At 39.3% G+C, this 144,179-nt stretch overlaps 4 protein-coding genes across 6 annotated transcripts; 1 reads left to right on the top strand and 3 right to left on the bottom strand.

Annotated features, from left to right (window-relative positions):
* Positions 1–14,996: 14,996 nt before the first annotated feature.
* NAA30 (N-alpha-acetyltransferase 30, NatC catalytic subunit) lies at positions 14,997–22,168 on the top strand. 2 transcript variants are annotated; one of them, XM_053475623.1, is made up of 5 exons: positions 14,997–15,247; positions 15,401–16,019; positions 19,383–19,506; positions 19,787–19,842; positions 20,279–22,168. In XM_053475623.1, the coding sequence occupies exons 2-5, from the start codon at positions 15,402–15,404 to the stop codon at positions 20,414–20,416; spliced, it is 936 nt and encodes a 311-aa protein (XP_053331598.1). In that variant the 5' UTR covers positions 14,997–15,247; position 15,401; the 3' UTR covers positions 20,417–22,168. The 2 variants fall into 2 exon arrangements, with proteins under 2 accessions (XP_053331598.1, XP_053331599.1); XM_053475624.1 differs by lacking the exon at positions 14,997–15,247 and having other exon boundaries at positions 15,256–16,019.
* Positions 22,169–25,743: 3,575 nt separating this feature from the next.
* Positions 25,744–37,309, bottom strand: CCDC198 (coiled-coil domain containing 198). Its single transcript, XM_053475625.1, has 6 exons — positions 37,006–37,309; positions 33,842–33,927; positions 29,418–29,498; positions 28,013–28,111; positions 27,427–27,598; positions 25,744–26,075 (listed from the first exon to the last, which is right to left on the bottom strand). The coding sequence occupies exons 1-6, from the start codon at positions 37,211–37,213 to the stop codon at positions 25,825–25,827; spliced, it is 897 nt and encodes a 298-aa protein (XP_053331600.1). The 5' UTR covers positions 37,214–37,309; the 3' UTR covers positions 25,744–25,824.
* A 3,106-nt stretch (positions 37,310–40,415) lies between these two features.
* SLC35F4 (solute carrier family 35 member F4) lies at positions 40,416–104,039 on the bottom strand. 2 transcript variants are annotated; one of them, XM_053475621.1, is made up of 8 exons: positions 103,688–104,039; positions 58,949–59,137; positions 54,191–54,485; positions 50,678–50,897; positions 46,896–47,021; positions 42,789–42,981; positions 42,148–42,237; positions 40,416–40,820 (listed from the first exon to the last, which is right to left on the bottom strand). In XM_053475621.1, exons 1-8 carry the CDS (start codon positions 103,788–103,790, stop codon positions 40,579–40,581), a joined length of 1,458 nt encoding a protein of 485 aa, XP_053331596.1. In that variant the 5' UTR covers positions 103,791–104,039; the 3' UTR covers positions 40,416–40,578. The 2 variants fall into 2 exon arrangements, with proteins under 2 accessions (XP_053331596.1, XP_053331597.1); XM_053475622.1 differs by lacking the exon at positions 58,949–59,137.
* Positions 104,040–110,203: 6,164 nt separating this feature from the next.
* On the bottom strand, positions 110,204–114,425 carry LOC128504500 (potassium channel subfamily K member 1-like). The gene is made up of 3 exons (XM_053474574.1): positions 114,110–114,425; positions 112,564–112,959; positions 110,204–110,466 (listed from the first exon to the last, which is right to left on the bottom strand). Exons 1-3 carry the CDS (start codon positions 114,423–114,425, stop codon positions 110,204–110,206), a joined length of 975 nt encoding a protein of 324 aa, XP_053330549.1.
* Positions 114,426–144,179: the final 29,754 nt, after the last annotated feature.

A 144,179-nucleotide genomic window follows, 5' to 3' on the forward strand; every position in this document is an offset into this window, starting at 1 on the left:
ACATTAGGAAAACCTAAGCTTGCAGAATAGTGGCTTTTATCGCACGAGGCAGCCTTAAGCTATAAAGGTGACACTTTTACTTACTGCTCAGCAATCGACTGAATTAGAGACAATAATTACACAATCTCTACTTCTCCTGGGGGATGAAAATTTGCAACATGTTGCTATGGTTACCATGGCAAAAGCATTTTTCTTTAATGAGCTAGAAGATAAATAACCACACCAACCCTTCTCAGGCACAATACTATATGGCATCTCCTTTTTTAAAGCTAAATAATAAATATTCATTTTTAGTGGTAATTCACCTAAAAGATCCCAAAAAGGTCAACTAATCAATTCTTACAACAGAGTAAAGCATAACGTGTACATCCTTTTAGCGCTACTGTTACAATATATATATATTGAGATTGGTTGACATGACATCAGGGAAAATTACAATAACAATGTATATCTCGATGTATCCACAATAGAGATCTGTAACAGTTCTGTGAATTTTAATGTTTGTGCATGTGACCAACATTCATTTTTGATAAAGGTGGTCTTTCTAGCCCTGTTTCTTCATTATTGTATTTCAACAGTTGCAGTTATAGGTAGAATTTTGCAAATGATGAACTGAGAAGACAAAAAAGGGGGTTGTTCACCAAATGAGAGTTTGCAGGAGTGTTTTGGTCTCAAATCCCTCACTTCACTATTCATCATGAAGGGTCAACACTGGCCAGTTTCTCTGCAAGACGATCTGAGCTGGCCCAGTCTAACTCCTAATTCAATCTGCGAAGAGACTGAAATCCCACATTTAAGTACACATTGTACAGGGCCAGACAAGCTCTTCCAGCTGTAGAAACACACTGGGATTGGACCTTCATAACGTAAAGTAAAGGCAGGCATTTAAATCCACAACTTATATCACGGAAGAAAAAGTTATAACAACTCAATAAACTAAAAATAAATTATTGACATGCTAAATAAAAAACTGTTAAGAGCCTGATAATAAATAAGTACAGACATCATGACCAATAGCACTAGTTTCACAGGAACCCTGGTGACCATAGATTGAAGAGCCAGAATGTGCTCAAGATGAGATCAAGCCCAATGTCGGGCTCTTTAAAAGGAAGAAGAGTGGAGGTGACTAAAGTGCTTCCTCTCTCTGTTGGTTGTTGGGCCCTTGATTGGACCTGTATGAACACACAGGAGGATTTCCAGTTGATAAGTGGGTGAATTCACTTTGAATGCCCCTTTTAAGTGGTCCTCACACTCTACTTTTAAAGAATTAGAGAACCACTTAAATTAAGGCAATTAGCCACACTTTTAATAACAGTATCCAGTCAAAGGCAGGTTATATAACTAAGCTTTTGTAATCTCTCTAAAGTGAGCATAGAAATTATTGATATAGGACTTGTATGAAAAAAGGATAGTGAACTTAATGCAGGATATGGCTTCAATATCAAATGATTTATTATTAGCTGGATTGTTCACCCTAGAGGGAACACTGCTAGGCCATCTTCATGGCAGTGAGAAAGTTAACATGTCACAGATGCAGACGGTCGTTAGATGTTTAGAAAGCCCAAGCCTTTAAACTCACATTTATGTGCCACTAACAGAAATTAGTAACAAGGTAGCATCATCTCCATTATAATGGGAACAGCAGCAAATGGGAAATTAGCATTTGAGCCTTTTTGTCCGACTATGACATGGTTTGTCGGCACTACATGTCGTCAGCGCAATGCTGGTTTCCATGGCTCTCCATTTATCCTTTTCTTCGCTTTAACTGTTTATCCTATTAAAGCACTGGCAGGGTTGTTTTCCTCCTCGTGAGGCTTGCAAACATTTCCACCACTCCATGGGTCATCTTCACAAGGATTATCTGACAACAAACACAGCAATGGTTATTAGCTACTGTGGTTTTATCAGTAAAATTGGTTTTATTTTGCCTCCCTTGATCCACAATCTAATATTTTCTAATACACATCTAAATCGTAGGGCCTACAAGGAAACCTTTGATGTTCTTCTTGTCTGTCTAACATCTGCACCAAATATTAATAAACACAGTTGAAAGGTGGACGAAAATGGAAACTGACATTTCACCCCCATCATCTGGTAAATTGTCCTCCAGCCACCGGACAAGATCTATTTCAGCTGGAAATTAAAGGAGTCAAATTGTGGATTTCTATTCCAAGGGAGAAAATCATACTGCGGAATATCTTTAACCCAATCTAACTGGTGGAATACATCTCAATTTTCACAGTTCACCTTCCCGAAAACCAACACAATGAATACAAGCACAGAGGATGTAATTTATGACCTGGGTTCTCTGACAAATGGGATTCTGGGATTCATAATGATTGTTATGTGCATTACAGCTGTGGCAGGTGAGATCTGTTTGTTCTTATTACAATTTATACAATGTAATTGTTGATGCAAAAATGCATTTAGTCCAGTGTGTTTCAAAACTTTAATAAATACTGTTCCAGATTCTGTATGTAAACAAAAAACTCAACAATACTACAATCTTAGTGAACATTGTGGAACCTTATTGAGCCATCAACTTAACAAGCTGGCAACCATTTAATCGAGAGGGACTTTGTTGGGTCTATGGACCAAATATGTAACAATATTCCTTGAGCAGTGATATTGCATTGTTTTTCTGTGTCTGTATAAACCAGAGATGGAGGAGCCATGAGCTAAGACAGAATCTAGCCCAGTTCACGAAGGTCCTCTACTGATAAAAGTTCTCGTACACATTTAGGCTACATAGTGCGTTCCAATGCATTCTCCTGGTCTTCTGAGTGGCTATTTTGCGTGACTAAACCCTGTCCCTTAGACTCAGGACTTTTGCTGACCATATTACAATGCAGGCCCCCATTTGCCACTCTTTAACATCTGCTCCTAGTGGCACTCAAATTGACCAGGGCTTTAGCTTTCTAGCTCAGGAACTAGAACCTGGTATATTTTGTGTGTACAATGCTAAATTGTTACAGTTAAACCTGATTTAGTTTTGTTTTTTTTTTCCAGGGAATTTGTTGGTTATTATTATTATTGCAGCAACCAAGCACTTCCATTCGATAACATCCATATTCTTTGTAAACTTGGCAGTCAGTGATCTCCTTGTTGGCACTGGAGTGATGCCCCTGGTGGTCATCTCAGTCATATATAACAAATGGGTCAGCCACCAGGTAAGATCCTTCAGATTAACACTTGTACTGCTTTATGACATATACATGTATGTATTCATACCCTTTTTACATTTGAATAATTTTGATCACGTAAACTGAGTAGCTACATTTTTAGTCCTTTATTCTATGTCACACGTAACTTAGTATACATTCCATACAGAATTTTCCATTACAATAGTTTGTATTGGAAATGCTAACAATAATAAAAGTTCGAATCTTTGAAGGAGTTGTTCCACTTGGACAAACCATTTATCACATTCTTTAGTATGTTACGCTAATTCATTTTAGCAGATCTACATTCTTCATTCTTAAGGTTCAATCACCTTAAAAACAACACAGGGACTTTTAAGACATTTTGTTTTTTAGTGGCAACTACCTACTTGTGTCTCATGACAATTAAGTGTTTCCAGCAAAATTTTACAAGACTAAATAATTGTTTTCAGGAAATATTTGGGGATTTAACACTAGGAGTTACATTTACATGTTGCATTTATTTCCAAAAAGTTTTAAATTCAGTGGGTGGAACAGTAGCTTTAATTATTTAAGCTATTTGTGTTGAGTGCCTATATGGCTGTATGTTATTGATGATAACGTAAATACTGGGGTGGGTTGAAAGGTGTTTTACCCTTAGCTATCAACTATTGGTGAAAAAGAATTTGCGTCATCTTTTGTTAGCAACTTGATTAGCTAGAAAACTAGACTTCAGTCACGTGTATACCTGGGAACTCTCCAGCTCTCCAGAACAAGGCAATCAATCTCCGGGTCGCGGGAATGGTGTTTAGACACCGGGGCTAGCCTTGCCCATATACGTAGCTAGCCCTGTCTCCCAAGCTGCTAACCCAACCCCTCACAAACACACTCCCCGGAAGCTAGAATTTCCCAGGTACGGCCATGTGCCACAGCAAATGTTACTGGGCCACCTACTAACCATTTGCCTGTATACTGTGAGTTCATTTACTACCATACCAGGGAACTTGTGGGCTCCAGCTATCTGAAGCCTACCCTTTGTCAGGGTCCACCCAGGCTGCAGAGCTGCATATCTCTGATTTTCCCTGTCTTGCTATAGTTCCCCATTGTTGTAATCCATTCCTGGATTTCCTTGTGCTCTGTTCTGTGCTTCTGATTCCCTGATTCCAGTTATGCTCTTTGCTTCAGCACTGTTCCCTTTATAAGGTGTGCCCCACCTGGTATGTTTGTCTCAGTCTGCAGTCTAAAGGTATATCCTTCTGTTTTGTGTTTAGATTTACTGCTTAGTTTCAGCTTATTAGTAATTCAGTAGGCAGAGTTTAGCGCTAGGACCCACCAAATATTGGAGTACTTTGGAGTAGTGGTGGGCTAAGCATACTATGGCCATGTGATGGAATCTCCGATTGTTATCATATAGTCATAGGCTAGTTCCTGTATTCATGTTTGTCTGTCTCTTATGTACCTTAGCCCTCTTTTCACTGAATCATCTGAGGATTTCGGTTCCTCTCTCCTCTCCCCATGTCCCAGTTAAGATGTCCTATCCTTGCTTAAAGGAGAAGCGTCCGAGGATCCCGGCTCCTCACTCCATCCCTTGTGGTCCTTGTTCCCTGTTCTTTTTTGTGTCCTGTATTATGTATGTCTTGTCTGGCTTTGTTTCTTGCTCGGTCTCCCTGTTCCTTGCTCGCTCTGTCCCCCTCGCTTGCTATGTTGCAGCTGTTACTCTGCTTAGCTTCCATACTGCAGCCTGCAGCATCCTGCACATTTGTCTGGAGAGCTATGTCTCATGCCTGCTCCAGGATGCCTGCAGGATATGACTTTGTTTTGTTCTGGACAACATCGGCTGCTATGTCAGGGCGCTGGTATGTGGCTGCACAACCCTAGGTGCTCAACACCCGGGTGAGTGCAGTCGCCCTGCACCAGGCCCTGTCCAACTCCGCTACTGCGCAATAACTCCTGAACTCCATCTTTGGGCACTCTGGGTCATTACAGTCATCTGTATGGACCCAGTTCCTGACACCCTTGCAGGATGTGACCAGGTCTGCCTGCTGATGTCAGTGGGCAGCCCCGCTGATGTCACGGCCGGTGCCCGCTGATATCGGTGGATGGTCCCACTGACAGTGGTAGGCGTTCCTACTGACATCAGTGGAGATCACGCTAATGGCGGGGAGTAGGGCGTTTCAGGTCCCTGCTCCCGCGACCCAAAGAATTCAGGTGTCAACCTGGAGAACTGGAGAAGCAGCGCTTTTCCCAGAGTCTCTGGGCGAAACCTGGAAAGTTCCCAGGTATGTTTACTGCTCAGTACAGATCTGTCCTAAACACATTCCATAATAACCAAGAACCTAATGTTTGATTTATACTAACATGCGCTTCTTCTTATTCTTTCAAGTACTTATGTCTGTACATGGGATCAGCCTTTGTTGTATACTGCACATCTTCTGTGTTGACATTAGCAGCCATTGCTATGGACAGATATCGAGCTATTATAGACTGCTTCCAGTATAATACTCAAACTACAATGAAACGGGCTGTTAGCATCGTTATGTGGATATGGGCACAGGCAGTTTTTTCTGGATTTCCACCCTTTCTAGGTTGGGGACATTTTGAATATGTACCTGCATCTTTTAGTTGCTCTGTCAATTGGTCATATAGTCCCAGTTATACTGGGCTTATAATGTCCTGCTCTTTCTTAATCCCTTCATGCACCATGGTGTTCTGTTACATACGCATAGTGCAGGTAGCAAGAGACCATGCAAGACGCATACATAACATCGAATGTCAAATACAGAAGAATGTGATATCCAATACAGCTTTTCTGGAACAAGAGAGCAAAATATCTTCAGTCAACTCAGAAAAGATTGAACCTGACCCTAATACAGATGATTCTCAAAAAAGTATTGATCTTTCGCAGTTACCAAATCCAGACATTTCTCAAAATGGAAAGCAGGATATTTTTGCAGTGTATAATACTCCTGGCCCGGAACACAATGGAACATTCCGATTATTTGTAGTTATTTTCATTTTCTTTTGCTGTTGGGTGCCATACATAATTGTAAGCATATTACAGTCCATTGCAGTAAAGAAAAATAAGTGGAATCTTCCTCCACAAATTCAGACTATATCTGCATGGTTGGCCCTTTTGAATTCTGCCATTAATCCACTTTTATACGCACTCTTAAGCAAAAGGTTCCGAAAAGCACTTATCAATCTAAAGCAAAAGACGTTCATCAAAATCAGTGTTCTCCTTCAAGGTGTGTCTGTGATTGTTAATTTGGGGAAACCAAAATCAAAGATAAAAAATATACAATTGTTTAAATCCAGTTCACATGTGACACATTTTGAGAACAGGCTGCATCTGCGTTCCTTCTCCATGTTCAGCATTGCATCTTTTGCTGAGACAGCACAAGAAGAAGACGATTCATTTGTTCCAGGGAAGTTTGGATTGACATCTTCTTCTATATGGAGGTCACAAGTAATGCCAGGTTCCTCTGAAGTGCATTGTGATGGTCTTCTGCTCAAACCAGAGATTCTTGTTAAAGAGTTCCTTGAAATCCCTTGTTGCCTGCCATTTGAGCCTGCAAGTCCTTGCCAGCTCCAAGAAAAGGATACTTCAGACTCTTCGGTTTTTATATTTGGAAATATTACTGTAAAGATTAATGAGAGTACTACTTCACAAGTAGCTGAATCATGAATCATGCAACATGGGAACAAATGCTTCACAGGTTTCATGCATGCCAATGGATGGGACTTGAGTTTTCTCTTATTGTTTGACATATAGCTAACTGCACATTATGTATCTATTTTGTCCTAATATCCCAATCCACTTTAGCAACCATACTACAACTCTTTGCAGTCAATGTCACTGTCCAGAACTAAAATGGAACCAGTGCATTATATGGATTTTCCTTTTAAGGAAATGCTTATTTATTTTTTACTGTTCTATGTACAGTATTTGGTATTTAATGACCTTTTCCTCCATTACCCTTTTGTATGAATCATGTAAGAGTTTGAGAAATATGTATTTTACACATGTAGCAACATTTGGTTGTGTTTTGGTCATACAATTAATATTTGTGTGTCCAAACCCCTATGTGTCCTGAAGTAGAACAATTTATACAATTATTTGTAGACAAACAAGGTGTATGGCTCTTCTCCAGTTGGCAGCTAATTATCTTAAATGTATTCATAGTAAGTTATTACCTTTTGCATTAATAATACTAATCTTTCAAATGGATTATCATCTTTGCGGCACCGTGTGCTGCAGCAGGCTACTTTTCTAGCAGGACAGTACAAGGTTGTTGTAAAACAAATATAGTTTGATTTATCCTTTCCCAGGTAAATAATGACTGTTTGCTGCTTTAGAACAACATTCAAAAGTCATTTGCAAGGTGCAGATTCCCCCTGCCAGCAAATTTAATTATTGGAATACTCTCACCTCTCGTCAGTTGTATAGTAGCTCCCTTTTGTCAGCTCCTGCCGGAATAAAATAAACTAAAATCAAATAAAAAGTGTGTTTTTAGAGCTAATTTTAAATCTCACAAAAATAGAAATCTCAGAACTGTTTATTTGCATAAAGCTGGAAAGAGTTAAAAAGTAATCTCAAAGAGTTTGCATCTTCATCAGTTCACAATTAGACAAGCTGATTATAAATGGAGGTAATTTAGTACTGTGGCTACTCTCCCTAGAAGTGGGTGCCCAGCTCCAAATGATGACTCCAAAGGCACAATGGAGAATACTCCATGAGGTAAAAAAAGAACCCTAGAGTCACAGCTTCAAGTCTTGAATCGTTGGAAGTGGTTAACATCTCTGTTCACAAGTCTACCATATGCATAACATTGAACAAGCATGGAGTCCATGGTAGGATAACGAGGAGGAAGTCGCTGCTCTCCAATTTAACATTGCTGTTTGCCTTCAGTTTGATAAAGAGCACTTTGACACTACACAACGCTATTAGGAAATGTTTTGTGCACTGATGCAGGGGCGTACCTAGAGTATTTGGCACCTGGGTGGATCCTGTATGTAGCACTCCCCTACACACACTTTAGAACTGTATAACTGCTATCATTATGTACTGAAGCAGACATTGAAGGCGGTACAGAATAAATCATATCACTATATACTGAGCCAGACATCACAGTGGAACAGCATTACTACTATCACTATACACTGAGCCAGACATTGACGGTGGTACATGATAACTGCTATTATGATATACTAAGACTAGAGTGACCACATAAAACATGTTTTCCAGGAAACATAATGTTTACATATGGCTGAAAAGTCTAGATAAAATGCTGCCCTGCAGTATGGATAATGTATAACTGACTAATGTGTTCCCTTTCATTAGTCTATACATCCTACATACTGCAGGGCAGCACTTTACCTGTGCTAGTGGTATATAATGATAGGATTTATGCTGCACCACGTCAACTAGATTGTAAGCTCCCAAGAGCAGTGCCCTATTCTTTTTGTGTTGGTTTGTTATGTGATTTTTTTATTTTACTGACTGAATGTAACAGCGCGACGGAATCTGCTGGCGCTATATGCATTCAAATAATGTAATGTCTGCCTCAGCATAAAGTGATGAGCATACTTTAGAGCATAACTCCCATCACTACATACTGAGTCAGGCACTGATGGTAGTACAGCATAACTCACACCCCTATACACTGAACAAGACATTGACAATAGTACAGTATAACTCCTATCACTCTCACACCGTCCACGCTCCTCCCCCAGGTACACTACTGGACTGATGAAATGAAGGCTAAATTGTTCAGGAAGAACAGGCAGCACTGTGTACGGTGTAAAAAGGGCAACGTAAACAAACATGAAAGCACCATCCTAGCGGTGAAGTATGGTGGAGTTTCCATAAAAAAACATTTTGTAATTCTTTCGCTGATGTAATTGCAATGCCTCCTAATACAAATCAAAACTGTTATACCGGTATATTTTAACTGAAATTGCAAGAGGTCTCCCATTTACTAAAAATCTAGCTCAGACCCTTTCAGTCCATGCACTTTATGAAGGCAAAAGTGTCTGAAGAGCCAGAAATAATAGGGCATCACTATTTGTGAATATAATATAACGTATTATAGAAGAAGTTGACCATGTTGTTTAATTGTCATTTTGGAAAATGTTCTTTAGTTGAGTAGGTGAAAAGGTGCCATTGTAGCACATGACAGCCTAGAATATAGAATCTATGCCACTTTATTTAGGAGTCCTAGGTTATGGATTTTTTGCAGTTACAAATATGAGGGACATAAGTAAAAATGGAATCCGAGACATAACTGAATAATTAGGCATTAACCTCAAAACCTCAAAACTGTAAGGCCATGTAAATCAAAACAGCCCAGCAAGTTGCAGTAAAAATTACAGGTCTCATAAAAAATTCCATAGCTTATCATTTTTATTATTTTATATAGTTAATTAAAAAAATTGTAGGATTACTCATTGCACGGCGCTGAGGAACATCTAGATATATATAATATGATTAAACTTTTCAATGCTTAGCCAGACCACAATATCACATTATATTAATTCAGATCTCTGGTAAATCATGTGATATGTTCTCAGATTTGATATAAAATAATTTTTCTGATAATCACATATCTTAAATACACTAAATGTGTTCTGTAATGCATGTTTATTTAGAAACGTATTAAGAAATAAGAGTATCTGACATACTGAAATAGTAATTGACCTAAAATATTATTTACATATCCAAATCACATTGAATCATTCTGTTGACCTCTCCGGTGAAGCAGTTTTGCAGATCTGTATAAATGGAATTCATAGATTTTTAAACCTCTTTATGTTTTTTTGGGGAATAATACATGAGGATGGAGTTTTATAAAAGCTATGCACATTAAAATGTTTTTTTTTTTTAATAAATAAATAACAAATATATTGTCCTTAGGGTATGAAAACAATTCCTTTTTAGCAATTAACAAATATTTTGTGTTAGAAAACACTTTTTTTTAACCATTATTGTATTATGGATATGAGAAACAAACCTAGCACTCAAAGGGTGCATAAAATAGTATTCTATAATGTTAAGGCGAGAATATGCTCTTTGGTTTCATAAAATCTTAAACAAGGCTGCCCTCTCGTGGTAATAAATAAAAATACATTTCTGGATCTTTTTTATATATTTTTTTCATCTGCTAATGGTAACGAAAATCTCTTACATAGCAATGGGGCTATTAAAATGGCATTATTTGTGTTTAACCATATATTGTTATTGTGATTACTGCCTTATCTGACAAAATATTCTGGTCTATTGCTATTTACTGGTGCATTTGGGCTCCCACATAAAAGATAATAAACCCTTTCTATGCAAAAGCGGTCTCTAAAAGGCTTCCATTAATCAATTTAATAGAGACTAACAGAGTGTAATTATTATACAATACCAGCTGCCTGGTAAAGAATGGCCATAAAAAAACTGAAAAAAAAAAAAAACTAAGATAAGGCTAAGTAAAGTGGTGGTAACCAGCCAATAGCATGGGGCATTATGTTTGCTAAGTATATTGATTTGCATGGCTTTGTGATATGATTCCGATCTCCCATGCCTACTAAAAAATGCAGTCCTGAGGACAATGATTTGATGTGAAGAATAAAACCAGTGAAAACAGTGCCAATGTGTCCATTAAGGACCACCATGGGATTCAGGGAACCCCAGTCATCATCTTTGGTGCTTCACTCCCCAAAAGGTTAAGCGACCCCTTTCTTCCCTGCAGGAGGGCCAGATCTCGAAAGAGAGGGACCACTGGAATTGTTTATGGGAGGGGGCTCCCCACAAAGGGTACGATGCCTCCTCTACTAATCTTCAAGGGATTTGGCTTCACAGTGGGCATTTTCAAGGTTTCCATAAAAAATTTAAAAAAAAAACACAATTAATGGTCACATGGGCACAGCCTTTAGACTGGAGTCATAAAAATTGTCTGCACTGCCATCTAGCCAAAAGGCCATGGCCCTTTAAATGGGGGTGTTTCCTGTTGACATCAGCAGGAACGCCCCCAACATCAGCGGGAACTCCCACAGACGTCAACGAGAACTCCCACAGACGTCAGCAAGACCGCACACCGACATCACAGGACTACCTACCGACGTCAACGGGACCACCCACTGACATCAACAGGACCGCCCCCTGACATCAGTGGGCAGGTCTGGCCACGTCCCGCAAGGGAAGGCTCTGGGTAGCCGGAGTGAAGAAGTCTCCTTTCAGATCCAGTGCTGAATGCTGCATACAGGGGTCTGTTTAGACCACACTGCGCATGTGTAAAGTCTATACATTGAATTAAATGGGAGCTCTTTCCTGCCACCAATAGGCTGCTTAGGCTGTAAATCAGTGCCAGGAATTCTCCAATTGATCTCATTGGAAATACTTACTGTAACTGATTGGTAGATGAAGCAGGCAATCAGTGGCAAGAAATTTGAGAGCATGGCGGAAGAATGAGGAATGAGGAAATTCTGTCTGAGGGAAGTGTTTTATTTCTTATTTGCTTTAGTTTTAGTACTCACTGAGGCTTAGAGTTCCTCACATACTATATTAATTATTTTATAATGGGATTGTCGCTGACATTAAACTGTCCCTTTCAAAATAGGGACACATGTCTGCTTACTTTTAATTTACTGGGTGGCAGCTAAGCCAAATTTAACAGTGAACAAATTACAACATTCAAACCCAAACATACAAATTCATATTTTCAATAAACACATAGTTGACAACTGTCTCGTTTTCGCACAGGGGTAACAAGCTGCGTGTACTCATCCGGGTCTGGAGGGCTTGAAAAGACTGCACGATGGGATGGGAGGCTTGCTGGGCGTTGGATTTAAAAATCGGGAACTGCTCAGCACAGGCGCCCTGTTCTGGTCCTGCTATTCTGTTTTATGAGTTCAAGTTTGTTGTTATTGACCCTTGGCTTGCCTGACTATCCTTCTGCCTAGCGATTCTGATCCTATATTGCCCTACCTGTGTACCGTATCTGGCCTGTCAGACTACCTGCGCTGTGTACCAACCTCTGGCTTATATGACCAGCTGTGTCTGGTCATCCATTGTGCATTAACCCCTGGCATGCTGTGTGACCCATCTATGACTCCAGTCTGCAGTTTACCTATACAGGTATTTGGATCCATCTGTGAAATGCCTACTACACTCAGTACCGAACTTTACCTGCCTACACCTGTGCCTGTTGGCTGTTATGGTGTTAGAATAAGTGTGTGTTAGTGTAGTGTAGGGTGTGGTGTGTTGGTGTACGGTGTTAGAGTGAGTGTGTATGGGGTGTTAGCAGAGGCCTATCTACTGAAAATAGCGCCTATGGAAAGCACTGAAATTGCGCCCCTGTCCAAATATCTAAAACCCATTTACTAGCCCCTGCTGCCCATATATATATATATATATATATATATATATATATATATAATATTAGTCCCTGCTGCCGATAGCAGGTATAGATCAACACACAAACCCAGATCAATTGAAATTCACTTGTGATCTCAGCACTGAGGGAATGTATACCCTCTCCCCCTACCCACTATATATCCTCTCCCCCCCACCCACTATATATGCTGTCCCCCCCCTACCCACTATATATCCTCTCCCCCCCCCTGCACCGCTCGCTGGTGCCCGCTGCTTCACTGCTGAGCGCCGTAATATGACGTCATATTTCGGCGCCCAGCAGTGAAGCAGCGGGCACCAGCGAGCGGTTGCTAGGCGCCCCTCTCTCTCCTCCGCATCAAAAAAAAAAGACAGTGTTTAAAAGCCGCTCGCTGGTGCCCGCTGCTTCACTGCTGGGCGCCGAAATATGATGTCATATTATGGCGCTCAGCATGAAATGCTGGGACCGGGACGGAGGTAGAGGCCTCGTGATGGAGAATGAGGGGTGCCGAGCGGTTGCTAGGCGCCCCTGTCTCTCCTCCGCATCAAAAAATAAATAAATAAAAAAGACGGCGTTTGAAAGCCGCTCACTGGCACCCCCTTCAAATGCCATACCCTAGATACGCCTCTGGGTGTTAGTATACAGTAATAGACTGTGTTGGGTGTCAGTGTTAGGGTGAGCGTGTGTGTTAGTGTACAGTATTAGACTAGGTATAGTTACCATGAACAATGTGTTAGTGTATTGTTTACGTGTCAGGTGTTATGTGTGTTAGTGTATGGTGTTTGGGTATGAGCAAGGGAGGTGGTTCATAGAGTGACATGCAGAGAGCACAGCGCTGTGCAGTCAGGAAGCTGTACACAGTAGGGGCCAAAGCAATTCTTTCCTGTACTGGGGTGTGATGCACTCTGTGTACCTGACTCAGCTGCCTCTCTTTAAAAATGAATTGCTCTGTATATCTTCCTCACTGCTCCATCCTGCTAGCCTTTAAAAAAATTGCCACTTAGGTTAAAAAATTGAGGGTGCAAAAGAATATTCTTGCCTGGGGTGGCACTTGGTGACACTAATACGAGGGCCACTAAAAAAACTGAATCCAGGAGTATGCGGGGTGGATCACAGTTGTAGCGCAGCTACATTGAAGAATAGGCTGAGGCAGGGTAAGTGAGTGCCGCGAGTGTATTTTAATGTATGTTTTTGTTGAAATGTGTTTTTCTGGGTATGTGAATGTGTGTACATGTGTGTCTGGGTATGTTAGTGTGACTTGATATGTTACTGTGGAATGTGTTTGGGTATGCTAGTGTGTGGGGGGGCTATGTTAATGTGTGGGTATGTTAGTTCATGTTTGGGTGTGTTAGTGCGGTCATGTGTCTAGGTATTGTTGGGTGCGTGTTTGGTTACGTTAGTGTGTATGTGTATGGTAATGCATGTGTGGGTATGTACTAAACAAGTACCAACAATCAAAACCAAGTACCTACAATAAGAAAGAGAGCGGGCTTTATAATATACCTCACAACACTTTGGGAGTTGTCGCTGCGCACACTGCACACTGCACATATATACATACACACACTGCACATACTGTATATACACACATACACAGTCACAAACACCAGCCAGTACTGCTTTCTATTTATCATTGATCATTTTTCCCCATATTATTAAGGAATATTCACTGTTGGCGGTGTTGGTATATAGACCTGAATACGCTTTCTACAGCCTGTGATGTTCTCACATCGTCAGCTCCTTCGCTAGCTCAGGGACGGATCTAGGGGTCCAACAAGACCCCACATGTGCCTGCATGGCTGTCAATGGCAGCAATTCTCTGCCACCGATCGTGGATCGAAAAGAGAACCAAGGAAGGAGTGATGCTGTGCAGGTATGTCATTTTATTTTTTGCTGCATGTTTTTAATACGCATTCTTTGTTCGGTCGCACACATCTCCTGCAGGGCATTCCAGATGGGGAAAGGGGCAAATGCATATGGGGGGGGGGGTTGAGAAGAATACCCCATGTACTTGCAAAACAGACATGAAAACTTAAAGGGATCACACAGCTATAAAGTGCATTAAAGTGCATATTACGGCTTTGAACAATTCCTTAGAGGTATGTAGGCATGATAGGACTAAGCTGGCCCGGCATAATGCATAATTCAATGGGCGAGGAGATGCGAGACATCTCACTGATTTAACTATACATTATACGGGGAAAACATAGCTCTTCCTGCAGTGGTTTATCAGGGATGGGCCTTCATAATCTATAGCAAAGTCAAGGAGCTGAAGCTCTCCTGTCAGCTCTCCCTTTAGTGAATAGAGCCCAGTGCGATGAGCATAATTGGCCCCATCCCTCTATTTCCCCTGCTGGGTGCTGGAAAAATGCACTGAAACGAGGGTTCACGTAATCGGATCTGTTTACGGTAGAGGTCATTGCCTCAGTTTACAGCTGCTGCATCACCTCCTGGTGGAAGGGCTGTCAATCAGGGAGGGGGGTCGTCCAGCACTAAACCTGTGAGGTTCTACAGCAGCTGAGCACCACCTGGCATGCTGAGCCCTCTCTGTCCGCCCACAGCTTCCGTATTCACAATGACACAGGGATTCCACTCCCACCCCCCTGCAGACTCCGGAGCATTACTCCCGGAAGTGTCGTAAAAAAGCCAGGCGGAAAGGATTGCCTGTTGACTGGTTGCGGTGTCCTCGCTTTACGGCCGCGGGTGAGCGGAGATCGGAAGAAGACCGTGTGGGTTAGTGAGAGAACGAGTGGCGGGCTGGGAGTAATGAGGGGCCGGGTACCCGGGGCTGTGTGTGCGTGTCCGCTGCCCGTGCCCTTCCCGTGTGAGGTCGCTGTGCCTTTTTAACGCTGCTGCTTTCGTTCTGTCTTGTGTGTCTCTCCCCAGGATGGCTGATGCACCGCCTGGGCCTAGCGTGCTCTCCCAGTACCCCGGGGCCGGTCTCGCTCTGACCACCAGCTGCCACCCGGCTGAGGAGCAGGAGGACGGGGAGGAGGAAGAGGAAGAAGAAAGCCAGTCGGGGAAAGCAGGCAGCGAGACACCGGCCCGGAAGGACTTGAAGTCGGCGGATAGCTTAGAGGGCCCCAAGGGCCACCACCGACACCATCACCACCACCACCAGCTCAATGGGCTCATCGGCCCCGACCTGCGGCATCTCAAAGCCGTGTCCCTAAAGAACAAGTACCTGGGCCCCGAGGAGCCGAGCAGGAATGAGCCCGGCCTCCCCCAGCCCGACAAACGGACTGCCGCCCCAAATGGACTGCTGGACAGGGGGCCGGAGACGTCCGAGGGAGTCCTGAGCTCCTGCCTCGCCTCCTGCACCCTCCGGGGGGAGCCGGACACCAATCATGTGGCCGAGGAGGACACCACGATACGATACGTCCGATATGAGTCCGAATTACAGATGCCCGATATCATGAGACTGATCACCAAAGATCTGTCCGAGCCCTACTCCATTTATACCTATAGATACTTTATTCACAACTGGCCGCAGCTCTGCTTTCTGGTAAGTGGGTGGGACTCCCGCATGCGTCTGTATGGCAGGTCTGGGAGATTTCATCATGCGGGGCAGTGCTGGGGCTGCAGCTGGGATCGGGTGGCCGGGGGGAGGCATTAAGGGTGCTGACAGGTGTCACATTTTAAGAAGTCCATGGGCATTTGCTTTTAAAGGGACAGTCCGCTCGCCTTGTGCTCTTTAATGTATATGATAGCCGTTACATTTTCCTGGCGATCCCCTTGCGAAATGCATTGGGACACTCTGCTGCCCCTTTAACTATCCTCCGCAAACTGTGGGCGAGTGGGTGTCCAGGCCCTGTGCGCTTGCCCGGAAAGTCCTTTCATTGATTTCCTGCCATTAATTGGCTGCTTCAAGCAACCAATCAGTGGTAGAAATTGTTGAACTACTCAGAGCGCAGCTTTAGGGCAGCAGCTTCTTCCTCAGGTAAATACTTTATTGCCTATTGAAGCAGTCACAAAGTACTTTGATATGCATTCTCCTTTGGTAGGGTGTCAGGCAGTAAGCCGCCCCTTTCACTTAATTTGCTAAAGGACGAGTTTGGCAATGTAGAAGTTTAGTGTAGAGTGTTTTGGGTACCAATAATAAATACCAAATCACGCGTAGTTTCCTATTTTAGCGTAGTTATAGAGACCCCTTTAGGGTACATCAGAGTGTATTTTTACATCACAATTGTACACCTCCTACTTATGTGTCTTTGTAATAACGGATTAATGACAAAATAACCTTAAACCGGTTCTTTAACCCTTCTGTAGCACCAGCAGGTTTTCAATGGCTGCCTAGAAGAGGTACATTTTTTGGGGTCCCCTCTATCTGCGGTGGGGTGGCTGAGGGTTTCCTGGAGTCCTGCCTCGCCCCCTGCACCCTCAGAGGTTTTTTTTAATTTTTATTTCAAACCCTTCATAAGCTCCATGTTTGCTTTGTGTTTCCTTTATTATTTAGTTGGATTAACTCTGTTCTAGAGTGGACCTTATATCTCGTCCACCGACAGGTTGGACAAAACTGTTTTTGTCAAACGACTTGACAAATCCCAGGAGCTGGTGTCGCAAGTCCCTAAAAAGTGACTACAGTCGGCTGCCGTGTCATATTAAAAAAATAAGCTGAATCACTGCGACTCGTGCCTCACAACCCATTTCAAAGTGTGACATCAATGTGTGATTATGCAGAATGATGTCACTATATTGGAGATATAGATACTTGAAGCAATTGTCAGGACCTTACTAAAAAGGGGTAGGGTTCCAACAGGTTTTTCGGGTCTTACTTAACTATTCATTACAAAGTGTCAAAGTAAAAGTTAAGTTGAGTTGATGCCACAACTCTCTTGCCAACTTTCCCTTTAGTCAGTAGACCCCTTTATGATAATTCACCAAAAATATTTTTTGACTACACATCAATCTACAGCCGTTGGGTTCTCAAGCTTTTAGAGTGACTCCAATTTTAGTAATAGAGATGAAGAGCTCATGGATTATTACACGTGGAATAACATCTGGACATCTAGAGTGTCTCGTGCAGCATCGTTTTTCCCCAATCAATTCCGTATAGCTATATTCAAGTGCCGCTTCTCTAAATGTGTTCTTGGAATATATTTTTAAAGTGCGCTTTCTATCAATAAAAAAATAAAACCAATTAAACGTCAGTTCCTTATAATGTGCAGCCGAGCTTACTCCTAATGTCCCGACTACGCCTTCTTTTACCTAATATCCTGTACATGAGCCCTGCAAGCCCTTGAACACTGAATCTACTTTTTGTTATTTAAAAATAGTGTTTAAAGGTGCTGTTCCACTTGATCCGAATTTAACTTTATAACGTACTACCGGAAGGGTAATTTGTAGCAACAGTTATTTCTATTTGAATGCCCAAACAGAAATGAATCCTTAATCAAGTAAAATTTTCACTGTGAGCTCTTAATTCGCATGTGACGGAAAGTGTATTGCTGCCATCTAAATGGGGAAAAAACTTATACGGTCAAGGAATTTAATCATGCAGGGGATAGGCGTAAATCTATCCCAAACCTATGAAAAGATCGGGGACTGATTAAGTCTGAATCTTTACAGCAGGAGGAATGAGGATCTCATCTGCCATCAAATTCGTTGTTTTGTGATTAATTAGAAAAAATAAGAAATGACAGATCAGCAAATAGGTTTTTGCTTAAACTACTAAAGCATTCACGGTATATAGTTAAACAATAAATAATGTGCATCTAAAAATTGTGTATTTAAGAAACTGTAAATTTTTGCGGGATTGATTGTAATATCAGGCTGTGATACACACACACGCGCAAATTAATATTGCCTTACAAGTGAGAGAATAGTCATATTGCTGCCTGTGCTTTGATGAGTAAGTCAGCGTCATGGTCTCCTTTATTGTGGCAGACCCCTTTATTTCACCTAGAAAAGTATTTATGGTGTGACCTAACGGCAGCACATAGAGGTTATGAAGGAGTTAATCTCCTTTAAGTTGGGGGCAGCAACATTTGCAGAAAAGCCCTTTAGGTGTATGGGGTATCTGGCTTGGTTACAGTGGTGTTTTTTGTTTTCACTGTTATCAGATGGACTTGACCGCTGCAGCTTTTTTAGCTATTTGTTTTGACCACTATCTGTCACAAGAAGCAATAAGCCCATCAGCCCAAACTATGTTGCGGATTTTTGGCGGCGGCGTTGTCCAGCTGTCTGGTAAAAATATGTTTATCCCGTTAGACGATTGGATGTTTAGGACTTTACACTCCTGATATCTGTAGGTGGTTTTTAAACCTTAGCCCTGAAGTCACTGCCGACAGCTGTCGGGCCGTCTAAACAGACGTAAGGGACGCAATAAACCATTTTTGGAATGTACACGGCTTTGAAAAACTTTTATGCAAACTTTAAAAGTTGGATTGCCTTTATTTGCATGTTTTTTTCAAATCAAGTACTTTTCTTTAGGTTGTGCTAGGAGGCGTATGTTTAGCTTTGTAGAAATACTACTACAAGTCATAACATAGCGGTTATTAAATGCATATGTGTCTGAGTGGCATGTGTGTGTAATTATATTTGTTGTGCTGCTCCCAAAGCTCAATTGCACGGTTTAGAATAACGTCTAGTAATAATACTAAAAATAGGGAATTTGTTAAGTGGGATGTTTATATGCACACTTAATTATAATTTTACCCTGTCCGCACAACATTATATTTTATGTATAGGGTCACCCACATAAAAGAAGGGCATTGGTACATCTGTGGAGCACAATGTTAATTATGTTTAAAGTGCCGGCAGGGGCCGTTCTTAGGAGTGATCGCAGCCTACATATTTACATACTTACTATTTGTTTTTAGTTATATGGAGTCTTGTGAAATCCAATTTTGTAACGCTTGTATTTCAGGCTATGGTGGACGAAGAGTGTGTAGGTGCAATTGTCTGCAAGTTGGATATGCACAAAAAGATGTTCCGACGAGGTTATATAGCCATGCTAGCCGTGGACTCCAAATACAGAAGAAAAGGCATTGGTAAGAATATTGATTTCCACTTTATGATTTCCCACTTTTTTTTAATTAGTCTTTTTTTTTTTCTATTTGTTTTTATGTATATCGGTGTGCAGCAAGATTATATGCAGTACCTATTGCTAATAGCGTGTCCGTGGACACCCTCCTGTGTCCCGCTATTTATAAATGGCAGGCATGTACAAACCTAATGGTTACAAGTCAAAAAGTAAGGTATCCTGCGTTCTTTTTAAATCAAATGCAGTTACGTCATCATGGTTATGTAAAGCTGCTTCTATCATTTCAGGTACTAACTTGGTTAAGAAAGCTATTTATGCCATGGTTGAAGGCGACTGTGACGAGGTAAGCATTCATTTTAAGCCTAGGGTTTTACATTTTTTACGTCTTGCTTAAATAGTTGACTAAAAAGTTTATTACACAGACATTACTGATGGCCAAAAAAGTTTATATATATATATATATATATATATATATATATATATATATATATATATATATATATATATATATATATATATATATATATATAATATAAAAAATAGATGAATAGCATATAAACATGGAATTTGATGGCAGACAGGAACCGCTCGGACCTACATGTTTAAATTCCCTCTACCAATTCTGCTGGGGGCTTGTTCAATTTTTTTTTTTTTTTTTTTTCTATATATAAAATAAAACGTCAGTGCATTACACATCAAATGTATTGAATTGCATGCATTACCAGACCTTTTACATTTCACGACCTTCTTATTGTTTTTTCTGTTTCGTTTTAACATAGGTTGTGTTGGAAACAGAGATTACAAACAAGTCTGCTTTGAAACTTTATGAAAACCTCGGCTTTGTGCGAGATAAGCGCCTGTTCAGATACTATTTAAATGGAGTAGACGCACTGCGTCTTAAACTATGGCTGCGTTGAGAAAAGAATGTCGCGTTGAGGAATAAATCCCTAATTGATGCTTGTTCACGACATCGATTCCATGCAGCTCTTCTGTCAGTATCCCATTGCGCGTCGCACATATTTGTTGCACTAAGGCATGGCACATTTGTTCCGAATCCAGTGTTTTTAACATCGAGGAGACCGTTTGGTACTAGCAAGATGTGCCAGTTGCTGGCCAAGACATATTCATTAATTTGCAAATCTACTGACTGTGTTACATTATAAATGAACATTTTATCAGAGAACCTATGTGAGAACTGTAAGCAAATGCAGTATCACAGCAGCCAATGTAAATTGTAAAGTTATACACAAAACAAAATGTACTAACATTTCATACAAACCTTGCCATTATTTTGGAAGGAGGGGGGAAAAAGAGCTTCAATTTTTAGGTTTTTATTTTTCAATACTGAATTTTCCATTCTTAAGTATTGGTACCTCGGTAAATTGTGAATGAAAAAAAAATCCAGTGTATTGTAGGGTGGGGTGTGTGTTACATTACGTAACGGTAATTAAATTGTGTCTGCCAGTGCCTGTATGATTACGTATATTTGTCTTCCCCTTCTAGTAAAATGCATGCTTTCCTTTCCCGCCTTTTTCACTTTGCAAGGAAATCCCGTTTTTGCTTTTATTTAATTCCTTGACAGTAATGTTTTTTTTTGTTATTATTATATAAATTTGGACACTTTTTTTTCCCAATATTGTGAGTGCTGATTTGTGGGAGCCCTCGCCATTTTCACCAAGAAGTGTAAGCTATTTAAAGGATATTAAAAATAATCATCTAGCTGCTAAAAGAAAAGAAAAAAAAAAACAAAACAATACTATAACTTAAATCTATGCTGGTTCTGGATGCACTTTTCTTTAGGAACAAGGGATTTTAAACAAAAAAATGTAAAGTGGTATGATTTTATTTAAGATGGTTATTGCTTAAAGATCTAAATAACTACTTTTGTTTCCCTTTTTTTTTTCTTCCTCTTGTTTTTTTTTTTTTTTTTTTTTCCAATTTATATAATTTTTTTCCTGAAACTTAAGCTTTGCATATTGTTCTAAACATGTTTAAACGGCTATTGGTCTTCAAAATAAATTTCAAGGTGTAATATATTCTATTTCAGCTGCGTTTCTTTCATGCCGATATGGCATTCCCTTAGTGATCAGAATGCAGGGTTTAAAGAGATTTCCACAGGTAAATATCACAGAATACATAGTCTATGTATTTAAGCCGGTAAATGCTTTTTTTTTTAATATAAATATATATTTGTTTCAGAATATCCTAAACATACATGCAGTTTCTTAATTGTAGGAAATTGTATTGCCTTACTGCTGTATTGTGGCTTTTATTTTTATTTTATATCTTTGCGTGATCTCGCTCCACCTAAACTGTACTACAAATCTACCAACTACAGCAAGTGGCTAGAATTGTTTGACTTTCAAGTTGTAGAAGCACATAAATGGTTATCATCACCGGGTCCGAACGCACAAGCACTATCTAGTCCCATCTGGCATTCTAAAATTTGACTTCACACGTTTTATTTAATTCTTGACTGTGTTTAAACCTGTTGTGTCGATTGTTTATTCATTTTAAGTAATAAGGGTCTCCAGGGTACATTTTGGCATCTACTGTTTAAAGGGGTTCTTTTTTTGTTTTATGCTTGTCGTGTGTCCGGCTTTGGTTGACCTGTTTCCAAAAGAGTTTGTACTGTATTTACGTGTCCTAAATAAATCCTGAAAACCGAACTTCCACCCATTTCTGGAAAAGTACAATCAATTTCACTGAAATTATTCATAATCTTAAATGCTGTAACGTAATGCAATTTTAATCACTGCATTCTGTTATTGAAATGCGATGCAAGTGCTTTTTCTAAATGATCATTGATCTTTTGCACAATGTTGGACAGAATTGCTGATTAAATGTTTTGGTCTTTTTCATCTGCCTTAGTCCTTTTAAGCATGGTTGTTTTCCTTGCTGCCAACTTACGGTTTAGTTCTACCACTTTATTTCTGTAATTCTCCAGCTGGTAGTGCATAGCAAAGGCAAGGGCACAGCTAAATATATAATAGTTAAATGTTCAACTGCACCCCCTGTCTCTGAATATATTCAACAAAAAGTGCAAAGTCTAGTCTTAAATCAGGGCTTGACAAATTTGTTGTGAATCTAGGCGCCAGCTAAAAAAGTTAGGAGCCAGGATTTTTTTGTAAACTAACAGTTGGTTAGGAGTGATCTGATCATCATCAGCCCACTTACTAAACTCACAGCATTTGACCTGGAAGCACCCTGGACTTTCAGGTCAGTGCTGTTTTTTGGGGTTTTTTTTTTTTTTTAAAATTTTTTTTGATATATATATTTTTTTTAACACTTTCAATGCTGATGTTCCATTGGAGCACAGCATTGATATTTAGTCCCCACAAGCTTGTGGGGACAAATGTTAACCCCTGCAATGCCACAAATGTGTTATAAACAATTGTGGAATTGAAGGGGTTAACGCTGCACTGTCGCTCTCATGGAGCGATCAGGCAGCAGGGGGGTGTTGGGGCTGGTCTCCACACTCATGTGGAGACCAAAGAACCCTCTGCCCCTGTCACTGAAGCTGCCTCTGGCAGCTGGGAAGCAATTGCTGGTCTATAGACCAGCCATTGCAGGGGGGAGTCTCTGATGACTGCTGTAGGCTTCCATGCCTATAGGAGTCATCAAAGGGCTTGTGGGGGCTCGTTTTTGCTGTTGCTGGTCTGCCTGGACTTCCAGGCAGACCACCAGCAGCAGAGCCCCTTGAAAAACGGGAATTAACCCCTAAATGCCGCGATCGCGGCATTGAAGGGGTTAACGCTGCCCTGTCGCTCTCATGGAGCGATCAGGCAGCAGGGGGATGTTGTGTCAGGTCCCCACACTTGTGTGGGGACCCAATCAACACTGAACCCCCTTTCCTGAAACTGCCTGTGGCAGCTGAAAACGCTATTGCAGGTTTCTCTGCAATCGCGGTTTCAGCCTACAGGATCACTCCGTGGGAGTGATCTCAGGCTCGGGGGCGGGCTCTGAGTGGCTGTGCCGTCTGCCCAGACTCCTGGGCAGACAGCAACAGCAGCGCCCCCGCGTGGTGACACGGGGGCATTTTTTGTGAATGTAAGAGGCTGACAAACTCCTAGGCGCCAGGACAAAATTCTGAGTCGCCATGGCGACCTGGCGCCTGGGATTTGTCGAGCCCTGTCTTAAATGTTGCGTCAATTAGGTATGTGAATCCAGCCATGTTGCGTTCTCTGAAGAGGTGCCTTTTACCACTTGCCAAAATACAGATAAACAGGCGCAGGAGTCCCAAAAAGAGGAGATATGTGAAATAGTAGGGAAAGTAAATTATTAATACAGTATCCAGTGTATAACACAATGCATTATGCGATACGTGTCTCAGATAATAGAAGACCACACCTATGTGCAAGTGCCCCATGCCCATGTCAAGTGCCCCATCATCTGGGAGTCCAGGGGAGAGCTGGTAGGGGGGGGCATGATCGGTGTATGCTTGTACCTAGAAGTGCAGACTCGTCCGGGGGTTCTACTCAATTCAATTGCTGATCAATTTGTGCTGAAACATGAACACCGTAAATGTGATGTGACAATTGCTTTGTATGGAGTCATGATTGTGTTGATACCCATTTTAATGCTTGCTAGTAACTCGATAGCCACTTCTATAGTGATTCCTTATATTACCAGTGTTGGCTGAGTTGACCTACCTCATGCTTCACATCCTTTTATTCTAAGCACTGGTACACCCTCCTTCCCTGGCCCTAGGCCTTTGAGTCTACTAAACCAAAAGTGCCTCTCTAGTCATTACCAATGTTGGGGAAATATGGGCTAATTTATTGTGCTATTGCTTATTAAAAATATACCTTGGGCTATTTTCTTACCCAAAGAATGCACTTGGTAGCAGATATGTGCGAGACCCATATTGGGTTGGAGTGTTTCTTTCATTTTAACTAGTATTTGACCCAATCCATAAGATTAGATAATACTTATATTTATTGTATACTTTATTGTATATTTATTGATGGGTATCTCTGAGTAAAACGCTAAGGTAAGCCCTCTTTCTGACATAACTAAAGGCATTCACTTGTACCCAGACAATGCGTGGAAAAGTTTTCTTCACAGTTCCAGGAAGGTCTCCTATTTTAATACTGTTGCAAAAGACCAGGTGAACATAATATTTGCACTCGCCCATGTTTGCTCTGTTTTTGGGCAAATTGTGAGTTCTTAGGATGGGAGCCAAGTATGTGGCATAAATTTCTGTCTTTGTCCATAGTATCCAAACAGAAAACAAAATGCAATTCAGAGATATTGGTCTCCTAATAGACAAAACTGGTTGGCGTTTGGAACATGAAATAATCAGTATTCTGTATGTGGTATATTTATATTGTCAGTAGGGTACGTATATGGTTTTGTTGCTTGAAGCAGGGAAAAAAACATGCTTGCGTTCTTAATTTTGTGGTTTTTCCAGTGTAAATTTGTTAGTTGTGTCATGGAACAGTAAAGGACAGTACCAGCCTAAGCTGATGTCAGAGACGCCCCGTTCACAAAGCTAGAGCCGTGTTGCAAACACAGGCGTATCTGCTTTTTATTGTGACGATATGTGGCTTGCATAAGGACGTTTGACGCCATTTGGGACGCAGAGGGAGTATGTGTGTGAAATATAGGAATTATAGTTACTATTTATGTGACTTTTTGCGACACAAAATCCATATTCCTTACACCCAAGGGAAATAACAAAGGTATAAAATATGGGAGTCCCCCTCTGAGCCTTTTTGTTTCTATCATGAAACGGTGTAGTAATATTTTAAACGGCAAAGATATGCAGGCTAATACTTTGTCCATGTTCTCTACATTTCTGTAGAGTTTTATTTAGGAAATAAGCAAATCAAGATTACCACATTAGACACACCTAATCTTCTATAATTATATAGTTGGGCATCAGTTGATAATTAAATAACTTTGGCCCTCAATCTAGTGACCTGTTTATGTGTTGTCTAAAAACAAGCAGGACAATTTGGAAATACTAAAAATTCCATGATGATTCCAAAATATCTACTGCTTTAAACATAAGAAACATTTTTATTTGTAACATTAAAAGTAATGTGACATAGCACAGTTAGGTATTATTAACATTCTTGGTAAGAAATCATTTCCTGAACACACAGGTATTTCTGTGATCTAGTTTTTCCATTTAGAAATTGCTGTATAAATTCTAGGGCATTTTCAGTTTGAAGACTCCAAATTCTAAGTTTAGAATCAAAGCTGTTTTTAGCGAACAGAACACAGTGGGTTTCGGGGCTCATCTCAACTAATTTAATTTCATACATGATAGACAGCTACTTTGTCACAACAGCGTCACCCGTGCTGCAGCCAGCCCTGTTTAGAATTCCCGGTCAAAGAATTCATCGAACGTTGGAATTTTCTCAGCTCTTGTCCTGATTAATGGGGGTCTATGGTGATTTTTCCCATTGTCTCTGATCCAGCTGTCTAGGGAATCGCTGCTTGAGCTGTCGCTATATGTTAACCGACTGCTCCCATGGTCCTTAAACCACATTTCCAACTTGTTGATTTTCTGTGTGGGATGCTGTGGAGTTTTACAAGCGTCATTAATACCCCAGGGCCACGAGTTTCCTAGAAAATAAAATACAAATATTAAAACAAATAAAAAAAATTCTATCAATACAGTATGACTTACTTTGGGTAATAATGAACAGGCAAGAAAAAAATAATATACCCGTATTGGCTCAAGTCTTTAGTGCAGGTTGATAAATTTTTTTAGGCAATCGTAAAATAAGAGGTAAACTAACAATCTTTCGGAACCTCAGAGGTTTCTTCATTAGAAGGAATATTTTTTTTCTTTGTTAGCTAAATAAAGATATCAACTTTGACTAACGATAAAGTACAATTATACATGTACGAAACATGACCCAAACAAAACGGTCCAATCCTTGAATTACCTTCCTTTTTTTTTTGTAGCATTTGTCTGGAATGTTGATTTCTTGGCCGAACACGTTTACAATAGCTTTAAAAACCTATGCATTTAACCCCTTAATAACAAAGCCCGTACATGTACGGGCTCAAAATGCATTGTTTTCAATGGGTTTAGGGACCACCCATTGTCCTTAAGGGGTTAAACTCTTAGTTTAAATATGTGGGGTTTGCCCAAACAAATTTGTGAATTCCTGAGAGCCCCTTCGCTTCAGCCACGTTTTATGCAATGGGTTTTTGAATTAAATGAACAGATTTGCAAATTCACATTTCACATTCACCTGAAGCGTTGCGCTGAGCAAGGGTTGACACTCCTCTGCATAAATGATCTCATTTTTCTTTCGTATGTGATCGTTAAACATTTAGGCATGTGATCCATGTACTTCCTACAGCTTAGATGCCTTTTTTTATCAAATTATCTGGATAGAGTGCATACAATACAAAGCAAATGCATACCAGGCGGTAGATCAAGCATCTGCCAACCCAGAAATCAGGTATAACAAGCTCCCTATCGATAATGCAGTAGTGTGGCAACCATATTTTACTCCATAATCAATCAAATGGCTACATTCTGTATAAAGCATGTATCAACACTGCTCGAAAAAGGCTTTCTGCCGTGTCAGAGATATGGTTATTACGCAACTGGATTTCTGCATCATGCTATCCCCAATGCCATGCTATGACTTTGCTCCTTTAGATACTTGTTATAGATCTCAGTAAGTTGGCTGGGGAATGCGAATCTAAACTAAATCTTTAGAGATATATTTCTAATGACATTCAGGATCACATGGATACGATTAGAGTGCCATGTTTATAACCACATCACCCCTTTAATTGCAAAATACTCTTCCTGGTGGACTTACATGATTCTTTGAAAATAAAGGCAATATGTTTTTGAAGCAACGCAGGCTTCCTTGTAAAGTGTTCGTGAGTCGCTTCCATGCCATCTTATTTTTAACGGGTACTAATCTTACATTTCTGATTTAAGACTCACCATGATCCATATTAAAGCATTTATTATGTTCTACCGAGAGAGAATCTTCATTATTTTTCTGGGCTTTTTCTTTCACTTTCCTGGCTTTGATCCCCTTCATTTTGTGTTTATCGATCTTTGCCTCCCTGTGGACGTTTCTCTTTGATTCCACCTGTGACTGTAAATGATTCATCTGTACAAGCAACGGAAAGGTAATTTCTGTTTTAGTCCCCAGGGCATATCAATTATACTTTCTATTACAGCGAGATAACACATATATTTTTCTAAGTTATAGTCACTTCGGTAAAGAGATACCATTTAATATTTCAAAAGGGTGGACATGCTAGTTGATATTAACATGGAGGCATATCGCATAGCACAGCTTAATTAGAAAGTTTCCATTATAAGCTAAATGTTAGACTGCTACTTAGTAAATGCATTAATTGTCTTGTATTATTGTCCCTCCATTTTCACTTTCTAAATGACGATGCAAACATTGCATTTATTTATAGAGCTCTAGGAGATTCCGTAGAATACAACATACAAGTTAAGAATTTTTTTTTCCATACTAGGAAAAGTATATTCTTTCCTTTTATTTCAATCATACCTCTTCAAGTTGGCGATTTCGTTCACGCATTCTAATATTTTGTAGGTGTTGTCGCATCACTGGGGAATAATGATCTGTCTGTGCTTTTTTACCCTGTTCCTGTTATTAAAGTATCAACATGTATCAGCATACATCAACAATGTATAGTTTGCTAAAAATATATATTTATTATAATAATTGAATCAATGGGAAACATATCCAATTATTCTTGGTGACAAGACCTTGAAGACATATAAGCCTGATGAGAGCCTCCAAGCACGAGCCAGGTTTTATCTAATCATACGCATTTAAGTAATGTACATTTACCCACTCAACTCGCACCCAGAGGCATATTTTGGCTTAAGATGACTAGTTGCAGGCAGGATCAGGGGGGCAGCAGCCCCTCTGCTACAGATTAGGGGGCAATTATTCTACTGGGAGATCAGGCTCCCTGCGGTGCTCTGCTTAGTAGAAGGGTTAAAAAGGGAGATCCTGGACCTCCCCAACCGGCCCATTAGCACTATAGATAACGTGCCATGTCTATACAGCCTCCATAGTCCTTAAAAAGTGGAGCTCTGGGATATGACTTCATGTCCTGATGCCCAAGGGTGAAAATGGCAGCAGAGAGGGCGGGGCTGCTGGGACCGCGCCTGAGATAAATACGCCACTGTCCGAACGTACCTCCGCAGTCCTTTCTATGGAATTCCTGAAAATGAAATGTCCCAGTACTCTGCCCAGTTTTGCACCAAAGGGGCTGCCAGCCTGGGCCAGAAAACTCTACTGATTGACTGGCATGTGTTTTCTTGATGATTCAGTATTAAGGTATATTTATGGTCAAATTATATAGTTGTAGATGTTTTTTATGGAATAATATTTGCACCCGTAGAGGAGTATAGGGCTGCTGTCATTTTATTTTTGTGCTTTCAAATGCTTCAATATGGATGTGGTAAACAAACAGCTTGTGTACAGGGCCGGCCGAAGACTTAACCCCCCCCCGGTACTTACCTTTAAAGAGTCCTGCCGGCGAGTCTCCCTGCTCTGCCATGGTGCCGGTTTGTAATGCTGAGCGCCGGAAATTGACGCCACTTCCGGCGCTCATCATTACAAGCCGGCACCGAGACTGAACAGGGAGACTCGCCGCAGAGGAGAGAGAGAGGGGCGCCGAGCGGGTAAGCGAAAACTACTCGGTGCCGCTCTCTCTCTCCTCCGCTTCAAAACAAACAACCAAAAAAAACGCTTGGGGCGGCAAAGTGCCGGCCCTTCTAAAGTGCCGCCTGGGGCAATTGCCCCAGTCGGCTCCATTGTAGGGCCGGCCCTGCTTGTGAAGAAACCTTATTCTAGGTTGACTGGAGATCTAATCATTGCAACAGCACCATTTATGTCTCAGAATATGTATGATGAAAGTAACATCCAGTACATTGCCTACCTCTCTTTGCCTTCCAGGATCTTGCATATTGATGGTTCTTTGGATAGGCATAATGGTTGGCAGAACAAGAGGCTCAAGCTTCTAGAGAATAATAATTAATTTCCACGTTAGCCACAAAACACAAAAAAGTAAAGCGAACTAATGTAGGCATTTCAAAGCAAATAGAAACTTTGATGGAGATTTGTTTCTCACTTCAAATTGAATTGGTTAATGTGAAAAACTTGTTCATGTCAATTTGTTAGTGTGACAATATTACTCAGAAAGAACTTCCTTTAAGACATGCGCATTTACTTTCATTCAGTTTTTAGGGTTTGCTAAACCATTACATTAGGGAAAGAGGACCTTGCTTGCAAAGCTTACGATCTAGAGGATTAAAATTTGCAGGGATAATACCTTTTGGTATTAGAAGTATCATTTTAAATTTGAGATTTCAAAAATATTGTGCGGTTTTAAGAAATATACTTTTTGCATCATATGATGTTTTCAGGCAGCTGCATATTAGCCATTTTATATATGTTCTTGTTCTGTTATCTTAGCTCCATCTAAAAGACATACACGCTAATTTCTTTTAACCCCTTAAGGACAATAGGGGTTTTTACTCGTAGTATATTGTGGGACAATGGCTCTTTTAACGTTTTTCAGTGTTATTGTTTAGCTGTGATTTTCTTCTTTCTCATTTCATGCTCCCACACATATTATATATTGTTTTTTTCAGGACAAACAGGGCTTTCTTTAGATACCATTATTTTTATCATACCATCTAATTTACTATACAAAAAATGATAAAATATGGTGATTTTTTGTTAAAAAATTACTTTCTCTCACTTTTTAAACCAAAAAACTTTTACTCATCTGCAAAAACTAATGATAAAACCTGCTAAATAGATTCGACTATTTGTCCTGAGTTTAGAAATACCCAATGTTTTTATGTTTTTTTGCTTTTTTCTGCACGTTTTGGGGCAATAAGTACAGGTAGCGTTTTGCTATTTCAAAACAATTTTTCCCCCAAAGTTAGTCATTCTGCCCCATGTGCCATTTCGGGTATCTTTGAAGCCGGCCAATGCAATTTACCCCATCAAACCATATATATTTAAAAACTAGACACCCCAAGGTATTTGAAATGCTGGTATTTTAACCCTTTCCATGAACTAATTCTACCACTAGCCTTTGTCAAACTTTACGGTAGTAATTTTTTTTTGTATTTTTTTCACACACGTTGTACTGCAGGTATATGTCAGTGTCAAACACCCCCCAATATGTGTTCAGTAACATCTCCTGAGCGCAGTGATACCCCACATGCAGGGGTTTGTTGGGTTATTTGGGAGGTAAAAGGCCACCTTTGTGAGGTGTGTATATTTTTGCCATTTATACATCTGGTCACTCTGTGCCCACGTCCCATACTGGGGACATCTTTGAAGCCGGCCAATTCAATTTACCCCATCATATCATAATTTTTTAAAACTAGGCACACTATGGGCATTTATAATGCCAATATTTTAACTCTTTGCGTGTGGGATTTTTTTGGGAAGATACAGCGCTAATTGTATGTAGCGCTAATTGTGTATAAAAAAAACATACATATATACCTATTTGCACTTTTTTCCTGACTTTTTTTACATGTAACTATATATATATTTTATTTTTTTTTTTTTTTGAAATTTTTTTTTTTTAAATTTAATTTTTTTTTTAATTTTTTTTTTACAATACACTGAGGCTGTGTAGCCCCCTCTGAGGCTACACAACCTCAGTGTATAGTTAAAAAACGTCATTGCCTCAATGAAGAGGCAGGCTGGAATGGGGGGTGAGTGATTGACAGACCAGGTCACTGGTCTGTGGTTTAACCCACCGATCGCCGTGATTCACTGTAAATCACGGGGATCGGGAAGTTGTGAAGCCCCCCCCCTGAGCATTGCAGGCTTGCCTCAATGAAGAGGCAGCCTGGAATGCCCCTCACCCGATTTGCATCGGGTTCGGGGGGGGGGGGGGTTGACAGACCAGTGATTTCAGTCACTGGTCTGTCGTTTCACCCACCGATCGCCGTGATTCACTGTGAATCACGGCGATCGGGAGGTTGTGAAGCCCCCCCCCCTGAGCATTGCAGGCTTGCCTCAATGAAGAGGCAGCCTGGAATGCCCCTCACCCGATTTGCATCGGGTTCGGGGGGGGGGGTTGACAGACCAGTGATTTCAGTCACTGGTCTGTCGTTTAACCCACCGATCGCCGTGATTCACGGTGAATCACAGCGATCGGCAGGTTGTGAAGCCCCCTCTGGGGCATTGCAGGCATGCCTCAATGTAGAAGCAGCCTGGAATGCCCCTTACCCGATTTGAATCGGGCTCGAGGGGCGTGTTTAACAGACCGGTGATTTGCATCGCCGGTCTGTTGTTTCAACCGCCGATCTCCGTGAATTGCGGAGATCGGAAGGTTGCAAAACCTTTTTTTTTTTGTTTGCCTGGATAGCCTCACTTGTGAGGCTTCCAGGAAAACCGCGATGCCGCCGATCGCGGCGAAAACGCCGCGGTAAACGGCAAATAACGTTACCACGTACATGTACGGGCATTGTCGTTATCGCGTTGCACGGCAACCCCGTACATGTACGTGGATTGTCGTTAAGGGGTTAATAAAGCCTTGTGGTATGTAATGGAATACCCCTGTTTTAATTACCCAGGCAGACATTCTACTAATGAAAGTCTTTGGAGGAACTGGTTTCATTAGCATTGCCATAAATGTGCTGTTTGAGCATGGAAAGAAATCCAAAATAGCACAAGACTTAAACAATGGCGGCCTCCTGCAGCTAAATGAAGTTTTTATTGGAACAAAATCAAACCAAAGACAATATTTATTTTGTGACGGCACTCCCCCTTCATTGGACAACAATATTTATTTTCGAGCCTGAAAAGTATTATTTGTCTTACATTCAAGCTGATTTAAAAATCTGACATTTAATTACACCATCACTTGCAAATTATTCAATGACTTGCTTTATGATTTGGGCAAAGCTGGATCTCCTTTGTACGTTTGGCTCTCCCCTATCACAGGCCTCGTACATTCTGGATGGGAATTTATCGCCAAGCTCCTTGTCTGGATTTGTTGTTAATACTGTCGTTTTTTTTTGCCAATAGTAATACTTAATAACGCATGAACTAAAAATTCAGGATACAGTCCCCCCTGCTGTAAATGTAATAACTAGTAGGCCTGGGAAGCTGTCTGCAGCTGTGATCATGGTTGATGATGAAGAAATCAATATTCAACATTTAGAACTTACTGTATTGTCAAAAGTGTAAAGTAAATCTGGCCTTTTGCATGATGCAGATGAACACCTGTTCTCAAGATCTGCTTTCAATATGTTTCACATAAATTCAGGGTGTTGTATTTGATCATTTTAACAAAGCTTCCTTTTTTATCTTTTCTAGATTTGGTGAGACTTAGTATGTATGCTGGTTATCAATAAGAGGTTTAGTAAAGCATTTTATAGGATAGGCAGGGAACTACCTTACTGTAGTACTGCTCGTTATTTTAAATCAACTGTATAGTATAGTCAGGGCCGCCATCAGGAATTTTGGGTTTCAGTATGGATGTACAGTACGTGCCTGGGCCCCCCATCAGCATCACAAGCACTCCCCATGTTCTCTGAGACCACTTTTTTCTAAGTCCCCTATTTATATTCCCAGTGTCCCTGCCTCTCCTCTCCAGCATCCATACAACTCTGCTGCCCTCTCCCCAGTGTCCTTACCCCTTTACCCAGCTGTATCCATACCTCTGTGTGTGGCTGGGGTCTGTATACATTGGCCCCTTCAGCCTTATCCATCTGTCTTCCTCCTCCAAGAGTGCCCATCCCCTCTGTCTCTATCCTCCTTCAGTACCCGTATCCCTGTACCCCTGCCTCCCTCCAGTATCCATCTCCCTCCCAACCTCAGTGTCCATAAAGCTGTCTCCACCCCAACCTCAGTGTCTATACCTCTCTGCCCACCCCCCCCCCCCAGTGTCAGTACAACTTTGCCACCCTGAGTATAATGTAGCACAGAAGAAAAGTGGATTTTACATTATTTTGTTTCAATAAAATCCCTTTATCTGCAGAGCTACGCGTCACATTTCTACTGCCATACCTCAGTATACATTATGAAGGGCCATCCCAGTAACCCTCATCTCCCCACTATACATTATGCACAATTCAGTTTCGCATTTCTATCATTTTACATAAAAAGTCCTTTGTAGTCCACGGTGAAATCAGTGATTTGAATTACTCAGCAAACTTGCAGTATAACAAACACACCGCTAGCTTAGTAAACCTTTTAAGTGCCTGTAATACACCTATCACAAAATATCCTACTACCCAAAGGGACAGCACAATTGCTACTGTTAAAATTAAACTGTTACCATGAAATCCAAGAAACTCCTTATGAAGGCTGTTAAGTTCATCTTACTTGAGGTCTTCGAGGTGGATGTCTCTTTATAATGCTACTCGTGTCTCCATTTTCCAAAGATATGTCAAAAGAAATCGGCCTGGGGTCTATAAAAGAAGACAAAATTCTGGTTGATAATGTCAGGTCTATAAAGCGGTTTTCTTTTAATGTGTTATCCGTGTAATTGCTTTTTTGTAAGATTGTCTTCCATAAATATTATTTTCAACTCAGAAGTAGAGTACAATTCTATAAAAAAGGAAAAAATAGCATTTATATTATAACATTCAATACCAAAGGATCTCAATACCAAAGGAGAACAAACAGGTTTAACACATGAACCTTATAGTAGGCTATTCTAATAACGTATTACTCATCGGGACAGTCCATTGCCCCTCACAGCCTCACCAAAAATGAATGCGTATTGAATTATTTAGCAAGTACTTTAATATGCATTTTGGAGTGTTTGCATGTCTTCTTCATGCTCCCTGATTCCTGCCAGTTAATTACAATGTAACACAATTGTAGCCATCATATGCATTAAAGTGCAAATAAAGACTGGAGTGTCTTTTTATGAAAATAAAGAAAAATATTTTTAGTAGTTTAGTTTTTTTACATACTCAAAGACTTTTATACACATGTTACTGGTTGCTAATTAAAGTAAGAATAATGGGTATTCTTTCTCCACAGTAATGGAGCTATGATATTTTACATAAACGTGCTCTGATTCTTCTTAAGGTAGCGATGTAATACCAACTCCTGTCCTTCCAATTCCTGCATCATAGAGGAGAGCTTTCTGTCCCTTGTGGTCAGATTTAATCCCCGGATAGAAAGCACCTTAGACATGAATTATGTCTTAGCGTAGCTGGCACGGTGTGTCCTGTGTGTCCTTCTGAGGTAGGACGCTGGGATATACCATCATTTCCTGGTGCCTAGCACAGAGATCACTTAGCCTTTCATGTAGGTCCTGATGGTGGCTGAGGGTCCTGCCTTGTGTCAGGCTTAGGTCACCATAGGTCCTTCAGACTCACATGCCGGTCAGCACTTCATAAAACCATTATGTTAGGTAATGTCACAAAGATCTTAAAATGGCTGGGAGTGGCAGAAAGTCCAATACGTAAACCAATCACAACACCATTATTCTTCTTTTTACATTTTGTGTTTTTCATTGTGAATACACTGAAATAGCTTCTTATATCATACAACATTGTTTTCATACCTGGTTAGGATAGGCTTTAAATTCCTACCCATTGAAGAGGTCTAAAATATTTTCACTTTTCTAGTATAGAACCAGGAAACAAGTGTTCCAAACAGTTTAATTACAAGACACTGTCATATCGCTCTTCTATTTTGATTAAGTTTCCTACATGTCAACCCAAACTCTGAGCAGGGAGCACTTTGTGGCACTACAAGCCATTTCCAGCATGTTCATGCCAGGATGTCAACCCAGTGTCTTCTAGGCATAACCTGGAAATCAACGTATTGCCGGCTACTCAGCTACAGGTTGGTGATGACAAGATGGCCCTGGCTCTTTAAGGCCTGCCGCCACCTGTTATTTATGTGCAGTTGACAGCACAGCCGCTACGTTTTTATTCTTACATAGTGTGCAGCCAAGCATATCCAGCCGCTGGCGACACACTGAAGTGGCAAATCGGGTGAGTATGTGGTGTTGTCGGCCAGCTGAGCACCCAGTCTGGGCCTGTGTGCTAGTCAGTATGCATCAGACTTTGGTGCTCGTTGGACATCAGTGGGACCAGAGTCATACCTAAGACACATTGTGATGGCCCAGAATTAGGTGATCTAGTAGCTTTTATTTTCTGTAAAATCAGCCTTGCACAATTTACAGCCTTTTATATTTTTCCTTTAAACAATATTGTCATTCATATGCTGAATCTTTGGATATGTTTAAAGTAACATTCATTAATGGATAACAAATACATAAATCGTGAAAGAAAGAACCTGATATTAACCAGTCCATATTAAACATTAACCCGGTCCCTTCTTTATTGTGAGTAGCTTCATGCACTAACATGTATTCTCTCACAGGTTTTTTTTGCCTCCTAGATCGGTATGTTGATTTGTAACTGTTAATGATTTAACTAAAGATTTAAAGGCGTCCTGATAAAACTGCTATGTGGACAATATATTTTCAATAAAGTGCTAGATTTTTAACATTCCAGCTCTCATATTTCAGAAATCATTTTCATTCTTACCAAAATCACACATTCTTTTGTGGGATGGTAACAATTTTAGCCAATGATTGATTGATTATGTTTCTGCCAAAAAAACACACTGTAACTTGCTTATAGACAGAAGATGGTGGGTAGAAAACCAAAGGAGCAAATTCCACAAGCAAACAAAAAGGAGTATGGGGCGCAGGTATATATAAGGGAGAAAACAACTTAGGTAAAATATAATAATATCTTTAATAGTAAATATAAATATAAATTAAACTAAAAAATGCAAGATATAGGTAAAGAGTCAATCTGACCAGCAAAATGAACTTACATTTAGTCCATGCACCCAAAGTGCATAATTGTGTGTATGTAAAAGAACCACCGATTGTGGAATAAAGAACAAAGTTCAAATGAGTCCTTCCAGACTCTTCTAAACGCGTTTCGCCGACTTGGCTTCTTCAGTAGAAGTATATTCAGTCCGGTAAGTCAAAATAAAAATTCCACAAGGACTGTTTTTATTCATTGCCTCTTTAATTTAAACCCACAATTCCATCAGGAAAATGATGCCACCGAAACTTTTTGTAGCATTTGAACCTAGTCTGATCTGTGCTTATTTTGTGGCTTTACTAAACAAGCTTTAGCGTCAGCGTGCTCTCGAGTAGCATCAGTGTGTGCATCAATTATTATTGGGCTACTGTGCTATTTAGATGGACTACTCATGCAGCTAAAATCTGTCCGTCTCCACCTGAAACCAGAGATGAATACTTTTTTTTTGGAACTTTACACATTACATTAGAAAAAAAAAAACAACTTATGATGTAAAAACATTTGAAAGTATTTTTTAGTAATTACTGTTTTAAACGTGCTCCTTTTTTCAAACACATGTCAAGATACCTTATGTTATTGTATAGTGGGCTCCAAACATAGAGGTCCCCCCAGCCATGATCAGATTTAGATCACTGTAAAAACCAGTGATGTTGGGATGTTTGAGAACCACGGAATAGAACTTACCTGTTGGACACCTTCCATAAAGAGTTTGTCTTAATGGGGGGAGTTGCCTTTCCCATGTTGAATTCTTCTGGTCTAGCCTTTCAAATGTAGAGAGGGTATCCAGACCATGGCGTCCTGAGCTGGTGGTCGGTGAGAGACATACATCTTTGCTTTCAACAGGTGTCACCTTTGTCACCTTGTGGTTAAATTTTGAAGTAGTCAATCCCATTTCAAAAGGAGAAATCACAACCAGTATGTAATTGTTTCATTTGACTCAAAAAAAGAGGCTTGGTAGTGAAAAAAGTAATGTGTGTAAGTTCCAACACCATCCTTTCATCAGGAGTAATGCTGTAATACTTGGCTAACTATTGACAATCAATGTTTCGGAGTCTGAACAGCAGGGAGGTTAAATATTTACATGGAAAAGCAGCTCACTCAGCTGGAGAAAAACAGAAACTGAATATCAGCTAGATGTAGGTAACGCTCCTAAATCACAAGGGCAGAGACTTGTATGTTCATATATACATTCAGCAATTAACTTATTGACTCTACACACTGTGTGACAAACCCTATAGCATGAGGGCCACACATGTCACTTTTAGGGGTCCTAAGCACAGTCCTCTAGGGCGATCAGAGTCAGGAACAGCAGCTTTGAACAAAAACAGCGCTTTATTTTAACCGCTTAAACCCCAAATACCAAATCATAAAACAAAAACCTAGCTCCCAATTGGAGCCCTCTCTAACTCAACTATGGTGGCCCAGACTGACCAGCCTAATCACCCACTATCTCAACCTCCCAGCCAGACCCAGCTACGCCAGGCTCTGGAAAACCTCCCTCAGACAGCACACACAATGTCCAGGCAGGACTAGGTTCAGGGATGGTCTATTGTTCAGGGCCTCTCCTTGCCCTGGGAGCTCAGGGAAACTTCCTCTTCCCCCCACAGTCTCTCTGAGTATCAGGCTCCAGGGGTTTTTAATGCCCAGCACCTGTGCCTGATGCCGGCCTCATAGAAATCCTGTACTGGATCCTGCAGATCCTTCTAGCCTCCTGGAAAAGGCGGCATGGATTTTCCACAGAATGGGGGAATGGAGCATTGGCCCACCCTGCTCTCCAATTGCTCCACCCCAGGGACCCATATTTACATTCTGGATAGCACCTGTACCCAAATGCCAACATAAGCATCTCCCTGGGGTTTACACCGTCACAACTGTTATTACATATGAAGGGTAATTAACCATTGAAACTGTCTAAATGAGTATGTTCATAGATATGATGTAAGGTATGTTTAGATTATTTAAGGGGTTAATAAAACATGGGATAACAATATGGATGTTGCCATATTGGTATTCAACATTGGTTTATAACATTGGTGATTGCGCATCATTCTAATGGGTAAATAGAAACAGTGGAGACAAAATAGATATTCCCATAGTCTCAGGGAATAAAGTATACAGACATTAATGATGCCTTTCAGTGGACCTACATTCAAAGAGAAGGATATAGAGTCGCATAAGACTTCAAGAGATCAGTGGTTCCTTCTTCAGACCCCAAAATCCTACATATAAAGGTTGGACCTCTGAGTTGTGGGATGTTTATGTGACTCCATAGCTTACTCTATGAACATCGGTCCACTAAAGGTTATTATAAACAGATTTAGACTTGGAATAGTGGAGTAACTAGTTGAGTAGGGGCCCCATAAATGTTTTATGTGTTGTTCACTATTTTACCCTTGAGTAGAAGTAGGGTTCCTTGGGGGCACAATTCCCGATTTTTTAATGAAGTGAAGCAGCAAGATGTGTGTTTAGGTTAAATGCACCTGTAAAAGTTGTTTTTTAAGGAGAGTTTAAAACAACAAATACTGATGAGGGCTGAACAAACACCCATTATTTACATTCATTACATGCTATTTAAATGATTACATCTGTATGACTTTGCATGAAACTATTGCTAGATGTTTTATTGTGTTCTGTCAGTTTATTATTTTGATGGAAATACAAGCCTTTTTTTAAAATAAGTAATTGCCTAGAGATTTTGGAAAGCACTGATCATAACCTTTAAAACATATAGCCTTTATATTTAATCACAAAGGCTGACGGCTATGTTTGGTTGTACAAAAGGCATTTGATGCTGAAAATCGGAACCAGCTGGGAATCGTCCTGAGGGCTAAAGTCTTTTCCAATTAAAGTGACTGCACTGGCAATACAATGGCTGATACAGCACTTGTACGGTACAAACGGTTCTGCTTGATGCCATAATAAGAAATTACTTAGCTGCATGAAATGTATAAATAGCATTGTTTTCTGTTTATGCATTAAGACTGACACCATCATGTCCTTTACAAGCCTGCAGCATATTGGTTTTGATGCCTTGCTTCTATATTTTCTTTTTTTATTGTATTTGATTTGCCTTGAATCCTTCTTAAAACATACAATCAGCAGAACAAAGGCTCCTGTCTAAATATACACTTCCCAGGGTCCATATAACTACTATACATTGTGACTTCTTGGATCTCTGAGTGGCGGTGCAAGCTCTTGGGGATAGTGTCAGGAGTCAATGAAAGAAGGCGTGGAGCCTTGTTAAAGTAGAGATTATTATAGATAAGATAAGGAGAAAAGCAAGTTTTTAGGTAAAATCTTTTACTGGGCCAACAAAGAAAAATATGTGGAATAACAGCAACTCTTAGGATCTCTGAGGTCTTTTCTTCAGATGGACCTAATACATCTTTTTTGATTCCATCTGAAGAACAAACCTCTGTGGTCCTGATAGCTTATGTGACGCCACATCTTTTTCCCAATAAAAGGTATCATCTTCTACTGCATCTTTTCTTGGAGCAATATGGCTCAATTCCCCTTATTAAGATTAAAAGGTAATATAAAGTATACTTAGAAGTAAAAACAAGGTAAACAGTTACATAGAACTGTTTTGATCGGCAGCAGAGTATCTACCATGGTTTCCGTGAGTCTTACGCAATCTAGTGAAAACTGTGGCACTTTGGGGGAGTTTGTCAATTTTGTAAATAGGATAGAATTTCCAATTTTACACATCGATTCACTTAATAATATGGTCATATCCCTACCACCATTTTTCATGTGTACATTGTCATCAGAAACAAGCACCTTGACACCCCAGCAGAATGTGGCTGCGGTCACCTAATTTTTATCTGAAATTAGAAACAAGTCATCTTGCATGAGACGGGCTGTTAAAAAATGACCAGTTTGACGTCTTTATGCATTACTTTATAAGCCATTTTAGTTGTCTTCGTCTTCCAAAAGCAACCTTATATGTAATGGGGACAGACAATCTTCCTTATTTATCAAATAATTTATCCCTTTTTTTTTAATTAAACATTGCATTTATTTAGCGCAACATCACATTATATTACAAAGTTTAAAAAAAGGACACAGGACAACAATAAAGAAGAGTCCTCCAGTAGAAAAACTTTATTATGTTTATTTACACGTACGTGTATAAATGTAAACATTTTAACTTAGAATTTGTTGAAGATTAATACTGTCATTTTACATTACAATTAGTGAAATAATTAAATTATATTCACAGAATATACATTCACGTGCATTGAGATGATGGTGGTGTTAAGATAGAGGTATAGAGACGGTGCCGTTAGCTCTGCTTCTACTTCGCGTGTGCACAGTGGACTCTGCAACTTCCTCTGTGTGCTCGTCGGATTTTTTTTCCTTGAGACTATTGATGAATCGTAGCGTTATCTCATCCCATTCTTCAGGAAGAAGCATTAGCAAAAACCCAATGCAAATTATAATAGTTGCCCCGAGCCGAACAACACTGAAAATAACTTCATGTTTAAGTAGGTCAATGGCTGTATGAGAAAAAATGGGGGGAGGCATTAATGCAGGGCAAAGCAGACCTTCCCTTTTTAGATATCTGCACCTACGCTGTCCTTAACTAAATATTGTATTAGCAACACCATGGCTTTTGGGTTTCAGTAGTCAAATCCTTTACAGAAATAATTATTGCAGTTTTTCCCTGTAGATATTTTCTTCAGACTTAATGAATTCTACTCCTTAGATTCACGAGAGGATGCTGATAGGCTGAAAGACTTTGTTGCTATAGCAGCTGATCAAGAGTCTTAAAATATGCTGGGTTTTATTCCATTCGGTTTTTTCAGGAGGGTTTTAGATTTAACTCATCAACTTCATTGTGCATAAAGGGCCCATTTCATTCAGCTTCTCTTACGAGATGTTTTCCCTGCACGTTGTTAAATAAATGAGATTTCTTTAAAATTAAACTATGCGCCATGCCAGCGCAGTCCTTCTTGTGAGAGAAGCTCACCGGGGATTGGTTCTTCTTTGTGCATAATGAAGCCAGTGAATTGAAACCACAATGTGCCTACAAACCGTAACAAAATAAACATCTCTGTGTGCTTCTAATAATAAAAAAAAACAAAAAAAATGGTATACTGGTTTCTATGTTTATGGCTCTAGATTAGTAGGGCGATGAGGGAATAGTGGATATTTTGTAGAACTGACAAAAAAAAAATGCTATGTTTTTAACAGCACTGGTAGAATCAGTCCTTCATGAGAAGGGACGAGGGACGGATAGGCATCACAGAACAAAAATACATTTATTCCGAGACAATTTAATAATAATAGTTTATAATATAATAGTTAATAATAGGAGTACTGTGGAAAGGGATTGAGGAGCAATTATTTCTGGATTTTGAAAAGCATGGGGGAAAAAAGGCCCGGACCGGCCATCTGGCACAAAATGCCCGGTGGGCCTGTCGCCTACAACGCCACACACTTAGCTGATCTGCCACTCCAGGGCAGATGAGGTGCTGCAGCGTGATGCCAGTGGCTGGATCTGGCCGGTCCCATGCTAGGTGACAATAAAACCATACGGTGGGGCCACACATAACCAGCTTTCAGCCACACTTTCTCCACATCGTGAGGAGGCTGCAGGTGCCTGGGACACCTCGCCATGGTCAGTCCAGCCCTGATAAGTAGGGTGCTGGGTTCCCAATATAAAAAAATGCTAAAAGCTAAAGGCACGGACGGTTTGCCAGTCAACAACTCCTGTGTAATATATTTCACTCAAGTTGCTTATCTGTATTTTTACAATAGAAGCGTGGCAATATTAATTTTATAATCCTTCATTTATTCTTAGACTTTTTTGTAAAAACTTACCAGCATTGCCCGGGACACTGAGAACGGTGCCAATTGAAATTAGAATTGGATACGTCAGGACAACTCCAACATTTACTAATATGTTAAAAGCTGCAATTAAAAAGAACAATGGTTTCATTTTTAAGATAACAGATACCGTACTTTACAAGTCCCTTAACACGACAATCTTATTTTTGTAGCTGTTTTCTATACTAATTGTGATCAAACAACAGTATCTGTAAATCACAAATTTTCAAGCAAATTTCAGACTTCTCGTCTAGTTACAACACCTGAAACTACAAAAACATCTCTAAAATGAATATTTAAGTGCCCGTTTTTTATGCTGATGAAAAGGCTTCATAAAAGTAACATATTTCATACAAATACCTGTTTTAATAGATATTAAAATAATAGGGGCTAAAAAATAAAAAAATATGCTATCCAAGTATTAAATTAAGTCACTGATGTGACCTGTAAAGTTTTAATAGAATCAGTATTTTTCAGCAATGGGCCCAAGACTTTATGGCACCTTTAATCCGACTGTTTGGTCACATCAAATTTCTGTGAATAATCTCTGCAGATTGGCTACTTTTGTGTACAAATTTTAAAATCTAACACATATGGAACAATTAAAAGTGAAATGCAAAAGATCTGTTACGTACCTAACCAGAGACCAGCAATCCCACAAAGATAACCCCAAGGCAGAGAAGACAATGATGACCAGTATTCTACTTTGGTAAAATACAGGATTATTGGAGTGCAGGAAATAAAAATTAAATTAAAGAATCCTAATGTGGAAAAGAAGTGTGCGGCTTCACCAAAGTTTGCTGTTCCAAGAAACATCCTAAACAATACCTTTAATAATAAAAAAAATATTATTACATATTATAATATATATATATATATATACATACACATTGTTTTCTGTGAAGCTCAACAGTGTAGCACTAAGAAACAAACTAAAGAAAGAAAACCACAATTTACGCAAGAAGTTCTACAACCCCCCAAAAACCCAAATCAACACAGAAACATAGAAATACCATTTAGATAAATTAAATTGTGTATTTCATTTAGCGATAAGGAGTTCATTTCAATGGCCAGTCTAAAAACTAGACTTTTTTAGATGGGCTATCTAGATTGCAGACAAAAATCTATCTCAGCAGTAAGTGTTTTAACCCACTTCACAAATCTACAGAGAAACCGCTAGTGACTAAGATACCGCTCTATCACAAATCAACAAAACGCTCAATAGTATATCAGTAAGGAGGCAGATAATCTTTATGTAACCCACTACTGGCCACTGTGTCAATATAGCACATGATATAAGCCAATTGTAAGCAAATTGTCAATATAAATCAAGAAAATAGTCCAAAAATACTAATTACTTAATTTTAGGTGTTTTTGCCATAATGCCATAGATTGATTTTTCTGCTCTTTTATCTTATAATTATTGGTAAATTTATACAACTGCACTGCAGGCCTGTGCAGAGGAATCACCGGGGTGGGGCCAGAGGGGGCCACGGCCATGGCCCCCTCAACATTATATTGCGCCCTTTACTTGCAACCAGCAACTGCATCATTGATCATTAATATCCCTCTAACCTGCCCAAAAACCCTGCCCAAATAAAGGGAATGCAAGATCTTTTCATACATACCTCTGTTTCTTGGCTCCCTCACGACTCACACTGTGTATTGAATGGTGAAGGAGCAATGAAACAGAGGACTGCAGAGTTCACACTCTCACCACAGGACTTAAAGAAAGATAATTGATGAGGGGAAAGATATATGGTGACAAAGAGGGGAGATAGTAAGACAATGGATAAATAAAGAGAGAGAAATAGATGAGAGATAATGAGGAGGAGAGAAAGGAGAGAGAAGGGGGAGATACATGGGGAAAAAGTGGGAGAGATTAAGAGGGGATAGAGATAAAGAGTTGGAGAGACAGAGATAAAGAGAAGGACAGTCAGATAAAGAGGGGAGATAGAGAGAAAGAAGAGGCATAATTAGAGATGAGGAGAAATGAGAAAGATGGGTAGAAAGGGAGGAGATGAGAATGAGAAGTAGGAGAGATAACGGGAAGTGGGAGAGATAATGAGAAAAGGAGAAGATTATGAGAAAGAGGAGGAGAGATAAAGCGAAGGGGCATATACAGGAAATGGAAAATATTGAAGAACAGTTAAGGTAAAGAGAAAAAGGAGGAGAGATAAAATGGTGGGGTATAAAGAGAACAAAGAAATACAAATAAAGGGAAGAAAAAGAAAGGAGAGATAATGAGGAAGAGGAGGAGATATAATAAGAAGGGGGTGATAAAGAGAAAGGAGAGGTGAGTAGAACAGGGAGAGATGAATGGAAAGTTGGAGAGATAAAGAGAAAATAGAGAGTTAAGACAAAAAGAAATGGGAAAGATAATGAAAAAGAGAGGGATCAAAGAAAAAAGGGAGTTGGTAGGGAGAAAAGAGAGATATGAAGAAGAGGCTAGATAGAGGAAAAGGGGAGAGATAGGCAAAAATGGAGCAGTAAAGTGAAAAAGATGAAGAGAAACTGGAGAAAAGGAAGATATAAAGAGAAAGGGCAGGTAAAAAAAGAGAACAAAGAGAAATGAAAAGAAAGGGAAGCGATAAAGAGAAAGAGGAGGAGAAATAGAGAGGCATGGATGGTTGAAATAAAGACATATACAATAGATAATGAGGAATGGGAGGGGTAAAGAGATGTGTGTTTGTGCATGTGTGTATGTGTAGCATTTTATAATTGCCCCCCCACTTTCATCCCTGTCCTCCCACTTTCATCCCTGTCCTCCCACGTGCCCCCGATTTTGATTGCTGGAGATGCTTTTGGGCCTGTGATGCCAAATTGCCAATCAATGCCATTGGCTACATTAGGAACTCTCAAGGGATAGGCCCAAGGTTTCAGGAATGACAACATGTAATGGGCAGCAAGCAGCATATATTTTGAAAAGTACATTTTAATAGGTTTTTTATGTTATGGTTTAATTATTTTAGATGATGATGCTTTGCTTGGCTCACTGACATATTGCAGAGACAAAAAGACAAAACTGGTTATACGGTGAAAGATAAAACAGGATAATGTAGTAAAAGCAAATGCAAGCGTATTATGCCGGTACTTACAATTATATCACTCTGCTTTTAAGTACAATTTTATTAACTACATAATTTTAATTAAAGATAGTCAACACTCCCTGATCCTTCTTTTATTGTATCTTCAATTTATTCTGTCATTTTATAAAATAAGTAGCTTTTATCTGTCTTTTAAACATTGTTGCCAGTGAAACTTGCATGATCAGATGTGACACATTCTAGGTAATAGGAACAATAACAGCCCTAACCAGTTGCAAACATTGAATATTTATCTCTTCGGTGTCTTAATTGTTCAGTTATATCTGCTATAGTATGGGTTACAATTTGGGAAGGGGTGTGCATCATTTTTCATGGATTCAAATTACAATTTTGTTAATAATTGGATGCTGACTATAACTTATCATGTAGTTATCAAGTCTATCACTACACAGGTGGGAACATAATTGGTATTAAGAAGCTTCTTCTGAAATGTGAATACTGATAAACTACTGAAGCTTTTTATAGCGCCTATTATGACTGATTTATTAAAGAGCATTCATTTCTATCATAGTCTACCAATTTTTGAAGTTTTAAAGAATTTTGTTGTATTAAATAGCCCTCAGAAAAAAACACATTAAAGGCTTATTAATGGGTAAGTCCAATGAGTGATGTATTAATTTGATGCACATCATGCATGTAATTGATCTTATGTTTTATTTATGATGCATGAAATATTTTGGTTTCATTATACTGTTTGTAGTATACTTTCTCACCAGTAGAGTGCGCTGGTTGCTCTCTGTGCCTATGTAACTCTGGAAAGGCAAAACCCCCAGGGTTATGTGATCAGGTTTCACTGTAGATGTTCCTGTATTTACATAGACTGGCTATTAAAAAGAGTATGTTATATGGAGAGGCCGAGAGCTGATACTTTATATAATAAAATAAAATAATAAAAATATTTTGAAAACAAAACTCCATACAATGAAATATCATAAAATAAAATATTCAATACCTTAAAAAATGTCTTGAAAAAAGAGCCCTTTCACTTTTTATGTAGCTTTTTATTCAAGGCATGGAAAGTGTGCCCTATGTATTTGGTGCCGGAACATGTTACTCTTCCTCCAAAGGGCATGCACCATTAGGGAAGTGTGCTATGAAGATGGTGCCATCGTTCAGTAAGTGGCGCTCCATGGAGCCTAATTGCCTAATAGAGAAAACCTGCCCCCGGTAATACAGCAGAGGGTATCCCACCCTCGGCCTAGGTTATATATATACCTTAGGCCAGAATATATCATTGTTTATACCACTAATATGTTTAAGGAAAAAAGTTAAGATGAACATAGAATCTTTAGTAAATGCTAAGCAATTTTGCAGACAAGCTGAGGATATGGAGCCTTCTTGCATTTCTTCTGCAGTAATAAAGATTAACTTTACCCTCTTATTAGGTACATGTGAGTAACAGGTATTGCTGAAGATTAGTAACACTCTAGTAGCACTCTAATTAACCCACTAAAAGTTCCTCTAAAGTTACAGTCACATTTCCATGTGCAGGGAAAATCAAGTACATGGAAGCACCAGTTTCCGTCGATGACCGTGGGGTGAGTAAAACCATAAAACCATGCATGTGTTTTTTGGTATATTTAATGCCTACATTATAGATACTTGTTACATGTTAATAAAAAAAATAAACGGTACCTTGTATAATGCTGATGCTGAGGCAGATCCCACAGCAAGAGCCACTCCAATGATTGAGTCACCATGGAAACCATCTGCATATGCCATCATGACAATTCCCGTTATAGCCATAATAGTAGCCACTATCTGTGCCAAGGAAATTTGATTAAATACTTTTGAAACTTTTACATAAACATCTGAGCAAGAACAAGATATAATCTAAAATATTAAACAGTGTACTTGGCTGCTACCATGAAGTCCACACAATTTTAGTAAAATTATATTTTCATGTATATATATAAACTTGGTGTGAGGTGTGAGGGGGTTCACTAGACCAGGAGCTTGCAAGAAAGTTTACTCCTTGACTTTGCAAAATATACTTAATGGTGAATCCCAGTGATGCCCTCCTGGAAAACAAAGAATGAAATGGTGATGAATAATGCATAAATAAATTGGTAAGATGTACTGTGCAAATGTATGAGGCAGGTGTAAAAAGTGTTGTAAAGGAAGAATGCTTTGAAAATAGACATGTTAATAGTGTATTCTTATCATTTAGCATAATGCAAATTCATTGAAAAACAAATCAAATCAATATGTGATGTGAACACACTTTGCCTTCAAAACAGCATCAATTCTTCTAGGTAGACTACTAGTTGTATAGTAGGTGGTTCGAAACATCTTGGAGAACTAACCATGCTTCTTCTGTAGATTTATTCGCCTCAGCTGCTTCTCTCTCTTCTTGTAATCCCAGACAGACTCAATGTTATTGAGATCAGGTCTATGTGGGGGCCATACCACTGCTTCCAGGACCCCTTGGTCTTCTTTACGCTGAATATAGTTCTTAATGACTTTGGCTGTGTGTTTAGAGTCCTTGTCATGTTGCAGACTGCAATTGGGGCCAATCAGATGTCTCTCTGATGTTACTGCTTGATAGATAAGCATTTTTTCTGACCAAATCTCCAGCCCCAAACTTGCAAGGAACCTGTGTCATGCTTCATTTTCATTCTAGTATCTCAAGCCCTTCTGCTACAGCCCAATATTTCAAATATTTACTCATCAGTCCAGAGCACCTGCTTCCATTTTTCTGCACTCCAGTTCCTGTGTTTTCATGAAAAGTTGAGTCACTTGGCCTTGTCTCAACATCGGATGTATGGATTTTTGATCACAAGTCTTCCATGAAGTCCACTTCTGAACAGACTTTTATGAACAGTAGATGGGTGTACAGTATAAGGGTCCCTCTGTGTTCTGCTAATGCTGCCCTGATGGCACTTCTGGACATTTTCCCATTGCGAAGGGACGTAAGCGTGGTTAGTCTTTCACCTGCTGCATGTTTCCCTGGCCGACCACTCCATTTACTGTCCTCCGCATTGCCCGTTTCTTTGTGCTTCTTCAAAATAGCTTAGACAGAAGATCAGGAAACCCCTGTCTTCCTTTAAATTTCTGCCTGGGAGAGACCTTGCTGATGCTGTATAACCACTTTGTGTCTTGTTGTTGTGCTCATTCATGGTGTATGACATTTGCCATTAAACTGTCTTCAGCAATCTCACCTTGTTAGTGAGTTTGGCTGTTTCCTCACCCGTTTTATTCCTCCTACACAACTGTTTCAACCTACATATTAAACTGATGATCAATAACACTTAATTGATGCTGTTTTAAAGGCGCTCACACCAAATATTGATTTGATTTAGATTTCACTCACTTTAAATTTTGTTAAATGATAAAATTTAACTAACATGTATTTTTTGAAAGCATTCTTACTTACAGTATTTTCTCACATCTGCCTAAAACAGTACTGTATCTCCCTAAATTGTTATGTGCAGGCATCCATCATTCTGATATACGTTTTAGTTATATAGTTTTTTAATCTGGTATACTATTTGTGGGTGTTTGCCAGCAGCATTTAATCTAGAAGGGGCAGAATATGATGTAAAGGGGAAGGCAGACCAAGGTAAGGACAGTAAACAAGACAGATGAGGGCTAGAAGTCAGTGTACCTAAGGTCCACTAGTCTTGCCCAGAGGTTAATGTATTTACTATTTAAAGAGCTCAGAGCAAAATGTGGAGAGAGTTCCCTAGATATATATATAACATTGATTAAATTAGTATTGAATTATAGTAAAGTAGCTGAGACTGTCATGCCCCAATAAGAAATGCTGATCTGGCTCAAAAAATGCAAAGTGTCTTTTTTTTATAGCTTTTTTTTTTTTTATTCTGGAAATCCAGCGGCTCATGGCTGTCTCTGCATATCTTGCAGACTTGTCTTTGATAGATTTTGCTTTTTCTTTTTCTATTTATTTATTATTTCATTATCTTTTTGTATCCTTGGGCAAGAAGATGAAATAATGGTTACTGCAACATTCTGCAAAGTGTGATGTATGCATTGTGTATGCTTTAAATCCACAAAATGCTAGTAATTTAAGTGATGTTTGTGTGTAATTCAAAGTGAAATTGATATCGGTAGATGAGATACTTTGTATATACTGTATGTTGAGTTATCATTTTTCAGTTTTTTTTTGTTGTTTTTTTTTTACTAACAAATTTGCACTTCCTCTAGTGGATAGAACATCATTCCCAAAATGCACCTGACCTGTTGTCCCTGACTGGCCGCTCATTTTCTATGTTTTATGAGTCTTTATAGCATGTTTTACATGTTAAATGACACCTTGGTGATATTACAAAATGATTGTTGCAGACACTCTACGTTGAAATTTATTACTAGTATTATCTTAAATAGGATGGCCAGTTTACAATTTGCAGATGTAGCATATTTTTTGTGTTTAAAATAAATATTTCTGCTTACATAGTGGTATTATTTGTGGTAACGTGTATTTATTGAAAAATAAAGAGCTTCACTCTCCCTTTGGCTATAAAATGAATGGTATATTATGGGTAGTTTATCATCGCTGCCAATACCCCCAAACAAAAACACAATACTGTGTACCACTTAAGCTTTAGCAGACCTGATAAAACTTCATAAAACATACTTAGATCTACATATAGATCAACATGACGGATATACTTTTAATGGCTGAATTAGCGTTTGGCCGTTTGAATTGATCCTTAGCTCTTGTGTTTTGGAAAAACTATGTATGTAAGGTTACCAAGATCTGTAGCCTAACACAATTTTCTTGTAAATGGAATGATGGTCAAAATCATACTGACCATCTGAATTGAAAATGCTTATCGCTAATCAGTTTACAATTCTTAATAAAGATTAGTAGTCAAATGAGGGCTTTTATGGTGTCAGGTAAATAAGACTACAAATTATTTCGTTTCCAATTTATCTCTCATAGCTACAGTTTTTGTAATTACAGCTGATTTCCAGCCTATTTAACAAGAGCAACCCTGATGAACTAAATTAAGGTGGACAACTCCACCGCTGAAGATGTCAGATGGGTAACCCAATACTTTGGAAAAGGTTTATCCTACCTACTCATATGAAGTGTTGCTAATATTAATTTTCATGCTAGTCCCACTTGTGTAAAATTCTAAAACTATTGCAATGTAGATTCTATTAATGTTTTTCATGGTAAGACACAACAATTCATGTCCACAATATGTATGTGTCTATGTGAGGAGGCAGAAATATATAAAAGGAAAAAAAGGCAGATATCAGTTGAGCAATGAGCAACAGAGATATAGTTAAAATTATGGAAGTAGAAAGAGTGAGACAAAAACATTTAGGATTTAAGGGAGACTTTCTGGACCTCATTGTACAAAAACACAAGTAAGTCCATTGTTTACAATGTAGTTTTTTCCTAACAAAGATGTCCGAATATAAAAAAAGAATATGCATTTGTTTACCCGTAGGCCCATAAACTTGTCTTTCAGCACAATCCATGAGAGTAAGAACATAAAGGCCTTATTACAGCAGAAGAGAGCAGAGACATCAGTGGCTGTCAGCTTCCTGAGGGCCAGCAGGTACAGGTAATTTGTCAAGGTCCATAAAATGGAAAAGGGGGCAGTTCTTTTAAGAAAAAGTTTAATGGTCAGACCATCTTCTCCGAATATACGACTGGATTCCCTAAATAGAAATAGAAATAAATAAAAAACGAACAACTTGTTTCAATGGCTGGATTTCAGAGATACAAACTTACTTACCAGTATATAAAAAAACAACAATTATAACATTAAGCTAAATAGACCTATTTTTTTTTATTTGGGATGGAAAAGAAGCTTCAGTTTAAGGCTGTAAAGGAAATACAGAGGAAAAGCACAAGTGAGGTTTGCTGGTAGAAATACGTAAAGCCAATGGAAGTTTATCCCTAAGTTTTATACATATATATTATTAACTCATATTTGTTTACAAACCAGACAATATATACTTCAAGGGGGTATGAGCTATGCTGTTTGGACTGCTAATGACCTACACAGCTCACAAGCAGGGATCCATGTTCTCCAGGGATAAAAAAAATGCGGATAGCGATAACAATACTCCTACTAGTGTATACTGGTCCATTAACTAATCATGGATTCAATCCTTGCAGTTTAGCAGGTGTCACGCTCTACCCAGGCTGCGGAGCTGCATGTCTTTTGTTTCCCTGTCTTGCTGTGGTCCATTTCTGGATTTCTGTATGTTCTGTCCTGAATCTCTGATTCCTCGATTCCAGTCTTGCTCTGTTTCCTTTCGAAGGTGTACCCCACCTGTGTGTTCTGTTTGTCTCAGTCAGGTATGTCTCTCTGATATGTGTATAGATTCAATGTTCAGTGTATTAGTACCTCTGTAGGCAGGCTCTAGCGTTAGGACTCACCGTCATTGGAGTACTTTGGCGTAGTGGTGGGCTAAGCATACTATGGCCATAAGATGTGACGGAATCTCCAATAGTTATCATTCAGTCCTAGGCTAGTTCCTGTATTTATGTGTGTCAGTCTGTGATGTAACTTGTGGGGTGTCCTGTCCTGTCTTGTAACCCCGGTAGAGGGGTGTCCTGCCTTGTAACCCCATTAGAGGGGTGTCCTGCCTTGTAACCCCGGTAGAGGGGTGTCCTGCCTTGTAACCCTGGTAGAGGGGTGTCCTGTCTTGTAACCTTGGTAGAGGGGTGTCCTGTCTTGTAACCCCGGTAGAGGGGTGTCCTGTCTTGTAACCCCGGTAGAGGGGTGTCCTGTCTTGTAACCCCGGTAGAGGGGTGTCCTGTCTTGTAACCCCGGTAGAGGGGTGTCCTGTCTTGTTCATGTCGGATCTTGAGTATTCCTTGCCTTGTTCCCTGTTGTGCCCTGCATTATGTATATCTTGTCTGGTTATGGTTCTTGCTTGGTCTCCCTGACCCTTGCTCACTATGTTTCTCCTGTACTCTGCTTAGCTTCCCTACTTCCAGCCTGCAGCATCCTGTACATGATTCCAGTGCTATGTCTCATGCCTGCTCCAGGGTGCCTGCAGGATATCTCCAAGTTCTGTTCTGTCATCATCCGCTGCTATGTCAGGGCGTTGGTATGTGGCTGCAGAACCCTAGATGCCCACCGGAAGAGTGCGGTCACCCTGCACCAGGCCCTGTCCAACTCCGCTACTGCACCGTAACTCCTGAACACAATCTTTGGGCGCTCTGGGTCTGTATGGACCCAGTTCCTGACAGCAGGTTAATAGCCTATGTAGTGGGTATATATTTGCCTACCACAGAAAAAAACAAACTGACCAACCAACCCAACAATAAAGGGCCATCAAGCATTCATTCATTTAAAATTTACTCTGCTTTGTGAATAAATAGCCTTTAAAATCCTGGAGGGTACCAGTTCAGTTTAGAAAAAGATCAAATTAATTTGGGTCATTTTAAATGTTTTCTCAACCGCAAATAAACTGTGCATTTGTCCTTCTTCTGCTTGAGAAATAAAACATCTCTAATGAAAGAATAATTTAAATAATACCGGTACATTTGTGTGCATAGAATTAAAGAGGAGATTCTTGTGAGAATAAGAAATAGCTGGATGGCTTGTTGCTATGTGCAGAGAGCAGTAGGTCTGTTATCTTTCAATGGCAGACAATTGATAGGAAAGTCCCTCCAGGTCTGAGTGTTGACACAGTAATATCTATTAAAAGAGACTAAATGGGAGCCATTACATGCGCAAATACTTACTCTCATTTCAGTAATCCTCAAATGGTCTATCCAGTAAAACATTGTGCTTGTATGTTTTCTTTATTTTGGTATGGTCAATAATGGAAATTGAAATGCTATGTTTTAGGCCTTTTAGTTAACAATGTAAATGGAATACATTTATGGTCTAAATAGAATACATTTTAGGCTGGATGAGAACACATTGCTAAGTCTAATAACCTATATTTAATTTCCCATCTGAAAAATTGCTCTGATAGCACAAACCTCCCAATTGTCCCTCTCTGTGTCTTAAATTCATCTGTTCCCTTTTTCCTACCATGGTGTACATCATTTTATTTGACTTTGTCATTCAGGGGGATGTGAGGAGAAGTGTGGAGAAGTGGAGATGGTTTGGGGACCTCCTGCATATAGAGGCACGACTGGCACTATTGTATTATAAAGCAATAGAACCAGACTAAGAGCAGGATGGCCCAAAAACATCTTCGCACACACAAGAATAAAGCATTGAGTCCCTAGGTGTGGCTCTAAATAGCAATGACATGGCTATATCTAACAAACATCAGTTTTTCCTAACTAGCCACCATCACAGCAAGCAATGGAAAGGTCCTGCTGACTGAACCAGTCCTATGGTTGCTAATATTAATATTCTTTAATAATGTATGACAATGGTTACAATGATTTAAGGCATATGGGCCACCCATTACGTATTCTGGCATAGACCTAGGGTGGCAGCAGGGCCTTTTTCCTCCTCAGTAGGACCGTTACAAAGATGATCTCCCCAACTTGCCCATTTATACTATGAAGGACTACAGAGAGCCGTCATGTGATTCTTAAAGAGGTGAAATGCCAGCATATGACATGGTGGCTGGGAATGCTTGCTTCAGTCAAACCTAGAACACATCACTGGGGCCACCACTTGTGGGTTGTTTCCTACTTAACATATAGCCACAGGTTCCAACATAAGAGGGCTGGCTGGGCAATTAGCTCCTTAATCTTGAAATACGGGGCCTGTGTCAGTTTTTTGGTACGTTTGCAATTGTAAATGCAGTAATTATGATGTCTAAGGTAAATTTAGGCTGCATTTATTAACCAGTTAATTCCTGTGGTCCTTTTATGTCCCTTTAGTGTGTACATGTGTCACAAGACTGTGTATTGTTTACACACACATATCAATTTATACTGTAGTACACTTTCTATCTACATTTACTGAATTATGCTTTCTTATTACAGTATTTCAGATCCTATAAATAAACAAAGGGGGGAAACCTACCTGATTTTTTGGAGAAGTGACTGCTTTTCTTGTGCTGTTGCTAGGTGCCCAGAATAATACACTGGGAAAAACATAATGTTCCAATTTGTTGAGAACCAGGTCATGAAGAAGGGACAGTAGAAATTCTTGTATGTAATTTTGACAATCTGCGTAGTTCCAACCCAGGAGAATGACACAGAAAGAATAATAAGTACTCCCCATACAATTTTAAGAAACATAGAGGTGCATGCTTGGCATCGGGATTTTTCGTGATTTTCTGGACCACTTTCTGTGCTTGCTTGTGCTCCTTCACCTCCTGAAAAAGTGAAAATATTTAAAATAAATGTTAACTAATAAACCCATCTGTGGTGAAACCTCAGAATTCACATCTCCCTAATTTCCTCTAATTGCCTGAATTACCTCTGATTACAACTTTTTGTTATTTATAAATGCTGAACTAGTTTTTTGTTTGAGGACCCATTCATTGTAAAGATGCTCAGCCATAGGGAATGAAAATGGATACAAGTTAAGCTTACTTTGTGCCAGACCAGGATAATATCTCTGGGAACATGATGCCATGACATTATCATGCTTTCAGAGCATAAGTGGTATTCATCAAAACTGCTATTGGCGAATGCTTTTTAATCCTCAGGTAACTTACAACACCAATAAATTATTTCTAAAGACAGTTTACAATGTAATGGACTTAGCAACCAGAAATGTCCTCTTATACATACTGTATAGTGTATAGTATTATACATAGAGTCAACGAAGGTGGCTCCACAGGCCTCAGTCAGTCAATCTGGAATTTGTCTGCATTGTGTAAACTCAAGTTTATGTGCTATGGATTACCCGCCACCTTTTGACTACAGCCTTATGGTTGGAAGGAAGAATTAATAAAAATCAGCCCATCTTTTTTAGTCCAGTGGCTGTTTTTACAAAAGATTGGCAGATTTTTACTAATTCTCCCTTACAACCATAAGGCTGTAGTCAAAAGGTGGCGGGTAATCCATAGCACATAAATTTGAGTTTACACAATGCAGACAAATTCCAGAAGGACAATATCCAGGTCTGCACATCGACAAGCTTTATTATAACATAAAGAAATAAAACCCACTTTTACTAGTAGTAGACTCTACATATCACTCTACGTAACACAGTATTTCATGTTCAAGGAAACATGTATTTTTAACCACTTAATCTCATGGGTGAAGAGCAAAGCATTTAGAAGCAGTTCTTACCCCCAGTGGGGTTAATTAGGATAAGTGGCAGGAAAAAAAAACATATTCCCAGTATATCAAGTTTTATATGCATTAAGTATAGAAAGTAATCTAAGTGGTTTGGTAGATGAATGTCCAAAACATCAAACTGACACTGTTTGTAAATTGTGTAACTTAATTGTGTAACTTAATTTACATTTTATTTCATTAGTTCAAGAGTTAATTAATAGACTCTTTAGTTTTTTAAAGAAAGCCTCTATATGCCTTTAGTTCTTGCTTTTAACCATGTAATATCACCAACAACGTATAGCCACTAGAGATTCTAAATGCTTTGGAATATCTTGTTCAAATTAATGCCTTAATATATTCACATTTCTATTTACCAGTTTGCTGCTATTAAACATCATACTGCAGAGGAAAATATATTGGTATTAGCCTTACTGTGAGGTCAACTTGCTTGGCAAGTGGCAACTTTTGTTTGGTTCAGGCGAATATTCGTCTACATTCTCCGTGTGTATGCGCTATGCAGCAACGCATACTGTATGTCCATACGAGCAACTCTATAGGTTGCCGGCAGGGACCTCCTCTGCCATCAACAATGATGATGATGATGGCAGACGAGCCCCCTGCTGGCAGACTTTTAAAATCCTGATGCCGCAACTTGGCCAGGAGAGAGCACTGGTCTCCCCGCTCCAAGAGTGAAAGGACCGTACCTTTAACTCTTGGAGCAGGAAGACCATGCTCTACCCAGGCCAAGTTGCGCCGTCAGGAGTTAAAGGGCCGTGCGAGTCTCTTGCACGGCCCTTTAACTCCTGATGGGGAACTTGGCCTGTCTCCACGCTCCAAGAGTTAAAGGTCTGTACGAGCGACTCTATTGGTCGCCGGCAGGGAGCTCCTCTGCCATTGGTTGATGGCAGACGAGCCCCCTGCCGGCGACCAATAAAGTCTGGTTGATGCCAGAGGAGGCCCCTGCAGGCGACCAATAGAGTCATTCGCAAGGCCCTTTAACTCCTGACGGCGAACCTATGGATTTCCGCTCCCATTAACCCCTGCGATGCTGCATAGATAAGGTAGTCTAGATGGGGAAGGGACCAGGAAGATTAGTAAATGAAGACGAATGCGAAGATTCTTTGTGTTGTGTGTCTTCGTGTACGTTTTGCCGCCGCCATGTTCGTATGTTTGGTATTCGGGCTTAACAACAAAAACACACCCTTCGTGTTCGTTTTCATGTTCGCCCTAATACGAATGCACAAGTCTAATACAAACTATCCACCACCATCTGTTAAACAGATGTGGCCCATCTCCATGCAGCATTCCGTTTAGAAGTTATAACTTCTTGTTTCAACCCAAGATATATATTGTATGTATGTATATATATATATATATATATATATATATGTTGTCTGATGTTACCAGTACATGAATCTTCCATAGGAATATTAGTAGAATCAATGCAAAGTTAAATACCATCCAACCAAGATGCTTGCTATTATTCAACAAATAATGAAATCAATAGTAGAAACAACATTTTGAAAAATATTCTTTACAAAGGAATATGTTAACTTTTATTTCTCAACAGAAATGCTTGTAGAGTGGTAAGCGGTGGTGTTTTTTGAGTATACTTTCAGACTCACTAAGAACATCATGATAGGATATCTTCTGTAAGGCATTAAGAAAGCATATATTCTAAATGAGTGAATTCATACGCAGTATCAGAAGCAAATATGAGATACTGCAGATGCATGTAACATCTAGCAAAACTTTACAAACATTGTATGACACTGCTTGCATGCTTTTCACAAGTAAGGGAAATAGCTTTCTTTTGGTTGTAACCAAAACTCAATTGGTTGGCTTTCCTTGACCTATGCATGGCTGCTATTTTACCTTAGGCTGTCTGTTTTAGTGTCACTGATTCTGATTATTTGTTCTAGTATTATAGCATAAATAGAAATATCATATTCTATTATTCTACAAAAAAATATAACTTTTATACGTGACAAAAGATTCATGATTCTAATTATTATTGTTTACAAACAAGCATTCTCTCCTAAGGATTGATTTCTGTACATAAGTAGAGAGTTTTTAACAATTAAAATAATTTAAATAAATCACTCAACCTATGCAGCATTAAATGACTTACAGTATAATATTTGAAGACATATCTTAATCCTGGATGTCTGATTTCCTTCATGACATAATGGACCTAAATTTCCGTATGGCATGATTATCTACACAGGCATACTACAACTATTTAAAGAATGAGCTATATTTAATATGGCAATTGTCATTTGGCATCAATAATGGAAATGTTTTTGAAGGCTAATCGTTCCATCTAAAGAGGTTGTCCAAGAGAAATTATGTGATTTTAAATCTATAAATACACCAGCTAAATCCAAAAGAAGAACATGACTAAAAATCCTTGCAAAGATAGGAAAGCAAAAATGAGAAGATGGCTTTACTTGACCACATTTCATTTTCTCGTGTTAGACATTAGGTGATCTTGTGATCTTTCTTAATCTTTCTAATCTTGAATGCCTTCACAATTCTCTCACCCTTTAATATTTTGTTAACCAAGTTAACATGCAATTATTTGTATTGATATTTTTCATTTTCTTGATACACACACCTAAATGTTAAAAGCAGAGCTTTGGCTATCATATCACACTGAAATAATCTGTTTTATAACACTGATACAGCTTGTTCCTTTATAAGCAACATGATTCATGTTTACTATACGATATTAGCAAAAAAACAAAATAAAACAAAAAATATAGAACAGTATTGTTGGGAGTATTTAGACATTTGGTATTATATCTTAAATATTGTTTGCTACTATGAGTTTTCCTTTCATGCCCAGTCACGAATGTGTTCATAACGTACACTTGATGTGCTTTGTAGAGCCCATACTGTTCAATTGAGGCTATTGAAATCACAATCACAATCGTCTTCCTTTCTTCTAAAAGGTCAAGGTTGAAGTCTTATTGATTTGGTTTTACAATTAATAAAATACAAGAAATGACCATCTAGCCCCAGTTAATATCTGCGTTTTAAACTGTGATAACTACTTCCAGTTAATATCTTTGGTTTGGTACATTGAAAAGATGAGTAATCTGTTTTTCAAATTGAAAAATAAACAAAATAGCAGAGAAAAAATGACAATGTTCTTCGTTTTCTTTTAACTTGAGATTTTCCTGAGAGGATAGTTTTCTACAATTCTTCTTTCTAACCTTCTCCACATTCCAGAGTCTTTCCTCTGTTAGCAATCAGTAATTTAATTATCAGCGATTAACGTCAAACGTCTTGGAAAAAAACACTTGGTAAAAAATGTTTAATATATAATATTTTTCTTTATGAAAGATAGTGATTTGAACTGTGCGCAAGATTTAGATGCCCACCAAGTTATATCTATGAAAATACCTGTAACTCTACTTGTTCTATTTTAATTCTTTGCATTTTAAATACGGCTGAAAGGCCAACATTTTGACAATACCTCAAGCTATCTGATGAAATAAAATATTGTAACTGGAATATTGGAACCCCAGTATTTAATTAATCCTACCTGAACTGATCTGCCCCATGTTGGATCTGTTCTGCTCATAATTTCCACGGGCACATCTACTTTCCATTTCAACCATAGAGGATGTTTCTTCAGTTGATGATATACGGCAAATTTTCTTTTTGCTGTTATTGCATGAGTTGGGGTAAGGAATTCCAGACAGACATCGGGAAACAGAAGATTGTGATGTATCTGATGAGAAGAAAAAGTTGGAATGAATTTGGCCCAAATATCCTTTTAATGAGCATTGGTAAACAAAGATGAAATGATCTCCCTTGAATATCATCTTGGAAACACGTGACCCACCCGTTGCTTTTTTGTTATCTTGTTATTTTTCAAATAATCCATTGGATTAGAAGACGTCCCAAAACGTTTGGAATCAGTTTCTTTTTGAGTCTCACATGAACCACAGAAGAGGAGAACCGATTTATACAGTTCTTCCAAAACCTCAGCAGTGTCCAACATGCATGTTATGATGGTGAAAGAAAAGTATAACTGTACAATTCTAAAATAGGTCTAAAAGGCAAAATTGTCTTGATCATTTTGATTCTTCACAATGTCTTCTTGTATGCGCCATGGTGCAGCCTTCTTAGACTCTGAGGTTCTGAGCAAATTGTGCACTTTGACTACAAATGCACATGCTCATCGAGCAAGCTTTTTTGAAGTTCACATGCTAAGTTCTACATTTCATTTAACTATTATTCTGGGCATACTTCGATTTTAGGATTTGGACAGAGAAAACCTAGTTAATTATATATATATATATATATATATATATATATATAGTGACAAGAAAAGATAAGTGAACCCTTTGATATGATCTGATCTTTATCTAAGTTAAAGTAATTAAGAAACACAATCTGTTGTAACTAATAGCTAATAGCTTTAACTTTTGTTCTTGTCCATATTGAAAACATCACTCAAACATTTACAGTGTGGGTTGGAAAAAGTATGTGAACCCTTAGGCTAATCACTTCAACAAAAGCTAATTGGAGACAGGAGTTAGCAAACCTAGAGTCCAATCAATGAAACGGGATTTAAGGTGTGGTTTAGAGCTACTTTGACATATGAAAATAACACTAAATAATCTTCAGTCCACAGTTTATTAATGGAGACAATTTAGTACTGTGGCTACTCTCCGTAGAGTAGTCCTCAAGAGCACCACGCAGAATGCTCAATGAGGTAAAAAAAGAACCCTAGAGTAACAGCTAAACATTCAAAACTCATGGGGTCCTTGGCAGGACACAGAAGAGGAAGCTGCTGCTCTCCAAAAAAATACATTGATACACACCTGAAGCTTGCCAAAGTGCACCCTCACAACGCCACTAGGAAAATGTTTTGTGGACTAATGAAACTAATGGAATCAAGGTATCATAAAGGATAATATCGAGATGGCTGTCCCCCAGCTGAAGCTCAATATAAATTGGGTCACAACTATTGGCCGCCTGCAGGGTCCTCAACTTTCGCCAACCAATTGGTTGATGCCAGCGGAGGACCCTGCAGGCGACCAACAGAGTCGTTCGCACGGCCCCTTAACCCCTGACGACGAACCTACGGATTTCGTTTCCGTCAACCCCTGCGATGCTGCGGAGATAAGGTAGGCTAGATAGGGAAGGGACCAGGGAGATTAGTAGACCAAGACGAACACGAAGATTCTTCGTCTTTGTGTACGTTTTACCGCCACTATCTTCCCTTCTTCGTTTCTTCGGGACGAACACAAAAACGCACTCTTCGTGTTCGTTTTCATGTTCGCCCGAAGACGAATGCACAAGTCTAATAACAAGACAGAAGATTAGTTTACTTTGGAGATAGTCTTCCTATGGGAATGTGCAGATTAGTCTTTTATTCATCTTTTTTTTCATCAGCTTTACACTATTACAGGACCATTTTGACAAATATCATATGAAGGGATTAGTTAAAAAATTATATAATAAATCCCTTCAATATATAATGTAGCTGTGCATGTATGCTTCGTTACTGTATAAAAGGGATACCCCTCTAATAACTTTATTTTTTATTTTTTTGTGCAACCTGCCATGCAATCCAAAATTCTATGTTGCAGTCCCCATCGGCAAGAAAAGGTTTAAAATTCTAAAGGCACACAGTTCAGTAATCTATCAACACTCTTTGATACTGATGTAGCTAGAAGCTCTTCGGGAATGTCATTGCCTGCTCTTGGAACAGTAAATTTAAGGTCTGCATCTCGACATAATAGGTGAGCAGACGTGTTCTGTCTAATCTATGCGTGCAAAGTCACTGATGGCTAAAATATGTGTTCAAAGGGACAGATGAGTTGGGAGAACTCTGGTCTGTGTCACCTGTGCCAATACTGGTAGTAAAGGTATTTTAGTTTTGGAAACTATATAAGCATATGGAATACACTAGATACAATACTTGTATATGTTTGTTGGACCTTAACAGTATTTTGGAGAATGTATATGTCACCCAAATGCATTAATTTTTCCTTAAACATCTTACATTTCTGAATGCTTTCAAAGGTGCTATTGCAACAAATTGCACTCTCTAGCATGTTAAGCAAAACAAATCAACAAAGCTGACACTTCATTGTTACATCTGGAGGTTTATTGAGATAAAGAGAGAAGAGAGAAACTTTAAGAAGTTTGTTCAGTTTCTACAGTCACTGCCTATTGGTGTCAGCTTTTGTGTCACATGACAATCAAGCGCACCTGGCAATTTCACAATTTATTTTCAGATATATGAAAGGTCAGTACAGGGACCTTTAAGGGCAATTGTTCATTGCACAGAATGAGCAGATTACAAGAGGTGTAGGGATCTGGTAAGTTCAGATAACAAAGAGCTTTATGCACAAGGATAGGGAATGTGGTGCACAAGCCCTTTATTTTACTTTCACTGAGATACTTGTTGTAAAAGATTATAAATAATTACAAGTCAGGTTCCAAATGAAGATAATATTTCCATACTGGTTCTTCTGTCCCCCCAATGTCACGCTTTTTTTAGGGCAGTGTTGATCATCCATGTGGCAAATGTTTTTGATGCACTGCTGACCACCATGAGATGGCTCTTTGATAAGGTGGGTGCGACCACCTTAAGCCTCATCCTTCCCTGTGTTTTTTTTTTTTTTTTAGAAACCTATAGATCATAAAATTCAATGACTATGATTAATCTCAGCCGCTTCCCTTTACAGTTTAAAAACTGGCCCTACATTGGGTTAAATACACATTAACTCATGTTAGTTGTTTTAGAACATCAAAGTCTATATGGTCTAGATCAGAGGTCTCCAAACTACAGCCCTGTGGGCCACATCGGACCTGCCACAAGTTTTTCTCTGGCCTGCTGCAACATGAGCAGAAACTTGTCCAGGCGGCAGGGCCACCTTATCTATTATAGTGATTAGGGAGCACCAAAGCAGAGGCCTGGAGTGACAGACCTTGTTCCGGATGGAAGATAGAAGATGGAGAGGAGAAAGGTAAGAGGTAAGGAAAAATGGGTGCTGTAAGGGCAAGTGTGACCCAGTATGTTTGTGTGTCTGGGCAGACATGTGTAAAAGCAGTGTATATATTAGGAGGCGTTTGTAAGAGAAATGTATTTGTATATGTGTGTGTTTATGGGCAGGCATGTGTAAGAGCAGTTTATGTGTATATGTGTGTAAGGGCAGTGCATGTGTGTGTACAGTGGGGCAAAAAAGTATTTAGTCAGCCACCAATTGTGCAAGTTCTCCCACTTACAAAGATGAAAGAGGCCTATAATTTTCACCATAGGTACACTTCAACTATGAGAGACAGAATGAGACAACAAAGTCCATAAATCACATTGTCTGATTTTTAAAGAATTTATTTGCAAATTATGGTTGGTCAATAACAAAAGTTCATATCAATACTTTGTTATATACCCTTTGTTGGCAATGACAGAGGTCAAACATTTTCTGTAAGTCTTCACAAGGTTTTCACACACTGTTGCTGGTATTTTGGACCATTCCTCCATGCAGATCTCCTCTAGAGCAGTGATGTTTTGGGGCTGTCGCTGGGCAACACGGACTTTCAACTCCCTCCAAAGGTTTTCTATGGGGTTGAGATCTGGAGACTGGCTAGGCCACTTCAGGACCTTGAAATGCTTCTTACGTAGCCACTCCTTCGTTGCCCGGGCGGTGTGTTTGGGATCATTGTCATGCTGAAAGACACAGCCACGTTTCATCTTCAATGCCCTTGCTGATGGAAGGAGATTTTCACTCAAAATCTCACGATACATGGCCCCATTCATTCTTTCCTTTACACGGATCAGTTGTCCAGACCATATGACATTCGCCCAATCCTCTTCTGGATCATCCAAATGCTCTCTAGCAAACTTCAGATGGGCCCAGACATGTACTGGCTTAAGCAGGGGGACACGTCTGGCACTGCATGATTTGAGTCCCTGGCGGCGTAGTGTGTTACTGATGGTAGCCTTTGTTACTTTGGCCCCAGCTCTCTGCAGGTCATTCACTAGGTCCCCCCGTGTGGTTCTGGGATGTTTGCTCACTGTTCTTGTGATCATTTTGACACCACGTGGTGAGATCTTGCGTGGAACCCCAGATCAAGGGAGATTATCAGTGGTCCTGTATGTCTTACATTTTTGAATAATTGCTCCCACAGTTGATTTCTTCACGCAAAGCTGCTTGCTTATTGCAGATTCAGTCTTCCCAGCCTGGTGCAGGTCTACAATTTTGATTCTGGTGTCCTTCGACAGCTCTTTGGTCTTGGCCATAGTGGGGTTTGGAGTGTGACTGTTTGAGGTTGTGGACAGGTGTCTTTTATACTGATAACAAGTTCAAACAGGTGCCATTAATACAGGTAACGAGTGGAGGACAGAGGAGACTCTTAAAGAAGATGTTACAGGTCTGTGAGAACAAAACCAATAGTGTAATATGTCAAAAAGAATGTAATTAAATATAGTGTAAGTTCCACTCACAAAAGGACTGGATAAGCAGGCTCATCAAATGTCAAACTTCTAAAACTGTAATCTGTAAAAGCAAGCATTCCTTTTAGAATGTCAAGGATTCTGTTTATAGCCTTATATTCATTTTTAAGATACACCAATATTTATATACATTTATATCAAATGATCAAACTATATTTAGTTGGATTTGATTTTATTTAATGTGTGTGATTTCCGGGACATCATACAATCTGACAGCTAGTAGTAGAGCCTCTAAGCCTCATGGGACAGACACGCCGCTCCGTCCGATAAAGAGAAGTTCTATATGCCGTACTTAAGGACCTGTACGGCATGAGAAGAAGTGAATATGCCACTCCCACTGATGATGCCGACATGTGTCTCCAGCCAGAGACGCAGTGACGCCGGTACATCATTCTACTTACCCGGACGGAGGGACGTGATGACGCCGGCACGCAGCCCCATGTAGCTGCATTGAGGAACGGAATGACGTGACCGAGGACGCAACTGAGGACGTGATGACGTACCCGGAAATCTCATATCTATTTAAATGGAAGCTATACGGAACTTTTTATGATTTATACTGCCGCTTGATTTCCTTTTCTCCTGATGAAGCCGACGACCCATCAGCGAAACGCGTTGAGAGAGAGAAAATAAATTTTTATAACCATACACCGGATGCTTTATTTCTACATGCTTTTGCACAATACTCCTTGAGTTGTGCTACATCTCAATTGTAAGTGCATTTTGATCTTTTAAGATCAGGTTACTGAAGATACTGCACCATCCTGGTTTATGCTTGCTTTTACAGATTACAGTTTTAGAAGTTTGACATTTGATGAGCCTGCTTATCCAGTCCTTTTGTGAGTGGAACTTACACTATATTTAATTACATTCTTTTTGACATATTACACTATTGGTTTTGTTTTTGTTTTTCTTCCCCTATGTATATGCGCTCCATTTCTTCTGGTTTGCATCTGTATACACTTTGAGGAAGAGTGTTGTTAGGTAGCTGCTCTCATTGTGGGAAGTATTTTTATTTATTTTATATTCACACGTGTGATTTTGGTTTTCCTATTTGTGTTCACATGTCTGTGATAGCCAGATATCTTGCTTGTTTGTAGGTGACCAAATACTTATTTTACCGAGGAATTTACCAATGAATTCATTAGAAATCCTACAATGTGATTTCCTGTATTCTTTCCCCCCATTCTGTCTCTCATAGTTGAAGTGAAAATTACAGGCCTCTCTCATCTTTTTAAGTGGGAGAACTTGCACAATTGGTGGCTGACTAACTACTTTTTTGCCCCACTGTATGGGCAGACATGTGTAAGGGCAGTGTATATGAGCAGACGTGTGTAAGGGCAGTGTATGTGTGTATAGGCATGCATGTATAAGGGCAGGCATGCGTAGGGCAGTGTATCTGTATGTGTGTCTGTAAGGGCAGTGTATGTGTGTGTATATATATCCTTGCTCGCCAGACTAAGAGCAGCTAGCCCTCCCTTGCATGTACATACATAAAGAATAATAATAATACTTTTGGTTCTATTGATTCATCCTCACATCATGTTTTTTTTGTTATTTGGGGGAGTAGGGGCCCCAGTGCATTGCTCTGCCCAGGGCCTACAGTGTTGTTAAAATGGCCCTGGGCATCTCTACACGCACACACACACACACAATCTAACACCTTACACATACATAGATTTACACAAAGCCACTCAAACATCATACATTTGCACATACAGTACATCCACACATAGCCACTCCAACACTATACACGTACATATACATACATGCATATTTTTTAATTAAAATTGAAGATCTTGTTAGGATATTTATTTAAAAAACAATCGTATTGGCATTTCTGTTAATCTGTTTCTCGGTTGAGCTAAACCTGCAATGCAGGGTTTTCATGTGATATTCCGCTGATTTCTGTTTCCTGGTGGTACTATTTTTGATATTTTATCTATGAAATGCAGATGTAAGAACAATATCTTTTCTCTGTAATTGTTGCATTTCTCTTGTTATGAATCATATCATGCTGATTACCCCAAAAAGATCCAAAGAAAATATACATTCATTTTGAAAACTGATTTTTTTTCTTCGGCTTGTGAAAATGTGTAAAATATACCATGTGGCCCTCAATCTGAAAAGTTTGAAGACCTTTGGTCATGAGATGTGGAGTTCGCTCTTGTTCTCCTCTAGTAGTTGGCAAACACGATTCTATGATCTAAGATACAAACTGAGCAGCCAGTCCGTAATCGGGTTATTAGTTACGTGAATACTTGGAAATTCTGTGTTCTAATAGACCAATAAAATACATTCAAATTGTGGTTTTAAAATAATGTAACAGGAAAACAAAATAATACAGCACTGCAACTATTTCCCCATTTTGTATTCATCAAACTGGTTTTCAAGTCTGCTTTGCCTTATTGCCTTGATTAGTGTTTTATAGTCCAAATTATTATTGCTAATGGTTCCCCCATTATAAATAGCTATTTTTTTTAAAACAGATGTTATAATCAAAATATGTATAAAAGTCCATGGAACTACTATAAGAAATCCTTTCTGACTAAAGCTGAGGTGCTGAGACTGTTGAGACTTCAAAGTGTATGCGCCCAATAGGAATAATGAAAAAAAAATCATTTTATAGATATGCCCCCAAAAAATCTAAAAGCCCAGCAAGTCAAACTGACCACAAAAAATGACAGCATTAATCTAACCTTCTGTGGACTAACCGCAAAATGATTATGGAACTGGTGTAAATGTCCATGCAAATCTCAATTTCAATTCCATAAAAATCTTCATGGATCCTAGAACCACACAATGTAGATTAACCCGTTAATTCTATTTACTTTTTTCCTGTCTATGAACAAATTTCACTCGTGACTGGTCTACTAACCAGAACATGCTAAACATATATAAAATAGTATAAATTCCTTAAAATATATATACAATGTTTAAGTAGATAATCAGAATGGCTGCTTTACACAAGAAAGTCTTACACTATAATATTGTGTATTGTACATTCCGCACACACCATTCCCGTTCCCTCAAGTTATGACAAGGTTATTCGGACATCGATGCATTAATGCTACAGTTTAAAAGCAGCTATTTTTTTTTTCTCCAAGCTTGACGTCAAGTTAGTGGTCACAATAGACAAGACTTGAATATTCCCAGAGCATTGACTGCAGGTTTCGGAGCATCACGAAGCACAGTCTCAGAAAACAAAGTCACCCGTAGAAGAAGATATACAGCTAAAAATGTATCGGCTAAATAAAGGCTAGACAGACAGTGCTTTGCTAATCATCTAGAATGCTACAAGCTGTCGTACTCGACTGAGCACGCTATCAACTTAGATGGGGTTTTTTTTTTGCTTTGCGTTTGATTCTCAAGGTTAAGAGAAGAACTCTGCAGTCATAGAAGCTTATGTAGAAAGAATATCTTAGTGGAACAATAATACCGCAATAAAATGTATCACAGCCTATGAGACAGAATTCTAAAGCTGCAGCTCATAACAATTTTTCTTTTCAAATCTCCGTTTTAACGTCGGTTATTTGCTAACTAAAGTAACAAAATGTAAGCATGTTACACATATTACCAGCTATCATTTTTTTAATTCGACTATAGGATGAGAAAAGGAAAGAGATATTTCTAAAGCTGTTATTTTTTAAAAAAGAAATCCTAGTGATGGTAATATTTTTTATCATTTCATTGTCCTGCGGTCTATATTTCCAGAAGAAGAAAAAAACAGAAGACCTTCTAACGTGACATAGACAGAAAAGAAAACAACATAAGATCTCTTTGTATATTCAGAATCAAATTAGTAAGAAACTTAAGAATACAGATAGATGGTTTTAAGGAGTCTTTGTTTATTCTGCACTTAAAGATATGAAAAAAATTGCAGTATTTACCGTCTATTATTGCTGCATGCAATTCTGAAACACTGAAGGACGATACAGGAGCCACTTTAGCAGAATGTTTCTTCATCATGTGTGAAGTTTCGGGGGGTTTGTTCTGCTGCTTGATTTCACACGCTTGGTTTCACTTCTCCTGCAGCCCCGGCATTGCTTCCTATGAAGGAGTGTGCAGTCACACTGCCTGGTACCTGGATGTCGTTTTGGAGATGCAGCGGTGAGCTTGGAGTCCTGATTCGCTGTTTCCCTGGGAAACCATTTGCAACACATTCAAACAATTCTTGACCTATGCCAGCACTTACGAGCGTTCAATTGTTAGGCTCAGCAGATAATGTGCCAGACGTATTAAGCAATCCCACCTTTTTCCTCCACTGTCACATAAAGCAGTTCATCTGGCTAATGGCGTTGTTTTTGCATAAATATCACACGAGAGTCGATAAACAACAAATGGCATGTCCTCAAACAGAAATAAATACCCGGTTTGTCCAAGCAACACACCAAAGAACCAAATGCTCAGAACCTGCATAATATACTACCTTGCAAAGTTCTATTTCTTAACATGGCAATCCCCTTAAAGTATAGGAAGAGTGTAGTGGTTGATGGGATATTCTGTATGAAATCTCTTTTGCAGTCTAAGAAGCCTGTAGCATTTTGCTCTGTGATGCGTTTCAAGCCCTTCTGGCAACAAAAGAGGATATGGAGTGCCATTGTGTCAATAACAGAGTGAGACCCATTGTAATCTCTTATGCTCTAATATGCTAATGTCACAATTGGTACTACAGGCAGCCTAAATTAAAATTCAGCAGCTGCAAAATAACTCTATACACTCAGCGGTGTGCGAGATTCTGTTGGCTGTGGCAGGCTGCTTATTATTTTCCGTTACAGAACCAATTCATTCGTTCAAACACTAGCTCAATCTAATGACTGATCAGTAAGGACTTTTTATACACAGTGGAGAAGGAAAAATCCGCTCAAATCATTTTTTGTCTGGATGTTTGGTTTTTGTGTTTTTTATTCTATTTTATGGCAAGCCAAATATATATGTTTCAGAAAATCAGTTTGTAGAGTAAAATGAAGACGATTAACCAGAATCATATTTAGATTGGAGTTCTTTCTCTCTGATTTGATTCGGTAGATCAGTTATTGCTTTTTACAGAACTTAGATTCATTCTAATAGTAATACAATTAAGTGTGAAATCAGAATATATTTTAGGTATTTACTTACAGCATAAGATAAAAGTGAATAGGTTTCAGCATGAAAAAGAACTGCAAAATAGTATTGTTGAGTTTTATTTTACAGCCGGTTATACACAAAATTTGCAGAGTCCCACAGTTCTTCTAGGTACAGTCGCACAAAGTCAGGGGTTTTGTAGATATATAGTTAGGTGTATCATCAATTTAATATGTAGTATGAAACACAATCTGTGAGGAACAGCCAAACTCACTAACAAGGTAAGGTTGCTAAGGGTAGTTTAATGTCAAAATGACTGAGCACAGCAACAAGACATAAGGTAGTTATGCTGCATCAGCAAGGTTTCTGCCAGGCAGAAATTTAAAGGCAGACAGGGGTTTACAGGTGTTCAGTACAAGCTCTTCTGAAGAAGCACAAAGAAACAGCAATGTTGGGGACCGTAGACGCAATTGTCGGCCAATAAATCTTATTGCAGCAGATGAATGACACATCATGCTTACTTCCCTTTGCAATCGGAAGATGTCCAGCATTGACAGAGAAGTCTGATCAGGAGTGGTCTTCATGGAAGTCTTGCAGCCAAAAAGTCATAGCTCCAACATAGAAACAAGACCAAGTGACTCAACTATTCATGAAAACGCAGAAACTGGGGGGCAGCAGGTGCTCTAGACTGATAAGTAAAAATATAAATTATACTTGGTTATGGCAGTAGACAATTTGTTTGCCAAAGCCCTGAAGAGTGATACAAGAGTGTTTGAAGGCAACAGTGGAGTATGCTAGAGGGTCTTTGCAAGTTTAATATTGCATTTATGAGAGGGGATTTGGTTCAAATGAATTGTCTCTTCAATGCTGAGAAGTAGAAGCAGATACTTATCCATCATGCAACACCATCAGGGGGGCATCTGATTGCCCCATATTTATTCTGGAGCATGTCAACAACCCCAAATATACAGTCATTAAGAACTATCTTCAGGGTAAAGATGACTTTATATATACTCTGTTTGGAGTCTGGGTTTGGCGGATGCCAGGACAACATTGCCTGCCTGACTGCATTGTGCCAACTGTAAAGTTTGGTGGAAGAGGGGTAATAGAATGGGCAATTCTATGGGAAGTCTTAATGCTTCAGGATACCAAGACATTTTGGACAATGCAATGCTTCCAACTTGAACAGAGTTTGGGGAAGGCCATCTTTTATTCCAACAGTGCACAAAGGAAGGTCCATAAAGAGATGGTTGGATGAGTTTGGTGTGGAACTTGACTGGCCCGCACAGAGCCCTGACCTCAACCCCATCGAACACCATTGGGATGAACTGGAACAGAAATTGTGAGCCAGACCTTCTTATCCAGCATTAGTATCTGACCTCGCAAATGCTCTACTGGATAAATGGGCAAAAATTCTCACAGAAACACTCCAAAATCTTGTGGAAAGCCTTCCCAGAATAGAGTGGAAGCCGTTATAGCTGCAATGGGGGGACCAACTACATATTAATATTTATGTATTTAGAATGCAATATCATAAAAATACCTGATGGTGTAATGGTCAGGTGTCCCAATACTTTTGTCCATATCATGTATATGTATACTGTATATCTTACAGGAAAGAGGGGGAGATGTGATAGAAACATATACATAGTGATTGGACAAAATACAGTTAATTTCAGAGAAGGGACTGTAGAGGTTTAGAGTAAATACATGTCAGAGATTTAGATGTAATGTAAAGACTTTAAAAAGAGGGTGGATGAATAAATTGAGCAGCCCATGAGAAGTGGTAAAGACTAACACAGTAAAGGAATTTAAACATGCTTGGTATATGCATATGGCTATCCTGAGTATAAGATAAGCCCAAGGACTGATTAAGGTCTGAGTTTCTACATCAGGAAAGAAGGACAGACCAGATGAGCAGAATGGTTCTTATATGCCATTTAATTCTTTTTTTTGAAGATTATATTATAGACTAAAATATTTTTTGTTTCAAATAAAACAGTGCTTAGCGTATACTGAATTATAACAAGGTTGTTTTCTTTAGCAATCTGCCACTTCCAGCTTCTCGAATAACACATTATATTCTATTAACAATTTTCATTTTCTTTTCATTTTGTTTCAAGTGTTTTTACTAATTGCTCAACCCTAATGATAGCGTCAGTTTTATTTGAGAATCAATATCAAACAAATGTCAATTTGTATTTAATGTCTTCAAATGTCTACCAAATATTTTATTAATATTAGATAGCGTATTTTTTTTATTTAACACCCCCTCTGACACATAGGAATTTAAAACTAAATCATTAAACTGCTGGTTTAGTCTGTGCTGTACAGCAGGAAAAACCTGTAACAAGCATTTTTATTTTAACATTTAGACACAAGCCGTTTCATAACTGCTCTGGAGACCAGCTGTTTAAAATCTCATCAAAAATAGACCTCTAGTGGTTCAAGTCTCACCCATCCCAGGTTGCCATTAAATCCATCCTGACTAAGGGCGCATAAATCATAACAAACACAATAGCAATTAACAATGTAGACACTTACTAATAATTAAAATAGAATATGCAAAAAAAACCAAACATATATATATAGATGATAAGAGTAGGACACAATGGGTATTAAAACACAAGTGAAGACAAAGGTGAAGATCTACATGTTTCCTTTACTACAAATTCTATCAAATACATCAATATCTTGGAAGATTATTTTATTGAAAGATACAATATTGGCCTTCTCTGTCCGTTACTGACTCCTCAAGTCAATCAGTTTAGATATTTGTACCCAGAAATTGTACTTCATATTATGTTCTTCTGCACCTGGGCCCAACCTCTTGTATCACACCATGCCTGCCCTCAACCAATACATTACTACAGGGACACATCTTATTATCACCCAATATTCTATTAGTTTCCCAGTATATTTTTTTGTCTTCCTCTATACTAGACCATCACCTACCGAAAGATGTAGCTTCTGTGTGCTCAAAGAAAGGCTAGAGTTGGAATTGTCAACTGGGTTTCCGGTATGTCTCTATGGTTAGCAGAAAGTTCTGAATTTTATATAACACTAGTGATACGCCACTCTTTTATCTACTTCTGCAAGAGAGAAATTAATGGCTTAATGACTCCAGTGTTGCGATTTTACAGCAACAGTTGTCCCTCCCTACAATTTAGTCTGGAAAACTAGTCTGACACCATTAATGTTGTTTACAGTTTACAAAAAGCAAACTCATATCTCTGATGACATGACATTAAGTGTCCTCAGTGATTGACAATCTTAGTTATCTCATCATAGTAATGGCTTAAAAGACAGACGCATAATCAAACAGATATTTCAAGTACCAATTTTATAATCCACAAAAACAGCTTCTGAAGTATAACGCCATGTTTTGCTTGCAAACTAAAAAAACATTCTTAAAGCATGAAGAATATTTAAATGATTTCTTCCCAAAGTCGAGAACATTTTGCATCATTTATAACCATTTGTATTGTTTTAGTAATTAGTAAAAATAGTATTTACTTTACATTTAGTGCTAGGTAGTTCTATCATTATGATTTTGGTGCAAGCTTAACCTACACAGAGCAACGCTACAGGACAAGACATTGGCCATGGCAATGTTTATAGGGCATTGCATACTCACTACAGCTCCCCTGTAAAGGGTTTAAGAGAGCTCTACAACCCTGCCTAGGGCTTGAGGAATCCTAATCCCACTCTTCATGAATGTCTCATTTTCCTTTTATTTGTTTGTTTTTGTTTGCTGTTCTAAAGTCCTTGGTCTCCCTCATAGCAGCACCCACAGCCAGTTCCTCAGACCCACTCGACTGCAAAAGAATCTTCTCCTCCGCTGCAGTTATTGTCACCGTAGAACACCAGGATATGACAACATTTTCTGCCACTTCACATTAGTTCATGTGGAAATGATACTTTGGGGGTCTGCACAGACCTATAAAGTTTCAATTTCAAAGAATATGACTCAAAATGAAGACAGGGCTCACTGCGAGGTAAGGAGGCAGAGCTTGAATGCCTCAATAATGATGAGGGAGTGAGTATGTTATTGGAGTGTACTGGAATAAGTATATGGTGTTAGCATGTGTGTGTGTGTGTGAGAGTGTGTGTGTTTGTTACTGTATGGTGTTAGAGTGTGTGTATTAGTGTATGGTGTTAGCATCAATGAGTGTATTTTATGTTAGCATGTATGGATGGATATTAGCATGTGTGTGTTAGTGTATGATGTTAAAGTGTGTGTATTACTGTATGTTGTTAGCATGCGTGTGTACTTTGGTTTCTGCTGTCAGCACATCTGTGTGGGTGTAAGCATGAGGGTACGTGTCAGTGTATGATGCTAGAGTGTAAGGGCTGGGACTAGGGTTAGTAGTGAGAGGGGCAGGAGCGATGTAGTAAGTGTGTGCATGTGCAAGTGTATGGTGTTAAGAGAAAGTGTTAGTAAATGCATGGGTTTTGGGTTATGGGGAGGGGTGAAGAAATATCGCTCCCAGACTCATCACTGTGTCCTGTTAAATTCCTGAATCTGTAATGGATCCTGAACTGGATATACTGTCCTACTGGTATCACAATCCTCAGCCTTACCACAATCTGTCCTGTTCCTACCTGATTTCCTCTAGCTGCTAGATAATGTTTTTTCCCCATAGACACTGTTGTCCCTTCTGTACAGATTTACTTGAAGCATCATCTAACAAAAAGGTTAATAATTATAGAAAGACTCCATCAAGAAATATTAGGTACTCAACTTTCAAAAACAAGCAATTTTATCATCTTTATTGATTTCTTCAGTGTCATTAAATTCTGTAATGTAACTGCAAATATTTATCTGGCGCATGTCTACATTTCTGCACAATATTAATGCCTACTATATTGGTTGGACGACTGTCACCACCCTCTCTGTGAAGTGCCAATAAACCGCATTTGGTTGTCTAGCCATAGAGCTTTTTTCCTGCTTTGACATGCACTTCTTTAATATGATGTTTTGTTACAGACTTTATATGACCCATGTGCAGTATTGAACAATTAAGCTGAAGTTTGTTATCCAATGCCCATTCTTCTAATTTACCAATGTAATCTAACATTTGGCTTACCCCCCTCAGGCATGTCTACCTGCGGCAAATGTTTTGCATCACCAAAAATGTATGCTAGTTTTGAGATCTCTGTAATATAGCTTATAATATGCTCATGAGGAACCCTGCTTAGTACTCGTGTCTTGACATCCATTAACATACTCAGTACATAGTACCTCACACCCATGGTTCATGATGTGCCACTAAGATTTCGCTTTCTACACAATTTTGGCATAGGATCTATTCAACGCGTTTTTATATGTATGTGGAATTATATATACAGAGGTGTACATGATGTATGTAAACAGTATGGCTAATGTATGCCTACATGCACCAATACATACATTGGGCACGCATAATCATATACCCACAGAGGCAGCAGAAAATATGTTTATAAATTAGATAATTAGAATATCTGGAATATAAAGGATTTCATTATGTTATCAAATTCTCTCACTCAGAAAATCATAAAAAATCTCCTCTAATAAACTTGTTGATATTATTTCTAAAACATGATGAGTCCTCATTAAAGAAACACTGATATTATTTGACGTACATAATGACAGATTTAAGTGTTTAACAACACACAAGGGTGTGTGATTAACAGGGATTAATTATGGCTCGAGTGAGTGGTAAGCAGAAAAGCATTATCACAAGAGCATAGTGCAATAATTCCCTATAATTAAACATCCCTCAGGTGCTTCTATATTTCTGAGCTCTGTGCAGAAACGCAAATGCTTCTAATTGAGAACAAATATAAAAAAAAACTCCATCTTGACGAAGAAACACTTACAATTTTGAAACCTATCTTGTATGTCCATTTTTATAGTCTACAAGGGCTGTGTGCAGGGCCAGACTGGGGATAACAAGGTGGCCCTGACACTTTAAATTGACTTAAGAGCCGCTAACAGTTGGATATAAAAGGCCACATGCTACATCCCTATGTAGCGTGCGGACAGGCAGGCATATCCAGCTGATGGCATCACCAGGCCTGGCTGTGTGCCCTTTTCTTTGCTGTCTACATCACAGCATATACAAGTAAAATGAAAACACAAGCGCTTGTTTTGTATTGTGGCATCGTTTTTTACAATGGAAATTTTAAATTATATGTTTATATGTGTGTGTAAGGGCAGTGTATGTGTATATGTGTGTGTGTGTGTGTAAGGGCACTCTACGTGTATATGTATGTTTATGGGCAGGTGTGTTTAAAGGCAGTGTGTATGGAGAGGCGTGTGTAAGGGCATGGTATGTGTATATGTGTGTTTATGAGCAGGTGCGTGCAAGGGCAGTGTATGTGTATATGTGTGTGTAAGGGCAGCGTATATGTGTGTATGGACAGGTGTGTAAGGGCAGTGTATGTGTATATTTGTCTGTAAGGGCAGTGTATGTATATGTGTATGTGTAAGGACAGTGTATGTGTGTATGTGTATGTAAAGACAGTGTGTAAGGGTCCTGGGAGGGAGGCTAACATTAGCCTTTTTTTAATTTTAAAAAAAATCTCTGCTGTTGTTGACTACTCTTCCAATGATACTCAGTCAGCATTATGGTGGACACCTGGCTGGCTGAGAATCATAGGAATGGTAGTTCAGAGCTAGCATCTGCAGCTTTACTGTTGATTGCGCTAACCATGATGCTCAGCCAGCATCATGTAAGCAGTATGTCTGGCTGAGCCTCATGTGAACTGTAGTTAACAGCAGATGATATGACAGGTGTTAGTTGTGAATTTAAACTCCCGCGATGCCTAGTCATGTGGACACCTGGCTGGCTGAGCATCATGGGAGTTGTAATTCACAGCTAACATCTACTGTTAACTGCACTTCCCATGATGCCCAGCCAGCATCATGGAATTAGTATGTCTGGCTGAGCCTCATGGGAATTCGATGTATTCTTTATTTTTTATTATGCATGACTGTGCTGACAAAAATGTAGTGTGTTTTAAGTAGCGATGCAAGCGTGGCATTGTAAAGTGCAATTGTATTGATGAGTTCCGTAAGAGCAATTAAAAAAAAAAGTCTCCCTCTTTCACATTTTTAAATGTTGGGAGGTATGCAATAACAACAGTATTAAGGTGACTCAGCGTAATGGGATCTATAGAAAAAAAGTCAGGGGGCAGCTGGGGCATTAAAATGTATATCAGGAATGACCTAGTGCTTTTAGAGCAGTAAGTATCCAAATGTAATATTCAATGAAAATGTTCCCTGGTGCGCTCTCTCTTCCACTTTGGTAACATGGTTAATCTATTAGGGACAGATGCTTAAGTGACATGCAATTCACATAGAAACAGATGCAAAATGAAGCATACGCGTGAGTACCGTTTCACAATGCATCTCCTACATCTAAAATAGTTAGAGTGCTGGTAAATGGGCAAACGCATAGCGGGGGATTCTGCATTAAAGTGCATGCGATAACTAGAGTATCCCTTTAAGAACAAGTGTCAGATCTCGTAAATTATTGAACTCTGATATTGTCTACTTGCAAGCATATGATAAATCAAAAGACTAGGAGCTTGGGTGTATGTTTGTAAGCATTTCATAACATGTGGGATGGTTTTAGAAGCAGTGGAGTTTGCGACGGACTCCATGAAGCCTGTGAGGAGGTAAATGTCTAACTAAGATTCCTTTGAGAGTAGAGGTGATAGACGTACTGTAAAACTTGTGTTTATCTGAACAATTTCAAAGGGGAAGCAGAATTCTACATTGCACAGATATGTCATTCTCCATCTTATAAAATCACAAGAAAGTACGTGTGAGATCTCACATTCTCTCAGCTATCTTTTCTATATTTTGCACTGAAAATTGGCAGAATATTTTCACACCGCCCAATGTACTGTGACCTTTACTGGGGTTCTCAATGTTAACATATTTGATGGTTTTTGTATGACGTTGCACATAAAGTTCAGTTATAACGCACAACTCGTGGTATGTCCGTGTATCTGTTTTCTAGTTTTGCTTTTCTTTATTACAAGTGCTGCATTTAAAGGTGTAAAGAGTAACGAAAGACAAACAAAAAGGACAAATTTAATATAACACTCCTCCAAGGTTGTGTTATATATTGTGTAAGCTTGCATGCAGGGCCATCTTTAACGGTTTGTCTTTGTCTGTCGGTTCTAGTTTTCTTATTCCCCTTTGAATGTATGAACTGTAAGAAGCTCTACGTAATTAATTGGCGTTATATAAATAAAAGATCATAATAAGAGCAGCTGTATTCCCATTTGGGTTTGGAAACTGCTTATTCGATAAACCAACAGGAGCCGCTGTCTTGTATGAAATCAACAGGAGCTGAAAGTCAAATGAAAGTAGGCAAGATCTATAATTTTTTACATACAAACTGAACATTTCCAAACGTACTTATTTAAATAAGGTGGCCTCAAGATTAACACGGGGGGGGCAGAGGGGTATTCATTTATTTAAACTATCTATAGGTATATTTTGTGTTTTTTTGTACGTTATTGTAATTATTTGAGCAATATTAATTTTAAATTTAATTTGTAATGATATATAGCCAAAGTTAGCAGGACCAGCATATCTGTTGATATAGACAATTATCATTATTTTTTCTATTCTTTTTCAATATTGTTTGGAGTTAAATGATTTAAAGCAGTTTCAAGGGAGACGCTAATGATAGTCCTACTTAACCTGCTGATCTCCTATTTACCACCTGCAGATTCTCACCTGCATTAAACACATTTGCACTGGGTTTTATTTTTTTTTAAATAAATATTATTAGATAATATATATTTTAATAGTTCTTTTTTTCAGAGGATGAAGGATTTATTTTTTTAATTATGATGCAACAATTCCTGAAAACAGCTGCAGTAAAAAGTATTTTCAAATTAAAAAAACAAAACAACTTTACATAAATCAGTATAGGCCAGAAAGCATTCTAAGTAAAAATAGACATAGTTTTGGGCAAATGGATAGGGATGTTGATCTGCCCCCGGTCTTGTATCAGGGGACTGCCACCCGCTAGGCCATGATACATCACTGACACAGGGAGGGGATAGGGCTTTATAATCTTTATGTGACTAAAAAAGTTAAAACTATATACACTGGAAAAATGGCGTCTTAGAGGTCATATGATAACATTATATAATCTACTAGTGGAGGAAATAGCTAAAATGACAGTGAAGGGGGATGTTATAATCATGGGTGACTTTAATCTCCCTGATGTGAACTGGAAAACGAAAGTAGCTGGTTGTACCAGGAGTGCGGATATTCTAAACTCCTTATTGGGATTATCTTTAAAACAGGTGGTTGAGGAACCAACTCGTAAGGAGGCCACATTGGATTTAGTGTTCACAAATGGAGATTTGTTAACAGATATTTCTGTAGGTGAAAGTTTGGGATCTAGTGATCATCAGTCTGTGTGGTTTAATATACGAACAGTGACTGAGTCACACCACACAAAAACAAAAGTTTTAGATTTTAGAAAAGCTGACTTTTCTAAAATGAGAAAATGTATAGAGGAGTCATTATCAGACTGGCACAATTTAAATGGTGTTCAGGAGAAATGGGATTTTGTAAAAGCTGTTTTATCGAAGATAACAGAAAATTGTATTAGGTTGGTCAGTAAGAGTAAAAAATTAAGGAAACCGCTGTGGTACTCTGCAGAAGTGGCCAAAATCGTGAAAGACAAGAAGTTAGCCTTTAGTAGATACAAAAATACCCAAAGTGAGGAAGATAGACAGATCTATAAAATTAGGAAGAAGAGGCAAAGAAAGTTATAAAAACTGCCAAATCACAGGCAGAAGAGCGAATTGCCCTATCAGTAAAAAATGGAGATAAAACATTTTTTAGATATATAAATGAGAAAAGGAAAGTTAAACAAGGATTAGTTAGACTAAAAACAAAAGGCATATATGTAGAAGAGGATAAAGGTTTAGCTGACTGCCTCAATGAATATTTCTGTTCAGTTTTTACAGATGAGAATGATGGAATGGGACCTCAGTTGGGAAAAAAGACTGAATCATTTGAAATATGTGAGTTTATCGAGGCGGAGGTTTTACTTCAGTTGTCTAAGGTATAGACAAATAAGTCGATGGGGCCTGATGGGATACACCCCAAGTTATTAAAAGAGCTTGGGGGTGTACTAGCAAAACCGTTAACTGATATATTTAACGAATCATTGGTAACGGGAGTTGTCCCTGGGGATTGGAAAGTAGCGAATGTTGTGCCTATACACAAAAAAGGCAGTAGGGAGGAGTCGGGCAACTACAGGCCAGTTAGTCTTACATCTGTAGTGGGGAAATTAATGGAAACAATGTTAAAGGAAAGGATTGTTGAACATCTGAAGTCACATGGCTTTCAAGATCAAAAACAACATGGGTTTTCCTCAGGAAGATCTTGCCAAACAAATCTTATTGATTTTTTTGATTGGGTGACTAAAGTAATTGATCAAGGTGGTGCAGTAGACATTGCGTATCTGGATTTCAGTAAGGCCTTTGACACTGTCCCACATAGAAGACTTATAAATAAACTGCAATCTCTGGGTTTAGATCCCAATGTTGTTGAATGGATTAAGGAGTGGCTGAGTGACAGAAAACAGAGGGTTGTAGTCAATGGCGTATATTCAGAACAAGGTCTTGTCACCAGTGGGATACCTCAGGGATCTGTACTTGGAAATGGTATGTTTATTTGCCGACGTTGTTCACTGATGCAAATCAATTTGCTTTCTGCTTTCTACTAAAAGTTCCAGATCATAGTATCAGAACAATTTTTTCAACTAGAATCAGGGGACCCTGCAATAAGATCTTTTGGTGTCCCAAAGCTCATTAAACTAGCTAATAGCTAGTTACTGCGACCTTGCTAGGTAAGAGGCATCTGTGACTAAAGAGAGCCCAGCTTCATGGTTTTGGAGATTTCCTGTGCATTGACAATTTATAAATCAAGTTTCCATTGAACCCAGTGCAGGCCCCCTAACTGTCCCGATTTAGGCGGGACAGTCACGTTTTTGCGACGCTGTCCCGCCTGTCCCTACCGCTGTCCTGCTTTGCCAGCCCATGGGAACAGAAACTGTGATGCCCGCCTCCAGTTACCAGCTGAAATTCTTTAAGCATAAGCAGCCGGCTTGTGTATACCGCTTCTGCTTCAGTGAGGCTCTTCGTCCTGCCCCCTTGAAGAGGGCGTGCGACGCTGGTGAGCACTGCTTCTCCGGTTCTCCAGGTCAAGCTCTGAATCCTCCGGGTCGCGGGAGCGGGGCCTTGACATGCCCTGCTCCCCGTATTTTTTCCCTTTAAATGTGTTAAAGGTGTTTTCCGCTGCCGTCAGCGGGAACTCCCCCGACGTCAGTGTGCAGTCCTGGCCGCGTCCCGCAAGGGAAAGCTCCGGGTAGCCGGAGCCCAGAAGTTCCCAGGTATGTATATAAATCAAGACTAAATGGGCTGCTGGCTGGGGGCATACATACACAGTTGGGGAAGGCAAGGGACACAAGGTTGTGGGGGCATTAATACACAAGGGGGGCTGGCTAGGGGCATCACTTACATCTATACTAAAAGGGGGCTGGCTGTGGACAACTCACAAGGGGGGCAAGCATGGGGCATGAAAACATAATAGAGGCCTGGCTGGAGGGCAGGTTGTGGGGTCACCAATACACAAGAGGGCAGCTGGGGCCAATACATGATAAATCAATACTAAAGGGAGGGTCTGGCTGGGAGAGGCTCACAAGGGGGCAATAATAATGTGGTATTCCGTTATCGTTAACCCCTTAAGGACAATAGGGGTTATTACTCGTAGTATATTGTGGGACAATGGCTATTTTAACATTTTTCGGTGTTCCTGTTTAGCTGTGATTTTCTTCTTTCTCATTTCGTGCTCCCACACATATTATATATTGTTTTTTTTCAGGACAAACAGGGCTTTCTTTAGATACCATTAATTTTATCATATCATCTAATTTACTATAAAAAAAATGATAAAATATGGGGATTTTTTGTTAAAAAATTACTTTTTCTCACTTTTTAAACAAAAAACTTTTACTCATCTGCAAAAACGAATGAAAAAACCTGCTAAATAGATTCTACTATTTGTCCTGAGTTTAGAAATACCCAATGTTTTTATGTTTTTTTTGCTTTTTTCTGCACGTTATGGGGCAATAAGTACAGGTAGCGTTTTGCTATTTCAAAACCTTTTTTTCCAAATCTGGTAATTCTTCCCCCCATGTGCCATTTCGGGTATCTTTGAAGCCGGCCAATGCAATTTACCCCATCAAGTCATATATTTTTAAAAACTAGACACCCCAAGGTATTTCACATGCTGGTAATTTAACCCTTTCCATGCACTAATTTTACCACCAGCCTTTGTGAAACTTTATGGTAGTAAATTTTTTTGTATTTTTTTCACACACGTTGTACTTCAGGTATAAATTTATCGCTCCTGGTATATGTCCGTGTCACACAACACCCCAATATGTGTTCAGTAACATCTCCTGAGCGCAGCGATACCCCCCATGCATGGGTTTGTAGGGTTATTTGGGAGGTAAAAGGCCGCCTTTGTGAGGTGTGTATTTTTTGGCCATTCAGACATCTGATCCTACTGCCCCCATGTCCCATATTTGGGACACCTTTGAACCCGGCCAATTCAATTTATCCCATCCACTCATGCATTTTTTAATACGAGACACCCTATGGGCATTTGTAATGCCAATATTTTAACTCTTTCCATGCTGGAATTTTTGTAAAGATAAAGAATTTTAGGACTTGCTTATTAATTTTTTTTAAACATTTTTATCCACGGTCAGCCTCACTTGGGAGGCTTCCGTGGATGCTGCAAAGCCGCCGATCGCGGCGATGCAGCTATTTAACGGCAGCCCGTACATGTACGGGCATTGTCGTTAACCCGTTGCACGGCAACCCCGTACATGTACGTGGATTGTCGTTAAGGGGTTAAAGAACAATTTAATATAATTTTAAAAAGAATGGGAGGAAGGCTAACATTAGAAATTTTTTTGTAATACTAAAAAAATATCTTCTGCTGTGGACTACTCTTCCAATGATGCTTAGCCAGCATCATGGTGGACACCTGGCTGGCTGAGCATCATGGGAATTGTTGTTCACAGCTAAGATCTGCAGCTTTAACAACTGTTAACTGCATTTCCCATGATGCTCAGCCAGCTTGGGTGTGCTATCTGGGTGCTGACTGGGCCTTTGTCTGGATGGGCAATCTGGATGTTTGCCAAGACCTGTGGGTGCAAAGTGGTGCTTTGGAAAGTTTTGTTGTTGCAATCAGGTACGGTGGGTGTAAGGGATGTGGGGACAATAATGTAAGGACGGCAGAAGAAATTGAGTGAAGGGCTCTGATATAGATAATGCATGTTACTGTGCGATATTACCTGACTAGGGCTCTGATATATGATAATGCATGTTACTGTGACATATTACATGACTAGGGCTCTGATGTATATGACAATGCATGTCACTGTGCGATATTACCTGGCTAGGGCTCTGATATATATGATAATGCATGTCACTGTGTGATATTACCTGTCTGGGGCTCTGATATAGATAATGCATATTACTGTGTGATATTACCTGTCTGGGGCTCTGATATAGATAATGCATGTTACTGTGTGATATTACCTGTCTGGGGCTCTGATATAGATAATGCATGTTACTGTGTGAAATTACCTGTCTGGGGCTCTGATATAGATAATGCATGTTACTGTGTGAAATTACCTGTCTGGGGCTCTGATATAGATAATGCATGTTACTGTGTGAAATTACCTGTCTGGGGCTCTGATATAGATAATGCATGTTACTGTGTGAAATTACCTGTCTGGGGCTCTGATATAGATAATGCATGTTACTGTGTGATATTACCTGGCTGGGGCTCTGATATATGATAATGCATGTTGCTGAGAAATATTTTCAGCGTAAGTAGCATGGATTAGTACCAGTGTTAAGGCTGATCTGCCATTGCTGTTGTATTAGATTAATAAATTGGTTTGGTTGAATTCAATGTTTTGGTTATTTTAAATATGCATGACGGTGCTGAAAAAATGAAGTGTGTTTTATGAACTGCACTTATACGTATACCTTAACTGATATGAACATTGCAACACTCAGGTGCTCAATATTTCACTTGAGACATTCTTCTTACCTGCCACTAGGTGGACGTGTTGCCCTTTCTCAGGTTATAAAGTTAAACAGCACAAAGATTAGCAAGAACAGTGAAAATCTACATACTGTTAAATATGTGGCACATGAGCAATGAAAGATACAAAATGAGATTAATTAGTAAAAAAAGATTAGACTACTCTAGTTTACACAGCTGCTAAATTGGACCTGGGGGCAGTAAGTAGACGGCCTAATTTTTATGAAAAGCATTATGTCAGTTTGCCATTAGACCATGTAAAATCTAACCACCAGGGTTCCATAAGACTTCCACGTCTCTTTCCTTATATTCATTATTGTCTACACAGAGCTGCAGAATCTGTATAAATAAAAGCAAATAATACCATATTAGTTTCTATGGCTATAAATTTGACATTTTGTATTTCATGTATTTGAATAAATACAAATCTTGGAAGATAGATGTCCCAATCAATCATAGCCCAAACAAATCTTCATTGGGTGTGTTAAACCAATATATGTATGCTGTACATGATGTCTAAAGACTTAGTACATCTAGAACGTACATCAGCTGGATTTTACAAACGAATAAAGACGCACATATTCGATCCATATCACTCATCTCTCAGTGTAAAGATGCCTGCTATGTCATGCACTAAACATCAGTAATGAATATTTACAAACACACGTAAATAACGCAAAATACACCTTACATCGAAAATAGTTGTTGCCCAGTTACGTCTTAAAGACAATGAAATATTAAAAATAGTATTATCTCTGCAGTGGTCTGTGTTTCAGGCAGCTCATTCACTTCCCTGAAATACAGCACTGTTTGTTTCCAAATCCCTCCCCTATGCAACATATCGGTGGCCAATCACTAAGCCGGCACTAAAGAAGCGTGCACCAGTACTTATTCATTCTAAGTCCCCTTGTATAGTTTCTGGATACTCAGGCATTTACATTTCAGTACAGGCTGTGTGCATTTTATTCTGGATATCCTGTCTTTGACAGTCAGCCAGAGGGGTATTTGACACATTACAAAATATCTGGTACCTAAATGGTTAAAATGTGTTATACAGTACTAACACATTTTAAAGTAGTTTATTTTTAAAAATGGTGGTTAAGATGATGTATGAGAATGAGAAGTATTATTTTGTGCCAACAGCGAAAAGTGATTGATAGAAAAGTGTTTGTCTCACAATTTCATCCAAAAGGTGTTCGATGGGGTTGAGGTCAGGGCTTTGGGTGGCCAGTCAAGTTCTTCCATACCAAACTCATCCAACCATGTCTTTATGGATCTTGCTTTGTGCACCGCTATATGGGCAAAAGTATTGGGACACACTTTTTAATTATTAAAATCAGTGAATGGAAATTTTAATGCTTCAGCAAAGCAAGACATTTTGGACAATGCTCTGCTTCCAACTTTGTGGGAACAGTTTGGGGAAGGTCCTTTTCTATTCCAGCATGACTGTGCCCCAGTGCACAAAGCAAGGTCCATAAAGACGTGGTTGGATGAGTTTGGTATGGCCATACAGAGCCCTGACCTCATCCCATCCAACACTTTGGGATGAACTGGAATGGAGATTACGAGCCAGGCCTTCTTGTCAAACACCAGTGCCTGTCTGACCTCACGAATGCTCTACTGGATGAATGGGGAAAAATCAGACAGAAAGACTCCAGAATCTTATGGAAAGCCTTCCCAGAAAACTTTATAGCTGCAAATGGTGTAATGGTGAGGTGTCCCAATGTTTTTGTCCATAGTGAATCTAGTCTCCCTTGATTTATGTACCTCAAAAACCCCCATACCGAACATTTGTACTTTTCCCAACAACACAGGGATGTTAAAAATATGAATGCCACTTTGTCACTTCGTATATACTTACAAGCACAGAAGCCCTCTTCTTGTTGGCCTTCACTTGAACATCCTTTTAAAAGCTAAGTTTATTTGAGATTATTATTCACTAAATCTAAGTTTGCAGAAAAGCTGCGACTTCACTAACCTTATTGTGTACTGGGAACCGGAAACCATGGCAAGTCTGTTTAACAGAAAGTCCAAAATAAAGAAGCAGAGACCCGGCAGTCAAATAGTAAGGTGAGTTCCTTTCACAGGCAACGTTTCGACACACTGGTCTTTCTCAATCCTTTCTCCTAAGGCTTGAGAAAGACCTGTGTGTCGAAACGTTGCCTGTGAAATAAACTCACCGTGCCATTTGAGTGCTGAGCCTCTGCTTCTTTATTTTGGATTTATTAAAGGACTTGGTGGTTCCCTGGCTCGTGCACCATCTCATAACTGAGTGCTCTATTCCAACCTTTGTTTCTGTGTGTAACAGGAAGGACTGAGCTGGCTTTGCATAATACATGGATCAATTGGTAAAGTGATTCCCAAGAAATCTCACTGATTCATGTGATTCACTGATTCATGTGTGTATTATAAGGGGCTAACCTAGAAGGAGGTGGTAAAACATAGAAAAACTTCTGCAGCCCTTCTGGAAACTGTATCTTTAGTGAATATCCCCAGAATATAGTAAGTGTATGAAGTGGAGTGTTCCTGAAGCAACCATGGACCAATACTTATTTGGAATGGGTTGCTCTTGTCACTTAGTTTGAATCTCGCTAGGTAAAAGGTAGACGCGAGGCCTGGATTTCAATGCCTTTAATATATACAATACACCAACTGATGTTCACTTGGGGGGCTGTGTCAATGAACAGTCTCTCTGATAAAAGGCACTTGAAATTGCAAATTAGTTTGATACGAGAGACACGCAAATTCCAGAATTTATTTTTCTTGTTCATCGTTGTATGATCAGAGACTTTGATCTGTCATTGTCCTTGACTTTTTGCCATTTTGATTTCCATTGCCTTTTATTTGATGCTGTGAGTCATACAAGACAAGAATGTCTTGGTTAGTCTGTTTATTTGTCAGTTTTATAAGTTTTGACAATGTTATTAAAACCATGTGTACAATCTGATATCATACCGAATAAACCGGTCTGAGGTTCTACATTGTCTAATGTGGTTAATGAGAACTAAAAAATAAAAGAAAGAAAAGACAGCTAGTATATATTAGAGAAGATTGGGTAGCCCAAGGCCTCTTGACAATGTGAGGAGGTGGATTTACTGATCTGAGGCTATTTTGTTATGCCGTATAAAGGCGTCAATTTGGTGCTGTAGATTTAGGTCTGAGGAACAGATAGCGATTGGCAAGAGGTATAACAATCGGGGGGAGCAAATTCATTTTACTTGAGTATTTGAGGTTTTAAAAGAGGTACAACACTTGAAATAGAATGGTACTGTGTAATGTGTGAATGAAACATGGATGAGACGTCATCCGCATATGCAGCTACTTTATATTGTGTGGACGAAGTAGACAAACAGAGAAGGCAGTGAGGTGTGCAAGGCTTCCAGAGAAGGTTGATACATCTTCTCGAATTGTCTAGCATGTGTCTTTGTGGCAGGAATCCGACCTGATGCAGATGGACGCTCTTTGTGAGAAGGTTCAGTCTGTTTGTAAGGATTTGTTGTGAGAAATAGGTCTGTAGCTGCTTTCTAGTTCTGGCAGTTTGCCTTTCATCAGTATTAAGGGCAGTAGCACCTGGTGCATAGTATGTGTAAAGTAAAGGCCTTCCCTAATGCCATTTAACATAGTAAATATGGAAGGGAACAGTTTAGAAGCAAAGGTTTTATAGCATGTGTTTGGGATGAGGGTCCTATTTGAAAGCAGTATCTCCAGCCAAAAATCATGCAGAGCTACAGTATTAAGAAGCCATTTCTACATGTGGATGTATCTTGCCATAAAGAGTATTATAAAGTTTGCAGTTTGTGATATATTGGCTATCGTATACAAGGCAGAAGGGGCGGAATGTGTCATTTGTGACTAGCAGTAATGTGAAGGCTGGAGATTAGCATTATTCATTGGGCAAATGGACCAAAAATGTATCAGTTTTCCTTGTTTTGTTTTTTGTCTATTTAGCATACCTGTGATTGGCTTATGGTAATTACACGCTTATGGTAATTACACTTTATGTAGCTATCCTCAGCCATCAATTATCTCTTGTTGTAAAGGTTATTACTCTAACATGGGCAAATACTAAAATAATGGCTTGGTATGTCTTATAATGAATAATGAATAACATAATTAGAATTCAATTTTTCCAGACCCTATAAAAGTTTATTGAACCGATGATGCCACATATAAAACAATCAGTAATAACCCTTGTGATTTCTCGTGACATCACCTGTTTGACGTTCCCCAGCGCAGCAATCAGAAATAAGGGGGTTCCTCTATAGAGTTCCCCTGTACAGTAGAGGGCTCTCCTGTGGTGTTCCCCTGTACAGTAGAGGGTTCTCCTGTGGTGTTCCCCTGTACAGTAGAGGGTTCTCCTGTGCTGTTCCCCTGTACAGTAATCAGGGGAATCCTATGGGGAGCTTTCTGGTCGCTGTCTGCAGCCCCATGCAGTAGTTTGGGGACAGTCATAGGGCTGCAGCATACATGCACACACATTGACACTGCTCTCAACACATGTTAATGGCCCTTTACATATCCTGGCAACATACACTATTTACGTGCCATGCCCATCATCTATTTGACTTTACTAGTCAACATGTATAATTTACATATACCTGCAATTAACACATCAAAATCTGTACAGCAAAGTTCTCAGACACTTTCACTGATTATCACATTCGTAAGACAATTGCACATATAACCTGGAGACAGTTTCACCTATCATATCCCACATCAGTTCTTGATTTTTCAGTTCCCATCCCTATGTGGTATAGGTTACCCCCTAATGTCCCTGATTCTTGTCATCTTCCCATTCTTTCCCCTTGCTGCCATTTTCTCTCCTCTCCTCTTATAACGTCGTCACATATCAGTTCCAACATTTCCCACTGACGCCTTGCCCTGGGTCAGTTGCCGTCTCTCCCACTTCTTTTTTGGCTTTCAACTGCAGCACAGGCCCATTGGGACGGTCACGACAGTATTATATCTCATGTACGTTTTTTATGCAAAAGAAGAGGATGACAAGAGGATGAAATTGAAATGTATGGGCCGGTATCTTAGCCTAAGCAGCACGGTTAGTCTAATTTTCTGACAATAATGTAGTATCTGTGTGTTCAGAGTTTAATGCCCTTTATTTAAGGCTTTGTAGACCAGTTTATATCTTGACAAGGAAAAAACCCAGAGTGATTTACATGCCACACAAACTGATTTGGCAGTTCAGTGACTCTTCTCTATAACTGCAAAGCTAAGTTGTTTTTTCCTCCGTAGATTTCTAGAACGTTTGGGTAACAGTATAAAAAAAAACAGCAGAGGATTAACCGAGGCCAGATTCCTTGATCCTAGAATCCAGAGCTGTATTCAGTAATGTACATTTGCATTGGAAAAACCTGGTTTTATCTCATTTTGTTCCAATAAACTTTTTCTGCAGAACTGCACTGTCCTTATTGTCATGGGATATTTTGGCCACCTTTCCCTGCTCAAACACCACACTAAGCTGATTCTTTAAGTAAGCACTAAGGGATCCTTTCCTCTATTGACTATGACTAGTCTGTTGTTTACTATGGGCAGTAGGATAAAGAGTCAGGGTTTTTGTGTAGTAGATTTGGCTAGGATAACAGAGTTAGAACTCAAAATATTGGTACAGCTGCCTGAAAACATTATATTAGACAAAAACAGGGATTTTAAACTATTGTCCGAGCAATGTGACAGCATTAAAGGTAAATATTAAATATATTTTTTTTTATATTAAAGATTTTATTTTTGGAAATACGTACTACTGTCAAAAGAAAATCAAACTCTATGAATTTGCAGATTTTTTTATACATGACAAGTCATAATTAAATAGGGATGCAGTGAAATGAAGATAATGCGGAACTTTGATTGATCACAAGGTTTTTGTACTCAGCAAATCTAAATCAGCATTTGCTCGTTTCCTGAAAATATTCTGCTGCATGCTGGCACAGATAAACACATTTTGTTTATGCAATGTCTTTCCAAGCCAATCTGGCACCTGCACAATTACATCTAGAATTAATGCAGATGTAAAGGGAAAAGTTGCATGGGAAAATACATATTTTTCATTCTGCATTAAATAAAGGGTTGTATACAGCAGCATGATTAATCACGAGTAAAAGTGGGTTTTACTTTATTTTGGTTTTTAAAAACCTAGAGTTCTCTATAAAAAAATATATATATTGTGTGAGATCTGGGGATCTCATTCTGCAAAAAACTACCCTCATTCTATGAATTGTAAATATTTCTTGCAATTAAATTTCAAGAATTTTAAATATATAAAACAAACTATAATAACAAAAACAACATTAGTTCAGGTTTATTTTACATTAAAGAATAACACTAATATCCAAGGCATTAAGGTTAACCAACAGAATATCATAACTAAAACTGAAAACTTGTATTTTAAAGGACAATGGTTTTATTGTAATTGCTTTATAACATTTTGTAGTTTGATAATTCTAAAAAGATCCTTTCAGTTCTATAACTAGTGAAAAAGGCAATCCCTATTTTGCATCAGCTAAATCTGGGGAAAAAATGGTGGTCTATGTTTCTCCCTAGAACTACCGTATATGAAAATAAATGTATTGTCATAGAACCTAGCCAGAAGTGGTTATATTCTTTTACCTGCCAAAATAGCGCATATCCACCCAGTTTTATTAATGACAATATACAATGACTTTCATTAGGATTATGTCATAAGCATAGGCCAACACCTTGTACTATTAACGTATACAAATATAAAATGCAAGGAGACCTTGTCAATTGGAAGTGAAAGGGCCAAAAAATAGTACAGACCACTGTATATCACCAAACTTAAGCTCTTTTATTGAAATTCTGCAGGACTGTTTGGATGGACCTTTCTTAGAACCAGATATGCTACAGGGTACAAATCAGTCAGACTACTTGCCTGATACAGGTAGCTACTAGCATGGACTCATGGAATTTCCTACGTTATAGAAGTCAAGATGAGTAGCACTACATAGATTAGTATTACAGAGCCACGTTTTACCAAAACGCCCATTAGTATTAAACCTGAAACTAAGAATTAAGGGTGAAATGTGTGAAAATAGCTAGAGCATGCGCAAATCTAGTGGTAGCCACTTACTAAGTTTCTGCATTTCTAAGACCCGTTTACCACACATTGACGATGCTGTCGTGTGCCCAAGCTGGAAGTCACATGGTCGTCTTGCACTAGTAAACTAGGAGTTTACTAGAAAGTAAGTTGGCAAGAGAGTCGTAAATGCCTCTGACTGACTTTACTTTGCATTGTGAAAGGCTTATCTCATCAGGCTTCTGCTCCAGGAATAGCTTGGATGGACCTGTATAAATCATATTTAAATCAGTGGGAGTTCTTGAGATTGACCTCACTCATTGAACTATGAACAAGGACCAGATCAGCCTTTCTTTCAGATTTGCTAGCAGGGAAGGGCTGGCGCTTTCTGGCCCAGGGGCGCAAGTAAAGCCAAGTGGCCCCATTAGCCTCTTGCCTCCCCCTCCCAACATTCACACACATATGTGCACACACTTACACAAACTTACACACTCACGCTAATACAGATACACATGCTTACACATACTTACACTAACATACCCTCACTAACACACAATTCTTCTCACGCAACTTACATAAATAATTACACATTCATGCTCACATACAGGGCCGGCCCTACCATGGAGCAGAGTGGGGCAATTGCTCCAGGCGGCACTTTGCTGCCCCAAGCCCTTTTTTTTTTTTTTTTTTTTTTTTTTTTTTTTAAACGGAGGAGAGAGAGGGCGCCGAGTGGTTTTCGTTTACCAGGTTGTCAGTACCCACTCGGCGCCCCTCTCCTCTGCGAGCCCTCTAGCTCGGTCTCGGTGCCGGCTTGTAATGCTGAGCGCCGGAAGATGACATCATTTCCGCAGTGGCATCTCCAGCTTTCATATTTAGGGGGTATATATATATATATATATATATATACACACACACACACGTTAGACGTGCATTTTTAACTACATAATATGCACTTATCTCTTTGAATTAAAGACCGTGATTGAAATATGATTTCAAAATAACAGCTAAACCGGCAGTTATTTTTCATTCTTTAATATTAGCCCCTGCTGACAATATATATAAATATTAGAACCTGCTGCCGATGTATAGAAATATTACACCCTGCTTCTGATATATATTAATATTAACCCCTGCTGCGGATATATATTGATATTAGCCCCTGCTGCGGATATATACCTATATTATACCATGCTGCCGATATACATAAAAATTATACCCTGCTGCCAATATATATTAATATTAGCCCATACTGCCGATATATTATTAGTCCCTACTGCCAATATATATTATTAGTCCCTGCAGCCAATATATATAATTAGCCCCTGCAGCCAATATATATAATTAGCCCCTGCAGCCAATATATATTATTAGCCCCTACTGCCAATATATATTATTAGTCCTTGCAGCCAATATATATTAATATTAGCCCCTGCTGCCGATATATATATATATATATATATTTATATATATATATATATACTATACCCTGCTACCAATATGAATATAAATACTAGACCCTGCTGCCAATAAATATTAATATTAGCTCCTGCTGCCAATATATATTAGCCCCTGCTGCCGATATATATTAATATTAGCCACTGCTGCCGATATATATATTATTAGTCCCTGCTTCCTATATATATTAATATTAGCCCTTGCAGCCAATATATATAAATATTAAACACTGCTGTCAATATATAAATAAATATTAGACCCTGCTGCCAATATATAAGTAAATATTAGCCCCTGCTGCCAAAACATATATAAATATTTGCCCCTGTTGCCAATATATATATAAATATTAGAACCTGCTGCCAATATATTTTATAGTGAAAAAATTGGACCCTACCCAAGCATTTCCTTGGGCCCCGCTCAACACTCCCTTGCATGCAATCACTCCCTCCGCTACTACACCAAAAATATCTATTTGCCACACTGACTGCAGATTAGGGGAAGACCGTCAGTCAGTCCTGCACCGTGACATTGAGAGGTCCTCTCCCCTGTAACCATCCCCAGAGTCCCTTTCTCCCCTCATTCACTAAACCATACCCAGGGCCGGCCGAAGACTTAACGCCGCCTGGGGCGAAGTTTAAAACGCCGCCCCCCCCCGCCGACGCCGGGGGGGGCAAAGTTTAAAACGCCCAAAAGCCCCCCACCCCCCGCCAACGCCAGGGGGGCGAAGTTTAAAACGACGCCGCCGCGACCCCCCCCCCGCGCCGACGCCGGGGGGGGGTTTTAAACTTCGCCAACGCCATAATCTACGATCCCCCCCCCGGTACTTACCTTTAAACAGTCCTGCGGCGAGTCTACCTGCTCTGCCACGGTGCCGGAAATTGACGTCACTTCTGGCGCTCTGCATTACAAGCCGGCACCGGGACCAAACAGGGAGACTCGCCGCAGAGGAGAGAGAGAGAGGGGCGCCGAGCGGGTAAGCGAAAACCACTCGGTGCCCCTCTCTCTCTCTCCCCTCCGCTTCAAAAAAAAAAAACAAAAAAAAAAAAATGCTTGGGGCGGCAAAGTGCCGCCCCTTCTAAAGTGCCGCCTGGGGCAATTGCCCCAGTCTGCCCCATTATAGGGCCGGCCCTGACCATACCGCTCTTTTACTTACACCCTGTAGTTCAGGTATAGCTCAAATAAACAACATATGGAAAGAGCACATGCAACTGAATAAGAGTAAAAAAAAACTGTATTTGCAGGTATACATAAATAATGTATGGAAACTTAGCCGATACAGATCAACAGAATTTGACACACTATATGACATCCAAACAACTATAAATCATTCTTTTTTATCACATTATTAAAATCCCAGAAATCAAAAAAGTCACAAAACTTTTAGCCATTAATGCAACACAACCATCTTGGCACTGCATCACCAAATGAACACCTCATCACAGATAACAAAATGCATACAGCTGCATATAACTAAGCTGAGTAGCACTTGGTCTGTGAAACCAAAGGGAAATAGCGTCCTCTATAATAAAATCAAGAATTGAGTTTCACAAACTCTGAACCAACATCTAACTTTTAATAATATATTCAGATTGAAATAAGAGTAAATAACACAAAACCTTTACTTTTCCTCTCACTGATTTCTAGGCCTAGAAAGTTTTGTCCTCTGAAGTGACCACAAAATCTGGATAAATAAAAATTACAAAGTTCTATTTAACCCTCTACAGCAAGTAAAGTGCCAGGAAACAGATGACCAAACACATATCAGGACAGGGTCTGCCACACTGACACCCAAATACATACCCCAGGGAAGGCTCTGCTGCCACATGGACCCCCACATCAGGATGGGATAACCTACTAATATTATTAATTATATACTACTACTACTAGTATAAAAATGCTTTCCACATTGCTCTGTTGTTTGTGTGTATTGCCCCTTGTGTATTTGTGCCCCCCCAGCCACCCTCCTTTGTGTATTTTTGCTATACACCCTTGTGTATTGATTTATCTGATGCCCCCAGCCAGCCCCCCTCCCTTGTGTATTGATTTATTTGATGCCCCCAGCCAGCCCCCCTCCCTTGTGTATTGATTTATTTGATGCCCCCAGCCAGCCCCCTTCCCTTGTGTATTGATTTATTTGATGCCCCCAGCCAGCCCCCCTCCCTTGTGTATTGGTTTATTTGATGCCCCCAGCCAGCCCCCCTCCCCAGCCTGCCAGCCACCATCTTTTTGTATTTAATTTTCTCAAGGCAGCCCCCCCCCTTGTTAATGTCCCTCCTTCAGTAAAGCTTTTGTTAATGTGCCTCCTCCAGTGAGATCTGGCGTACTTACTCTAGTGCATTACTTCTAATAACACAAATCTTAAATAACGGCATTTTTAACAAAATACCCAAACATATTTAATGGGGGTTCTCCTTCTAAATTGAAATGACATTTGAAGACCCTTCTGCTTATCAACTATTTTTTTAAATGAAATAATTACTTTTTTGAAGGTCTTCGTTTTTCCGCTGCTCTTGCTCTTCTACCGCATGCTCCCTGTCACAGCATCTGTTCCGTAAGTGCCCGCCCCCTTGAGCATCTTCAAAGGGGCGGGACGAAGAGCCTCAATGATCGGCATGCCGGCAAGCCATTAAGTGGTCGGCGGCTGACAGTTTCAAAGCGCTGTAAAACCGCTTCGGTTTTACAGCCGCTTTGAAACTGTCAGCCGCATCGGCTGCAATTTCGGCTCAATGTGCCGGCACACCGGGAAATGTCCCGGTCAATTGGGGGGGCATACTGGGGGGCACAGCATAATGTAGGGGGGGCCATGGCCCCCTCTGGCCCCCCCTGCCGACGCCACTGCCATTTCCGGCGCCCAGCATTACAAGCCGGCACCGAGACCCGGCAGGGAGACTCCCAGAAGGACTGCTGAAAGGTAAGTACAAAGGGGGGGAGTAAGGGTAGATAATAGGGAGGGAGGGAGAATAAGGGTAGATAATAGGGAGGGAGAATAAGGGTAGATAATAGGGAGGGAGACTAAGGGTAGATAATAGGGAGGGAGGGAGGAATGGAGAGGAAGGGTAAATAATGGGGGGGGCAACATTTTAAACTTCACCCCAGGCAGCATTATGCCTTGGGCCGACCCTGCTCACATACACGTACACATTCATGTTAACACACAAACACCTACGCATCCATACTCCCTCCTTTACCCTCTCACCTGCTCAATGTAGATAGGTAGGGATTTATTTGTGTCTGTAAGCACTTTAAATGTGTCTCTCTTCAAATGACTAGAGTTTAATTTCCTATTTAATTATGCAATAAGGAATTACATCAAGCAGTGAGAGGTACCAAAATAAATCAGATAACCTTGTACATATTCTCCAAGGGGCATTCAGGGAATGGATCTTGTTTGGAATGCAATTGAATCACTCTACAACTAAATTTGCTGATAATTTAATACTCACAATCACATAAATATGTGCCAAAACCTCTACCTTAAATCATATTCACAAAGTACTTTGAGTTGTGATTTCTTGGAGGCATGCGCTCGAAAATCCTCTCCATTTTGAAAGTATTGTATGCACTATAGTATGATATACATTAAGGTGACTACTAGATTATCTCAAAATTGAATGTATAAATGTACCAATTAAATTGTAATTAGCTAATCTAGTGTGGAAGTTCAACATACACAATAGATTATTGCAATCTAACTATATTGTGCAAGGGGCTAGGAGGAGCCCTAAGGTTTCCAGCGTCCAAGGCAAATTATGTTTCTATTGCCTTGCTTTCTAAGAAAGAAACGAAGCCAGAGTTAGTGTGACTGCCAATGTCATATGCATATATGCTTAATTAGTGGCTATGTAGGGTTTAGCAGCATCCAACTCTGGGTCTAGAGCAAAGCCAAATCTACATTAAGGTACCCACAATCCTCATGATTACCCTTGCATTGTATATTTGTAACTCCAGTACTGGTGGAGCAACTGGTACAATATGCTTGTAATTAGGAGTGCATTGGATTTACAGTTCCAGTTTGATATCTGAATATTGGGTCTTTAATGTATTGTCTTTAAATCTGGTAGGGATTACCAAATAGTTCTTTAGTAGTTTCCTAGAACTCCAGCTTTGAAGTAGTTTATATAATATCACCAACAGTATATAAATGCCTGTTGCATCACAGCAGTGATAGTTGCACCATTGTTAAGCTGTACAACAAATGTGTTCTGGAATAGGTTTATTGTTTCCATTTGTCTAAAATATGGATGGGGCAGAGGAAACAGTGTGTCATAATTAGCAAACGTTACTTGTACAAAATAAAAGCATGATATGATACCAAATAATATCAGTGTCCTTGGTTGCTTTTCCAGGAAATGTTTGAGAGGATGCACATTTGGTTTTGATTCATTTATGAAGGGGTTAATGATTCATAACAGGTGTGAGTAATGGCAAACATACAATATAATGTTAATGCTATCAGAAATTGGTTCTTTTACAAGGTCAATAATTGCAAAGGGATTTATACAAAGTTCTCTACAATATCCTGGGATCTGATGTTATGTCGGTCTTCTCATTGTTGTTCTGTTAGTGTTGAGCCGCAGCAAATGGATCTGATTTACCAGTTTTCAAACTTTAGAATGCCTATTTGCAATAGCCTGCAGCTACATGTGCTCGTTGGTATGGATTTGGCACCACTTTCTTTAATTGATAGTATATTGATCCATTTTATGTCCTGATTCCGTCCTTTATCGTGTATCCTGCAATACATCATACTGCTGTTAAACTGTTGCTGTTTTTTTGCGGTGGCAAAATACTGTTTGTATGGTCTTCAGAACTCTTTTATTGTCCTTTATTCTTTGTCAAGTCAACATTTTTCTACCTAACCCACTTAAGATATGATGACTATACTGTCTTCCCGCAATCATCTATTGTTATAATCTGTTTGTCCTATATGTCTGATTCTTCACCGCCTCCCTTCTCTCATACCATGCTTTACCCATCAAGCACCATATAATTCTTACTGTATCCCATTATTGTTGTAATTTCACCTTCACTATCCTCTCAGCTTCAGACCAGATCTTCCCTCTGTTCTTAATACCTCCTAATTTCATTCTTTAAGGAGGATTTAGATATCTACCCTGCCAAATATGAAGTCGTACGCTTCCCATGAAGACACAGATATGGAATTTGCCAGATCAAAAAGGAACTTGTATATCTACCTAAAATATGACCCTTCTTCTTTAACTACCTATTTAATGATAACATTGTAGTGGCTATTCATATGCAAAAGACAAAAGAGCTTTGGTATTTCATGTACATGCCATAGGAAAAGGCTGTTTTCTGCCTGTGTAATTTGTTTCTCAAATGGAAATTGATTACCTTCATAAGAAATATTGGCAGATACCAAAGACCGCAATGGAAGAAGCTGCTAAAATCCCTGTGACACATGTTGAATTTGCGGATCAAAAAGAAGATCAGTGTGACATTTTACCAGTATGTCTTGCATTTAATATGATGATGGTTCTTTTAAAGTGTTGGTTATATTTGGTCAAACCAAAGAACTCATCAATCAATACGGTTTATCATGGTTGGGGTTTGTTGTAAAGCTGTCAAAACACTCTCTGGAATCGTAAATCCCTGCATGTTGTAAGATGTCATTATGTCAGCGCAAATATGAAGAGAGAAGGTTGTTGATTTTGATGAGCCTACGGAGCTTTGTCATGCATTGGATAGTCTTCACATTGAAGCAAGGACCTGCAAGTCATGTCATGCTACATGAAAGGTGATTGAGTGATAAAGTCTAGACTGAATAACAATGCAGGTCGTCTATTCATCTTCTAATGTTATCTATGAAGTAGGTTGGTTAAACACTTATTTTGCCATGTTCTACCTTTTAAAAACGAGCACAACCCATTGTGGAAAGAGTGGATATACTGATTGAGTCATTTGTAAATTTACTGGAGAGTTCCCAGGTATGATTACATCAATTCCGATTTTTAACAAACTGTTCTAATATCAGTTGTCCTGGAAGCTCTGGATCAAACTAAGCCAATTTTATTCATGACACAATTTCAGTTACAATGCACTAGTAAAAAGAGCACACATTTAATTTAAATCCTATAGAGCAGTAATAGATACACAATAAAGCAGCAAATTACCTCCAGCTGCCTTAAACTTGAAGATATACCATGCCAATTAACTTTCAAGAATCTGCCTATTCGCTCTGTTAAAAGGGCAGTGGAGTAGAAGTAGCCCAAGAAGGGCAGTGATCTTTTAGGCTAGATTTCCACTTGTTTTTTTTTTGCTAAAACGCCAATAGCGCCACCTGGCGTTTTTTTAGTGAAAAACAGCTGCAGCCAGATGTTAGCTGTTCTTCAATAGGAAATCGCAAAATGCCATATCCACTTGGCGTTTTTCTGTTTGGCGTTTTTTCAGTCCTCTTTGGCGTTTTTCTGCTTTTTTGGGCTCTGTGGCAGTTTTTCAAAATCGCAGCATGTTGACACTGGCGTTTTTTGCAAGAAATCTTGGCGTTTTTCTCCAATAGAAGTCTATGGGAGAGAAAAAACGCCATGAAAAAGCCATGTGGGTTTATTGCCTTGGCGTTTTTTATGGCGTTTTTTCCACAGTTACAATGCAGAGGATGGACCCAGTATCTGTGTGTCCTACGAGAAATAGGCTGAAAACAAACTGTTTCACACAAAACAAAGTCCTGGACTTGTTCATATTGAATTTTACACCATTTGGAACAAACATGCCATTACAAACAAACATACGCGACCGGATCCTGCGTGCCAAAAGCAACAGCAAACAATTTGCACCATCATTTGGGGCCAATCTTCCCAGAGGAGCAGACATTCGGAATAAAGCACGCCTTACAAACCACAGAAAAGAGACAAAAGGGTCTACCAAGTAAATGACATCAGGAGAGGGCAGATACTTGCCATTTATCCCAATCCCTTTTAGCTGGGTGAAACTTCTAACTTGTAAAGGCTGGAAAAACTGCCTAAGGTCAAAAAAAGCAATTTCCACAGAAAGGCTAAAACGCCAGAAAAAACTCCAGAAAAAACGCCAAAACGCAGGTAAATGCAGTGGCAGTTTTCTTGGCGTTTTTCCTGGCGTTTTTCATCAAGAAAAAAACGCAGGACAAAAACCCAAGTGGAAACCTAGCCTAAATGACATAAGTGCGGCCGGCTGCTGCATATACACGCATGAGAGTTCGTGCATTACATTTGCAAGCACACGTTGTGTGTGGCCTGGAAGATCCAGCCGGCAGCCACCCAGTCTGCTGCTGGAGTATCAGCTCAGGTGAGTGTGGGGTGTCGTCGGCCAGTGTGTTGGATTGCCAGTCGTGGCATGAGTCTGAGCATTTATTTGTGCGTATTATCGGAATTTTGAGAGACTTGCTTAAAAAGAAAAATGTGAAAAAATGGATTATTAAATCTATTAATACTGGTATATTATCAATTACTGGATTTAACTCCCACCAAGTACACGCCTCCTAATAGGTAGCACCATTTATTCTTGATCAGGGGCATGTGTTCATGTGCGTCCAATGTTTCCTCCCAAGAAGCAGATTTCATCCCCCATGCATTTTTATTCAGTCATCAACTGTTGCTAACAATGTGTCCCTGACTTCAATAGTTTCTGAAAATTAACTTGAATGGAGCTAACAAAATACCAATTGACTATATTAGTCCTTTAATATAGCTTCTTGACTGGTTTCATGTATAATTTACTAATGACAATCTACTGATGGAATTACTGAAGAAAAGCAAAAAACAATTAGAGTGTTGCAGTGATGAAAATCCACTGCTAGAAATTAAATAAATAGTGCTGTTTAAAAAATGTGAAAACAACTTGAAAGTCATAATGTTATTAAATAAGGAAGAGCCTGCCGGGGTATGATGTCTCCGCACCCGTGTAAGAATAGAACATGTGCAGGCAGGTCATGAGAGCTGCCTTTAACTCCTGCTTGCTGACCAGGCAGCAGGAGATGGCCTCTGTACACACCAAGTGAAGAAAGATGACGTTAGCTGGTGTTAGGAATGGCTCTGCCTGCCATCCTTGAAGGTAGAGGGCTCTGTCCATATTAACAATCCAGTGCACAGGGTCCACGGGACTGAATGATGCTATCATAGGACACCTGCCGCAGATAAACCTACCAAACCATGTGGGCAGCTTGGTGGTATCAGCCTGCTCCAGGTCCCATTGTGATGGTAAATTGTAGGGATCGGGCACGTTGTTCTGGCCGCTGCTGGTTGGTTCATTGTCTTCTGGCTGTTTATTCAAAAAACGAGCCAGAAACCGCTTCAAACAACTCTCAAACAACTCTTCAGTCAACGGATGTCAAACGAAGCATCTACAGGGTAAAGTGGAGTTTGGATACTATATAATATAGACACCTTTTTCACAAATCAAATCAACGGGGGAACATTGTCAAGGATACTTTCTTTTTCCCATGTGTGTAAAATACAAGGCTGTCCTTGATCACCTTTAATGCACTGAAAGTGCATTGAACTCTTAGCCCAGTATATTGACTTGACCTAAAAATTGTTAAGCTCAAAGAGTGCCATGACCATTGACATCACCACAAAGCAGATATAGAGTCTGAGAATCTGGTAAAACAGTTTTTAACAGTTTCTAACATGTTAGTTGGTACCTAGGAATGTATCTTTTCACATTACCCAGAGGAAACTTCTATTTCTCTTTCATACCTTATTTGCGTGTTATGTAGATCATTAAACAGAACAAACACTATATCCCCTTCTCTGACCTGATAAGTGACTCATTTTAAGTTGGTGACTCAGTCCAAGTTGGTGTGTTACTTATGAAACACTGGCAGCCACCAAGCCCGCAGTCAAAATCCCCATAAATTCAGGGCTACGACTGCATCTTCTCTCTGCCTTGGTGCCACGCTGTGCAGTACAGTCACGCATCAGCAGGCCTAGAGGTCCCCTCTCTGGCTATGTAATTATATTAGCTTTTGCCCCGTCAGACCTCAAAAAGTTCATCCTGACTGTCAGCTCAAAAACAGATGCCCTATTCATGCCGCATGATTAGCAAGCCATTAATCACTAGCTTGACATTCATTCCCTCTGACACCTAGGCATCATCTGGAGAAGACGCACTGGCTCCTAAGCACAGTTTGCAGATCAGTGCTGTCCTCAGCTCACTACAACAACCAAAATCTCTGATTTAATACTGCAATGAACCCATCAAACCTCCAAAGCAAAGCTCCTACAGAATCCTGGCCAAGTCTGTCTTTTTCAACTTACTCTGTGGCACGGCACCAACTTCTGTAACCTTATCCTGTGTTCACCCTCCTCATGTGTCACCAGACCTCATTGTGTCCTCCAATGGGACCATCATATGGAGATAAGACACAATGCTGCATTTATAACACGGACATGCTCCTAGCTTCCATGGTAGAGCATTGGCGATCCTGGCCTTGCTTGCTGATCCCATTGATTACTATACCATAGCTGATTGTCTGGTTTTTACTTCTGGCATGACAGTGCCCTGGTTTGCCCTTTGTACTGTAGTGATTCTGATTATCTGGACTCTGACCTCTTGGTGTTTCGAATCATCCTTTGGTTTTGTGCTATTGTTCCTCAGACATCGTTGCCATCTGCTCATTCTTACCTGCCTGCTCTACAGACCGCTGTTTTGAGCCTGTTCTGAGACTCAATGCTTCTTCCAGTTGTGTCTATGGATGACGCCAAAAGAAAAGTCTATAGCAGACAGCCGCCTGCAACTCAACACATCAAGTCTCTAGCCGAGTACTTAGCCCTATCCTGTCCCTGCACATGGACTCCTACTCCTGGGCACCCGCATCCCTGAAACTTATCTTTAGTTGTTACATTTTAAAAACGTATTTTATTCATGTGAACACTATTTAATATATATATATAATATATGAAACATTGCAACAGAAGGGCTAACTGCAGTGACGTTTCCAACAATGACTATACATCAAGGTCAGACTGGGATTTATTAGGCAGGCATTGTACTTTAAGGCCAGTTGGGGCCAAATTACATGGATATGGGCAAATTCACATGTGTTTTTATACTTTTGCCGCATGCAAAAATAGATGTTCAACTGTGAATGCCCAGTCCAGTAAATACACCTAAAAATTCCAAAAAATAGTCTCCTTTTCTAAATTCCAGGTATAAATAGGATAGCGGAGCTCTTGGCAAACTCCACTTTCCAGCTTACTTCTAATATTGATTCTCCTAGCCATTATGCTCATAATTTTTGCTACTTCTGCGGGCTTTTTTCCTTGATCGTTCATGCAGCTATAACGTTATTAGTTATTCAATATTTTGGAAACTCCTATATACCATGAGGATTTGAATGCTGGGGTTTTTGTAGGCATCCTGCAGTGGCATGTACAAATTGACAAGTTAGAATGTTCAAGCTGAAAGTCAAGTACTTCTGCTTGCTCTTGAAATGTAGTGTTTTGCATTTTCATCTTATACTGAGTGTCAAATTATACCTAGAACACTAAAGTAGCATTGATTTAAGTTAAGACTATCTAAAACACTGAGGCCGCTTCATATTCATCCTAAACAGCAAACTGCAAAATTGTATATAGTAACGTTTCTGACTGCTGGCTTCTGTCCATAATACAATGACACCACTGTTTTTGGACCTGGCAAGGTGCCCCGACACGGCACGTGTATTACAATTATCCCAAACATTCATCATATTAGTCAAAACAATACGTGTAATTGGTCGTATGATTTTCATTTCAGTTAACAAAAAATCAGCTCTATATTGCCTGGTTTACTTATAGTGGAGGTTATAGTTATATACAGTTTATGAAACATATGCTTTCAGATTCTTCCATCAGCATTAACCTTTCTGCAATAAATCTTACTCTGGATATCACACATATAAAATAACTCTATTATTATTCATGTATTCTTAGGTGTTATATCAGCTGCACAGTGTAGGATGAACACATTCATAAAACAGCACATTATTTTGAAAGAATACCGACTATATTGAAAACTTTTTTTTTTGTTTTTTTCCACCAATAGTAGATTTGCAGCAATTTTTTAAATCTGTTTTCCTTATGATTGACATTTTTTATGTATACATAGTTCAATATTGATGATATATGGTATTGATATGTTAATTTATTTAAACTTTGAATGTTCTGTTCATTTCAGAATATTTTCTTGAAAAGTAATTCAATTTTATAGATCTAAATCATTAAAGTGCATCCCAAATGTAAGTGTTAATTTAATAATGCCGATGTAAAAAGATAATATAGGATTAACAACCGGGGCAGGAAAACAAAGTCAATTAGGTTTTCTACTGTGACCATTAAAAGCAAAAATACAGTTAATTTAAAAAAATATAACAATATGCAACATAGGCTAAGAGCAATGATGTCTTACCACTTATTCCAATATGGTATACGGGTTATATATACTATGATAATGAAAATATATAATGGTGTAAATTGTATGTATGTGTGACAGTCTGTTAAATGTGCGACATATATAATACATGCATTTAACACAGGATAATAACACTCTGTTTGTTAAAGTTTATGGCCCAATTGCTTAGTTTTGTTTTATACCAGGAAGACTTCTTCCATGATATGAGTCTTCTAGATAACCTGTGTGTTCTATAGTAACCTAGAAAGAAAGCCTGGATCTTATAGATAAATGGAGAAGACTGGAGCTCCTGACTCCCCCCAAGGGGACCGCAGCCCTCCCTCCCTCCCCACGGGATTCCTTTCCTCTCTCCAGCCGTAACATTACCGGCACCATCCACAGAACCAGCAAACAAGCCGCTGCCAGTTTCTATGGCTGAGCATCTGAACAACCCCCATCCTACATGCAAATAATAACTGCCCTGTTACACAGAAATCATACCCAGCTGCATTCTAACATGCTACATGTATGTAGAACCACACGCTCTATGTATACATGGATATAGACACAGTGTCTACCCTCCTATTTATCCCCCTCAGAGGGTAAATCTTTAATGCTTTACTCACACAAACTTGCAAATTCTGTTCCACCCCACCGTATGGTCTCTCTCTATATATAATTATTCGAGTTCTATATCTCCGAATAGACAAGTCGGTTGCCTTACGTTTCTGGCTGGAGTAGCCCGGGTAGTACCCATAGTATCCTGTGATCCTTAAGATCCTGTCTTCAATCGTTGCCACCCCGTTGGGGGCCACCTTGACATCCATACAGAGATGGGAGATGTAGTTATGCCCGGCACAGTTGCCCCCGGTGTGTTCTGCAATGTTCTCAGTGACCCCGCTGTCCCTGGTGCTGATCTCTCTGTCTCCGGACTGTCCTGATCCCGCAGCTCTTCGGGTCCTGATCGATTCCAGCGGCCTCTGCTCTCTAAGGTTCAGCTTTAGTAGAGTGTTCTGCGCGCTGCTGATACCTTCCACAACTCCGATCTACGGCTGTCCTATATACAGAGTCAGCTCCCCAAGTTCTGCCCCTGCTCAGCTCTCTACTGCCCCTCCAGCTTGGTTATGTCTCCCTCCGCTATTCGTTCCGGTCCTGATGCCGTCCTTGCTGCAGCTCCGCCACCGATCCCGTCTGTGTAGGACGCCTTCACATCTCCGCATAACCCCCTTGCAAGCCTCTGTCACTCACAAGGAGAGAACTTCTGGCTGCAGGTGTGAGCATCACCACCAGAGGGCGCTCTACCTGCGTACCACTGTCACAGCCAGAGCTATGGGGTAGAACCGGTTCCGCATTCATACCCAGGATCTAGAGACCGTTCCTAAAGGATAAACACGTGACTGTGTGTACACTAACACTACACTATAAACATCGCATCGCTTTCTACAAGTATTTAAACAGACATGACACATGCATTAACAAGCTTTCTTCATCCCCCACCTTTTCTCCTTCTGATATCACCTGATCATCTCCCTCTGTGACCACAATGCAGACCCCAATACACGGTGCCAAGTGTGTAGACCATTAGATTAGTATTAGTAATAATATTATAAAACGTGTTATGTTCATGGGACCAAAATGCAGAAAGTGTGAATTACCTAGCACAATGTATCTGCAATCTGTGTGAGTTTATACTGAAAACAGTCTTTTCTTACCCTGAATCCTGCTAGTAGAGGATTCTTAAATGCTCTGCATTAGCCCTACATCATCAGACCAGTACTCTCATTATATTAATATTTTGTGAAATGTTTCACTTTTTCAATGAAATTTGTACAATTCTCCAGAATAGGTTATCATGTAAAAAACAAATCATACCAATCCCCCATATGGAAGAGTCCTATTCATTGTTCCCCAAAATAAAATCACATTGTTTGGTTGAATGAGCATTTATTGTAGCGACATTGTTTCTGGTTTAGGGAAATAAACTCTTAATCTTTTATGTTTGTCAACATTTTATTTATTTATTTATTTTAACTGTTCCACATCCTTTGAATTTATAAATATTTGTGAAAGGGGCATAAAGTGTGCAAGGAATCTATTCTGGCCTAGGCCAACTGTGGCACTACTGCTCAATGGACTAGTTAAAAGGGAAATCATTGATCTCTTCAACTGGCCTATTAACACTAAGAAAGACCGCACCAAATCAACACAGTCTCTTTCCGACTGGTGCCTCACATTCTCCAGAATGGAGCATTGAGATATGATGTTACGCCCAGCAATAAGGATGGCAGCTTCAAGGGGGCAGCTGATGGCACCGCTATGGGATGGGGCAGCACCAAAGTTAAATATGCATATAGCAAGTACATAGCAAGTGACAAATCTTGTCCCCAGTTTTAAAATGTAAAGGATCTTTCCTCTGAATTCTGTTATTTGCAGCCATAGCCATCTCCACTAAACCAGCAAAAATACAATTGCAGGTTTTATTCAGATTTCTGAAAACTAGGGACCCAGATGGAGTTCAACCAAAATATGGTTAATTTCTGTGATTATATTGTTTGTAACACTGTAAAAAAATGTAAGGGAAATCAATGCCATGCTAGATTATTTTAAAAATGTAGATCAAATAAAATAATGTAGCTGCTCAGCAGTATTTTTGTTAATTTTAAAAGGTCAGAAGGTTCCACCTAAATTATTTAATTCTTGTTCTGTAATTTTGGGTGGATCATTAATACTTCACCACTGAGAAATCTTTTTCATTCAGTGACCATTCAGTGTCTAATACACTCAATATTGTTACCTTGGGCGCAGGGCTGTCTTAACATGATGCGAAGTGAGGATAATCAACAGAAATATATATATATATGTCCATTGAATGGAAAACCGGAGGGGGGGCTAGCTGCTTTGAGTCCAGCGGCCAAACACAGGCAAGAGGCCCCTAAATAGAGATGGCCCTACCACGGGTCCATTGGGCCCATCTGCACAGATCTCTTTTACAGCCACAGTCACACAAAGTGGCGTCGCTACAGGGGGCAAGGGGGGGCATTGCCCCTTAGGTTATTCCTTGCCCCCCAGTTGCTCCCCCCCCCCGCCGAATTTGAAACCACATACTAGGGTGACCACACATCCCGGATTCCCCGGGACAGTCCCGGAATGGGACTACATGATTGAGAGGTCTCCTTAGATGTGGATCTCTGCCAAACTTGCTCCACCCACCTCACTGAAAGGGTCTGGCATCGCCCATGAAGGTCATCGAGCCCGTCGATTTGAAATTGAATTGAGTCAGCCGACGCCGCTCAATAGCTTTGGTGGAGGTGGGTGGAGCAAATTTGGCAGCGGGAACCCAGCAGACACGCCCTGTGTGTCTTCAGTCAGGTAAGTTGACAAACTGAGGGCAGGGTTGGCGGTGGGAGGCTGGGACAAACTCTGTCCCCAGTTTCCCATAGGCATCTTTGTCACTAAATAGCTACCCATAATCTTAGGTCTCCATATCAGGTATGCTGGAAAAATGCAAGAACTCAATTATGCAACCATTTAGAATAATACGATAATGTAGAATGAACCTATTAACACAAAACGACGTTGAATCCATTGCCTCATGTCCAGCTGAGCTTTGTTTAATTGTTTTGTGTTTTATTGTGTGAGCTCTAAATACTAAGTGGTAGGATGATGGTGCACCAGCTATGTGATGGTAGTAACACAGTGTTTACTGACAAAGATGGAAACTGGGGACAAAGATGACTATGGGAAGCTGTTTAGTGACAAAGATGGGTAATATAATTTGGGTTGGCTTTGGGCTGTGCAGCCTGTGATCTATGCTTGTAATTTAGAGGGTTTTATATACCTGTAATCCTGTGTTTTTATGTGAATTCCAATTGATCTATAGCCACAAAGCTGGGTTTTGTGTTATTCCATATCTGCTATGATATGTTTCCGCACATGTATGTATTTATACCTGCAAATATAGAGTTTGTATGTCATATTTAGTTGGGCATTACTTGCAGTGCGGTTTCCATGTATTTATTTGATCTATACCCTCAGTGCTGAGTTTACATGTGATTTTCAGTTGATCTGTACCTGTAATGCTATGTTTCCTTATGTTATAATTGTATGGTGTATATATATATGTATATATATGTGTGTATATATATATATATATATATATATATATACACACACACACGCATTTTTTCCAGTGGTATGATTTAATGGTGGAAATTAATGCCCCCCCCCCCATTTTGACTGTGGTACATTATGTGCCCCCCTATATATTGTTTCTAGAGTCACCACTGGCCACACTTATTGTCGGATGGCCGGCCTCAAGACCAGCCTCCGGTGAGAAGGCGTACTGGGAAATTTCTCAGTAGGCCAGCAATGTGATTCATCTTGGGGCTCCTATGTAACTGCCCAGTGTGCCCCTGCCTTTAGACAGCACTGTTTGGGCTTGATGACAAAATGACCCAGTAGAAGTCCTGTAAAGCATCAGGCTGAATGGTCTAAAATTCCTCTTGAATGTTGTGCAGGTCTGATCTGCAGCTAGCAGAAGCACTTGCTGTCAAAGGAGGTCCAATAAAGACATTAGAGTTCGTCATTGTTTGTGTTCTTGTGTTGTAAACTTAAGCACATTGTGTTTGTCTATACTTGTGACTTAAGATGTAAATGTACTAATGTGGATGGTCTATCCCTAATAGTACAATACATTCAGACACCCTCTAGATTGTAAGCTTGTTTGAGCAGGCCCTTCTAGGCATTGTACAGAGCTGCAGAATAAGATGGCGCTATATAAAATATTTTTTCCCCCCTCATTTTATCCAAAAAGCACATCCCAAAATCATTTGCCAAATGCAGAGTTTTATTAAATTGCCAATGTAATAGATTGCATTAATATGAAAAAAAGCTCTGGAATACAGTAACGCAAGTCAGTAAGTTATCATTAATAATCAACCTCTTGAGAATTTAGCATTGATATCACTTGCCACTAGTTTTGGAGAAATGAAACATTAATTGAATTTATTTTGCCAACACATCGTGAGCTGAAACGTTTCTTGGTTGATTGTATAACAGATTAAAGGCTACTATATATCTGAACATTTTTAATGAGACCAACGTTATTAATACAAACCTTACCCTATTAATCTGTATCACATTACATTAGCAATACAGCAGTAAAGAAAAAAAAAAAACATATCCAACAATAATATTGTATGTGCACCAACTGTTTTATAATGAAGCCATCACAGTCGTATTCCCCACCTTGCATCATTTCTATTGTAGGGGCTTTTCCTGTACATTTTTCAAACCATGAAAATACCTTTTATGATAAGGAAAGTTTATAAAAATGTGTTCCCAACCTATGCTGTTTAATAGTCCTAAATGAAACATGCCAGCATGAAGGCCAGAAATGTTAACAAAGACCCTAATGCCAGCAAAGTAGCTTCTTCCAACTAAGCCTACCTTCACATGACTGCAAAGAGTTGCAACCGAAAGTCCTGTACTTTTTAGTGGGGGCTGGGGGACATTTGGCATTAGAAGTGAAGCCATATGGGAGCTCTCCTGGTATAATCTACAACTGTCATGATCTCCAGCCAAGTTCTCGCTTACCAAATCAGGCCAAGAAACCTTTTGTTCCTCAACAATCTATCATTTTTCAGAATAGAGGCATTTGTACATAGCTATGGTAAATCTCATATTGCACTTTTTTTATACTATTTTTTACTTTTGCCCTAAAGCACCCCAAATTAAGCCCCATCACACATGGTGTAACCTGTATATTCAGAGATCTCACAATAGTACTTCATGTTTTATACCATTCTATAAGGAAAAGTCCTTGTTACCATGGACATACGCTTTCTTAAACACTGCACTTTTATAAGCTTTTAATAAAATCATACAATGATTTATACCTTTATCTGCATGATTCACAGGTAAAACGTCACACTTATTATGCTCAGTCATTAAAGATGGACATTCCGAAGAAACTGCATGTTCATTGTACATTTATTGCAATTTTTGGAAAAATGTATACAATAATACAAAGCAGTACAATTATAAGTTGAAAAATCAAGCAGCGTCTTCACAAACACTTGAATAATTTTTAGTCCCCTTCTACATTCTCTTAGCACTAAGCCGTGGCATATCCAGTTTTAACATGGACAAGAAGGAATGAAAACACATTTGACTGTTCTGTAGTAATGGCAAGCTCAATTTCAGTTTTCCTGGAGGTAACAGGTGAGAAGGTGTAAAGCCGCATCAATGCGAAAAAGGCAGTTCACTAGACCGAAGGTACGAGTGGGCACCTGAGTGGGAAAAGCATACACAGGACAAAAAATAAAACAAAGGATAAGCTATCCTTCCCTTCGTATGAAGGTAGCCAGTGTTTAAAGTAAGTTCATCCACGGTGAGTACAGAAGATTTCCGTGAACAAAGCACCGTACCCCTTTAATAATTTATTTTTTTATAATTTCAGTTTAGTTGTAAACAGATATCCATGAGGTTAACTTAACTGATCAACCTTATTGACACTATGTTAATCATAGTTTTATATATTGTACCTCAATTTGGTCTATTCACTAAAAGGAGAGTCGTGATTCAGACTCTACACTTCACTATACATCATGAAGGTTTTGCTGTAGGAAGAGCTTGACAGACCCTGATTAATGTATAGTCAGATTACTAAAATTTCTTCAGAACTTCCTTACAGATTAAATTATACATAGCTCAGCTGGAGAAAACAGCCAGCATTGGCTCTTCGTAAAGAATAGTGAAGTGACAGCATTAAAAACCACATCTCTCCTGCAAACTCTCCCTTTAGTGAATACAAAACCAAATAGAAACCTGCAATTTAGATATGGCAACTAACAAATCCAGACTTCAGTTATAGTTATGCTATTTTTAATGTGATTATAGTAACATTTACTCGTGTGCATTTTAATGTTAATGGTGCAATCCCATCACAAAAGAGAAAAAAAAAAAAGAGTCAACATGACAATAAAACAAGCAAACAAACGTAACAATTATAAAGGATGGGGCCACAATGTTGGTGTCTCTTATTGCACTCAGATGTGTAAATTACTGTGAAGTTATGTGAAAGATGTAAGACACTTATTAAAAGCGTTACCCAAAGGTAATACTGAAAGACACCAAGAGTTGTTTACTGTGGAAAAAAATATAATTTAGAGGAACATAATTATTGTTGCAAATCAAAATACGCTTGGGAGAAAAAATGCTTATACTATAAATAGAACCTTCACGTTAACGATGTGTTTATTGACCCATAGTTTTTTTCTGCTGAAGGAGACAAGGAGTGCGGGACCCTTCTTCTGGTTGTCTCGTCATGTTTCTGTACAAATGATCCATCTAAGTCATTGCTTAGAAAATGGTCAGCTTCCTCATCTCTCCTCATCTCATCACATCCAAGGACGAACAGACCAAAGAAGTGGTTGCAGTTTAGAAGGCTCTTCAACATTTCTACCACAAGAAGCACTGCAACCAGTCCTAGTATTAAGTAACCTGGAAAACACGAGAATGTAAAGTTGATGGTAACTGATAACTTATTAGCTTTCCCGCATAAGTAGGACAATTTAGTACTAGGAGTTTGTTGCCAATATGGTACAATGTCTCCAAATTCCAGCCACCTGCCTTTTAAAATTTTTATTGTACAAATTAAACGTGCCTGGCACTGATGATGATGATAGAGAGCGTGAGAGTGTATGAATGAGCACATGGTGTTCGTATGAGTGTTAGTCTATGGCATTGGAGGATGTGTGCGAATGTATTGTGGTAGAGCGTACATGTATTAGTGTATGGAGGTAGTGTGTGTGTGCGAGTGTATGGTGTTAGCATGTGTAAGAGAATGCTTTTAGCAACTGTATGTGTGTTATTGTGTGGTGATAGCACACGGGCCAGACTGGGGATGACTAGGCTGCCCTGGCAAATGCCATACGATGAAAACACAGCCGGCGGCAGGATAGGCACATTAAGTTTTATCCTCATGTGCCACACTTTGTACCATGCAATTTGTCAGTCCAGAAAACTATGAGGCACTGTTGGCTAGCTCCCCACAAGGCAGATAATTACTAAGGCCAGGGTTAGTGGTGCGAGAGAAGAAGTAGGAAGATAATGAGTGTATGTATGTGTAAGTGTATGGTGTTTGAATAAGCAGGTGTTGGTATGTGTATGAATTTTAGTTACAGGTAGGGCTCCCAAAGGAGTACTGCACCCAGGCGCCTGCTGGAATCCATCTGCACCCTGGAATCCTGCAGGACAGATTTGTTATTTTTGAAGTTTAATATAGAATTAGGATTAGCAGTAATCTGAAACGCAACACGTGCCCTTTAAGATGTTCCAAGACACCAAAACAAATGCATTTTCCTTATTTATACAGAGAATACTGAAGGTAAATATTCAGCTATTGTTGAACTCCAATCTGTACTACTATGAACATTTTTAAAACTGAAATGTAATGCATAGACAGGAACCCAAAAGGAAATGCAGGAGGTGGTCTACAAGTCCAACGCAATGCTATATTCTCAGAAAAATTGTAAAATAAAACTAAGCTTATATACTCTATATATGTTGCATATATATATATATGATCTTTTTATTATATAATAAATGCATATACAAAGTAAAAAATACAGCAAAAAGCCTAACAGCTGCAGTTAAATGTCAAAAATCCTATCTCCCGATGTTGCTGCTGTTACTATTACTGCCGCACCACCAATTAAACCAAAAAATAGTTGTATGCTAACGCTAATTGAATAAAATATTTTTTTTACGTTAAAATGCTTGAGTGGGTTCTATGCCATTGAAACTTTAAAATTTAATAAGCACAAGAAGCAAAGCATTAGCTGGCACAAAACTCTAATTGGTCAAGACATCATCATGTACAGAACAGTATATGTTGTATCCTCTCTAAAAGCTTGCCAAATGGTCTATCCAGAACTAAAATGGGACTACCACAGACTTTGCTCATTAAAAGGTTCTTCAAGGCATATCTCCAAGACACTATCTTAAGAAGTTACAGTATGTCTTATGTACTCAAATCCCTCTGTCCATGTTTTCTAGGAAAAGTCACAGCAGAAGGCATGTGAATAAATTATTCAATTATCAATAGACAAAAAAAAAGTGCATACAAATCTTGATAATGGCTCTGAAAAGCCTCACACCCCCTTTTAAACACAATTAATCTTTTTAGTTGTTTGAAATGTTGGGAGGTGCGACTGTCAGAACTAGGTAAACGTTTATAGCATTATATAGCATTATATAGAGCATCATGAGGCTGAATGTGTTATAAATGGTAGACTGTGCTAGGTTACCCTCATTTCCAGAACTGGTTGCCCAGACCATACATATCTGTGTGCACCAACATATTTACCTTCTACGCTGCCCTAAGACAGCACACCCAGCCACCCCTCTCCTCATCTGCGCTGCAATAAAAGGTGCACTGTGCCTTTAAGACATGGAGTGCTGGGATTTAAATAGAATTTGACAGCAAGTAAGAATTATTCAACCTCTCCTAGGTTGGGCATGGGCATGGGCATGCATTCCAAACAATTGTGTACTTATGTTACCAATGTAGATAATTGGAGTACAACAAATACTTACAGGTAACCAACAGCTTGTAAAGAGCTGGCATCTTTTGTCCACTCTGTTCACCGGGAACATAATCTCCCAGTCCGACAGTAGTTAAAGAGATAAAGCAGAAATACAAGGCATCCAGATAGCCCCAATTTCCCTCAATAGCATCAAAGACGATCGCAGGAATGAAAAAGAAGAGGAAAGAAATGATGACAATTAAAACACTAGCATGGAGCCACTCAAGCTTTTTCTTGGAGACACTCAAATGAAGTTGGAAGCTATGGATTGGTTTATCCCGCAGCAAAATAAGCATGTTCCGGGCAGTAATAGAAAGTACGGACAATGTGAGTGGTATCCCAATGATGGAGTAGAGCAAGCAAAATACCTTTCCACCCACCGATATCGGAAAAGGATGTCCATAGCCTAAAGAAAAGAAATGAGATAAGCTTTGACTTCAATAGAACAAAATATGGAGTGAATTAAGTTAAGAAAAGAAGCAGTATTCTTAAAATGTTTTACTGCACATATTTGTCATGTAAGCAGCATGGGAATTATGTTATGGTTCAAATGTCTAGAGGCTCTTCTGTGCAATCAATGAAGTAAAAGCTAAGCAAGATTGGTCTTCATGGGCATACTGAATGGTTTGTCTCCCTTGAATACAAGTTCATGCCAAAATCATAGATATGCAGCGTTTGGTTCATGAGAGGACTACAAAATTGCAACACAGGTTCAGAACCACTCAAAAAAGTAATGTAAAACAGCAGCAGAGGAGGCAGACAGTATATTTCAACTAATTAAGAAATCTGTGTACACCCAATCCATATATGCTTGGAACCTTGAATTAAACATCTGGTATATTCTGAAATGATGCTAAAGATCGAATGTGTTTCATTAAGGAATGTTTACACTGAGAAATAGGGTTGGTGTCTTTAGTTTGATTGGGTTACACCAAAGGTTTCATTTATTCACCTGTTAATTGGCTCTATGTTTTTAAAGGCATTTGACCATATAACATTACATTTGCTGGAAAACACATCATCAGCAAAGCTATGTGAATTATAGTAGAGTTTAAGTCAATTAAATTATCATTTACTATTAGTATAGTAGTTTCTCTCTCTGGTTTAATTTATAGAGTAACTTGAAGCACTGGTAGGTTAATTGAGGTCACATTACACCGGGCTGCTGTAATTTGAAGCTTTGTATCAGCCATCATTGCACTGGGCTGGGTGTTATGCATTGAGTCTGTGGTATTGGGCCAGCTGGTTAGACTTGTTCTCTGGGCTGAAGTATGCCAGACACCACTTCACAAAAAGACCGAGGAGATAGTGGTATCTTTTTATGGGGTAATACCCAGCTATGGCCTTCCACTCAATGTTAAGTGTTCTAATAAAACAATGTGTGGTTTTAATGGGAATAGTCAACGGGAACATTCATTTTTTTAGACTATAGACTGAGGCTGCAAACCCAGAATGTGTCACCCCCATTTTCAACTGGATACAGTGCATAGGGAAGCATCTGATCCATAGTCAATACAGCAATACTTTGATCGATAGTTGTTTGAACTGATACAGACCAATGGTGGTGAGGGTGGTTCCAGCAAAGAAGAGAGAAGACACGAAATCCCATTTGATCTCGTAACCAGAGATATTACGCATGGCAGACACTCCGAAGCTCTTGACCAACAGAGCCTTGCGCAAGAAGTCCTGCAGCATCTCCTCTGACATACACGGGTGATCAGATAGGAACTTAGACCACATGGACTCTACCTTCCACCTGAGATGGTCCTCGTAGGGCTGCTCCAAGGCAGAGAACACAAAAGCCCCGAAGATTAAATAAAACACATAGAAGAGCAGCAGGAGTAGAAAGAACAGAGCATGCCGGCTCATCATGCTGATGGTGAACGTTCCAATGGAGAGATCTACTGGATTCCAGACGACCACTTCAAGCGTGACCTCGCTGGTAAGCTGATTCTGATGGAATGATTAACCACAAGGTGAAAACAGCTGATTTTCTCGCACACACCTAAAAAATCTCCAGACAGGCTAGTTTTGTGTAACTGAAATTGTTTTGGTCTAATTAACCTACTTTTTAACAACCACGGATATCGTTTCAAAAACCCGGCCTGGGAATATGGATTCTACATTTACATAACTATACCATATACTTGTAAGTGTTTGGGTATAGAAAACGAGGGGTAATTAGCCTTGAAATACCAAAATGTTTATACTGAAAAGCAGGATTATTTTATGACTTTTAGTCGATTACTGAATTCCTGTGAGTTACCTCACTGTTGTAGAACACTAGGGCATTGTGAAAATATGAAACTTATTTAGGAAATGTGGATATAAAGATTAAGGGAAATAGCAGAGGTTTCATTAAATACATACTAGAAGATATTAATAACGCCTGAATGTACCAGTGGATAGATCCCTGCTTCATTAACTCCGTCACGACAAAGCCCGCTCATAATGCTTTGTCCTTAATTGGTTTAAGGACAACCTTAACAAAATGTGTCTTCTGTTAGCTCCAATACTTTGTATCTTTAAGGAATGTGTAGTCTACCTTGTTCTGGGGACATCTGCACCATGAATAATGACTCAGAAGCAACCTTGGTACTGTCTGATGGAATGATTTTTAGTAGGACATTTTATTTCTCTTAAAAACTGGAACTCTACTTTAGAAACAACTATAAAATCACCAATGATTAGCTTTTTATTCAACAGAGAAAATATTTAGTATTATAAACCAGTGCCACAATAATAATACATAAATACTGCAGACTTTTCTGGAATAACAGTTATGCATTTGCATCAATTTACAAAAGGTTTAAATCTAAGGATTTTAAGAAGTTAAAATCTATCAGGCCACCCACGTTACAGTTGGTAGTACAAAGGGTCCACTCAAGGCTAAAGTCTGCTGGTCCTCAGTTACCTGTTCAAATTGCTTACAACCTGGGGGTTGGAACACTGTGGAGCCTTTTTATGGGCAAAACTGCATTTGGGCTATGCTGAGGGGATTATATAGGGGAATAGAACCTTTGTATCATATGACAATGTGTGTGGCCCAATGGATGTTAATCCCTCAAAATCTGTGTGTCTGTACTCTGTAAATCAAAATTGTTAAGTGATCCACTTCTTGTTATATTCTGTTTACTCACTGTACAGAGCTGCAGAATATGAGGGCACTATATAAATTAATGAATAATTATAAATCCAGTTTTCTAACTGAATCAATTGCTCGCTGTGTATGTTTCTGTACCCATATACATAGTTGTAGCAAATTAATTTGTAAATTATAATTTTGCGTTAATTTGTGTGTGTTTGTGAGCATGGATGTGTAATTTTGTGTGAGCATGGATGTGTATGTATTTGTGTGTAAGTGGGGTGATATGAAGTGGTATAATGAATGTGTTAATGTGTATGAGTACATGTGCTGCTTGAGGAAAAGCCACTCAGAAGCTTTTTGGGGCAAAGGTGGCACTGTGGGAGATGTTGCTTGGTAAAGTTGGGGGGTCCTGTGGCAATTTTTGCACCAGGGCCCTGTGGTTGCTTGTTACACCCCTGAGAGGAGACATCTGGTTTCCTGTTGGTTGGAAAGTGAGTCATTTGAATTGTTCTCTTTCCAGAAATTCTAACTAATAATTAATATTTTTAGATGATTTGAAAATTGTAGCCTGGGTGTTTCTGAAAAAGGTTTACCAAATACCCTTAGTGCAGTGAGTTGTGTCCATGCATCAAAGGTCAAGCACCATGGTCTTTAAAACATAGTGATGTCTTTTAACTCAAATGCCTGTAGATATCTTGGTAAAAGAAAACAGGTCATCAACATGATGTGACACTGCTTAAATAAGCACTCCAGCTACTATTTGGACTTTAATGCATGTGATAACTGAGTAGGCCCTTTTAAATGATTTACATGATGTTTCCCTTGCAAATGCATAAAGGTATAATGCAGAATTCCCACATATGCATTTGACTTTTTGCCCACCCCCAGATATTTCCCATGCAAAAGATACATTCAGCCTATGCACATGGATGGGAAGCCCTCCCATTGATTTCAGTGGGAATGCTTCCCTGCCACCTATTGGCTACTTCAAGCAATCAATCAATAGCGCAAATTGTTTTTTTTTACATTTTAAAGAACCTCCTTTGGCGAAGCTGCCTCACACAATAAACTCGCCCTTTAATATCAACATTGTATCAGCTGCAATTCAGGAAGGGAAGAATAAATATGTAGAAATTAAAAAGAACACATTTGAAACTAAATGGCATCACAGGGATTATTTTCACAGAGATTAGACTGTTTAGTAGCTTGTGCTAAGTGCATGGAGAATTCATCAGCCAGTAAACTGCAGCACTGCGGGTGATTTATGAATCTCACTTGTTGTGGAAGAGGTTACAAGATGTTACAGGGGGTGGATTTGTTTTATCAATAAACATTTTGTGTTAGATTCTATGGAAGAGGTACTGTGCAAAGCCAAATATTACAAAGATAAATATATACCAGGGTATTCATCATAAAAGCATTATGGAGTTCTTTAACAACAAAACATTCACAGATGGTGCACAGAAGCTTCTCATAATGTAGTAAAAATGTTAGTTCTTTTGACTGTAGTTATTACATTATTCTGCATAACGGGCATCATAGACACCTTGTTACTAGGATTTTTACTTGGTTTGGAAGCCCACTCAGTAATCACATGCCGATTAATCCGAAATGTAAATGTGTCCCAAAAATTGCAATGTAATTAATAGTAAAATGTATGTGCTGCATAGATAGCCTGGATGTGATTTAACAATGTAAAAAAAAAACCACTAGCATTGCATGGGCTGTGTTTAACCCCTTCGTGACAAAGGCTGATTTCATTTTTTGTACCCTTCGTGACAATGGCCGTTTTTAACATTTTCCCGTTTACTGAACCCACACACATTATATATTGTTTTTTTCAGGACAAGAAGGGCTTTCTTTAGATGACATTGTTTTGATTGTATCATATTATTTACTATTAAAAAAGTGTAAAATGTGAAAATTTTAGAAAACAAATGACTTTTTCTAACTTTTAGTTGAAAAATCTTTTACCCATCTATAAAAGCTAATGAAAAAACCTGCTAAATAGATTCTACTGTTCGTCCTGAGTTTAGAAATACCCAATGTTTTTCCTTTTTTTTTTGCTTTTTTCTGCACGTTATGGGGCAATAAGTACAGGTAGCGTTTTTGCTATTTCAAAACCATTTTTTCCAAATCTGGTAATTCTTCCCCCATGTGCCATTTCGGGTATCTTTGAAGCCGGCCAATGCAATTTACCCCATCATACCACATATATTTTTGAACACTAGACACCCCAGGGTATTTCAAATGCTAGTATTTTAACTCTTTTCATGCACTAATTCTACCACCAGTCTTTGTCAAACTTTGTGGTAGTCATGTTTTTGCATTTTTTTTCATACACGTTTTACTTCAGGTATGAATTAACAGGTTCTGGTATATGTCACTGTCATAAAACACCCCCCTATGTGTGTTCAGTAACATCTCCTGAGTACAGAGATACCCCACATGAATGTATTAGCCTGTTTGGGGGGGAAAGGGCCACATTTGGGGCATGCGCATTTTCAATGTTGGCATTTGGTGATACACTGCCTGTGCCCTATTTGGTACATCTTTGAGCCGGGCCATTTCAGTGTGCCCAATAAAACCATATATTTTTGAAAACTAGACACCCCAGGGTATTTTAAATGCCATTTCACTGTGCCCAATAAAACCATATATTTTTGAAAACTAGACACCCCAGGGTATTTCTTTGCGTGCACACATTTTACCACCAGCATTTTTTTTATTTTTCCCCACACACCTACTTTATGTATGAATTTACAGCTCCTGGTATATGTCGCTGTCACACGACACTCCAATATGTGTTCATAAATATCTCATGAGTACAGGGATACCCCACATGCATGGGTTAGTCTGTTTTTTGGGAACTAAAAAGCCACATTTGGGACGTGTGCATTTTTCTAATTGGAAATTAGACGTGTGGTCATCCCCGGAGACCCTCTGGCTAACTTTTCCTACTTGATTGTTTTTTTTACAGGGCGTCCGCCATCTTGCGGCTGGCGAAAATCACCCTCCGGAGCAGTCACAGCCCGTCCTGGGGTGTGTGTTTGGTGTTGCTGAATGCCTCTTGATCGAGGCATTTCAGCAACACCATTGAAGTTTAGTAGGTGATCGGTGATCACCTCTTAAACACTTTTAAAACGGGCGTCCACCGCCATACAGTGTATCCCCTTGCAGAACTACTAGTCCCACTATCCCAATTTATGTCAGGGTAATTAAAATTTCCAATAATTAACATGTTATCCAGATGTGCAGCTTTCTCAATTTGCTCTAACAGCTGTTCTTCCTTATCATTCTTAACATTAGGTGGTTTATAACATATCCCAACCAGTAGTTCATTTCCTTTTTTTTGCCCCAAGCTGATATCTACCCAAAGAAAAACAATGAAAATAAACAAGAAACCTCTGAATATTCATTTTGCTGCCATTGCAGCCCCTTTTGGCACACTTTATGCAGTGAAAGTGGGAAGGGATTTTGTCTAGGAGGGTGTTAAGTGATTTATAGAAGTAGCCAAAACAATTGTGGCATGAAGTTGAGGGACATCATTGACTAAGGCTATGATTGATGGTTCCAAGACAGACTGTGGGGTTCTTCCTTTACTTTCAGCAGTTTCAACAGTCGTCTGAAGAGCCATAGAGAATAACAGTTTAAACAATCTCCTAAAATGGAAGCAGGCCTTTGACTTCTGCTTCCTCTCCCTGGTGGAATGAGGGGTGTAGGAAGAAAAATGTACCCTAGGGGAAAAGTTAATCAAGTAGAAGATGTATCATGCCCTGTAGCTGGGCATGGGCATACCTTCTTGACAGAAACTTTGAAACTTGTGAATTGGAAGCCATAGGCATAAGATCTATCTAGGGTTTGCCTCACCAGCGGACCAACATCTGGAAGCCTCTGGAGAAAGTCACCACTTGTGGTTGTCCACTACCTCTGATTTGTTACAGCAAGAGATTGCTGCATCTATTGCTTGATGGACGACAATTCCTTAATGTAAAGATGATTCATGGTGCCCCATTTATGATTCAGGTATGCTGCCCTGTTGTCAGTATGTATTCATATCTACCTGGACTGGACATAAGGCTGGAAATAGGAGTAATAACTTTGAAGTTCTAGACTCTTTAGCCTTTGTGCATATTTGTGAGAACCCAGGACTGTTTGACTAAACTGGCTCAGATGTCCTCAACGTTTCCAGGTGGCATCCTACCTTTTAGAGACTGTTACATACTTCCCTTTTTAACCAATACTCCCATCCTAAGCCAATTTTATAGTATATGCTTTTAACTTGGCCATCCAGAAAGTAGACAGATCTAACCTTTCCAGTACAAGGAGATGGTCCATAAAAATATTAAAAAATTAATGTTAAACTGGTCATCACGCTAAAGATTTTATTTCATGATGATCAATATAATTAACTAAAAATGCTGAGGTGCAGTCTGTCACGGGGTCAGGGAGAGAGGAAGGATCCTACTATGCAGATAAGCACTGTAGAGAAGTCCAGTATACAGTCCGTAATCAAAAGGGCAAAGGCAGGCAGCGAGGTCAAACGTGTCCGAGGTCGAAGGCAGGCAGAATAGGAGCAAAACGGGTAAACAGATCCGAGGTCGTAGGCAGGTAGCGAGAATCGTAGTCAAAAACAGGCAAAGGTCGGTACACAAGGAATTCAAGATATTATAACGCAATCAGCACACCCAAAAAGTATTACACTTTGAACGGGTGAAGACAGGAGAGAAAAGTGGCGTTTAAATAGGTGAGTGATTGCAAACAGCTGTGTAGCGTACGCTACGTACGTTGCGTACGCCGCGTACGCTGCACAGGCTGAGTACACTGCATAGATTGCGTACGTTGCGTAGATTGCGTACGCTGCGTAGATTGCGTACGCAGTGTACGCAGCGGTACGCCCGATGCGGACCTGCGCCGCGTCATAACCGCGTCCCCTTCGGTACGCGAGGGAGACGCACCGACGCGCCCACGGCAAGCAGACGCGGTCCCAGCAGAGGTGGAAGATGCGGGACCGCGACACCGCCGTGTGCGCACGGCGGGAACCGCAGCGATGGAGGAGTCGGGACCAGGCGAGGCAGCCCTGGCGTCAGAGGTAGGTACAGCGGCGCGCGTGACACAGTCATTAATTATTCATAGGAAAAAGACACATTTGGTTTACTGATTTTATTTCAATATCAATCTGATCAGATTCCAGTATTAAGATTAATTAGAATGAGAAAAGATGTATTGTCTTAAGTGGACTGATTAGTAGGTTTTCCAGTGATTTCTGCATTAATTAGTCTTATTGATCTCGATCATCCAAAAAGTTAATCATACAAGGATGTTTGGCCAAGTTTAATGTGCAGAAAGACACGCTCACAGTAATTTCATAGTGATGATATTATATTGGTTTCTTGCCGGTATAGCTTGGTGCTGTCATTGAATTGCTGAAAAACCTATAAATATGAATGAGACTTTTCTGCTTTTTTTTCAAACTGCCAGGACATATATTAAAATGTACAAGAAAAAAATCACAGCTGTACAATACATTAAACTAAATAAGTTACCCTCCATTGTATTATACTATGAATATTTTATGGGATGTTTTTATTGACTTACAAAGTCAGCGAACAGATCCCTGTGCATGCATTTTTTTCCCCAATAAAAGTCTTGAACACTTTTTCTATTAACCTTCAGATAAAGACTGAAGAAGTATAGCCTTTCAGGTGTTTAGATTGCAAAACAGCAGATTTTTTTTATAAAAATACCACAATTATTATTATTATAGTAATTTATATATTATTTTTCTGCTCGGTTTCAGGAAAGGTAGTTTTCCCTTTGTTGGCATTTGTCTCACAATTGCCAAAACGATGTGCATACCTGACCATCCCACCTATATGAGCTTGTTGGATTTCCCCTTCCAAAATAATAGCACTTACAGTGGACCCGGCAGATCTAGCGAGTCATAAATTTCAGGAACTGACTTGTGGCCAAGGTGATAAAGTCACTCAGCTCTTCAGTACTACCCATTCTTTTTTCTATGGAGATATCTGCCGTATGTGTGTGATTTTATGCACCTTTTAGCAATGTGTTTGGCTAAAACACACAAACTCAATAATTACGAGCAGTGTTTTTAATCCCGCTCCCGCTGATTTTTTGACCAATCTCGCCCGCTCCCGCAATGTGGGTGTTCCACTCCCACCACATTTGTGGACAATCCTGCCCGCTCCCGCCAATTAAGCCCACCTCCTTACCTGAACTGCAGATTTCCTGCGCAGTCCCACAAGGCTGCCCTCGAGTTGTTCCCTCACAGCATTTCTTCTCTTGCTCCACCCAGGAACAAGGCGCAGTCATGGGAAGTGACATCACATCACGTGACTCTGCTTTGTTCCTGGGCGGAGCAAGAGGAGAGACACTGTAAGGGAGCAGCGAGAAGGCAGCCTTGCGAGACTGCGTGGGATTACCGGGAACCGCAGGTACAGTGCCTGACCGCCCGCAGCCCCAGCAAGACCGCCCGTGCCCGCAAGTTTCTTGGCGGGACCCGCCTCCCAATGCAGTCCTCTAGTGTGGACCATACTGTCCAATCTTTCAGGAAACTGGAATAATCGCCCAATGCTTATATCTCATGGCTGAGGCTCTTTTATAAGACTAGACTATATGAGAGCTGCCTAAAATTAACACTGAGTGTCTGAAGAACAGAACAGCATTTTAATACACCAGTTAATGAATAATATCAAAGTAAAAGGTGGCTGTCTGATGATTTGTTACAGACAATGAAAGTTTGTACAATATTCACATAGCAGTATCTGTGATAGATGATCTAGGTGTAGCCTTCTAACTACATGCTAAGCTTGTTTTGAGGTTTATGTCATGTTATGTCACCTGATTATAGATAAATACCATTATTTGGCTCACCAGTTGGTGACAAAGCGTTGAGTTTTCAGCATATCGTTGTGGCTGATGTTTAAACCTTTGAAAGATTTGCTATATGTGCTTTCCAAAGAAATGTTACCCACTTTCCATTTAAGTTTAAAAAAATGTAGATTTAGTTGAAGGTCTTGATGTAACGCATGGATTATCCTAGATGCCAGCTGAAAGAAAATCATTCAGTGAGCGAATGCTGCCCAAATCTTGCTGCTGATTGTGATGAATCATTCGCAGTTTGCAATATCAAATTTTTGATAGTTTTGTTTGCAGTATATGCTTTACTGAGAAGTTTATATTTCTTGCCCTGTTTGTGATTGGGTGATCTTAGAATGCTGAGGCAGGGTAGAGTTAGGTGCGTATGGGGGTAAATATATCAATGTTCTTGATCAACCATAAAACATGATTGTTTTAAAACGTGATATTTTGTACAACTGTTGTGTTCAACTTTGCTCTATACAAATCTTGCTATTGTCGATAAAAAGATCCTACTAGCTCCTAAAGTGAGCTAGAAAATGTGTTGCCATTTTTTCCGTTGAATAAATTAATATAAATTTAGTGTTCATGATTGCATGTTATATTTTTATTTCAACATTCAAAAAGGAAAAAAGGAGTCCACACTGCATTATTATCTAGCAGAAGGAGGTAAATATTCATTTTCGATATATTCATTGAAAGAGGGGTTAAATCATTTTATCAGCTACTAAAAATGTCGAAACTAGTGGTTTACAACCTGTAGTTTTCCCTACCTACAAATCAGAAAAAGAGAGCTGTAGGTAATATTTAAGGATTCAGCTATGTATGAAGTCAGAGATGAAAAGAACTAAAATCAAGGAAAGTGAGTAACACAACAATGTAATAATGACACACCTGCTGTGAAAAACGTATTTATGTGAATTGTTCGTTTGTCAAGTAGCGCACGTAGGACTGGTTTATGAAATGCCATCCGGTAAAATCGGAATTACCATGACAACCCCACATTCAAAAAAGGTCTATAATTTGGTCAGTGAGATAGCTGTAAGTATGAAAGAGGCTTAAATTGATATACAGTAAAAATAGTAGATATAAAATAGCTTAAGACACATGGCCTTTTTCTAATGAAGTAATTTTTGATGTGTGACATTTTAATGGCTACCATTTTGACCACTATTTCTGCCACATTTGGTTGACCACATATAATCACCACTCATATAGGATTGGTCAGATTCAAAATTCTTAAATTTTAAGATCTGGAAACCGGTATTGATTCATATTGATTAAGATAAGCTTTCTGTTACTGAGATGGACCTCAGTGCTCTTTTCTAAACATTACTTGTCCAAAGTATTGTCGACCATAACCACAGGGTGTGACAATGCCAGTTATGCCCACAACCCATCAAACTGATCTACAAACTGATGTAGTTCAAGAAAAAGTTTTTAATTAATGTCCCAGTTGTAAAGCAGTATAATCTGTCGTGTCAACTCTGTAATAGTGCCAATATTCCGTGATCAAAAAGCACAATTTTAAGTGTCAGGTATGAAATACCAGTGAACAATAACATTCAATTCACAAAAATAACAGGATCCTCAAATAATGCACCAGAAACCTAGACAATGTCCACTAGAATATCAAAGGAGTTAATTAAATAAATGTTGATGACCCACCTAATGCATATATGTCTTCATGGTCTGCATGCTTAATTTTCCCGTTATCTTATATCTGTCCTATTGTTAAGATGCGAATATGTTTATCAACTGAGGTGGAATCACAATACTGGTAGCTGCAGGTAGAATGCATAAAAACACAGAATGAATAATCCATTATTGTGTTTATTCATCTTAATTCCAGACAGAAGTTCATGTTTTTGATCAGTAACAGAACACAGCAAACATCTGGTCTGGGGGACAATTGAATAGCAGTAATTGTATAAAACATGTTTTGAGATAATTATTAAAAGGATTCCCTCAACCATGGAAGCTTAAGTATTTTTTTCTATTGAATCTGTTCTTGAATTTAATAGTTAGTTTTTGATAATTATTTTCAAATGTAGTGTCAAAACAATTACAAAGGCCCATCTGTCTGATTGTCAAGAACTGTTGTAAGAAAAGCCATGGTTTTACCCCTTGGGATGTATGGAGATCTAATAAAGGACGCATGAAAGACACTGTTTTTCAGCAAAACAATTTCTGAATTTGAATCATGGTTAGAAATCATATAACAAATACTTATAGTAGAGGGAACCTCTAAACATAATGCCATGTGTCCAGAATTTAATGGGGAAGAATTGTCTTCAGAGTTCCAGATGTTTCCTCATAGATGATACTGACAGTATATTTTCAAGAATTGCTTTTCTTCTAACTTCTCTTTCCTACTCATACCAGTTCTCTAGTATTTTTGATGGCAGCCCTTCTAGTTTTATACTATGGTCATGGAAGGACATTAATAGATTGTTGTGAAGCAGTGATTGTAATACAGAATGCAAAGCTATGAACATATCATGTGTGAATATTTCCACAGTGAAATGGTATTTAAAAACGTTTGTATATAAAATATTTGCAATGCCTCAGCATTTTTTTTCCATTTTCACAAGCACTTGGGAAGCTAGTGAGTTTGTCTTCTTTTTTGTCAATAACGTGTTGTTTTGATTCAAGCAATTCTACAACATGAGTTCTATTTCTGAAAACACTTATCTCCTTTAAGGTTGTCAGCTACCCAGTAGGTTTCTGCAAGAAATATATTTGCAATGACTTCAATCAAGCAACCGTATTTCCACTGTTCTAATAGCAGCTCTATAATACTGGAACCATAAGAAAAATGGGACCAGTACAAGCAAAATCTGGAAGAATTAAAAGGGTGGAAAGTCAAACGGTTAGCAGAAGAAGCCTGCAGCTTTACCTGTAGATTTACACTACAGTCCCTATCGACCAGGTATAAATAGGTTTCACCTAAGTAGGTAACCCTAAAATGATGAAAAAGCAAGTTTGGTTTGACAAACATTTGGGGGAATCCCCAAAGGGAGAGATCCCTGACCATCTCAAGGATTAGGAAGAGATGCACACCACCAGCAGCGAAAGCAGCATCATATTAGGAACAAGCTGAATTGAGCCCCCCCAGAGTAATAAAGGAGACTGAGCTGCCTCAGCAGCAGAGACAAGATAGGGTAAGGCACACGGCCTGGCATTGACATTGAGGGCATTGAGACGCACTAGCATACAGACACATGCAGCTTCTTGGTACAGGCTGAATTTCTCCAATATTGAAAAGAATTGACCAATGACCACCACAGAGTAAGGAAGGAGATTGGAGCAGCAGTAGTTGTAGGGCACTGGAACTGGGTAGGCAGGCACTGGCAGGTGATAGGCACATGCAGCCCTATGGAGCAGGACTGAATCACCCCAGTTTTATAGAAATTAAAATAATCGATCCCCCAGGGTAAGTAAGGTGAGAGAGGGGCAGCAACAGCAGCAGTGGGGGCGCTGGGCCTGGGTAGACAGGCACTGGCAGATGAAAGGTACATGTAGCCCCATGGTGCAGGACCAAATGCTCAGTGGCGGAACTACCGGGGTCGCAGGGGTCGCGACTGCGACTGGGCCCTGGAGTTCTGCCAGTCAGGGGGGCCCAAGGGTGCCGAGCGGTTGCTGAAAACGACCGCTCGGCAACTCTTGGGCCCCCCTTACTGACAGAAATCCAGGATGCCTCCGCTCCCCGCCGCTGCTGCCGCCGTCGCCTGCCTCAGCGCTGCCCAGAGTGCAGTGTTGGGAGCGTGAGGCGTTTGTCTCGGGTGCCGGCACTTCACGCTGAGCGCCGGCATATGACGTCATATGCCGGCGCTCAGCAGTGAAGCGCCGGCACCCGAGACAAACGCCTCACGCTCTCAACACAGGAGTTGACGGTAAGTGACCTACAAAGGGGGGGTAGGGAGGTAGTGGGTAGATCGTGAGAAGGGGGGGTAGGGAGGGAGAGGGTAGATCGTGAGAAGGGGGGTAGGGAGGGAGAGGGTAGATCGTGAGAAAGGGATAGATGGGTTGGGGTGGCCTGAGGTTTCTAGTTACAAAAATGTTTTTTTACATACTGTTCTAATGAATTAGTCGTGTGATAATTGAGTGAGATTCGCTGCTCAAACACCACTGAAATGATAATTTCTAGTAATGCTAATGACATCTCACGGATCTAATGAAATCCTTTCTCCCGCTGACTGAGACATAAGTTTTATAAGCAGTTACAGTGTTTTCTTGTTGACTGGTTCAGGCAGCCTTTATAAGGATGGGATGAAGAAGAGAGAACACTTCAGGACAGTAAATCAATTTGATAATTCTAAGAGACGGATCTCAGCTTCCATGGGGAAAACTTTTAAACTATTTCCAATACCAATTACATTGTTTGACAAACAAAACACCCATGCCATGGGTAGTTTCAGCAAATTCATCTACTTTAAAATTCTAAATTTCCCAGGTGGCTTTTTCACTCATGAGTCATCAGATGTCTTTCTGATTTTCAGACCATGCTTTTGTTTAGGCCTCTGTTCCATTAGTGTGCATGATGGCTTTCATTTAAATTAAATTGTGCTTTAAATGTAGTCTGGTTCCTTAAGATTTTTCATTTACACAAAAATGCACTCTCTAGGATTTTAAGCAAATAAACCTCAGCAGATCATCTTATTTTTTTTCATCTTTTTACTCCTGTGCATTCGGATTCATACGAATTTAATTTTTAACAAAATTTTCCAAAAGAGCAAAGTCACGGCGAGGGGAGGAACAGGGCAGAGGGTGTTCTCAGCCGTTTTGAGGATGTGGTTTTTGAGGCCTGGTTCACGGTGACACAGATGACGAAAGGAGACACAGGGAGAAGCAAAAGAAGACAGAAGAACAAGAAGATGTAAGAAAAGACATAGGGGAAAGGAGACGGGGACATGGAAGCGGTCCGAAAAGAAATTAGGGAGACATGTACAGTGAGAGTGAATCGCTGGCAATAAATCTGTTGTGTTCAAGGAGATGTGTAGGGAAGGGTAAATACATGATGGGGGATCCAGCAGTATCCCACCATGTATTTTCAAAATTGATGCAATGTAAATTAAAAAGACCTGTCAACTATTATATACATTAAAGTGCATATAACTGCAGGAGTGCCCCTTTAAGGTTTAATCACCGTTTTCCATTTCTATGGGAACAACCTATCAGTGTGTGTTTTTGTGTCATGTGAACAAACTAAGTGTTCCCAGAAAAATTACAAATGAGGGAAGATTTTGATTAAATGATAATTTCATTTTCTGTTAAATTCAGCAATTAGAATGGCACTAATAATAAAGCTACACTCTCCAAGATCCAGGTACCTAGAATGAAAACTTTCATACCTTATTCTCCTAATGGCCTCTCGCAGACTTAATGTGCTAATTCACATTCTTAAGTCATTCATTTTCTTACTATGACTGTATAACAGGACTGTTCTCAGACAGGCATAAGTCTCTCACTTTAATACATTGTATCCTTTTTCACTCAACCCCCAATTCTCAGGTGAAGATTTTTTTTAATAGTGCCCTAATAAATAGCAGAGCAGTTCTCAAATCTGAAATCAATCTGTTTCCTTTTGCCAGTATATTAATTGTACAGTAAAACACCATGCACTTAACAGGTTAATACAATATTTATTCCAGTAATTGCTTTTTTAGTGAATTTGAGTATTAACCGGTGAATTTAAAGCATCATAGTAAACCTGTGGAGAATTCAGTTATGATAAATTACCATAAATCAAAAGTGTTCCCATATTTCTATTATATGCCCTATGCAGGTCCGGTAAATGTCATACTGTTTCTTTAAGGGCATCAACATGAAATGCATTTACTTTTTAAATGAAGCCATTGAAGAACAAAACAATCTTGTTGAGTAAGCTTTTTTCCAGAATTTCCTTACAGCACAAAAATGCCATTTAAGGACAATCCATGGTTAGCATATTTTATATACAGCTCGTTTAGATATTCAAAGAATGCAGCTTATTGGCAATGCAATTAATTTTATAAAGATCTCCAAGTTCCATTCCAATAACTCAGATTCCTATTAGAGGGAGTAACATTTTCAGGAATGTCACAGTGGATAGGGCTTCCTGGAATAATCTACCAAATTCTTTATTGCATGATTAGTGGTGTATTGCAGATAACGTATATTGTATACAACCTTCTCGCTCTGGGTGATGCATTTCACACACATGCCGCTGATATCCAAAAAGCATTCATGTAAAATCTATTGCTTCTTTATATGATGATCATATACTATTTGTGCTAATAGCAAATCAGTATGACGATTTAAATGTTTTGGCAATTTTAAGTAATTAATGAAAACACTTCATATCATATTTATGTATTTAAAATTTGACATTTGATGCCTCTTCAACTTACTTATGATGTGATTCTTACCATTTGTAGCTTTGGTATTCTTCACAAGATCAGAACATTGATAATTACAGTATAATTCAGTACAAAAGTAAAACAGCCTTATATAAAACATATATCACTTCCATGAAAAGGACTCTGCATATTGTCTAGGAGCAAACAGTTGGGAGAGTGATAGAATTTGTAATCTGGTATCAGTAATTGCTCAGCGTTGGTATGCTAGAGATTATTTCACAGTCGGTATACAAAAAATAAAAATCGTTTTCCAACAACAAGTATTTATATAGCGCTTTTCTCCAAGTGGGACTCAAAGCACTTTACAGGTATATGCATACGAGAAAGAGTGAATTATCTGAAGGATTGGGAGAAAAGATGGGTTTTAAGTCTTTTTTTAAAAGTCTCTAAAGATGGAGCCTCTCGGATTGAAAGTGGTAGAGAGTTCCATAATGTGGGAGCAGCATGGCAGAATGCGTTGGAGCCGGATTTTGTGCGCACTTTGCGTAATGAGAGAAGAGACATATGTGTGGATCAGAGGGGGCGAGCAGGGATGTAGGGTGTTAATAGCTCTTTCAGGTAACAGGGTCCCTGGTCCTTTAAGGCTTTAAATGACAACACACCTATCTTAAAGTGAATTCTCCATTTGATAGGAAGCCAATGGAGAGACCGTAAAATAGGTGTAATATGGCAAGAGCGGGGTTGATTTTGTTAATAGTCTGGCAGCTGCGTTCTGAGCCAACTGCAGTTTGTGAAGATCTTTTTCTGGGAGGCCTACATACAGAGCATTGCAATAATCCAGACGAGATGTCACAAATGCATGGATTAGGGTGGCCGTATCCTCTGGTGGGATTAGGTGCTTTATCCTGGCTATATTCCTCAAATGGAAGAAGGCAGATTTTGTTGCAGCAGAGATTTGACGTTTAAGTGACAAACCATTGTCAAGGAGTGCTCCGAGATTTCGCACTTCACTTGACCTGAGTAGCTCTGAACCCCCGAATTCTATGCCAGTTGTGTTAGTATTTCCTAGGATCGGCCGAGTTATCTTTTGTCCTCTGATCAACAGGACTTCTGTTTTATCAGGATTTACCTTTAACCAGCTACCTTGCATCCATTCTAAGAGACAGCATTCCAAGACGGCATGCTATTGACCCCAACGCATGGTAATTACTACAGGGTGTTATACAGCTGGCTAATAGCAGTAAGACTGTGAAATTTTCATTTTCAAAATTATCATTGCAAAATTCCTAGCTTTCAGGCAGTAATGGTTCAAAACACGTCTTCTAAACTGTCAGCTAAGAGCATCACTCGATCCTGCATGCTGTTAAATTCTCTGTAATTTAGAAACAAAATAAATGAGAGGCAGAGCGGTAAAAAAAAAAAAGTTAGAACAGTTCGATGAAGTGGTTGGCAATAAAGAGAGGTTTGGAATGCGTAATAAAACATTTGTATACATTTCCAGTAAAAGACACCAAGGTTAATGTGCGACTAGGCATACTAAGTAAAAGGCAGGTCTTATTGATGTATAATCATACCTTTCTCTTATACTATTTGATGTAATTTCTCCTGCGGCGATAATATAAACTTTATGCCGTACAGAACTCCGAGGATAGAAAGAGCTCCACCGATCCCAACTCCCACTGGTGCCAACATGCCAGACATGTACCCAGCCTGCATTAAAATGGGCAGCAGCATGAATAATTCTTCATGTATTCATATATTCAAGACCAGGCAGCCCATAAGCATTCAATGTGTTTTAAAGAATTAAATTGCTTAGCAGTTCTCGAATACGAAGGATGTTATTTTTATTATTATCTTTTATTTATATAGCGCCAACAAGTTACTCAGCGCTTAATGCAATACATATTCATACATACATATTCCAGGGGTATGACAAGAAGAGAATTGATAGACTAAGGCAAACCAATACATTAGGTGGAGAGGGCCCTGCTCGCAACCTTACAATCTTGAGGGATGTTCTACAAGTTTCTGCACTTTTTTTAATATAAAATATATAAAGGTGCAGAAACTATTCGTACGTCCCTCGTATATCTGAAGGGCAAACTATTTTTTTTCTAGTTAAGCCATCCAAGTTATTAATGCTTCATAAAATGTCCTCCATTAGTAAATTGTACTTCACTGGCATGCATATTCCAGCCATGCATGGTCATGTAGATGCAGCAAGTTATCATTTTTTAAAGCAGGTAGTCGCTCCAAAATTTTCCTTTTTGCTTTTTAGAAAAGTTATTTCACTCTATAACTATTTACATACTGGCAATTAAAATTCTGTGACATATATGTAATTGTATGTAAACTGGAATGGTGTAAACGGTTGACTCCTTAATCAAATACCGTATTTGCTCGATTATAAGACGACCCTGATTATAAGACAACCCCCCAAAATCTGAATATTAACTTAGGAAAAAAAGAAAAAGCCTGAATATAAGACGACCCCAAAGGAAAAAAGTTTTACCAGTAAACGTTAATTCATGTAAACTATTTTTTTTAATAAAAGCTATGATTGAGAAAAAGATTTTTTTTGTTTTTATTTCTTGTATTTTCCAACCTGTCCCCCAGTTACGCACATCTGCCCCCAGGCTTGCCACTCCAATATGGTACTGTGGCCCATGATATGCCTTTTAACCCTCTATATGCCACTGTGCCCCATGGTATGCCTTTTGACCCTCTATGTGCCACTCTGCCTCCAGAAATGCCTTATACCCCTATATCCCATTCTGGCATTTAGGGGGCTAAAATGCATATTATGGGGCAGAGTGGCATATAGGGAGGTATAAGGCATTTCAGGAGGCAGAGTGGCATTAAGGGAGTTAAAAGGCATTGTATAGAGCACTCTGCCTCCAGAAATGCCTTATACCCCTATATGCCACTCTGCCATTTAGGGGGTTAAAAGGCATATTATGGGGCAGAGTGGCATATAGGGAGGTATAAGGCATTTCAGGAGGCAGAGTGCTCTATTAAATGCCACTCCAGAAATGCCCTATGCCCCCATTTAACACACACACACCCTATGCCCCCATTTAACACACACACACACCCTATACCCCCATTTAACTAACACACACACTCTCTCTCTCTCTCTCTCTCTCTCTCTCGGGGCAGCGGGTTGACGTCGCCTTCTCCTGCAGCCGGAAGGAGGTGTGGCTAGCAGCGGTGGTTTGTATGCGTCCGTCGCGTATACTTTCCCCGGCTGTCAGAGATCAGAGTTCCCCGCACCGGTGCGGGGAACTCTGATCTCTGACAGTCGGGGAAGGTCTATGCGACGGACGCAGACAACCCCCGCTGCTAGCCACACCTCCTTCCGGCTGAAGCGGACGTTGTCTACGCGGATCTCGTAGACGTCAACCCGCTGCCCCGGCAACACAGCAGGAAGCACCGGTAAGTGTCTGTATGATGGGGGGGGGGGGTCGGTTGAGACAGGAGGATCCAGGTCCCCTGCAGCGGTGCGGGGGATCTGGATCTTAGTCTCCTAATCAGACCTCTATTTGAGGTCTGATTAGAAGACGACCCCGATTAGAAGACGAGGGGTATTTTTCAGAGCATTTGCTCTGAAAAAAACCTCGTCTTATAATCGAGCAAATACGGTAATTGCTTTCTTTGTGGACACCGGCTGGTGATACCTTAACTTTACATAGGAAGACCAATATATTAAAAAGGTCCCTTAATGGGGAACTCCCACCATCCCACTCAACATTTAATAAAGTATTAAGTATGTAAGTAAACTTGTTTATCTTATCCTTAATTACTTAATCTTGCTCATCATGTTTCACATGAATACTCACCTACCTGTCTTCCTCAGACTTCTCTCCAGCATTGTCCTTGTAAACTGGAGGCTTACAGGATGTCGATACACTGCAGTGATTTTGTCACAAACAACATAACAAGCAACATAGAAAAGTAAAAAAAAAACAAACAAGATATGACTCTACTTCAACAATAAGTGAAACATTGTACATGTCTCAACTAGAAGCTTGTGCAAAAGAGTGCATTTATTTTCCGCACTTACAGGAGTTTGAGGTCATGAAACATGTAAGACATTGTTTCTTTCCACCGGGAAAAGGGCACCTGTAAGTGTTGCAACAAAATATTAGAATCCAGAGTAAAGGGAGAAGTTAAATCAAAGTGGCACAGTGGGAATACATTTATCAACATGGATGATGTCGTCTGAAAAGGAAAGACTTATTGCGGGATTTAAATTCAAGGTACATCTATGAAAAAAACACTCCAAGTCATCAATCTTCTCCAAAGCTAGAGAAAAACTAGGTATTCTTCATCATGGCTACTGATAAAATATATCCCCCATCATCATCGCTAATTCAATACCCAAAAGGCAACAGCTATAACTTTTCTTCCCTCAGAAAATGGAGAATGAATAATGTTCATATAGGGTTTATAGAGATTAATTGTTAAGCTGCATACACTTTAACAGAAGCTTTGTGGTTCATCTTGATTGCCCAAAGGATGGGTCGTCTGCAGCGACTACACTTAGGAAAGGCTGTCAAGACACCTGATAAAATTAACATACAGACACTGCTCTGAAACTAACACTTAATTAATTAACCTTTATAACACACACATATAAACCATCCTTTTGAGCTTTTTTAAACCTGCTTCCAAGATGTAGGCAACTGAGGATTACAACAAAGTAAGTTCATTTTTCACCAGATAAAAAGGATGTTTTAAAACAAACACTTATTTGAAACATAAATAGAATCTACTAAACATGACCTACCCAATTTTTACATTGTTACCATACTTGGAAACTGGCAGGGTTTTCCTCCCACGACTCAGTTTTTACCCCAATCACTGGGTGGATGGGCTGATTGTGGATCCCACTCCTTAATATACTACTCTGATACAATGCTCAATTCTAATTGGTGTTTATCATAGGTGAAATCCCCGCCTGAATACATGAAGAAATGCTTACTTCTCGGTATCTTCATCTCCTGATAAGCTGTGTTTTTCAAAACTGACCATAATTAGAACCAGCCCATTTATAAAGTTCCTGGCTATTATTAACCGTACATAAAAACGGTCTCTATCCACCATGCATGATATGACACTGTGACTTGTATTCAATCCTAGTTTAAAGAAATGTGAAAATAAAATAATCAACCGAAATAGAATTCTCAATGAAGTGCATTAAACAACAGGAGATACTATTTACATGAGTTTAAATGAGTACAGAGATCAGATAGAAGCAGAGTAATGGACTTTGATGAGTCCTAAAAAGGGTGACCGCAGCTCTGTCAGTGCTTAAAAGTAATTCTAGTTTGAAATTGGAAAGCTAGGCTGTGGGGAAAATAAATGGAGGACAGAATTGGATGATAAATATCAGAGAGTGGACAATCATAGAAACCTACTGAAGTGTACAAAAAGGCACAAAATAACAGTGTCTTATTTTGTACAGACATACTTTGTAACAAAACAACTGGGGGTTCTCTGTTTAGTGCACTGTATAGGAGTATAGATACTCTCCCTTAATATTACTTCTCTAAGTACTTTCAAAATGTAAATGTTAATATAAAAAAGTGTTCTAGCTTTACATACAATTCAGACAGGTTACTGGTGAGCTGAAGTTTTGCCTGTTAATAAACAGCTCTCCATTTATAAGATGAATCATAATGTGTATAAATGTGTATATTACATGTTAGGAAACTTTAAAACTCTTTAAATGATTTTGACATTTTCATTGTCCTCTCTGGTGTGATGTCTGTATACTGGACATCCAGAAATAATTTTGGAGATATTGAGCAGAACACAGTAATGCAAAACATTTACATGTTTCCTTATACCGTTTATTATTGTCACATGATACTTGTGATATGTTTCATCCACCTCTCATTATAACTGACCAGTTACTTATGCTCAAAAATGTAAAGCTCTCAAAACCTCCAGAAAATCATTCCACCTAGACCCAGAACGGTATCCCAGTAAATAGTATTAGTATGGAAGGCCTACTGTTCATGCAGGAGCAGATTTCGCTGAAAACCTAAAAATAAACTTTCTATACCTTTCTTGTTTGCTAAAAAATAAAACATTTTTCAGAACTCTTGAAAACTTAAGTAAATCATTTTCCCTTAACCCCAAATAGCATCCCAGTTAAAAGGAGTGTTACGGGAGGACTGCTTTGAAACCTACCTGGTAGACCCTAAGTTTTTGCCACCACAAGTGCCATCATTTTGCCCTCGGGACATCCTCTCCTCCAATTTGAAGGCTGTTCCATTTATCTGCCTTTATTAAAAAGCTTCCCTATATTACATATCTAACTAAATATCTGACTCTTGTTCTAAAATGTATCCTCTGTAGATATTGAAGGAATTTTTAAATTCCTTCAATATCTACCCTAAGCCAGAGATATCGAGAGCGCTTAGTCTTTCTTGATAATTTTTATCCCGGAAACAATTCCCATTCCCTCTTTTCTGTACGCTCTGCAATATGTCAGTGTCTTTGTGGAGATGAGGTCTCCAGATCTGTACACAATACTCTAGGTGAGGCCTGAGCAGAGATCTGTAAAGTTGAAACACCTCCGTATTCCTGCTACTAATGCCTCTCGCTATACAACCCAGCTTCCTGCTTGCTTTTTCTGACACTTTATTGCATTACCTGCTTATATTTAAGTCCTTCCTCTTCTGTTGTCCCTGACATAAAAGTATGCTATATTGCATAATAGTATATTTATCTATGTTGTTAGGTTCGTTTCACATTTACTAAGCCTAAACACAGGTGAATAAAATAGTACACTCTATGATGAAAACATCAATTTATACTGAAAATACACTATTTAATACTTTGTTTAAAGAGTTAAAGGTGATCATAGTTGGAATGACACAGGCTGCCAGACCCAAGTCTAGGAAATTAGACATTACTGGACATGTTTTACAAAGTGCGCATGTAAAGGTCTGTTGTAATAGTTGTCTTATAAACAAAGATGTGCTCCTGTTTCTTGGTATTGTTCTCATGTATTTGTAATGCGGCATTGTTATAAGTGATGTATTACTGTGTTACTGTATTACTCGGCTGGGACAGACAATTCTTTATAATGTCCGGATGAATGTATATCAGTTGGCTGGGATCTATGCAGATGTATCTGCAGTGCACCAAAATTGTGTCTCATTGCTTTATTAGAAAGCACAGTCAGGCAATGGCAGTATGTAACCTGTGTTGGGTTTAAGAAGAGAAATGAGCTAGAACTGATATTAGTTCAATAAATAGTACTGATTATAGATGTTTTTATGCCAGAAGTCTTGAATTTGAAATTATAATATATATAATATATTATAATTATTATTTGAATGGTACTTACTACTTTAACTTTTTTTTTTCATACGCACTAAAGTGCATTTTCATTAACAATGAAAACTAATGTATGAAATTCATGCCTGCGTTTGTTTTTAATGTGTTGGGGGTGTGGTGTCCCACCACACCCCCAACCAGTTCTGCTAAAACAAGCAGCATACTTAAGTACACTCAGTAGCGTACCTAGCGGGGGGCGGGGGGCGGTCCGCACCGGGTGCTGCTCATCAGGGGGGGTGCCAACTTGCCGGCACCCCTCCAGAGACGGACAGTAATGTCCGCCGCTGGAGGAGAAGGCTCGCAAGGGAGCCGATACCGCTCCCTCGCAATCCGCGCGGCAACTGCTTCTGTGAGCCGGGGTTTGTTGTCAGATCCCGGCGCACAGCACTGAAGCTGCGCCCACCGCCGTCCGTGCCCTCTGACCCGGAAGAAGACAGAAGAAGAGGAGCGACGAGGAAGAAAAGGAGCTGACTGCTGTTAGAAGAAAAGAGGAAAGGTAGGAAATCATTCAGTGAGAATGAGAGTGGATTGGTATGTGTGGAATCTGTGGATTGGTATGTGTGGATTGGTATGTGTGGATTGGTATGTGTGGAATCTGTGGATTGGTATGTGTGGAATCTGTGGACTGGTATGTGTGGAATCTGTGGATTGGTATGTGTGGATTGGTATGTGTGGTATGTGTGGATGGTAAGTGTGGATTGGTATGTGTGGGATCTGTGGATTGGTATGTGTGGAATCTGTGGATTGGTAAATGTGGATTGGTATGTGTGGAATGTGTGGATTGGTATGTGTGGATTGGAATGTGTGGAATCTGTGGATTGGAATGTGTGGATTGGTATGTGTGGAATCTGTGGATTGGAATGTGTGGATTGGTATGTGTGGAATCTGTGGAATGGTAGGTGTGGATTGGTAAGTGTGTGAGAGTGATGGGTGTTATGCTGTACCATTTCCAATGTCTTTTTCATTATGCTCTAAAGAACATCATAACTCCCATCACTCTATACTGTTCCATACAGTGGCAGAGCTGGGAGACAGAGGCCTTGCACCCCCACCGCAGGACTCCTGTAAGAAATCATTTTTATACTTTTATTTTGTTCTGCACATTTTAGGCCTGAATGCAACTTGAGTGCTAGGAACATATGGTATCAATTAAGTGATGTAGTTTAGAGGGTCTTCTGTGGAATGCCGGTGTATCATATTACTGTTCCAATAGGATTCCGTTACGTATACCCTAACCAAATGTAAAGGGGTATAAATTGGCATGACTACAAGGAAAAGGTCTCTTTCCACGCTCTCATCTTCATCTCACCAAGATACTAAGCCTACAGTACCTTTTATCAACATTTGTTCCAGCATTGGTATTGTATGAATTGATAATTTGTCATCGAATAAACCTAATTAATAGACTTTGATGCTGTGGTCTTGATTGCTGTTTGATCACTGGAGAAGCTTAGATATTCAAGACAAAGAATATTCTAACAACTCCTGAAAGGTAAGTGAACTTCAAAGGGGGAGAGGGTAGATAGTTAGGGAGAAAGGAGTGAGACGGGGGATAGGGGGTAGATAGGGAGAAGGGAGTCAGAAGGGGGTGAGAATGGTTAGATAGGGAGAAAGGAGGGTAGCAAGAATATTGAAATAAAGAGTCAGAATGAGAGAGCAAAAATGAATGGATTAATGTGTGGATGAATTGTGTGAATGAGTGAGAGAATTAATGAATTTGTGAGAATGCATCAATGAATATGTGTAAATAATTTGTGTAAAAGAATAAATGATTGTGTGAATGAATTGTGTGAATGAAAGTGAATTAGTGAGTGACTGTAAAATTGTTTGTGTTAATCATAGGCGTATAGTTGATTTGTCAAAAAGGCAAAGATGGTATAAGCAGGGTGTTTATGGAACAAAAATGGCACAGGCAGGGTGTTTATGGGACAAAGATGGCACAGGTTGCATGTTTATGGGACAAAGATGGCGTACACTCGGCTGTTTGGGAACAATGTTGACTCATGCTGGGCTATGTGTGTGTAATTTGGGTGCTGGTCAGGTTCTATGTGGGCAATGTGGATGCTGTTTTTTTGGAGGGTTATTAAAGAAAGCACTATTATATGTTCAGTAAATGTTAATTAAACATTTATTTTACTTATAAGTTATTAATTTATTTTTTCAGATTTCTTGTTGTTTACAGTTGACATACAGTTTACAAATTGGTGCAATAAATATTCTTGCCAACATAATTTTGTAGATGTCTTTACATTTGGGGGGGGGTGCCACTTACAGGATCCGCCCCGGGTGCCAAATACTCTAGGTACGCCCCTGAGTATACTGTGTGTGCAAGTGTAGCTCCTGCTGCCAGATTAACTTTCATACTCAACATGCAAGTCTAAGTTTACAGATCCATTTAAAAATGAAGGCATGCCTCAATCTGCATAATGTAAACTGCTCTGGAGACAATACATAATGTGCCTGAAGCTTTCCTTTAATTATCAATTAGATTTCTGTATAGAGAAGGTAACAGTTTCAACTATTCGTACAGCCAGTCAAAGAAGATTTAATGCATGGTAAGTTTGAAGGACACAGTAAGTAAAATGCACGTTTGAATAATGGATGGAGCAGATCTAGATGTCGTTCTGGGAAATAATAATAAAACCTATACTTCAGAAGGATCATCATGACCAACACTGGGACCATCTGTCTGTGTTTGCCACGCAGGAAAAGAACACATACCAAACAACAAGGGTCCTATTCCATCCCAGCGTTTCTGTGCACTCACAGAATTCAATGGGCTGGATTCAATGAGCTGTTGAAATAGTATTAGTCGGACTTAAAGGAGGTAAAAAATGCATGGTTAGTGATTCAATGGCCTGTCCAAACTCAGGTTTGCAATTGTTAAATACTGAGACGGAGTGCTAAAAGAATGCTGCACGGAGATCAATCGAATCCTCACCTAAGAGATTAACGTGCCTTAAATCAATACAGATTTTCAAGACAGAAAAAACTAGATCTAGACAGATGTAAACTAATTTAATTCAATGTTAAAAAGTATAGACTAGTTTCTAGATGGGTCATTGAATCGATCCGATAGTCTCTGTTTTACAACCACACAAACACCAGGAGGTAGAGATAGCCAAATGAGGGCTTGGTTTATCCCTCGGTAGCCTTAAATTAGCGATATGTAGGATTGAATGAAGGTGGGGTAGTGTGTGTGTGTGTGTGTGTGTGTGTGTAAGTAAGAACCACTTAACTGTCCAAGGGAAGGAGCACATCACCCTGAGAGTTCTCAAGTATGCCCTTTAAGTCCAGACAGGATACATACCTGGGAAAAGGAGTCTCCTCAACTCAGCATAAAGGGGGTGGTGGGATAAACTGAGCGGTATGTCTCTACCATGGAAGAAATATCTCTCACTCCTATGCTGGATGAAGGTATATAGTGTATAGCTTTTATTACGGAGCAGGTTACTGAATGGTCCCTCAGGAAGAAGGCAGAAAACTTCAAGACATGACATTAATTATAAATGCCAATTGTGCCACCTTTTGCCATCAATGCTATTATTCCTTATTCCTGAAAAAATCCCTGACCCAAACAGCTACCTTTCAAAAACATTCCCCTCCTCCCCTACCCCATAACATAAAATATTTGCACTGCTGCATAAAACACATAACATTTATTTATTTTAAGTTCTCAGTTTCGCTGGTGATGCCTTAAAAAGCTTAAGGGGAGGAAAGTGGATTATTCTCCATCATTTTAATAAGCACAAAAGAATGCCCACATTTCATACGCAGACTTTGTTTTCAGTGCCCACAGGGCATTCCATTTTACTTTTGTAGGAGATATTAGAGTTACGTTAATATTTAATATTGTAGAGAGTTTCTTTTTTGTTAATAATACCCTTGGGGTTCTAAAGTCCTTAAATACGCGTGTAACACATCCCTCGCTCAGGAAAAATGTCCCTGTTGTAGAAACAGAATCGTTACTGTTTATTTAATCTGCCAGCTGTTTTAAAATATTTGTGTTGTAGTTGGAGGACATGTGTTTCTCGTGGTATATTAGCCTGATCTGAGCATTAATATGATTTGTGACATGATTTGTTATTTGGTAGATGATGTTTAAAAAAAAAAAAAAAAAAAAAAAAAAGGGGGAGAATTGGTCCTAGATTCCTGCCCCTTGGATCCAACGCCACCACAAATACAATCTATTTTTATCACTTATTCCCATATGATATATTCTTGGCACGGCGACTGAACAACATAAACTGAGTAAATTATGAATTTCTGGGTCACTTGGCTGGCATAAATTTAAATTCTTTAACTGCATTACTTTTTAACTTTAGTGATTACAAAATAAGATCAAATACCCTGCTACTTGTATAATCATATTCTGGTGGCATTATTTACAGATACCGTGAGGACAGATTAAGAAACTGGTTCCATCAGAAACCAGTGTTTACCAACCTTTGTAATGCAGAGGGCCACATTCTATAAATTATACAATAAAAGAGAAAAAAACTAAATCTGGTCATACCTGGAGGTTTGGGGAATCACAGAGTTATGCTGCTAGTAAAGTTTTTCTTATAGATGAGGAGGTGATACCTTTTTGTCTAAAACAATTACTAGACCTCATTACCTAATATGATGAAAACTGGAAACTACTGGTTGATTAATAATGACATACACCATTTGGGATGTAAGAGTTTCCATTCAAGTGTATTTTATTCCACCAAGCAAACTAAAATAGTGTTTCAGTCTCTACTCAGGCAAAGGCTAAGCATGTAAGGTCTATTTTTTACATCTGTTATAACCACACGTCATTTCCTTATAATAATATACTGTAATGTTATATCCAAACTCATGATCAGAATTAACTTGGAAGTAGGATCTTGAAAAACCAACACAGCAAATGCATTATTCACGTATTAGAATGCGAAATGATCACTAACTTTACTATTATGGAATGATATGGATTAGAGTTATTATTTTGTGCGGCTGCTCAATAAAAACCTGGTATGATGGATTTTATAAAGCCGTTTCAAAGCTAAAGCACTGGGTACATTCAAATTGGGGCTTCAATACAAGTACCCCTGGCAGAGATAGGAACATTTTGGTTGACTGGCCATTATGGAATTTTACTGCTCCTTCTAATGAACATCCAGAAATGGAACACATCCGTTTTCTTTATTTTATCACAACACTATCCAGAAAATTATTTTCTTACATGCTTCAATAATTTTGTTTCTGACTCTCCAGTGAATGCCAAATTGGCAATGTTTGCAATGTATGTGCTATGGTATATCTTAAAAGATTAGGAGCCAAAGAACCGCTTTAGAATAAGGTTAGTATATATAAGTTAACTTGTTAAAGAGTTATTTCTTAGTGGTTAACATTATGCATATGTCTTAAAGTCTTAAAAACTAGATTAAATCACATTTTAGCACTTGCAAAAAAAACTCATTCACCTGCTCCCTCACATGATGAGGATTTTTTCAAGTTTTGCTAACATTTCCTAAGGGCAAACACTGTACTGGCTTACTTGGCCCACATACAAGCATATGGCACCAAAATATGATGTTTTACCCCTCAATAGAATGCAAGTAATTATATATAAATATATTCAAACATATATAATATATTTATTTTTTGTTTTCTAACCTAGCGCCTGAAGAACAATTATTAAAGCTGCTACATACTTTGTGTAATATAAGAGTTTTGTAATTAAATTCGTTATTGGAAAAATAATTTGTAATATACTGCATACCTTCCAACTATCTTGTTTTAAGAAGGATAGTTGCAATTTTCTGTCCCACCTTTGCTGTAAAATCCATGAACAGACCACATGTGGCCACCTAGTAACGTTCTTAAGATGAGTATCACCAGGTGGCTATTTGAGTAAGGTAGCCTAACAGACAGTCTTACCATGACCCCGTCTCCAGCTCCAGCCCCACCCGTTAACAAAGATGTCCTGGTTTGGACAACTGAAGTTTTGGATGGTTTGTTATGGAATTACCAAACTCTTAACAAAGACTTCTTTAATCAAGTAAAATTATTCATAATGTTTGCCAGGAACACATTTCATGTGGCGTAAAATGAGGCCCTGGTAGGATCTTGCCATACAAATTTGAAACGCTTCTTAAAAGTTTCAGTACAATCAATGTTTTATCTAAATGGAACAGCACCTTTAAGTAAATTAAGAAAAGGAAAATTATTTTTTCTCTTGCATCTGTAAATCCATCCCTGGGCAGCCTTCATCCAAAATAAGACATACATTATCAAATTAAGATCATTTGCCCTGGAATCTTTCAGTGCTGCAACGCATGAATGAAGTTTTTCACATATTACACATAAAAGATTTCTCATTCCTCTTAATACTGGGGGATTCACAATATGTAACTAAACGAATGAGGCTAGAGATGGAGCTACACAGCATTTAGCATTATCATAGTTATAATAACAACCTACACCTTGTAAACAGCTTCTACCAAATGATGCAGATAAACCCCTTAACCACCAATGACGTGCCAGGCACATACGAAAAAACGGTCATATGTCTGACACGTCATGACATAACTCTAAGCTAAAACAATGTTGGTAAAATGCCTTAATAGCGAGGCATTCAAGGACACTGAAAACCCACCCCAGGACATCGTGACTGCTCCGATTTATTTTTATGAGCAAGTCCTAAAATTAGGACTGTAGCTTCAAAAAAAATCCTGGCCCGAATAGGACATGGTCACAGACTGACCAAATGTCAAACTTTAAACAAAAATTGTGCAACCCCCAAATGTGGCCTGTTAGCCCTGAAAAACCTATTGTTAGGCCTACCTGGTCCGGGAGAGGTGGAATTCTTTGCAGGATGGCCGAACCATGCACTGTCCTCTGTCTAGCAGAGAGGTGGAGGCTGCTAGTTGGAGACTGAGCAGAGGACGGCAGATGACTGGAGCGCCACAGCAGACGTAGGGTAAAACCACAGATTCTGAGCAGGACAGCAGACGATAGGTGTGCCACAGCAGACGTAGGGTTAAACCGCAGACTCTGAGCAGGACAGCAGATGATAGGTGTGCCACAGCACACGTAGGGTTAAACCGCAGACTCTGAGCAGGACAGCAGATGATAGGTGTGCCGTAGCAGACGTAGGGTTAAACCGCAGACGCTGAGCAGGATAGCAGATACCAGGTACGTCACAGCAGATAAAGGGTTCAAACAGAAGCCGGGGTCAAAGTCCAAATCCAGGTCAGAACCGATAAGGCAATCCGGAGGGAAGCTGGGACGGAAAGGCACGGGTAAGGTAGGACGGGACAGGACGGGTATGGGAACGGAGCAGGCAGGAAGGGGTTAAATCAGGCAAATTACTGGGAAACTCAAGGAAACAAACGCTGAGTTGCTCTCTGATACTCCAAACAACAACTGAGCACCTTAGCAAAGGTGTCAGTTGTTTAAGTAGTCCTGAAGCCCCTCAATTAACAATTCAATTTCCGCCGCACTCGATGGGACGGCAGCAGACCATGCGGCTGGAGGACGCGTCGAGCAGCGGGTACACGGCTACCCGCTGCAAAGGTAAGTGCTGTTCGTGACACCTATGGGTGGTATTGCTGTGCTCAGGGGATGTAGCTGAACAAATATTGGGGTATTTGTCAGTGACACATAAAAGAAGCGGTAAATTCAAACCTAAATTACAATGTGTGTGAAAAACCACACAAAAATACTGCCACAAACTTTGACAAAGGCTGGTGGCAGAATGAATGCATGGAAAGAGTTAAAATACTAGAATTTAGAATCCCCCGGGGTATCTAAAAATATATGGTTTATTGGGATAAATTGAACTAGCTGGCTTCAAAGATCTCCAAAATAGGACACGGGGGCAAGATTACAATGTTTGAAAAAATGGTTTTTGAAATAGCATTATTTTGCCCATTGCAAAAAAAAAAAAGAAAATAAAAAACATTGGGCATTTCTAAACTTGGGGGAATAGTATAATAT

This window comes from Spea bombifrons, chromosome 9, assembly GCF_027358695.1.
Source record: "Spea bombifrons isolate aSpeBom1 chromosome 9, aSpeBom1.2.pri, whole genome shotgun sequence".
In the NCBI taxonomy this organism is placed as follows: Eukaryota; Metazoa; Chordata; class Amphibia; order Anura; family Pelobatidae; genus Spea; species Spea bombifrons.

Excerpts from the sequence above, each read along its gene's own strand:
- SLC35F4 (XM_053475621.1), bottom strand. The coding sequence starts at position 103,790 with ATGGATGTCAAGGTGGCCCCCAACGGGGTGGCAACGATTGAAGACAGG. Across the intron at positions 54,486-58,948 it reads CATGGGGCAGATCAGTTCAG|GAGGTGAAGGAGCACAAGCA; the intron begins GTAGGATTAATT and ends TCACTTTTTCAG. Across the intron at positions 47,022-50,677 it reads ACAAGTTTATGGGCCTACGG|ATAGTGGCTACTATTATGGC; the intron begins GTAAACAAATGC and ends TCCTTGGCACAG.
- CCDC198 (XM_053475625.1), bottom strand. The coding sequence starts at position 37,213 with ATGGGATTGACTACTTCAAAATTTAACCACAAGGTGACAAAGGTGACA. Across the intron at positions 29,499-33,841 it reads ATCCACCTCGAAGACCTCAA|AAGCTTGAGCCTCTTGTTCT; the intron begins GTAAGATGAACT and ends ATTATTCTCTAG. Across the intron at positions 28,112-29,417 it reads ATCCTGGAAGGCAAAGAGAG|GAACAGGGTAAAAAAGCACA; the intron begins GTAGGCAATGTA and ends CTTTAATAACAG.
- LOC128504500 (XM_053474574.1), bottom strand. The coding sequence starts at position 114,425 with ATGATGAGCCGGCATGCTCTGTTCTTTCTACTCCTGCTGCTCTTCTAT. Across the intron at positions 112,960-114,109 it reads AACCACCCTCACCACCATTG|GCTATGGACATCCTTTTCCG; the intron begins GTCTGTATCAGT and ends TCTTTTCTTTAG. Across the intron at positions 110,467-112,563 it reads TTACAAGCTGTTGGTTACCT|GTTACTTAATACTAGGACTG; the intron begins GTAAGTATTTGT and ends CGTGTTTTCCAG.
- NAA30 (XM_053475623.1), top strand. The coding sequence starts at position 15,402 with ATGGCTGATGCACCGCCTGGGCCTAGCGTGCTCTCCCAGTACCCCGGG. Across the intron at positions 16,020-19,382 it reads GGCCGCAGCTCTGCTTTCTG|GCTATGGTGGACGAAGAGTG; the intron begins GTAAGTGGGTGG and ends CTTGTATTTCAG. Across the intron at positions 19,507-19,786 it reads ATACAGAAGAAAAGGCATTG|GTACTAACTTGGTTAAGAAA; the intron begins GTAAGAATATTG and ends CTATCATTTCAG.